Below are 128,706 nucleotides of genomic sequence, written 5' to 3'. Positions count from 1 at the left end.
TTGTTTCGTTTTCTAGAAGCCTCACCTGAGGGGACACTGTTCTTTGCCTGGGACTCTCAACTGGAACATTGGCTGGCTGTCGTAAAGGGATTTCTGCAGTCGATTTCCACTGGTTGTTTTGCGCACCTATCTATCTTTTTAGCTAACAACCTCTTACCAGTTATTCTCGTACTTTGGCATGCTATATACTTAATACGCTCACTCATTCAAACCAAAAAAAAAGGGGGACAGGACTATTGTGGGTCATTCCCCCAGACCATGCAGGACATCTGGCTTCAAGAATAGACAGCCATGCTGCTGGAGAACACGGGCACCTTCTCAGAGTTGAAGAAGACAAAGACAAGAGTTCTGCTCTTGAAGTGCCTATGAAAAACCCACAGCTGTGCAGACACCTCAACTTTAACTCATCTAGACTTTATTGACAGTTCTGACACTGCCACCCCCAGATCTTTAAGACAATAGATGTGTGAGGTCCTAAGACGTTGAGCTTGTTGTATTCTGTCAACAGGAAGACTGGTATGACACACACTGGTGACTGATTTGTTCACGTGACAAATCATTCAAGGCTGAAGGTTAGTGTTAGGAATTTGCTCCTCGGTGTCCCCTCAGAGCTTGTGTGTGCAAGGCTTGCCCCGCAGCTGACAGCCACTGGGAGCAGCTGGGGGCCAGTACGCTGCTGACATCAGTCAATAAAAGCACCCCTTCCTCACTTCTCTCTTGCCCCCTTCTTTCTTCCTGGCTACCGTGAGGTGAGCAGCTTTGCTTTCACACATATTCACCACACGCTGTGCCATGTCACAGGCCCAGAAGCCAAGTGGTCACAGACCAAAACCTTGAGCCAAAACAACCCTTTCCTCCCCTTAAGTCAGACAGGCATGTTGTTGCAGTGACGGGAAGCGGGCTGATGCAGAGCCCAGTTCAAAACAAACCTTGCCGTCGACATGAATGAACAGGGCCTTGCTCAAGTCAGTTAAATGAGCTGGCTCTGGAACATTCTTTTGAAAATAATAAGTACAATTGAATAGTACATATTTGCTCTTTATGCCAAAGACCCAAGTAGTAAGAATGGGGCAAAATGAAATGAAGTTCACAGAAGGAAAGGTGCCCCTTACCAACATATAATAATAACAGCTTCTCTCACCACAAATTGATTCTACCATTAAGTAAATAAGACTTGGTGCTTTAAAAAAAAAGGATTAGAGTATTTGAAGTTTTAAGTCAAGACTAAAGATAAGCTATAATAAACAGAGGATATATTCCACCAATAAACATACAGTTGAATGTCCAAACAAGCTTAAAATGATTGTCTTCATTATTGTAAGCATTAGAAAACGTTCATCTTAATCTCAGCACTTGGGAGGCAGAGGCAGGCAGATCTCTGTGAGTTTGAGACCAGCCTGGTCTACAGAGAAAGTTCCCGGGCAGGCTCCAAAGCTACAGAGAAACTCTGCCTCGTAAAACAAAACGGAAAAATAGGAAGGGAGGGAGGGAGGGAGGGAGGGAGGGAGGGAGGGAGGGAGGGAGGGAGGGAGGGAGGGAGGGAGGGAGGGAGGGAGGGAGGGAGGAAGGTGTTAAAATGTTCGTCAACAGGGCAGGGGATGTAGCTCAGAGTTCCTGCTTGGAGTGTGCAGGGCCAGCCCTGCAGAACAAACATACAATTTTTTTAAGTTCAAAAAAACATTTCTAATTTTTATTACATTATTTATTTATGGGGTGCCACCATGCTTGTGGAGGTCAGAAGACAACTGCTGGAGATGGTTCCCTCCTTCCACCATGTGGGTCCCAGGAATCAGACTCAGGATGTCAGGTTTGGCAGCAAGTGCCTTTACCCATGAAGCCGTTTCACCCCAAACCCTCATCAGCATCTGAAGACGAGAATTCATTCTGAAAAGAGGCAAACTTTTCCTCTAAATACTTTTATTTTGAAAGGAGAACAGCGTGATCCACACAGACACAAGCATTATGAAAAATTAATATTGGGCAGGAGTCAGAGCTGTTTGTAGTCACATTACAAAATCTCATTATAACTATTTTAACCAATCACAGCATGCTAGTGATTTCATGAGAATTCAAAACTAATCTTTTTTTTTTTTTACGTTCTCGTAAGAAAGTATCTTGAGACATCTTTACATTTTTTTTATAGTCGGGTGTTTTCATTCTTTTGATGTAGTTAATAGCTAGTGGGAGTCGCTCCTGGTTTGTTTTATCTATTATATGATTAAAATTCATGAACTTCACTAAGATAAAAAAAACTGCCTAAGATCTGAGAACTCTTTTTAACTGGCTCTCAGCATAAAGATAAGCTGAAATAGACAGTGAGTTCTCCTGTAGATATCCTTGAATCAAACTGAAATCACAGCCACATGTCCAGGCAAAATGCAGTTCACCTCACAGGAAATAGGGGACAGTTTATTCTGGAGCCAAATGTAAGTGGCCTTAACCTGGAAACGTGGATTAACTCAGGTTGTCCCAGATATCGTGTTCTAACATGCAAATGGTACCATGAAGTTTTTATAGTTACAGAACAAAAGAAAGCTGTGAATTAAAGGCTTCTCAAACACACTTTGAAAACAGTAGGTGGGTGGTTACAGAAAAGGGGGTACAAAACAACATGGCATGGGGGAGAATGCTGGGAGGGGGTGACAAAAAGCCACACAGACAAGGACAACCTCTGCTGTAAGCTGCAGACGTTGTCTGGTAGCAGTCTGAGCACTGGACTTGCTGGAAACTAATTGTCTGTTAATATATTTCTAAACCTTTCCTGAGAGTCACGGGGTGTTAGGTAAAACAGAGGTGGGCGGTGGATAACTGTTAAGGGGCTAAAGACAGCCTAAAATAATTTAATGCTATTTCAACTGTCCACAAGTCCAAAGTTCTAATCTGTCCATCATCCTTGTAGAATCTTTAATATACCTATGGCTTTTTTTCCCTAGGAACTTCAGTTCACACAAATAAAATACTCATTGTAAAACAGGGATGCTTGATTTTTCTTTAACTGAAGCAAAATTCCCATACCAGAGAATTAACCATTCTAAAGTGACCACTTCAGTAGTATTTCATGTATTCGACCTTACTGTTTGGCCAAAATAATCATTTTTTGAAATTCCATCTTCACAGATGTCGAAGCACAGTTAGTCACCAAACATTAATAATCCATGAACTTATAAAGACTGCAATTGTTTCAGTAAAAAGAGACCAAATATCAAACAGCTATCTGACCCGGCTCTTTTGTCTTTTCTGATGCCAGCAGAGACTTCCAAATCCTGTCAGGGGTGTCAGCAGAGATCAAAGGGCCTCAGTGCTACCTCAGAAGAAAGTGCAGCCTCTCTTTGCACATTTTAATCAACCTGGAATGTACAGTGATCTGCAGGCCTGATAATATTCCCCAGGCTTTCCAGGAGAAAGCTGTCAAAGTACCCAGGCTAACGCTGGTAGGTAGTAATGACATCAAGCACATTGATGACATACTGGCTTGTGGTTTTCAGTGCCATGCAATTCAACCATGTTACGTTTTTGATCAGTTATCAACGTCAAATATCAGACTCAAATATCTGGAGAGGCTGGTGGTTTGTCTTAGTTCATTTGAGCATGGTTTTCACCTATTAGAGAAGTAGTGTCTCCCCTTCTGTCTGGCTCACCACCAGTGCCTCTTATTAGCAAAAGCTAACAGGAAGTAAGAGAGACTGACTTTCTGGCTCTCACACGAATGCTGATTCCCAGCTTAACCATATGTTACCACACAGAAAAGAGCTACCGAGAATTAAAGAGACAGCTGGCTCCTAATTGGTACAGCCCGCTCCTGTACCCTTTAATAACGTCTAAACATCCCTTCACCAGCAAGGCTCAAGCATCTCCCCTTAAAATGCAATTATGCTTTTTATGCAAAGAGGCTCTTGCTGTCTCCAGAAAAGTTCATCAGGTACTGTCTCCCACTCTGGGTACCCTAGAACCCCAAAACCAAGTTCACAGTTCCCACCCATACTCTTTCTACAAAATGATAGGAAAGGGGGATTTTTTCATTAATAGAAATATAAACAAGAAGGAAAACAAAGAATGAACACTATAACTTTTGTTACATAGCTAACCACAGTTACTATCCACAGCGTTCTTCTTCTACTGTAGAGTTCGAATCCTTTCTGCTCCTGTTAGTAGCTCAGATAGGGTTGGTCACCTAGGCAAGTGGCCAAACCTTCATTCTGTAAGGACATGTTCCTTGGCAGTCTTATCTTTCTTGGTGCCTATAGTCTTTTACTGTGTTTCACTAAGAGATATCTAAACCCTTTTTGTGTGGCAGAGACCCTTTTCTCCTAGGCCATCAGGCACAATCTCCCCAGCTTTTTGGTTCAAAGACCTAAAGATGCTGACTGTCAAATGACAGTCTCTCATAATGAAACCCACCAGGTGAACGGTTGGCCCTTCAGGAAACAGCACCATATTGGGGGCTAAGCATTGATCTCTGGTTTTGGAGAATCTAAGTCACTAGTTACAGTAACTAATAAACTTTGAAATACCATGGAGTCAACATATCACCTAAATCCTACATCCAGTGTGCAAAAGCAGGGGAGTCTGGAGATATGGGCTAATGCCCATAGCAAAGGACATCCTGTTCACTCTCATTATGGTCATCCTCTGCCCAAATTGCTCTTAGGTGAATATTTATAGAACCTAAATAACTTTACAAATGTTATCTGGAGACCCACCTACAAGCTAACATTCCCGGAACTTTAAGTTGTTAATCTTCTACGTTCCAGACCCCTGTAAATAGCCAACCTTTCACTACTGCCCACAAACAACAGAAACCATCTCCTTGGCTATCTCTCATTCAAGAAGACAGGCCCAAGAGGTCCTCTTCTGCTGCCTTTCAGGAATGCTCTGGAGCTATGTCTTCCAAGTGATGCTAGTGTCCAACAAATTCAGTCAAAGGCTTTCTGCAAGGATGGCCATGGAAAACTCCTGTTGGAGCTAAGGTGCATGAGCTGCAGCAAACTGTCTCACAACCCCAGGACTCTGCCTAAATCCTGAGAGGACAAATGATACTCCATTGTCAATCAAGTCCTCTCGCATAGTCATTGGTCCTATGTGAAAGGACATGAAGGAATGTGACAGAGTTAGAAACCTTACCTTTATATCAACTGAACCCTGTCACAGAGAGGACCTATCTTTTGCTGTCTGTGTGACCTTGACTAAACCACTCAAGTCTGTCAGGGCTTTAAGTTCCTCCCTTGTGAGATAGAGCAACACAGCACTTACTTCATCAGAATGTTATGAAGCTAATTGAATGAACACACACACACACACACATACACACACCACAATGCTTAAAATATGGACTAGTACATACTAAGCACGGAGGGAATAATCTCTATCCATCCATCTATCCAGACATCTATCTATCTTTCTTTCTATCTATCACCTATCTATCTATCTATCCATCTCCTTCCTTCCTTTCTGTCTTTCTTTCTTTTGACATCTTATTCTGCAGCCCAGGCTTTCATAGAACTTACTATGTAGCCCAGACAGCAATCCAGCTTGCCTCACCTTCCCATCTTGGAGATTATAAATGAGAGCCACCATGCCCACCTGAGGAAATTATTACATTCTATTTTCAATCTGCATTTGAGAGGGGGAGGGCTGAGAAGGCAAGGAGCAGCTCTAGAAGGCAGGCATGCTGATAGTATCATGTTGCAAGTATAGAATTGGAGCTCTGGAAGCTCCAGGCCCCACATCTCACAGAGTATAAGTGAAGAAGCTAGAGTCCTAACCTAAAGATAGCAACCAAACAAGGGTGCTTGGAGATCCCAGCAATGCATTGGTGAGTCAGACAGGGCTGACTATGTGTCTCAACCCTGCCACTTCCTAATTATGAAACTCTGGGCAAGGTCTATTTACCCATGAAGAGGAGGACCATGATAATGACCATGATGATGATGACAACGGCAACAATGGCACCATGATCATGATCATGAGACATCTGGTCTAGACACATAAACATCGGTGTCTCCTTGTCATCCCTTTCTGGGGTTCACCCTGAAATATGGAGTACAACTAGGGAAGTGGAAACCATATCTGGTTAACCCAAGCAAAGGAACAGTGGAGGCTTCAGCCATGGCCATAGACTTGAAAGAAAGCTAGAGCCTCTGGCTTCTGAAGGCCGAACAGAGGAGTCAAATTCCTGCACATGGGCTAAGGAAGGGCCTCTCCGGAGTTCCAGCCCCTCAAGGAATCCTTCCCAGAGTTTTGCAGTTTTGTCTTGCTCTAGTTTAGGATCTGAGGGATCTGAGAGAAAGCCTCACTTTGAAGACTCTTGAGTTACTAGCCCGACCTGTGGCCACAGGAAAAGAAAACAGCCTGAGTGGCGTTTGTCAAGACTATCCAGTTAAGAATTCGATGTATACAAAGCAAAAGAGGCAGAAGCTTCCACCGGAAGAGCAGGAAGTGGACTTGGGCCAAGCGCACCCTAACAGATACCCCTCTGCTTACCTCCTAATAAGAACAGACTCGTCGGTTAAGCTTTAGTTTACACAGACCACCTCTCATCTCCTCATCTTTGGAAATGAGAGGAGGAAGGAGAGGGTCACCTCCCAGAACAGAACTTCCAAGTGTTGGTGACTAAAGAAGGGGGTAATAGCACTGGTGTTTCCCAGGGGTAGCCGTGAAGGCTGGTGCTGCTGTCTCTGCTCGGCCCACCTCCAGCCCTAGTCCCCCTAGAACTATTCCGCTCACAACAGCAGATGTCCTGAATGCTGGTAGCTGTCTAACCCAGCCTCCCTCTCTCAGGGTGGGTTCAAGGAACAGTGCTGTGGGAGAGTAGCTCTGCTGTTCTCGACTTGAGCTTTCCTTCCATCTCTGCTTTCCAGGCTGCGTTTCCTAGGGGAAGCAGATTCATGCATGTATCCTCTTATTCCCTAAAGGTACTTTGCTGATCTCCAAGTGTGCTAGAGTAATAGAAGACTACCGAAACCCACACCTGATACCACCTCCACCCCTCTTTAACCTCTGGGTATGCCAATCCAGGTCCTTGGAGAATCGTACCCCACGAGGAGGTGAATGATGGAAGGATCTCTGAGTCATAAGGAGGAGAAAACTGGAAATGGTTGAGAGCGGCACCAGACTCCGTGAAAATCTGTCACTAAGTAAAGGAGTAAGGGAAGAGTGTCCAAAAGTGCCCTAGATTGCTTGGTAACCCAGGGAAGGCCACAAGACCAAAATAGAGCCTTCAAGCCAAAGGTGGTGGTCAGAAGAGGTCGGTGAGCTCTGGGACCCATCTTAGCATCCCTCACTAATGCTCCCCATCAGTCATCTTATCATTTACCCCTCCTGTAGCATAAGGACCATGAGATACAATCAATGGCAATAGCAAGCCATGGTCCCTGGCCCCTGAAGGGGATGTTCTACGTACAAGTATACATTTGCTTGTGATCGCTGGCCCCATGTGCATACAACAGCGACCTGAAAGCACGTAAGCCTGCACTGACACCTCCTCAAAATCACAAGCAAATGTACACGGTTGTGAGTCTTAGAAATACAATAATGAATACAGTCTGGACCAGTTCTTTGTGGCTTGGCTTGGCTTGAATCAGGTTCCCACTATATGTTTGCTACATTTTATTTTGGCAATCTACCAACTGGTTTCTGTAGAGGTCTTGCAGTGAACTTAATGATGGTCACACACTCTTTGGGTGTGGCTTCAGGTAGAAGCAGAAAGAGGGAAGCTTGAGGCATGGCTTTCCTTGGCCTGGTCTTTCTGGTCGGTCAGTGGATCTGGCACGAAGAGCAGGGAAATGCTCCCACAGTTCTTTGTATTTTTCTGTGTAATTGTTCCCCAATAAACACCCATTTATCATTTATCTTGGGTTTAGTGATGTCACTACATCCTTGTCTTTAGGTTTCACCAAACACTCCTGGGTTTTTGACCCAGCTAGGCCTCTGATGGACTTCAGAACTGTGTTTACCCATTAAAGCAGACTCTTTTTCATTCCTAGCAGGTGTGTCAATATTTTCCCTTACTTCCGGCCCTGCCTCTTCCCTATTTCTAATGACCTCACTTCCTACTCTACAAGCTTTTTGTCCTTGCTGTGAAACTGACTGTGCACCCTGCTCACACTCACATTTTTCCCCCTGCATTACAGAAAGCAGCACACCTCCTTCCTTCTGGGGTTTACCACCTTCCTAACGCTGAGACTCTTTACTACAATTCCTCATGTTGTGGTCTCCCCCCGCCTCCCACCATAAAATTATGTCCGTTGCTACTTCAAACCTGTAGTTTTGCTACTGTTACAAATTGTAAACATCTGATATGCAGGATATCTGATATGCAACCCCTGTGAAAGGGTTGTTTGAACCCCAAAGGGGTCACGACCCACATGTTGAGAACCACGGTTCTAGGGGCACGTCTCTGCACCAACGTTAACTTCTTAGCTCATTTTTTGCAGACTCATGGCCTCAACTACTTCCTCTACCCTGCAGCTTGTCTTCTCTAACTCCCCTGCTTCCTTGGTGTCAACCTGTGCTCCAGGAAGGAATGTGTTTCCCTCCATCCAGCTGTTTGGGATTACCCATCATGAGCCTTCTCAAACAGCCAAGGTGACTTAAGCCTGGTGGCCCTAATGTTACAGCCAGTACTCAATCTGACCCCCATAGCAACGGCTAGCCATTGTCTTCTGCACCTGCCCCTCTGTGGGTGTCCTGTTCTTTGGGGGGGTCTTTATCCCCTTTGTCTGTCAATCATTTTCACCAGCTCGTTTCCATTCTCTGATCTCCACTCCATCCCCCACTGCACCTCCAGGGCTCTCCCCTGGCGAATAGGCTTTTCCTCTCTCCTATAGCTTCTTTTTCTGAGCTCTCTGGCCATCTCCTCATGGCTGGCTGCCCAGAAGCTCATGTCTCTCAGGCGTTGTTGACCTACACTATCTATGTACATTTCTACTTGGATGTCTTGCCAAGTGCCTCAAGCTCAAGCCAAGTCAAAACCATTATCTTCCCACCCAACCAGTTCTTCATGCCCCATATCCAGCTTGGCTTTGTGTGTTCATCCTTCCAGATGCCCTTTCTTTCCCTTGTTCATGTTTTCAAATCCTATCCGTGTTCACGTCATCACAGTTTTGTGTGTTGCCATTGTTTTCAGGCCCATTTCTGTCCCTCCAGTTGGGCCCTGACTGTTTAAGTAGCATCATAATGAGCCTCTCGCTCCAGGTCCCGTCTCTTTAGATGGCTTCCCTTCGTGGTGCAAGGTTAATTTTAAATCACAGTTGAACCGTGTCATTTTCTGCTTCCTGTTGTCCTCCAATCAGAAGGCAAACTTCACAGCATAGGATCTAAGCCTTATCTAGTCTGCCCTCAAACTCTTCCTGACTTCTCTTCGCTGTGTTTAACCGTTTATGTTTTACTTCCATTTAAAACTGTTTCCTGGTCTCTGACTACAACCTCTATTTTCACCTTTTCAGACCTTTGCTTAGGTTGTGTTTCTCTCAAATACCATTCCTTCTCTACATATTGTCAAAACCTTAACCAGCATTTCAAGTTCCCATCGCCTTCACTGCTTCCTGGAAGCAGCACGTGTTTTCCCTCCAGGAAGCTCCCCTTCCTCGGTGCTTCTTAGAAGAATATCTCTGTACCACAGCCTGTGAGTATGCTCCTGCCAGACCCCGCTTTGTACCTTCTCAGACGACGTCTCCTACACACAAGAGCCACAGGAGCAAGCTGCAACTGTTTATCTTTTTATGGAAAGACTCTATGAGTACAGGAAACAATAGACTGATTTACATCTAGAACAAATACCTTATCTCACAGTAACAAACAATCTACTGATCAGTACCCCAAGCACAGACCACATTTTTTAAGTATACTGCCCTAGCACACGGTACTTTCCAATAGGTTTCTCTGAAGATTTCTTCTTTTTTAAGAGCATTTTTATACTAAATGCAAACCTGAGGAGAAGGTGCAGAGTCCCCAGCTCCCCCATTCTGGCATATGCACATCCCTCTTCTACTACATCCCCCACCAGGGTGGTATCTGTGCTGCACTTGGCTGCCCAGTGTTGACACGTGTTTATTACCCTCGGTCAATAGTTCATATTCGAGGAGAGAGTGGATGCCTGGATCAACAAAGTGTCTGTTGTGAAGGTACTAGAACCTGCATTCAGATCTCAAGAACCTACATAAAGTGCTCGGCATAGTGGAGCACACTTGTAACTCCAGCCTTGGGCTGATGGATGGAGAGAGACGGATGAGGCGTTCCTGGTGATCCTGAAGTTCATTGGCAGCTAGCCTAGCCAAACGGACAAGCTTCTCAGTGAGACACCCTGTCTCAAAAAAGTTGGAGAACAATGAGAAAAAAAGGTATCTGATGTCTTCCTCAGACCCCCACACCCACACTCTCAAATGTACATGTATACCCCCCTGATGTACATAGCATACATACACAGGATAATACAAACATGGGAGTGCACACACACACACACACACACACACACACACACACAAACAAGAAATGGAAATAGTTTGGTAAATTTATATGTGAGACTATTTATTCCTAAACTATCAATGTATCAAGTATCATTTTTTAAAAACGAAAAATCAATGTATCAATTTTTTTAAAAGGGAAAATCAGAAAATACCTTGCAATGAACAACAAAATGAACCAGGTGTGGTGATATGTGGTTCCTCCCAGCACTTGAGAGGTAGACTTAGGAAGTTCCTGATTCAAGGACATCCTCAACTACATATCAGGTTTGGACTACATAATGCCCTCTGTCAAAACACAACCGAAAAGAAAATACAATGAATTAAAAAATGACAAAAACTAAACTATTACAATTAAAGCAGTACTTAATGAGAAATACACAGTTTTAATTGTCTTTACTAAAAAGATATCAAATCAATAACCTACCAGATGTTATCTTTTAAAAAAAAACATAGAGGAAGAGCAGAAGCAGGCAGGTCTTTGTGAGTTCAAAGTCAACCATGTCCACATAAAATTCCAGGTCATGCAGAATTACCCTGTCCAAAAAAGAAAGAAAGAAAAACAAACAAATAATGACAACTAGCAACCAGAACTTGTCAAAATACACAACAGAAATAAGCAAATCAGACAAGAGAAAAAAATCCATGAAACCAGAAGATAAACAGAAGCTATACTGCCAAAAAGAGAAAAAAAATAAAATTATTGAATTATCACTGAAAGGGGAGACATCACTACCAAACTTACAGAAACAAAAAGGATTTTAGGGAATAACATGAGCAATTATATGGCAATAAATGATGATATTGTAAGCAGAACAACTTCTTAGAAATGCAATTTTAACACATTTACACAAAGGATATATATTTGTCAGCCTGGCATTAGACATTTGTTTCCAGAGAGTAAGTGAAGAAGTTGGCTGTGTTCTTTTTTTTTTTTTTTTTGGCTGTGTTTTTAATACTGATTGCGACTGCTCGAGAACTTCCCTTGTTAAACATGGCAGTCGAAGACAATCAACATAGCTTTTTCTCTTTCTCCCCTCCATCTCCCTTCTGGCTGCTATGGTGGCTTACAGCTTGCTTGTTCTGCTATTTTACTCCCAAACTCATGAAACGGACCTTGAGCTTAAAACAACAATGTTTAAAAATTCATTAAGTTCAGTAAAGAACTTTGGCTTTTCTTCTAATTAGCCATGGGACAGTATGGCTCATTGCATGAGAATAAGTGAATGGACACATGTTCCTTGTTTCCAGGTCAGCCATGCTGTTCACAGACTTGCGGGAAAGGAAGCTTCCCACAGGGTAAGCCTTGCATAAGACCTTGCTAAGACAACCTATAATCACTGAATGGCCTAGAGTGGTGAGCGGAGGAACTTAACAGATTATGGCCCCTGTTTATGAGCTTCTAACAACCATTTACAAATCTGCACCTTTACAGGTTATGTAGGATGCTGCCTTGTTTCACAAGAATAAGACAGTCTTTACATCAGCATTTCATTAAATACCCAACCTCATAATTGACAAAATGTTCATGGGTCCCTTTGGGTCATCTGTTAGAGAATTCTATTTCACAAGCAGGCGATGTTAGATAAATAAAAATCGTAGAAACGAAAATGATTGACACTTGAAGTCAAAGCTTGGGTCTTCAGCACATGTCAGAACAGGCCTTTTAAGATCTTGCTTGTGCGGGACATCAAGGTATAGCTGGCTGGAGTCTATCAACAAATAATACACTCTTATTAGACACAGTAGTGATGTCTTAAGAAACCCTTTTGCATTTATCTGGTCCTGCACTCTTCAATAAGCCAATGTGGCTTCTGAGTACTTGAAGTGAAACAAATCCTAACAGAAATGTGCTGTGTGTATGAAATGCATATCAAGCATATGCACAAAGTAATTGTAATTATCTCAAAAGTTTTATATTGCTTACATGTTGGTATATTTGGGGTATGTTGAGCTGAATAAAATGCATTAATAAAACAAATTCCATCTGTTTCTTTTTTGTCTTTTCATGTGACTGCTAAAAACTTAACTCTCTCTCTCTCTCTCTCTCTCTCACACACACACACACACACACACACACACACACACACACACACACACACACACGGCTATATTATCTTTGTCTTGGATACCAGTGATGTATTCTTAACTCAGATGGCTTGGCAATGCAAAGGAAGGATACTGCAGTCAGCATCACAGATACGCGGGGCCAAAGGGGTTCAGAGAAACATGAAAAATGCATCATGGAGAACTAGAGGGGAATGGAATTGGGGTTCACTATGATTTCTTTTTTTCTTTTTCTTCTTCTTCTCCTTCTTCTTTTGAGATAGGGTCTCATTATATCCCTAGGTAGCCCTCCATACATAGAGCAACTTGGCCTTGAACTTACAGAGATCCTCCTGCCTCTTCTTCCTGTGCACTAGGATTAAAAGCATGCACCACCACACCCAGATCTCCATCATTTCTTGACACAGGCCATGTTCATAAAACTAAAGAACTTGTTAGCAACTTTAAAAAAAAATAGGTTACTATGAAAATAGTTTCCCCGGGCTTGGACTTACCTAATTATAGTTTGATTCAGTTCCTCAAAAAGATGTTTGATAGTGTCCCAGTTTATGGCCTCATGACCAACATTGCCAAATTACCCGTTTCTGTGATTTAGTGCCACATTTATGAGCTCTTTCATTAGTATTTATTGAGCATTGAAGGGCTGGGCTTACCTTGCTCTATACTAAAGTCTACTCCATCGGGACCCACAGTGGACCTGGACTCTTGACTTGAAATGAGTCGTCCCAATTCTCAGTAGCCAGCCTAGATTTTCTGGGTTGTGTATAACCCAGTGGAAGCTCACCGTTCTCTTCTGACACCCCCACAGATGTCAGGTGCTCAGAGCCTTCGACCAGCACCCTGTCACAGCCTAGAAAGACAGGATCTTTGCGCTCCCACACGTCCTTAGCTCTCTGTTCCTCCCCAATACACATTCCCACAGCCTGAACACAGACAAAGAGACTGTTAGTGCTACCAATCCAGATTTAGTTAGGTTTGTTATGCTCTATTAGCTAATAGCAATAAAATAAAAATAAATAAATAAATTCCTACAAGCGCATTAGGTGTCCAAAATAAAAAGCAAACATGTTAAATGTCTCTAAAATGAAACTAAGCTCAGAGAAATTTTACTCAGAGTAGGACCAATACCACAAACAATGATTATTCATTGAAGTCCTTTTTTTTTAATGGAGGTGTGAAGGTGATTGTATTTTTCTGTTGTAAAAATACAAATCTAAAAGTCATCCCTCCCTACAGTTATTATGAAAGGTTCCTGCCTAGGAAAATGGATTTTATGTTCATTTATAATCACCTTTTCCTTCCTCAAAAAACAAACAAACAAAAAACTTAACAGTTTCTAATAGAGAGTCTACATATAAATGTGATCAGGGACATTTTATTAGTAGGACCCAATTTTGTAATCCCAAAATGTTAATATTAACTTTGAAACACAAATTTATTCTCCCTGAGCCCACATCATCCCATACCCAGTCTAGCCAGGGCTGGGGTGAGCCATCAGCTTGCCTGAGGGACTTCTGTAGAGTGGACAGCATAGAGTATTTGAGATTATCCCACCCTTTGAAAGGACAGCACCAGGCTTTCAGAACACTGACCCGCCTCCCTTGAATATGGTGCTCTTTAGACGTGTAAGTTAATGAGCCCTGCCCCGCTTCCAGCTCACAAAGGGAGGTCCCAGAACCTTCTAACAAGTTCTTGGGGTGACAAGTGTGCACATTAAGGTGTGAGAGCCATTTGACTGGAAGAAAGGGTTCGGGAGCGCTGAGTGGTACAGCTTGGAGAAGAGGAAGAAAAGAAATCAGTCCACAACACTCGCAAAGCTCAGCGTTACTTTGTAAAGAGATGTTGGGCCTTGTGGGATGCTAGCCAGGTGACCTACCACTGAACTACATCCCCAGCCAGAAACAAACCCAAATGGATGTGTGAATGTGTGATAACCAGTGGAGGAGAGGCATTAGGACTTCTGACCCAACAAAATCATCTCCCATCCCCAAGCTAACCAGGAAATGCTACCCATCCCCAAGCTAACCAGGAAATGCTTCCCATCCCCAAAGCTAACCAGGAAATGCTTCCCAGACTCCATCCTGGTTTCTAGACCACATCATTGTCTATCATCTTTCTGGGAGCACTTGGCTACCTGAGATATCTATCATGGTGCCCAGCCACAATCCAGTTTATTTTCCATTTAAATCAGTCAAAACCCACCACTCGAAAAGACAAAGAATCAGAAGATATTTATGTACCTGAGACTGCAGGCTAAATGTTTTCTCCGCCTCACACACAGTATAAAGTTAACAAACAAAGGCTGTTGGGATGACTGGGGCAGGGAGAGGCACATCCCTCGTAGCCTGATAACCAATTTGATCTCCAGTGATGGGAGAGACTCAACTCCCGCCAGCAGTCCACTGACCACCACATTCACGCCATGCAATAAAATATTCTTAAAACCAGTGAGACAATAAATGATGTTGATGAATTCTTAATTTTTCAGTGGAGAGTTGTGAATGACACTCTAACTTAAGCCAACCTCCCTTTAAGGCATTTCTTTAATAAGAATATCAACTTAAAATGACCATCAAAGTGCCAGATGGTCACCAAAGGTTACTTCTTCAGAAGTAGAACTGAATAGAAATAGATGTGATATAACCAAGTCCAAGTGTATTCAGGTCTGAATATAGTAAAGCAAGATGGCATTCTTAAAGCAAAAAGTCCTGGCTTTATCTATGGATCAATAGCCAGAGTTACCTTGGTCCAAGGCGAGGCAGGCAGTTGCTGGACAGATATCATTGCAGAAGCATTTGTGTGTGTGTGTGTGTGTGTGTGTGTGTGTGCGTGTGTGTGTGTGTGTCTATGTGTCTGTGTGTCTCTGTGTGTGTATATAATTTGTTAGGCAGGGAATGCATACCTGAGATCGACTTCTTCTTGAATCCCCTGGCTCATTTATTAGTTTTTTAAACATTTATTTCTTTTTCTGTAAGCCAAAATTTTGTTTCTGTCAGGGCCAGATGGATCCAACACAAAATGGATTCTACTAGACTTTCAAAGAAGCTTGTCAATATTCCTCAAATTATTCTACAAAATAGAAATATAGGAACATTTTCTAATTCTGTACTCTGTTTATCAAAACCACACAAAGATGCTACCAAAAGAAAGCTATATGCCAATATCCCTTATGAACACAGGTGCAAACATTTTTAATAAAAATACTTTCAAACCAAATTCAAGAACACATAAAAAGATTATCCAGAGAGTGATAGGGGTGGGTTCATCACAGAGATACAGAGCTGGTTCAATAAACTGTAATCTACTACATAAACAGACTGAAAGACAAAAACCACATGCTCATCTCATTTGCTGAAAGGGCCTTTGACAAAATCCAGCATCTCTTCATGATAAAAGTCCTGGAAAGCCTAGGCAAGTTACAGCAAGCACAAAGTCAAACTCATCCTAAACAGAGAGAAAGTCAAAGATTACCACTAAATCAGGAACAAGATGAGGATATCCACTCTTTCCATACCTATTCAATATAGTGAAACAATTACCTAAATTGTTCCAGGATAATAAAAACTTGGGAATCAGAAATTGAGATAAAGCCCTCATAAATCCAAGAACAGCAGAGAGTCGATTGGCTGTCGCTCTAAGTGGCCCCACCCCAGTCCACAGCCCCAGAAATCCCTCTTCTCTCTTCCAGCCCCTCTCTAGCAGACCTGTTCAGTCCTCCAGCAACTCTATGGCTGATCCTGGTCAGACAATCGCTGACTCCATCCTTGGATTCAAGGTGACTCTATTGACAGAGTAGTATGACCATTCAAATAATTCTCCCACGTGTTTCCTCCTTTTTTGTCTAAATAAAAAGAAAGGGTTCCAACTCTAACATAGTAAAACTATATACAATACGAACAATTATCAAGTAAGAAATATAGTCACAATTTCCAGTTCATTAGTATTTGGCAAATTTAGAAAAAATATTCTATCTCTAATCCTATCTTGGTGAGTCCAAAGTTTTGTACCTAATTTATCTTTTATCATAACAAAGGAAAATTATAGCTACAACTATCTTGTCTTCAACCCCATCAGAGACCCAAGAAGGATATAATATTACCAGAGTAAACAGGAAGTACAGAGCAAACTGAAGGACCAAAATTAAAATTAATAAAAGTTTAAAACCTTAGGCCCTAAATCTATACAGAGAAAGGGAACTTCTAATGGTAAAGGAAAATTTAACTGCTTAAATTAGGAGTGCTAGGTTGGTGCCAGCAGTTGAAGAAAGAGCAGTTTTTTGCCCAGTGGCTAACTTTGGCACAAATGAAAGAAAACTCCATATGGAGGGTCTTCAATGCCTGTCATCCTCTTTTGATGTAAATTGGCGCTGCCAGGAGCAGACGTGTCTTATTTTTGATGAACTATCACCTCTTCTAATTAAGAGGTCTCTCGTGTTTGAATATAATCTATCAGTTTTGATGCTATCTGTAGCTTTTCTTCTCCTTATGGAAACACATGCAAAACCTCTTCCCCAATGTAACACATATCCTGGTTTTCCATTCTGAGGTCAACACATCCTTAAAGTATATAGGCTGATTTAATTCAGCTGTTTTTTGTTTTTCTACTAACCAATGTGTCTCTGCAGCTGTTGTTCCTTTCTCATTAGCATTTAAAATTTTAAGTTAATAAAGCAATGTGTAATCTATCTCTGGGGGCCTTTATTATCCCTTTCTGTTAAGTGTATCTTTTAAAGTATGATTAGATCTTTCTATAACTGCTTGTCTTGTAGGACTGTATGGTATATCTATAATATGCTTTATGTTGTAATATTTAAAAAACTCACAGAGATCCACCTGCCTCTGCCTCCCGAGTGCTGGGATTAAAGGCGTGCACCACAACCGCCCGGCTATTTGTGTGCTTTTGTTTTGCTATTTTTTTTCTTACTGGTTTTATTTTTTATTTTCATTTTTTTTGTTTTTGCTTAGAGAGAGAGCGAGAAAGAGAGAGAGAGAGCATGAAGTTGGGGGGCAGAGAGGTAGGGAGGATTTGGAAGGAGTTGGGGGAAAGAGAGAATATGCTCAAAACATATTAGAGTCTCTTCTGAAATGTAAAACAATCTCTTAATTAGGAAATCCAGTAATTTTTTTAAAAAAGAAGATACATACTTTCAACATAGAATGACACATAGTAAACATTCCCCATCTAAAAGAGAGGAATAAGATCAAAGATAGGACCAGAGCAAGACTGAAACCAAGCAGAACAAACACTGAATCCTGAAGATTCATGTCCAGAGTCTGGGACTCATGATGGAATCATCTGGGTCCCAGTAGCCTCCTCCAGTTCGGCTTCCTGCAAGTACTCATAGCCTCTCTCTTGGTGTAGCTCCACTAAGGGCCTACAGAATTTTTCTGCTGACATCCCATGTTCTTGACATTCCCAGCACCCTGGTGCAGTGGTTTGAAAGAAAATGACCCCCAAAGGGAGTGGCACTAGTAGGAAATGTGACTTTATTGGAGAAGGTTTGGCCTTGTTAGCGGAAATGTGTCACTGTGGGGTTGGCTTTGAAGTCTCCTATGCTCAAGCTACTGTTAGTGTGGTACGGTTCACTTCCTGTTGCCTGCAGATCAAGATGTAGCAGCTGTTTCTCCAGCACCAGGCCTGCCTGCACACCACCCTGTCCCACCATGATGATAATGGACTGAACCTTTGAACTGTAAGCGAGCCACCCAAATTAAATGTTTTCCTTTATGAGTTGCTGTGGTCATGGAGTCTCTTCACAGCAATAGAAACCTGAACTAAGACATTGGGATTCCATTGCAACTTAGGCTTCATATTCCTGGCTTTAAATCTATCAGGCCTTCCTTGCAGGGAATCTATCCACACTGCACATTGCCTTGTTCCATTGGCTTTCTGGAATCTTGGTGTAAGCAACTATAACTCTTTTACTTATATCTTTCTTGCCTATAAAACAAATACTGCATAGACATTGCCCAGGTCTGCTATCCCAAGCACAGCCACACAGCTCTGCTAGGCCTTGCCCTTCTCCCATTTCCTCTGTTTTGCTAAAAAAAAAAAAACAAAACAAAAACAAAAACAAAAAAAACCCAATAGATTACATTCTTAACACTAGCCACCAAGGTCTGTTCCCTTATTTGGCCTCTTCCTTCTCCTGAGGCTGACTACCAAGGTTCAGCTATCAAAGTATTGAAGTCCAGCAATCAAAATCCCCCTTTGGTCCACCTAATTAACATGCCCAATTAAAATTAAACATGTCATCCTAACACATGGCTTCCCCTTTTACCTTTATAAACCATTTGCCTGTGGGCCACATCTGTCTCCTCCATCCAGAGGTAGTCCATTGTCCCCACCTCTGGAACAAATACCTCTTTCCCCCCTCCCTTGTTCTTTCCCCTTCTCCCTCATCCTCTGTCTCCTGTCTTTGTCTTCTTATTCCCTGTCCTCTGTCCCTTTGGGGCAAATAAATCTCCTTTGTGCTGAGAACTTGGTCTTGGGGGTGCTGAGCTGAAATGTCCCCTTCAGCCTGCCCCACCCCTTCCTGGCTGGCTCTGGAGAAACGCTTTACTAGGTGACCATTCTGGAGCAGGGGACTGCTATGGTGGCATCCTAAGTATAGGCCCTCTTCTTTCTACTAACCTACATTTTCATAAGTTGGAACCTTTGGTGATGAATGTGGACAATATGCACTTTCCCTATCGTCCCTGTGAAGAAGGTAAAGTTTCTCTTTAATGTTGCTAATTTCACTAACAATTTCAGATGTGCTGTCTGTGACCTCCTTGTCCACAACTTTAAATTTCTCTCTTGTTTTTCCTCACCAAACTGCATGTTTTCATATTGTTCTGCTCTTAGTGTAGCTCTGAAGTAAAAACAGTGAGCAGCAGACCCACCACTGACAAGGGAGGTCAATGTAATATGGAATATAATATATTTATTTACCAGAGAAAGAACTTATACACAAGCTGGGGGGTCAGAAGCATGGCAGACTTCCAAAGAGAGTGAGAGAGTACTTTTCTTTTCCTTAAATAGCCCACCTGTGTTAATCTTCATATCCCTGCCCTTTTGGGTGGATAGTTTTGTGGGCTCACCCCTACAGTCACAGCCTGACAGTGCTTTGCTGTCTTGAAATTTCTTGCACCGAGGACTATTACCCCATTGCTCTCGGATTCAGCCTCATGTAAATTTGAAGGACTAGGCAGAAGGAAGCCAGAGTCTTTGTTGGAGTGTAACACAAATGGCCTCTAGCCCAGTTCCTGATAGTCTTTGTTCACTTCTGAAACTTTTTTTTTCTCAGCATTCTAGTTCTCCAAACTCCCACAAGCCTGGCCCATTGAGCTCAACTTGCAGAATTCCAGGGATTCTGGATATATATATATATATATATATATATATATATATATTAACTCCAAATTCTTCCATGTTCCTCCCACAAAGTTTCAAAGGCCTTCAAACCACATGGTCATGTTTATAACAGCAACAGTCACACCCTTGGTACTGATTTTCCGTGACACACACTTCTCTTGTTGCTGTGACAAAAGACCCAACAAGATGATTTGAGGCATGAAATGTTTCTTTTGGCCACAGTTTGAGGGTACAGTTTGTTGTGGACAGGAAGCAATAATGGTAGTTGTATGGAACCGCTAGTTACACTTCATCCACAGACAAGAAGGAGAGAGAGATGAATTTTATTAGTCAGTTTGCTTTCTCTTTTTTCATTCATTCTGGAATTCCAGCCCATGGGATGGTACTGTGCATACTCAGTTAAACCACCTCTTCAATTACACTTTTCTGGAAACATGTCTTAGACATACCCATGGTGATTCTAAAACCAATCAAACAAAAAGTAATAATCATGAGTGTATATATATAAAGTATTACAAAAAATGATATGATGTCTGGAGTGTCCTTCAAAGTAACGCAACAGAAGAGAAATGAGGTAGCTATGTGTCAACCTAAAATTGGTAGCTGGTCATTCTTGAATTCTGTTAGTTTCTCTTTTACAAGAACTATTTGAAATTTTCCATATTAAGATGATCAAAAGGAAAAAAATGATCAAAAGGTCATGATATCACTGTTCTTTCCCTTCGAAAGTTAGTGTTGATGATAAATCCTGTTATCTCTTCTGGGGAAGGGGAATTGGAGCATACTTGGCAGTCAGTACAAGGAGGTCTCAGAAGTTTGAACCAGTGGTAGCCTTAACAGCAGCAGGGAAAACCAGTGGAGGCTTGGTCTGATCATGAAAAAGTAAAAACCCACAGGACAGTGGTGGCACACAGCTTTAATCCCAAGAAGCAGGTGGGTCTCTGTGAGTTCGAGGCCAGCCTGGTTTACAAAGTGAGTTCCAGGACAGCCAGGGCTGCCGAGAGAAACTTTGTCTAGGGAAACAGAAAAAAGAAAGTAAAAAAAAAAAAAAAAAAAAAAAAGTTGTGCTGAACCCAAGAGTTCAACAGCAATAGGCTTGCCCTGTGAGTCAGTTGGCTTTTTTGAGCAAGGGTTTGATTCATCATGAGTCTCTAACAGTGCTTTGCTCATATAAGATGCTCACCATACTGCTAGCTGAGGTATGTGTGGGAAAAGAGCAACCAAGTAATCCTGGCCCTTGTGAGAGCCCTAAACCCTATCTGGAAACCAGTATCAGTAGCATGAAAATAATGTGTATACACATTGTGCTCAAGGAACATGGGAAACAGGAACGCTTCTGTTAGTCTATAGTCAGGTTTTACAGAGGAAACAGCTGAGGGGTTAAAATTTTAAGACCAGTATAGTGTTTGCCAGAACAAGAGGCAGAAGGAAGAGGTCATTTCAGGAAGAAGGAAATAATGAAATAATGTGTCAGACAGCATGAAACCACAGTGATGTGTTCTGGGAACTACAAGTATTTGTTTGGCTGGATCATAATGTCAGGGTTTCCAGAGTTTATTCCTCAGGCTGCAACATACAACCTTATTCTGGGCCTAAAACAAGGGAAAGGCCTGAATCTTTAAATCCTATTGGCCTTTAAAAACTACTTTACTGGGGCAGGGGAGGGGGCTCAGCGGTTAAAAGCACTGGCTGTTATTCCAGAGAACCTAGGTTCAATGCCAAGTACCGACAAGTTGGCTTGCAATCATCTGTAACTCCGGTTTCAGGGATCTCCAAGGGCATCAGTACACAGATATGCAGGCAAAACACTCATATATGGAAGATAAATAAGTGACTTTAGTAATGGGAGTGGGAGAAGTCAGTCAACTTCAAAGCTGCTACTCCTAGCTGGAACCCAGGCTGTGTTTCAGACCTCGGATGCAACGCCAAAGACAAAGCAGAGCAGGAGAAGGTTGAAGGTCTGACATAACACACATGGTCTGAGCAACAACGACCGATTTCCTGTAATTACAGACCCTGGTACAAAGAAGGAAGAGAAATGAGTCAACCAGAAATCAAAGCTCCAAACCTCGTGTTGCAGCTCCTTTAGGAGTTTGCTTGGTGGAAATAAAGAGATGAACAAAATATGATTTCACAAATCTCGCTGCTTATTGCCACACAGAGGGAACTTTGGGCCTTTTGCTCCCCCTTCTTAAAGAGGCAGAATAACATGAAAGAATCTCACAGGGAACACACATAGCAGATGAGGCATACCACATAGTGAGTGAGTTTTGAAATCGTGGGCTCAGTTGCTCCATCAGGACAGAAGCAGGCCTCTGCTGAAAGTGCAGCCTAATTAAAGACCTGGAGCTCCTTTATGTAAGTGGTTCTCAGGAGAGAAACTGGTTTGACCAATTCAGCAGAGATCTGTGAGGGTACCCGTGGAGGATAATGTGGGTGTAAGTCAGGCTTGGGAGATGAATTGGTCTGTCACAGCATATTCCTCTGTGTGTGTGTCTTCAGAGAAATGCCTGATAATGTATGGCTATGCTACAAGCTCTTAAAGTGTCCAATTCTTAGGCTTATATGTATTTTGATATTCAGTAGCTCATATGTGATGAGGTATATGACGTCACCTCGGTGGGAAGGAGAGATCTCACATCTGTTGGAGTTTAGTAAGACTTCACATTCTTAAAAGAAACGGGGAGACGCTTTTCAAGTTCGGGGAGATGTTCTACCACTGAGCGTCACAAACCCCAGCTCTACCCAGCTTACGCCCCAGGTTTTTACCAGAGCAAGGAGTTATCACACATGAGCTTAACTAAATTAGGTGTGTTCAGGATCATTTCATGGTACACAAAAAATTACCCACCCACTATGTTATTTTATCACAGGACTATTTACCAGCAAGCATTTATTTCCAAACAAATCCCCCCTCTTTCCCCCTTTTCTTTTGATTGACGTAACACCTGCGTCTTCACCCAAATTAGACTCCTACACGTTACATATGAACTAACGAAAAGGGTCTATGCAAACCCTTGAGAGAAGAGCAACAACGAATCAACAAAGTCGGTAACGAGAAGCATCCGGACACGAGGGCGGCTTTGTTTTGTTTGTTTTGGTTTTCTTTCTTTTAAGTGGTTTAGATAGCGAGGCCTTTGCCGTGTGCCTTGCGCAGTCAACTCCACCCTCTGAGAGATTTCACTCAACCGCAGTCCCACGCTTGCCCGGCCGAACCACACATATTTCCCCAGACTTGGGGACTCGAGATGCCCGGTTGCACAACACACTAGCGTCTGCAATCTCCAGCACGGCCACCCACAGCAGGGAGGCACAAGACCCTTACGCCTGCGCACACCTTACGGCCGCGGGCAGGGCCCCACCACTTCCGTCGCCACGCCCTCACGCTCACGCCCCTCCAGGTGCGCGTGCGCCGCGGGCCCGCCCCCGCCGCGCTCAGCGGTCTCTCGCGAGCCGCTGCCGCCTCCCCAGAGCTGCGGGTCGGCCTGGAGCGAGCAGCCTCGCTCGGCGCTCGCTCTCTTCCTCTGCAGCCCGGCCGGGCGGCCATGGCGGTGCGGCGGCGGCGGCGGCGACCCGCGCCGGGCGTGGGAGCCCGGGACACGCTCGCGTTGCTGGCGCTGGCCTTGTGTGCTCCCGGTGTGGGCGGCGGGGCGCTCGAGTGGTACTCGGCCGTGGTGGCCATCGAGTACGTGGACCCGCAGTCGAACCTGACGGTGTTGAGCGAGTCCGAGAGCGGCCGCTTCGGCGATAGCTCGCCCAGGGAGAACAAGCAGGGCCTGGTGGGCATCCCGCGCGCGGAAGGGGACGAGGAGGGCTGCGCGCCCGACACGCGCTTCGTGGCGCCCGGCGGCCTCGGCGCCGCGCCCTGGGTCGCGCTGGTGGCGCGAGGCGGCTGCACCTTCAAGGACAAGGTGCTGGCGGCGGCGAGGAAGAACGCCACGGCCGTGGTGGTGTACAACCAGAAGCACTACGGGAACGCCACCGAGCCCATGTCGCACGCGGGTGAGCAGGCCCGGGTGCGCGCGGCCGCCCTCCGGGGCAGGGGCGAGCCTGGTGGTTTCCCGGGCGGTGGTGTGGAGAGGGAAGTGCGTGCACACGCTGGGTTGGAGCTTCACCTCGGGAGGGTGAGAAGGCCGGGAGACGTCCTCGGCAGGGGAGTAGTAAGGAAACTCTGCAGGAGGAAGGTCCTACCAATTGCAAAAGGTCTCCGGAGTCCTGATCACGGGGTCGCTTAAGGTTGCCTCGCCGTTTCCCAACATGTGGTGAGAGTGTGGGCGTGGAGGGAGATTTCTAACCCAGTGCACTCCAGGATTCCATTGTCTCCTCGACAACCTAAAGTGATGGCTTGGTGGCCCTCTGGTTTCTTCACTTTGACGAGGCGTATCTGAATATTTCAAAACCCTGAAGCGGAAAACCTGGGCTTGCTCGCTGTGTGTAGCAAGCAGGGACGCAAGCTTGTCTCTCACGACACATGGAGGGCGATCACACTCGCCCATTGTCTTTGGACGGTTCTCTGAGTTAAGATGAAATCTTTTTTTCTGTATTCATTGAAGAAAAAACCTTGCTCTCTGTCCTAAACACCCTATTCCAGGGACAGCAGATTGCACTTCAGACAAGGATGAGTTAGCAAAATACCATCCTTGGGACAGAGTTCTCTCCCTCTCCGGGGACCCAGAATTTGGACGTATTTCTGTTGCGCCTTCTAAGATCACATTAGCTTTAAGGTATCACACGGTTGACTCATTCTGAATTTCCTGTGATTACGGTTTTTGTTTCTCCTGCTACTAAGTCAGACATCCTTTTCCTGTACTGCATTTTTTGTTGTTCTGTTTTGGTTGGATGCAACACAGAATGTATAAAGTGAAAGGACATGGACTTGGCCATTTTTATAGAAGGTTGGGAACGATGGCCATTTGATGGCAAGGACATGACCTCCACTTATACAGATCAATTCTTTTTCTGGAAGGTTGACTCCAGGATAGCAGAGAAATGGGTTCAAACTGTAGGAGCATAGCAGGGTGGGGTAGGAGACGGTAAGGAAACTTTGAAAGTAATCTGCTAGAATGGAGAAATGCCTGAAGAAGTTGAGTCTTTGTGAACACAAGGTTTGGTTGGCTGCAGACAGTGGTCCCTGTGGTCATGTTGGGTCAGGCACTGTTTTTGGTGTAGTTAATCCAGTGATTACAAATTGGCCTAATTGTCATTGTACACACTCCCTGTTTCCACAAGATTCACGAAAGATCCCATCTACAGCATTCCCAAGTTCAATTCGTCAATGAAAAGAGGTTGGTGTGCTGGGCCTGATTCTGTGATGTTGGGTATGTGCATCTCTGGAAGCATACAGTCTTAATGTAGACTTATTCTTTTAAATGACAGGCTCATCACCCTACAATTTTCTAACTCTACCCTACTGCATTTTTTGATAATGACATTAACATCCTCCCAAGCAGACAACACTTGTTCTAACCATGGCTCCGTAACCTTTCTTGTATATGTTGTTGACATATAATTTATCTGGACCCAGAAAAAGACCTCAGTGATGTTAATTAGAATCTTTGGTGGAGGGACATCTGTTCCCATTATCTGCTGGGGCTGGGCAGTGGTGGCACACAACTTTCGGAAGCAGAGGCAGGCAGATTTCTGTGAGTTGTAGGCCAGCCTGAGTGAGTTCCAGGACATGTGGATCTACACAGAGAAACCCTCTCTCAAAAAATCAAAAAAGATGGCAGAAGCCAGCTTTGACAGACTATTTAAACTTGAACTGCATATTTAGAGCCACTGAGGCTGTTTAGAGGTTGCCTTCCTCTGGTCAGAATGTAGATGAAGCCAGGAAAATCCACTGATTCAGCTGTTCTTAGTGCTGATGTGTAACACTGGATTTCTATGAGACAGGCAGAGGTGTGTTTCTGAAGCTGCATACTAGTAAGAAAATCTTAAGTTGTGGGGAGAATTTCTCCCCAGTTCTGAAACCCATTTTTCCTCTTACTGGAATCTAGCACTAGATAACATTAAAAATCTAAATCATTACTGAAACTAAGGATTTTCAAAGGATCACTTTAAGATCACATACTCTCAGAACAGCAGTAAGGACTTAAAGTTATGCCTAATGTTCTGTTTTTAGCAGGCTCACGTTTAGCAACTGCTTTGGGCCAAGTATTGTACCTGCTCGGAGTTGGAAATACCAAAGATGAATGCTTGCCTGTGAAGGGTTTATGGTCTGTCAGTACCAAGAAACATAACTTTCTAGACCAGAAGAGTTTAAACTTAACTGAATTATATGCACAGGTGCTTAGAAAGCCTAAAGGATCGGTGTTGATGCTGAAAGCTGTAGAAATATCTTAACCAAAACAGGTAAAAATTAGATAAAAGTCATAATCATTAAAGTCTTAGTGTTGACCTTACTGTAATTATTGTAAGTTAATAAGTAACAGACTCCTCTAGCTGAAATTTAGGCAGGGCCCTTTAAGAATGACATTTTACATCCTTGAATGTTATTTACTAAGTGCCAGACAGTTGACCAAGGGCTGGAGAAAGGGCTTGAATTGCAATAAAGCAAGGAGGATTTTAGCGATAGAGAAGAAATACCCAACTTAACCAGCCAGTTAATCTATTTACCTGAACATTTCTGCAGACATTTAGAAAAAGTTTACAATGGTGAAACTGCGTACATTACAAATCTTAAAGACAGCTCAAGTCTTTTAAGATCCCTGAAAATGATCACAATATTGCAATGATGGGACGAATAAGACTTTTAATTAAAATTTCACTGTGACTAGTTCTAAGAACCTTGTATTGGGGGAAAAATGGTCAACTTTAGAGAACCCATATATTAAGAGGTATTCATTTTGTATTGGCAGTGCATGTTAAATGGTCTTTTATGCATTATTAATTACATGTAATACTGTGCTCTCAACTGACCTACAACTTTAATTTGAATTTAAAATGTATCTTGGTGTTCTAAGGAACCAGAAGCGGCCCCCTAACAGCCTCTTGATGGGGTCAATGCCCTAACAGCCTCATAGAGGATGGGGTCAACTAGAACAGTTCTGCAGAAAGATTGGCTTGATGGAGAGGTTCAGGACATTAGGGAGTTCTGTATATGTGTGGTAGGTGGACTATAGGTGGACTGTAGGTGGACTGTAGGTGGACTATAGGTGGACTGTAGGTGGACTATAGGTGGGCTATAGGTGGACTATAGGACTTCTGTGTAGCAGGTGTAATGTTGCAAAAGACTAAAAGGTCTGAAATGAACTAACATGGAAAGACTGCAAAAGAGTTCCCAGTAAGAATATTCAGTAGTATTTGTAACAAATCCATTTTTGGGAAAGGGGGTAGTGGTGGGGAAGTTTTTGTTGTTTCATGTTTGTATGTTTACTTGTGATGGAGGTCTTGCTAAGTAGTTCATCCAGTCTTTAATTCATGATCTTATTATCTTAGCCTCCCAAGTGCTGGGGCATGAATCGTCATACTGGTCAATTTTTTTATTGATTTATTTTTATGTATATGAGTGTTTTGTCTGCACATATGGAAATGTACCACATGCATGGTTGGTGTTGGTGAAGGCCAGATAAGTACCCTGGAACTGGAGTTATGGTGGTTTTTAAATCACCATGGGGTTCCTGGGAATCGCCAGGTCCTCTGCTGAAGAGCAGCAAATTTTCTTTTTCTTTTATTTTTTTATTATTTTAATTTTAAATAGCTTGTTTTACATGTCAATCCCAGTTCCCTCTCCCTCCCCTCTTCCCGCGGCCCCTCCCACCATGCCCCCCAGCCTCCCACCCTATCGCCATTTTCTTCCACATAGGGGATATCTAGAGTCCGTCATTTCACTCAGGGCAGAGTCCAGGCACTCCCCTAAGAGTCCAGGCTGAGGCATCCCTCTTTGTGTTATGAACACACGATGTCTGTTTGTATGCCAGGGATAAACACTGATCCACTGCCCAGGACCCAATGAGCAGCAAATTTTCTTAACCACTGAGCCATCTATCTCTCCAGGTCTCCCTGGACCCCAGTATTTTTGACTAAACAAAATCATACAAAAATATTTATAATTGTGAATTGTGTCCTTCTCATTCACCCTAGTCAATCATTTAAACGTTTGTATAACAAGATTTAGTGCAAACTCAGTTTAAGCTCTACAGCGAAAAAGACATTCCAGATTATTCCCTCTACTGTAATTCTCCTTACTAGGTCATTTCAGTTATAGTCCTGTAAGATAAGCTAGTTTTTCAAATCTACACATTCATGAAGAAACTTTCCACAGCCACCCGTGCTCCCTTCCACAACAAACAAACAAACAAACAAACAAAACCCTGATAAATTGAACAGGTAGTAGTTGTCTAATCTAATGAGGAATTAGACTGTGTGAAAGAAGGCCTATCTGAGACAGGAGAGATGGCTCCCAGTTAAGAGTGAGCATTGCTTTTGCCCCCATTTCAGTTCTCGGCTTAGATGTTAGATGGCTCACAGTGCCTGACTCTTTGTGGCCCCGTGGGCACCTCACTTGCATGCATGTGTGTGCACAGCACACAATTAAATAACATTGATAACAGTGACTGCTGGTAGAGCAGAAGTTGCTGTAGAACTTAGTACTAAATCTTGATTTGTTGGGGATTCTCCAGAGAATAGAAATGGCTAGAATGTGGCAGTTTATATATAAAAAGAAAACCTGAACGTTTAGGAGATCCTGCTAATGGAACCTCAGTATCAGTTATTGCTGCTAAATTAGTTTTCTCCACCAGAAATTCAATCTACTACTTTAAATATTTCAGTAGTTCGTATCTCCTTCAAGACAGAACTGAAGTAGACTGTAGTTTCCTTGGGTGGTACATTATATTCGTAAGTCTTGATACTAAATTTTGAAGTTATTGTCAAAACATTAATCCTTTACTACTGTGTTTAGTTTCTGACAAGCAAGAGGAACACAAAAATTTGAAAAGGAAATGGAAACCATTTTATTTTTGGCATAGGAGCACTTGAAATTCTGTTACTGGTAATTTGGCCTCCTAAAAATACTGTTCTGTAGCTGTTACTCAACAAGGAGGTTTATGATGAGGCTGTATACAATGACATTGTGCTCAGTGTAACACAAAAATAAAACAGAAACTGTCCTTAGGGAACTGTCTGCGTAATGGTAAGGATGTAGAGATTACTTGTGGTGAGATTGTGCAAGATGACCTTTTTTAGTCAGTCGAGAACGATAGCAACACTAAGCCCTGGGGAAGAAAAAGAATTCCAAAGGCTTATTTCTTATGCTTCAAGTCTCTATGCCTCCTGTGAAGAAATTCACCTGTTTAGCTGAGATTTTTTCTCTTCTTGTGCACAGTTGTACAAACTTACTTGAGCAGATTCTTTTTGGATTGGACCAGTGGTTTGACAGGAAATAAAGTCTGGGGGATTGTGGTAGATGTGCTCGGCATTCCTTAACTTGTGCACCAACTCACTTCAGAGCTAGCACATTTTTGCTGCTTGTTCATCTGCCTGCCACTGCTTTGAGAATTGTTCTTGGCATATTGATCAGGCTGGCCTTGGGAACTTCTCTACCTCAGGAGCTGTGAAAAGCAAGTAAGTCACAGGGTAGAAAAAGTCATCACTGAGTTTTGTCCATCTAAAATAGGTCCTGGAAGCAGTCTTGCTGCTGAGGCTATTGAATAACAAACTATCCCCAGTCCTGGGCACTGCCTCTCCAGGCTACAGCTTGTTATAAATACTATAATATTTTTTTCACCCAGTAAGCTAAATGTGTGATTTTCTCATTTTGGTTAATTTTTTACTTTCCTCTTCATTCAATAAAATGCCTGTTTTATCAACTAGCCAAGCTAGATTCATCACCTCAAATACAAATAGTTAAAAGATTTATAAACTGGAGTTATACAGATAGTTGCAAGCTCCATGTGGGTGCTGAGATTTGAACCACAGTCCTCTGGAACCAGAGCCAGTGTTCTTAACCACTGAGCCACTAGTCCTTCAAATATGATTCTATGATAGTTTTATGACCTAGAGATACTCCTTTCCTGTGGTTTGGTAAACTTACTCTATTCTTGAAGATAAAGTGTAAATATGCCTCTCGGAAAAAGTTTCTGTCTTACTTCAAACAAGATTCTTCCTCATATCCATAGTTCTTCGTTGTTCTACTTACTTATTAAATAAGTGGCAGCCCAAAGAAGAATCATTCTCAAACTAATTAACAACAAAAAAGAAGTATCATTCTCAGAGAGTAGTTTTCCAGGAACACACACCTCCCCTCAGGCAGTGAACAAGATGAAATTTGAACCCAGGTCTAGCTCTGCAACTACACACCTATGGAGAAGGTTCAAGGAATGACTATTGCCTTAGACATGAGTTTCTCTGAGAACCAGCATTTCTAGGTGGTGTGTAACATTGAACAACTGAAAATTTCTGAGCCTGTAGCTGTAGAATGACAGTATGACAGCTTTCTGATTTAAGTAATAAGTTCCATAATGGAGGCCCCCACACACACAACATGCCCTATCTCATTGTCATAAAAATAATGTGATAATATTGGCACCAGAAATTGTTATCAACTGGTCATTAGAACCATTTGGGGTTCTATTTGAAGTGCTTTTCAGGTTTCTCTTTTTATTAAAAAGGCTTTTAACTTGTACATTGTTGTAATGTTAGGTGGGTTTTAGTTGTGTAGTAGTTGTTGCTATCCACGTTTCTGGACTGCTGAATCTTTATTTTCCTAAAGGTAATCAACGCCCGCCTTCAGTATGTCTTCTCAGTGACAGCAGGCTCATTAATGTACATGCTAGTTAGGCCCAAACTGGTTCCAGTATCATCTTGCAGACACAAGCCACCTTAGAAGGGTTCCCTTCTGGCATTTCAGCAACAAAATCCCTGTGGCTAAGATCATAGTGGAAATGCTTGTGTCTCCCCAAGATAAAATAGTCTATGCTTTGTTTTCACCAGATGAATGGGAAAAAATGAGAACATGATACCTTGTATGCAAGGTATGATTGATTGAGGAGATTTACTGTAGATATGAGGGAGAGGCATCTGGAAGGGTCCAGACGGAACTGGCCTGTGAGAGGAGAGAATGGGGAGAGCAAGAGAGAGGCCTGAGTGAGCCAGGAGACAGAGACCAAGGGGAGAAGGACAAAGAGCACCAAGAGAACATGTAGCCAAAATGACTAGGTTTTACAGGAAAAGAAACGCTGGGGAAGCAAAGCTCAGGTGCTGGAGAGATTTGGGTAGGGGCGAGGTAACAGGAACTTGTAAGTAGGGGAAGACTGGTGGTTCTATTTAGATTTTCTGCTCTGCAAAGTGAAACTCCCACTCCATCCAGCTCCTAGCTCATCTTAGAGGCAGTCAACTAACTGCCTGGAGATTTTTAAGGATAGCATGCTGTCCACACTTTACCCGTTGGTTTTTTCTCTTTAGTACTGTCAGTGCTAACAGAGCTACTGCTTCACCCTGCCCCTGTGCACATACTGTAATCTCTATAGCCCTGTTATTTTGATGGACTTTTCGATTGGGATAGCAGGCACTTGGAAAGAATGACAGATCAAGAAGAGGCCTAAGGCACAGACAAATTACAAAGGTGCCACAATCGAACAATTGTATATGTGTATGCGTTTGTGGTTTCATGAGTTATGTGTACAAGTGCCCACAGAGGCCAGAGGGCATCAGATTCCCCTTGAACTAAAGAAGTGGTAAGTGCTCTTTTCTGCTGAGTCATCTCAATCAGCCCTTAAGGTGTATTCTTTAAAACCTGTTAAACTGAGGCTAAAATTATAGAAAGAACTGAGTTTTTTTAGAAGCTTTACTGCAAAACTTGTTCACATGTGGAAGAGACAGTTTTTTTGTACCACTTGAAAATGGTGATATTTGGGGAATCTCATTATTTACTCCACACCAGAACTTGCATTGTTGTTTGCCAGGTAAATGATGTTTATGCTATCTCCCCAAATCTAGGCTTCTAATTCTCTTATCCCTGTCTGTATGACCATTAGCAAAGCACAGCCTTGAATATGCTGGTGCTGTCTGTAGCATGGTCAGTGAGGGAGCTTAAGTTATGTTTTTAAAATCTGGGCACAGTTAGAAGTCAAATTTGGTAGGGCTCTTTAGACTAAAACTGGAGGCACCTAGCTTCTTTAAAGACACAATAGATCTCTTTAGATCTGTCTTGCAGCCAGCTCTTCATGCCTGCTTCCCACCTCCATTTGTTACTGGATCTCAGGCATGCTGAAGAGTTGTCTCCTTCATATAGCATTTTTAGAGAGAGTACTTGGGTTTAAATGCTGCTTCTCCCTTGCTAAGCACACATTGTACCATTAAGCTGTTTCGTAGGCCCTTAAATACTAATCTTGTTTATCCTTTTTCATTTACACTGGTTTAACATCAACTTGGTTGAAAACTTACTGAAGGAGAAAATTCAGTATACTGATTTGATATTGATAAGTGGATGTTAAACTTTTTTTCCCCTGGTCCTAGAGATACAAATCAGCCTCATGCCTAGTAGGTGTGCACTCACTGCTGAGCCACCCCCCCAGCTCTAAACTTTTTTAAAGCAAAGACAGTGGTAAGCACAGTTAGAATTTTCAGTTAATGTCACCTTATTTTGATTTCTGTGCTTGAAACTTTGGGCAGGGGGTAGTGGAAAAATTCATGATTTTACTGAAAAGAAGCTTTAAAAAATTTTTTTCCTTTTACCAGATATTTAATTCCAGCACTCAGGAGGTAGAGGTGGGAGGAATTCAGGGCTGTCTATGAGACACTGTCTTTAAACAGAAAAAAAAAATCATGTCTTTATGTAATGTATACCTTAATGGGGAAAGAAATAAAAAAAAAACGGCCTTTGCATTTGTCCTCTCTGTTCAGGTACAGTCACCTTCTGAACAGTCTCAAAACCCTGGTTTTATTCATTTTGGATTCTGTCTTACTGACAGAGAGGCTGATCTCATTGAGAGGTTCTGGAGTCTAAAATTATCAGGACATCATTAGGGTGTCTTGTTTTAACAAAATAATCCTTGCTGTTGTCTTTTAAAATATTTTTTTAATCATGCCCATAACCCCAGCACTTGGGAGCCTAAGATAATAAGATCATGAGTTAAAAATGGGATGAACTACTTAGCAAGACCTCGTCACAAGTAAACGTATTATCGCTAGTAGAATATATGAAACTTTTACATCTTTGCTGATCTTACAGATAGCTGAAAAGTGTTCTCATATAGTGTTCTCATATATTTGAAACTCATTTATTGGGAGATGACTGCTAATGGGTGGACACAGGATTTCTTCTTAAAGTGATGGAATGGTAGTGTTTATTAGTCTTTCGTTTTGTTTTTCCAGACAGGCTTTCTCTGTGTAGCCGTGGCTGTCCTGGAACTGGCTCTGTAGACCAGGCTGGCCTCAAACTCACAGAGATCCACCTGCCTCTGCCTCCTGAGTGCTGGGTTTACAGGTGTACACCACCATTGCCACACTTACCAGTCTTTAGGCCACCAAATTAGGCTTTAAAACATATTTTTTGTGGTGTCTGTATTATTTCTCAGTAAAGTAACCATTTAAAACTTATACTTTTCTGAAAATTAACATCCTTTGTTTTCTATTTTTTTTATAAGAAACTAGCTTGTCTTTATTATATCTATTTTTCCCAAGTTGGCCATTTGTTATTAACCTTGGCTTTGAAGACAGTCTTTATTTTCCCATTGTCAGCTCATTCTCCCCTCTACTCTGCCACCATCATTTTTAAAAGAACCTTTAGGTGGATTTTTATAATTGAATTTTTAATTCTCTTCGTTCTTCTGGAGTTTGTATTTTTTTAAACACATTTAACATTTTAGACTTAGTCATTTATTTTGGCATACATTATGAGAAAAACATGCAGATTTTCCCCCAGTATAATATCCATTTGCCTTTATCTGATTTTTAAAAATAATCCATTACTCTTACTGATTCCTGTTATCATTTGCTATCTGCTTATTTCCTGTTTGGATTTGTGTGGGCATCTTCATCTCCTACTACCAAGCTATTTTAATACTTTAACTGTAAAGACCAGTCCAACTTTCAATATTCAGAATATTTCCCTGACCATTCCTTACCCCCTATGTGTGACTTAGAGTGAGGTTTGTTTTTCAATTTATCCGTTGATATTTTGTGGTTGCTGCATTAATTTATAGCTAGAATCATAATAAAACTGAAGATTTATTTGCTCCCCCTTCTTTGTCTCGGGGCTAATCATGTCTTCAAAGCATTGATAATAGTAATAGTGATAACAGGCTTGGCGGGGTGGTACATGCCTTTAATCCCAGCACATGGGAGGTAGAGGTAGGTTGATCTCTGAGAGTTCCAGACCAGCCTGGTCTACAGCTTGAGTTCTATGACATCTAGAACTTCATAATGAGGTGCTCTCTGGGGAGGTGGGGTTCTCATATTCCCCCCCCCTTTTTTTTTGAGACAGGCTTTGTGTAGCTCTTGGCTGTCCTGGAATTCTCAGTCTGTAGACATATTCCCAAATTCTAATGGGCATATTCTAAGCATTTTATATTCATATTCATAAGTGAGATTAATCTGATTCTTTTGTTTGTTATTACCATGTTTGGTTTTATAATCCTAGATAGATTTTTTTTTAATAGTTCTAGAGTTTGAAACTAGAGCCTTGTACATGTTAAGCAAGTTGGGGCAGGGCATGACAGGGTCTCACTGTGTAGCCAGACTGACCATCACTTAAACTGTATACTCCAGGCTTGTCTTTAAACTGAGAGTCTGCTATCTCCATCACGCTTGGCTTAGAGAAAACTGTTAAGTGTCCAATTAACTGTGGAACAATTTAAATACTGAATTTTGTGCTTCTTAAAGGTCTGATGATAGATTCATCTGTGAATCTAAATAGTGTCCTAGCTTTTCAGAGAATAGTTCATTGTGATTTTCTTAATTTCAGTCAGCCCGTTTTCTCTTTTGGAACCAGTTTTGGTAGTTGATATTTTTCTAAAAATTACTCATTTTATTGAAGTTTTCAAATGTATTTGCTAAGCATACTCTTAATTTTATCTAACTGTTGTCTTCTTTGTTCATTTCTTTGTTTTTTGTGCAGGAACAGGAAATATAGTCGTCATTATGATTAGCTACCCAAAAGGACGAGAAATTTTTGACCTGGTGCAAAAAGGAATTCCAGTAAACATGACCATAGGGATTGGTATCCGTCATATGCAGGAATTCATCAGTGGTCAGTCTGTGGTGTTTGTGGCCATTGCCTTCATCACAATGATGATTATCTCATTAGCATGGCTAATATTCTATTATATACAGCGTTTCCTATATACTGGCTCACAGTTTGGAAGTCAGGTAGTTATGAATAACTTTGTTTTATTAATTCAGTTTGATTCGTTTTAAATGATAGCACATGAATATATTCTATATGCTACTTGATGTTATATTTAACTACACTAAGTTTATTAAGCATTCATATGACTTTGATAAATTTTTTAATTGGAATGTATTTTCATGTCTTTTTGTAGACAGAGGACTAGTAGAAGGTAATGTGACAGAAAGAACATATGTAGCCCTGTTTTCTAGCTTGGTATAAGGTTGAGGAGCAAAGAGGAAGGGCCTGCTCTGTCTGCACTGGAGTAGTTGACAAACCGTTTTTCTGAAGGCAAGCTCTTTCTTGAGCAGAGAGAAGAGCCCAGGGCTTCTAGTGGCACACTCAGTCCTATGCACAGTAGGCTTCCCGGCCTGATAACTTGGCAGGACTCTTCTCTTGGGAACTACTGATGGAAAGTGGGTGGCACTTTCTTCCTGGACATCATTATTTTCTTGCCAGTGTTTACGTGTAGAAATTGTTTTCTGAAAGTTGAAAATGTGGCTAAATGGCATCACATGTTTAGAGTGCTAGGAGTTTCCAGTTCCATTCCAACATCACCCAAAAAAGGGAGACATGTTCTTTTTCAGATGTGGAATTAAAAGCAACTATTCCTGGGCTGGGGATACAGCCCTGTGGTTTAGGGTGCTTGTTTAGCATGTGTGAGGCCCTAGACTTAATTGCAGATAAGCGAGTAAGTAAATATATTCTTAGCTGGTCATGGTAGCTCATGACTGTAATCCTTCGTTTGGTATTTGGAAAACTGAGGCAGGAGGGTTGCTTCAAGCTCAAGACCAATCAAGACTCTAAAGTAAAGCATTATCTCCAAAAAAAATAATAATAGTTCTTATCAAGTAGCTTATAAGTTATATGGCTCTTTTATATATTTAAAGTTTTTTCTAAGTTATTTTCATTGTAATCATTTAACTTTGTTTTACTAATGAAAACTTTTCTGTTTTGTTTACATTGTATTGTGTGAGTTATTTTAAAAAGACTATTTAATAATACTGTTTTCCTCCCCAAGAATCATAGAAAGGAAACTAAAAAAGTTATTGGCCAGCTTCCACTACACACTGTAAAGCATGGAGAGAAGGTAATACTTTCGTTGTGATTTGTTTGGGGTTCAGCTGGAGAATGTTTATGTTTGAGAATTTTCTTTTCAGTGTACTGTTCAGCAGTAACAAGCATGTGACACACTGTTAAGCCGTCATGTATGTGTTTCAATATTTTAAAGGAAGGCTGACAGAAATAGAATGAATGGAGAGGCCATTTATAGCAGTCATTAGTCACGTGGCTGTTTAAATATAAATGAATTACTATTAGAGTCCAGGTCTGTGGCTCAGTAGTAGAGCCCATGCTTAACATGCATGAAGTCCTAGATTGACCTCAGCACCCCACCTACCAAAAAGGTTAAATCAATTAAATTTCATTTAAAAAATAGCTCCTACATTGTATGTGTTCAGTGATAACTGTGTACCAATATTCCTGTCATTGGAAGTTTTTCAGACAGGGTTTCTCTGTATTGTTTTGGAGGCTACCCTGGAACTTGCTCTGTAAACCAGGCTGGCCTCGAACTCACAGAGATCCGCCTGCCTCTGCCTCCCGAGTGCTGGGATTAAAGGCATGTGCCATCAACGCCCAGCGTCTGAATTGATTTCTAAAAATTTATTCTTCAGTTCTGTTTTCAGGAAGGAAATCAGTACTTTGCACAAGCTTAAAATTCTACCGTACCTGCTGCATGTTTTTTTTCCTCCTTAGCAAAATTCATTGTTTACATGAAGACAAATTCATATGTGTAACTTACTGAGCCAAGCCCTTGAGAATACAAGTAAATTGTATTCCCATACCTAACATTTGTTAAAGTATGATACTAGAGGCTTGTTTTAAAATTGTCAAAATAATTTTTTAGAATGTCTCTAAATGGTCTATGAAGTGTATACCTGGATTTGGAAGCATTTTTACATGAACTTTTGCAGTCTACATCTTATCACTGGAGACACGTGATTATTTTTAAATTTTTTCTTTTCTGTGGATTTATTTCTAATAATGTATAAGCTTATAAGTTATTAAAGAATTTAAAATGTTTTTTGCATAGCATATGAAATATAAATGAAATGATTTTGTTATAACATAGTATTTAAGGGGCTAGAGAGATGGCTCAGTGGTCAAGAGTGCTAACTCCTGTTGCAGAGAACCTGACTTTAGTTTCCAGCACCTATATCCACTCATAACAACTACCTGTAACTACAGTTCCAGGGGATCCAGAGCTTCTGACCACTGAGGCTTTGTGCATTGCATGTACATGGTGTACATAAACTCATACAAGTATACCACACATATAAAATAATAAGAAAATCTTTTATAAAATATCACAATATAGAATTTAAAATGCTGTTAAAGTTAATTTTATTGATATGTACATATTAAATAAGGCTTTTACTGCTTCCTTATTAATTGCTACACTTGGCTAAGGGTATGCTTAAATAGCAACTCAAGGATAGTGTGGCTATGTTTGATAATGTGAAGCTGCCAAAATTGCAGCCTCAGAAGTACACAGTGATTGAGTTCCTAAATCCCTGTCTCAGAATCTCAGTTTGTCCTAGCTACACAGACCCCTACTAACTCACAGAAAAAGTCCATGACCTATAGATTCTTTGATGTAAAAATGTTGCCAACTCTCCCACCCTACAGCCAGCAATTTTTGTTTTTTATACTTTTGTTCATTTGTTAGGCAAAAAGAGGCAACTCATGCTAATGGAAGAGGTTTAATGCTAATGAAGTAAAATTTCAGATATGTAGTCATTTGTACTTTCTCTAAGTTGTAACTGTTCTTTAAGAGAGGTATAGATTTCTTTTAAATAATTCCAGAAAACAAAACCTTTGAATATTTAAGTTTTATGCTTGAAAATATTTTGCTTGACCATAATAAATAGCAAGCATGGCTGGAATGTAGTTGACTTTGTAGAGTGTTTCTGGTATTAATGAAGTCCTGGGTTTATCTCCAGCCCCATATAAACTTTACCTGGTGGTTCACTACTATAATCCAAATTTTGGAAGATGGAGGCAGGGGCATCAGAAAATGAAGGTCATGATTGGCTATACAGTGTACATGAGGCCAGCCTGAAAACAGTCAAAAACAAAGTGTGTGTATGATTTGCATTTCTACAGCCCTTAATAGTCTGTATTTCTTCAAACATTAACATACTATTTAAAACAATGCTAATGCCTGATTAGGTAGACAATGAATTTTTTTTTTCTTTTCATTCAGATTCTTTAAATAACTGATAGTGGTAAGAAGTAAATGCCAAGTATGATTATCTGTGTTTTGGATCAGGTTGTTCCAGCATGGAGTATAATCCATTGTTTTAGTCAGTTTTCTTTTTCTCTGTTATTGTATGTGTAATGTGTGTGTGTGTAACTCTAACTCTGTTTTCAGGGACTTGATGTTGATGCTGAGAACTGTGCAGTGTGTATTGAAAACTTTAAAGTAAAGGATGTTATCAGAATCCTGCCATGCAAGTATGAATACGTTTTTTCTACTAAGACACTTAAAATTACCTAACAAGTTTCAGTTTTCTGACAAAGAGTTCCATGCTTTTTCTGGTAGGAAGATCTTGTAATCTCATCATTCATACTGTCTTCAAGAGTCCTTAAAATTGCTCTGCTTGAGAGACTTCTAGGTGACCACTAAGATCCATTGTATCTTTGTTTTAGACTGGCTTTTAGGCTTATCAAGACTTGTTTAGATTCCATTATAAACCTATTTGTTGTCAGATTCCATTGTAAACCTAGTGAAGCAGAGCAAATGCTCAGTCGAAAGGAATCAAGAAAGATGAAGGTCCTTTATTGACCCAAAAAGCAGGCAGTAGTTTGCTATTATTTATACTCTGGATGAAAGTTCCTTCTGAAGCTGTGTAAAATGAATATTCCTCCCTTTACTCAAGTTTTAGTAACACCGGTACAGTTTTAACAGTGGGAAGTTGCTACTTCATTTTTAATAATCTGCTACTTTAATTGACTTTTTAAAAGAACTGCTGTTAAGAAGAGTTTGTTGTATAATAAAAATTAGTTTTTTAAAAGTCTGATAAATTTCAATTATACTTTATGCATTTTAGAATCAAGTTACAACTATTTTACAAAATATTTTGCTATGTATATGGTACTTTTCAATAGATTAAGTTCTTGATACCCCTGTTGAGGAAATTAAAAAATGAGTATCAAAATAGAAGGGTTCCCTGAGAAAAGTGTGTGGCTAAAATCTGTCAGCATTACGTAGGGTCAGCACAGTGGTTACTTGGTGAGTGGAGGTTGGTATAGGTTGGTCATGGTCTGCAGAAAAGCACTGAAAGTAGAGTTTTCACCTGGCTTTAGAGCAGGTCTTTCCCATTTCAGAGTGATGCTCAAGAGTGCACAGAGAGAAGGTAGGAGGTATGGCTGATGTCTGTGCTGAGCTTGTATTTGACCTCTTCAGATACTATACGGTGTGCATATTATTGGGACTTTTATTTTGACATTTTTTCTGCTGAGCAATATGTTAAACATCTCCCAACCAAACTGGAAGATTCCTTCTTGTTTTTTGGGAAATTCTTCAGAGTCAGTATTAATTTGAGATTTGATGATAAGCTGGACTAGAGTGTTAGATAATTAAGAATTGCTATTTTTAATGGCACTGCAATTTTTTGTTTAATGAAAAAGTCTTCAAAAGAGGAATAATAGGGCAATGGTGGCGGGTGTCAGAGGAAGGTGGATCTCTGTGAGTTTGAGGTCAGCCTAGTCTACAGAGACAGTTCCAGGACAGCCAGGGCTGCACAGAGAAACTCTGTCTCAAATAAACAAACAAACAACGAACAGTTACTAGGTATATACTTGTCCAGCACGTTGTAGACACTGAGAACAGCTCATGGTATAGGTGCAAAGATTAGGAGGCACACAGCTGTCTAGTCACACAGTTGGTGCTTGAGCCTAATCTGGTTTCAAAGCCCCTAATTAACTTCACACATAACATGGGAGGAGCAGGAAACCAAGATAAACCAACAAGAAAGGAACGTGTATGTGTCTTTCTGGTAGCAACAGATGTTTATTAAAGAAGGGTTCATAAAAGTACACAAGAGGAAATCGCTTCTTCCTGCCCGTCACAGGTATTGTCATGTATTTCCACTTGAGTCATTTTATAGACTTGAAGATATGATCAGTTAGGATTAGTTTACTATTGATAGCTTACTTGTGGACTTTACTAGCCTAAGTGGTATAATAAGTAATCCTAGTGTTTGGGAGGAGAAGTAGCTCAAAAAAATGAAATAATACAAAAAATGTGTAACCTAGTAGGTGGCAGTATCCTATTTGGCAGTATCCTATTTTTTTGTGGCATGAAGAGAAACTTTCACTTTTTAAAAACATTTCACTATTAAGTCCAAAGTCTATTTAATTGGAAACTAGAAAAGAAAATAGATAAGTGACTAGACTACAGTGTTGTTGTACTGTTGGCTAACTTTTAATAGAGGGATATGTTGGTAAAGTGCATTATTTTCTTTATAAGATATACAAACATTTATTTTAAGGCATTAATACATACTTAATTTTTTTAGGCATATTTTTCATAGAATATGCATTGACCCATGGCTTTTGGATCACCGAACGTGTCCAATGTGTAAACTTGATGTCATCAAAGCCCTGGGATATTGGGTTTGTTACGTTTTTGTTTATATTAAATCTCTGCCCCAGTTCTTCCTGAGTATCTCACTTTTATTAGTGATTAGTGACTAGAGGCAAGAGGAACAGGCAAAATGCTACTTCTGATATCCTTGCTTGTTATCTAAGGAAGTTTTCTGTATTAAAAATGAATTTGTAGAGTAGTCCTCAAAAATCGGTAAACCGAGTGTATGACAGAAAAATATGCTACTATGTTCCCCAGTTTGTAGCTGCTTAAAATAGCATAGTTCTGCATACTATAGGGGGGTGTGTGTATGTGTATGTGTATACGTTATATAACCCTAAATCATAGAATGTATGAAACAGAAGTACATTCTACATTTTCTGGCTTCAGAGACACATTTTACACATACTACACCCAACAGTTTTTGACATCTGTTTTTACTGTTGCTTGGTTTCATTTTATTAGTACAGGCTAAATTTGTCCTATATTAAAATTTGCCCATTATTTTGTGTTATTTTCACAGCAAGGACCTTTCTTAGGAGATATAAGGGTAAAATTAAAGAAATTGTAACAATAGATGGCCATATGCTTGCTCCACGTCTTAAATAATTATTAATTTAATCTCCACAGCCTCTATATGAAGCACTCTTGCTGTCTCTATTAACTAGAAACTTAAGCTTAGAGCTACTGACTTTTCATATAAGTTCTCACAGCTAATTGGTAAGGAATCAGCTTTCAAACATAAATTATTTCTTCCCTACTTAGAGAAGATAAGGACAGAGTTCTTTTTAAGTTTTGGGGGCTTTTATTTCATTTTTTGTTTGTTTTTATCTCCGTATGATCTGACTCAAAATACTATTGATTAAATAATGAAGTATTATAAATAAAAATATTCAAAGGGCCTGGGAATGTAGCTCAGAGTGCTTGCATACCTTGCATTGAAGCCTCAGATTCAGTTCCCCACAGTGCACTAAACTGGATGAACATTTTATGCAACTTTAATCCGCAATAGCCATGTAAGCTTCTATAATGGTGTCACTAACAACTGTCCATGGAACAAGACTGGCTTCATAGACTGTAGGTGTGACATCATTCTCTAGCTTGGTGTGTCTTCAGCAAAATCTAAGAGACCTCCTGCTGCTAAGTAGGGCACTATTCTAGAGTGTTTCACATGGTGGTCCAGAATGCCTTTGCCAGCTACTCAGGGAGAAAAGGTTGGCATCCAAGAATTACTAGTCTTCATCATGAAATGTAGACACCTAAGCTTCCTTCAGTCCCTGTAGCCTGGGATAGCATGCCTCTCGAATGAGCTTGGTTCATGCCCTCTACTGTAGAAGCCATAGTTCAGCAAGAAGCTGAGCCTGAATGGTTCAGAATCATTTTCTTTTCTTTCTTCCTTTTTTTAAAATTTATTTATTATGTATGCACTGTTCTGCCTGCCTGCATGTCAGAAGAGGGTACCAGTACCCATTATAGATGGTTGTGAGCCATCATGTGATTGCTGGGAATTGAACTCAGAACTCTGGAAAAGCAGTCAGTACTCTTAACTTCTCAGTTATCTCTCCAGGCTCCTCAGAATCTTAATTGAGAAAACATAGAGCTTAATGAATCGTTTTCTTGAAAAAGTCTTGAACTCTCTTTCTTGGGTGCACACCAAAGCTTGTGCTAAGCTGTTGTCTTTGTTGAGTGACTCAAAACCAGCTTTTCCTCTCCTGACATTTATGTGAGACTAATTTCTGTTCTTAGCTAAGCCAATGACTTGCACTCTCATACATTTTGTACAGAGATTATAAGTCAACATATATTCATGTATTAGGAATCAGTTTTCACTTTATATAAAGTTAAATTATTTTCTTGAAGTATTTACTTCAAGAACCTAGAACCTAGAGAACCAGAGTGTTTGTACTTTGTGAAGGACAGAAAGCTATTGTAACTTCAAAGCTAAGGATTTGTTTGACTTTTAATGTTTCAATTTTTAGAGATATCTATTCCCTTATAACCACTCAAGAGTCATCAGTGACCCTTTACGTAGACTTTAAAGGCAGTCCTTTGGTTCACAGCTGTATCCACTGCATTCATTGGGCAAACCCTGATCAGAAAGTTCTGCCTAAGATGTTAAACTGAACTTGACTCAGACATAAATTATGTATAGCTCCTTTGCTAGATAAAGACTCTTGGGGATTTCTCATTCAGGCCAAATGGAACCAGTACATATCCATAGAGACAACATAGCAAGGGAACATAATAAATGCCATCTGGATCAGAAAAGAAAGATCTTACATTGCCTATTAGACATGGAAAGATGGAAAGAGTATATTTTAGTGGGACTGATGAGGGCTTTGACTGTCACCTCAGTGTGTGCACAGGGATATGAACTATCAGGTTAGAAGTTAGTGGGTAGTTGAGTTTGGCAGGTATTTCGAGAAGCAGGTTGGAATTGGGCTGAATGGGAGTTAGTATTGTGACATTACAACAGCAGGAGTGTTTGCTCAATGTGTTATGAGTTGGTGTCAGGAAAGAACTGTTTTGAGTGTCTAGGAAGCCTAGTTACTAATGAGGGAGGAAGGGGGGGGTGGTTTTTAAATGCTCATAGAGAAGACCAAAGATGTCTGAGAACCCAAGGAGGTTGATTGTCTGTGAATCCCATGCTCACAGCCTGCCAGCCGTTAGTCACTTTCCAGTAGTTTCATCTGCCCACATGCAGCTTAGCTCTTTGATTAACCAAAAGGAATGTCTGAAACACCCACCCACTGATGTTGAAACTTAATGTAGTGGTGCTAAAGGAGTCTCTGGCCTTCCTTTTATTATTTTCCTTCAAAGCAGCCATTCAGTAGAAGAGGAGATAGGACTTATTTTTAAAATAAACAAAAATCTGGAGCCTCTAGCTGTTCAGAGCCTGTTTGTCTCTAACACCCCAGGGCTGTGCTGTACAATAACCTGGGGCTGTCATTAGGACACCTGGCTGCCTCTTGAGGGAGCAGCAGTGAAGCTGCACAAAGGTCACAGACTCTACAAGAAGGCAGTTTCAAGAAAGAGCCACTTTGTGACTCAATAGTTTAGAAGGTGGGATACAAATTGCATCAGACTGGGAAACTGTCTTTAGAGGAAAACAAACCAAAGTTTGTAAGCCTTAGAAAGCTGCCTATTGAGAAGTCACCCTTTTATCATGACATTGAATAGAGGATGATATGCTTCCTACCAGGTTACCTGTAGAGAGTCAAGGATGTGTTAGTTTACTAGGAAATGACCCTACCCTTGCCGTGTCACTAAGAAAGCCATTGCCTTTTGTCTACCTCTCAAGGGGGACCCTGAAGATGCGCAGGAGCTACCCATTCCAGAAGCTGCTCCAGGAAGTGTTTCTATTGGAAATCTGAGTGTGACTTCCCAAGATGAGGACAGGAGTGGTGAAAGCAACCTTCCATCATCTTCCTCCAGTGAATCTGGGCCAAACCGCCCCTGTTTTAAAGACGATGCAGGGGAAGACACAGCATTACTAGGTATGTGGCTAGAGTTGTAAAACCATGATGTTACCAGTGGTGAAGTGAAATAGAAAATAGAAAAATTAAAAAGCATAAATGAAAACTACAGTCTCACACTAAGAGATACATTTTAACCTTCTGATAAATACAGTCTCAGAACAGGGGAATACCATGTAAATGTTTGGTAACTATGAATGCTCTTAATGTATCATTGGTGGATCAATTTTTATGACCATTGTATTTCAGTTTTTAAATTTTCTTCTGAATTGCTCAGTTCATCTACATTTTTGTGTTTGGTTTTCTGTAGTCTCAATGTATTGTGCAGATAGTCTTCTTGCCTCTGCTTCTCAACTCAACTAATTTTTTCATACTGATTCTTAGTTCAGCCTCTGTCTTAGTTACTTTTCTAATGGCATGACAGAACATCATGAACAAGACAACTTAAAAGAAAACACTTATTGGGGCTCCCTCTTCCTCAAGAGTAGAATCCATGAGCATCATGGTGGGGAGCATGACAGCAGGCATGTGCTGGAGCAGTAACTGAGAGCTCAAATCTCTTCCACAAGTTCAAGACCGAGAGGGAAAAGAGAGTGAGTCTGGTGTGTGTCTTTGAGGTTGTACAACTGATGCCTCCTAGGCAATCAGCTCCACCAACTGAGGACCAGGTGTTCAAATTTATGAGCCTGTGCAGCATTCTCATTCAAACCACCACAGCCTCTTTAGAAAAGAAACTTTTTATATTGCAGTGGTGTCAATCAAATCTATGGCTTTTGGCCTGCCTGAAAAGGGCTACTGTGAGTTATGTCCTTAGCCCTTTCTTAGAATTTTGTAAAATTTATTATTGAAGGTACAAGATCTTAGTCATATGTTTTGTATCTTCTCCCTTGTTTTCTTTATTTCTTCTTTGTGTTAAGGATGGAACTCAGAGTTTTGGGAATATTAAGCATGAACTCTGGCACTAAGCCATCTTCCAGTGCCTAATTTCTGTATCCTTGGGTTTCTTTATAGTTTTTCTGTCTTCTAGTGTTTCCTTAGGCCTTTTATGGCATGCTAAATAGGAAAATCTTTTTCTTCTTGGGGTTAGTTATAGAATTATTGACCTGTATTTTACTAATTTGTGGCTTTTTTTTTCTTTTTTTTTTTTTTAATTCTTTTTTGAAACAGTGTCTTGTGTAGATCAGGCTAGCCTTAAACTCCCTAGGTAGCTGAGGATGATGACCTTGAACTTCTGATTATCTGACCACACCTCCCAAGTGCTAAGATTATAGGCATGCATTACCACCATTGTTTTATGAAATGCTTGGAATCAAACCCAGGATTGTGTGCATGCTTAGTAAGCACTCTGCTGACTGAGCTACAGCCTCATTTCTACCCCCTTTTAATTAATTTATTCATTTATTTATTGGGATACTCAGGCATGCAAGTATAGAAGTCAGAGGATAACTTTGAATAGTCACTTCTCTCCTTCTGCCGTGGGTCCCAGGGATCAAATTCAGATTGTCAGGCTTGGCAGCAAGTACCTTTGCCCTCTGAACTATTTTACTGGCCCCCTCTTCTGCATCCTCTAAAGATTAATTATGAAATTATTTTGAGCCTGGTATGATAGTGGTGTGATGTCTTTAATTCCAGCACTTGAGAGGCAGAGGCATGTGGATCTTCGTGAGTGTGAGGCCAGCCTAGTCTATATAGGGAGTTCCAGGCCAGCTAGTACTCCAATGAGACCCTATCTCCAAACAAAAGAGGGGGTGTAGAGATGACTCCATTGTTAAGAGCACTGGCTGCTCTTCCAGAGGACCTAAGATCCGTTACCAGCACTCACATGATGACTCACAGCCATCTGTAACTTCAGTTCCTAGAAATACCATACCCTCTTTGGCTTCTACAGGCACTAGACATGGATGTTGTATTTACATATATACACATAGGCAAAATACCCATACACATAAAATTTTGTCAGTTAAAAGAAATCCCACCAATATTTTAGTAGAATTGGTAAATTAATCTTTGGATTATTTTAATTGAAAATAATTGATGGTTCTAATTTTGAATTTGGCCATCTTAAAAGATTTTTAAAACAGTAAGATTCAAATTGAATCAGTGTGCCTTTAACATGTTCAAGAAAACTTATAGAAATATTAGAACTTCAATTTTTATTATGTATATGTGTGCATTGGGGTCATGGACTGTACATATATATGCAGGTGTTAAGTGCAGTATGCACAAGTGTGAAGGCCAGAGATCACCTTCAAGTACCATTTTTCAGGACATCATCTACCTTACTTTTTGAGACAAGGTCTCCCACTGGCTAGGGACTTGCCTAGTAAGCTAGGCTGACTGGCTGGGGAGCCTCAGGGATCCATTAACCCTCTTCACTTTTTCTAGCACAGGTATTATAAGTTCATACTACCACACCCAACTTTTTTATGAGTGTTCTGAGGATCAGACTGAGGTAGGAAGCACTTACGAGCTGAACTATCCTCTAAGCTCCTATAACTTACGTTTTAAACCAATGTTAGAGGACAAGTAGTACATTGGAGAGAGGGCGTACTAGGGAATGGTTATCACAGGATCATAAAGCTGGGGGACTTAACCTCATCAATTCTCTGACACTGAACTGACCACATTACAAAGCAGTATATTCAGCATAGTAAGGGATTTTGCTTTTAGGAATCCTGTTGAGACAAAGTTTGTACTACTGTGACTTGGGCCACTAACTTCAGAGTTCAGAAAGAAAATTAAATTTCTTTTCTAAGGGCATGGCTCCACTTGTGAAATGTGTAAACAGAGGTCCTTTAAAGGCAGTCATCATGTGAATGCTGGCTCAGGTCACACTAGAAAGCCTGTCTTTCACATTGAAGGGAAGGCTATTTCTGCTTCTCTTACTGGAATTCTTTGAAACGGGTTGTCATTTTCACATGTAAGTTTTATTTAAAGGTTTCTATAATTTGTTTCTTGAAGTATTATCTCCAGATGTGTAACTGAGGTTGGACAGACGTACTGACCTAGGGTGGCTTCTGATGTTTTTTTATAGGAGCCGGCAGGAATGACCCTCAGCATGGAGGATCCATCTGCTAGCACACCTCCTCATTGACAGCCTCACCGACAGAGCCTTGGCTTGAACTACAGGACATTTAATTTTTTACTCTAGGGCATAGTTTGTATACTTGAAAACAGTGGATATTATTTTACTTTACCTTTCAGATTCAGATTTGATATACAAAGGGCTGAGATATTTTATTCCTAAAAAGACTGAATTAGCCTTCATCTATTTATCTACTAAAGTATGGTGTGTATCATAAATTTTGTTGTGTCAGACTGTCACAGATGTCGGTGGTGGTGTTTCTGAGTACTAGACTAGCTTCTGTGGTACTGTAAACCAAGATTCTGTTTCTCAGGCTTTTAGACACAGCTCACTAAGTTATGTAGAATTGTGTAATATAATTCAGTAATTGATCAAATGGACTTTCCCTGAAGCAGAGACCTTAGAACTTGTAACATGAGAAATCTTGCCATAGGCAGTGGTGCACACCTGTAAACGCAGCACTCAGGAGGCTTCAGCAAGATTTTGAGTTCAAGCCAAAATGAAGGGACTGAGGGGAGAGAGAAATCAACTTTCTTGCACTATATCGTCCATAGAGACTTTAAAACCAAGTATACCTTCTTATTTTTTGGAATTGTGAAAAGAACACTAGTTGACTTTATGATTTGCATTTTTACCTTTATTGCCAATTTCTTTTGACACTTAGAAGGAAATTATCTGTGTTTTTCTATAAAAAATGACAAGAATGTCATATTGCACACTAAAGTATTAAAATATTGTTTCATAAGAAAATATAGTAGGCATCCTGTGTTTTTTAAGTGTTTAGTATATTTCAGTGGATCTAATCTTTGTTTAAATTAAAATTTCGATTTTTTGTTGTTAGACTAAAATAACATTTTCCTAATGAGATTTTAAGACAGTTCAATCCTGTGACCTTTTAACTGTCTTTCCTCTGATTGATATTCCCACAGGTAAAGCCTTTGAAGGTTGTTGTCTGAGTTCTATAGAGTGGTCAAATACACTTTTTAAGAGTGGGGAGTCCTTTGTTGATCCTAAACTTGTGTTGCAAGTGTACTTTGTAGACAAAAATAAATGCTTGTTGACAAAAAAAATGTAACAAACTTTATTTAGCAGTCAGTACCAACATTCAACACAAAAAGTTTAGAGAATGAAAAGTGAATAAAGGCCAGTCTTTACATAAAATATATTCCTGATTCAAAATATTTTACACTTCATGATAAAGAGTGCTTTTTTTTTTAAGTTTGTGTGTATGAGTATTTTCTCTGTATGTATGTCCATGTACCATCTGCATGACTAGGCCAAAGAGGCCAGAAGAGGGCCCTCAGATCTGATGGAACTGGAGTTACAGAAGATTCTGAGCCATCTTGTGGGTACTAGGTGTTGAATCTGGGTTCTCTATCCACAGAACCATCTCTCCAGCCCAAGGAAAGAATGCTTTAAGAAGTGTTTCTGGCTGACACCACAAGTCAGGTCACTGATCCACAATCATTGCTTTTTTGTTTTGTTTTGTATTAATGCCCTCAGCTGCAACTATTTACAGGACAGGAGACAAACATGAGTCAGAAACACATCCATGTCTATTACTCTCCACTTTGAGGCTTCCGCCAGGTAAAAAATAAGTGTCTCCATAGCATTTCCTTTGCATACAGATTAGGAATAACTTCATCAGTATCATTTTCAGATGTTTTACATTTTCTCCAGAGCAGAACTTATTCTTTAATCTTTATTCACAAGTTCTGTTTTGATCAACTACAGCTACTTCTTAATCTAAATGATGACCATTTTTTCTAGTTTCCAGTCATCTGTTGAGGTCTTTCTTTCTTTGTATCAAGGCACTGAGCCCTACCTAGGTGTGATCCGTTTCTTCCATCTGCCACCTTAAGTTTGGCACTGACTGCCGAAAGATGCTCCAATAATGTCATCTCTGACCATAGGAGCCTGGAAAGGGTACTGGGAACTTGTGGCAGGGTGTGGACCACCTGGTGGTTAAGAACAGCTAGGGTGGCTGCTGGGACTAGAGAGAGGTATCCAAATGGGTATAGAAATTCCAAATGGCACGCCTGGCATATAGGTCATTGATAGTCCTTTTTTCAGGTACAGTGGAAAGGATGTAGAAATGGTAGGACGGAAGATGCTGCAAAGGTCCTTCGCTAAACACTACAATCATGACCTGAGTGAGCTCCAAAATTCTGACTGTAGGTGTTTCAATTCATGGAGGTATGGAAGGTAGGTCTTCCCATTTTGAACCACATATATGTTTTCAGTTTTGGTAGTCACTGAACTAGTGGGCTTAACAAAATGGGATGGTGTATGTGTCCAGCAACCATAGGTATAGTGGAATATTATGTAAACATACTGTTTCCATAATGCATAGGAGTTGTTCCAGTAAGGTTCATTAGTTCCCTGGAACTGCCATCACTTAAAAAATGAGTCCAGTACAACTTTGAGATCTTTGTATAGAGTAATAACTGACAGCTTCACATACAAAAGTGTCTGTTTATATATGGACACCATCTCCTACAGCTGGCCCTGGGGCAGCACCATGGCACTGAACATCTCCATCTTCACAGGCAGAGCATCAGCATCAAGGGCTGCCCCAGGTCAGGGAATTGCAGAGGCTATCCTAAGCCAGCACCAAGAAAATAGTAAAATATGTGAATTTCACTGAAAGAAATGTACAACCAGATAAATCTGATGAGCTGTTGAAGTAGAAAATCTTACTAATCTCACTGAACCTCTGTGGTCAGTGCCAGTAGGAAAATATGAGTTCTTTATCAAGTAGGTTAGTGCTATCTTCTAAAAGACATCCCAGTGAAAATGCTGTCATCATTCTACAGCGAATGAAGCTGGCTTTTACAAAGGATAGTGATAGAACAAGCTAAATTGTTCTTAATCATTTAACCTTTAATGTAGAACTTTTTAGGGCAGGTCTCATTGTTTAATACAATCTTGAGTTTGAATTCATCATCCTTCTGCCTCAGCCTTCCCAGTGGTGAGATTTCAAGCATATGGACCACTTCTGACTCTGAATAATGTTTTGAAGATTGGAGGCAGTGGTTGAAAGAGGAAGTGTTCATTGACACAGAAGGTTGTTTGCTGTGTAATGCCTGCTCTCCTGACTTTTCACTCTTCAGTATTGGTGTTTTGGCGCTCTCTGCAGAAAACCAGAGTTGTGACCACATGGTCTCACTTAGCAGGTAATTGATTCTCACATGCTGAATTGATTGGGGTCTTGAACCTTTCTTCCCAGATGATTGCTTCCTATGGCTACTGAGGAATGATGACAATAAAAGGCCGAATTGCAGTGTCTCCATCAACAGTTTGCTCTCTATGTGGGCACACGATGACAAAACCTCCTGAAGCGAATCACTGTCTGACCTCAGTAATGCCAGGGTGGAAGCTTCCTGCCTATGGTCACATTCCCAAGTGGTGGGGGAGGGGGGTGCGGCGCTGCGCTAGTAAAAGTCTTCCCACGCTAAGAAAAATAATCACTGGCCGGGCAGTGGTGGCGCACGCCTTTAATCCCAGCACTCGGGAGGCAGAGGTAGGCGGATCTCTGTGAGTTCGAGGCCGGGCTGGTCCGACAGCCTCCAAAACAATACAGAAAAAACCCTGTCTCGTAAAACCAAAAAAAGAAAGAAAGAAAGAAAAATAATCACTGTCTTAAGACTACCCTGACCAAGCAGAATCAGTGTACCTTTACATACACTTATCAAATCAAGGACTACTAGAATTGTAAAAGTAATAGTAGCCTTTCCAGAATAAGATAGCTAAATTGGACTGCAATTTCCTTGGGGCAAGTTGATATTTGCTCAAGGAAGGATGAGGTTTAATCAGTGCATATCTATTATTAGCTGGAACTTAAGGACATTGTTTTAGACAAAAGCGGTTCTTCCAGGTCAGGAAGACATTGCTTTGCCATTTCCTAAACATTACGTGTTGGCCTGAAGCAGAGATAGCTTTATGGTATGATGTGATGTGCTGCTCTGATGAATAATCTTGCTTCTAAGGCATTAGAAACATCTGTCAGCATTTCATTCCCCAAAATACTAGTATTTGAATCCCTCATTATAGTGGTGTCTGCCATGCAACTACTTGCCTTAGCAGAGTCTAGAACAAAATAATGAGCTGAAGTATCTGTGCCCATTAATTGAAAATATGAGAAACAAAAGCCCATGTTTTTGACAAGTGGTAGGTTATATGTTGGGCTGATGAGAAGTCTGAGAAGAGCAATATATTCTGTGTAGTTACTAAATCTCAAGCTTGCGCCAGTACCTTCTGTAGTTACAGAAAAAACAGGATGAAATTAAGTCAGCAGTCTTATCTTAGTAAGCAGTTGCTAAGATTTGATGAATGCATAACAGCTTTTTCCTAATTACTAATTTCTCAAAGAAATACCCTTGTTTACCAAGAGCTTCTCAGAATATTGTATACTGTCATATGGGTCATAGATCCACAATTACTATAGAAATGTTACCTGCAATAGATGCAATGTGTGTAAATGAGAATGTGCCCTGTAAACTTAGTGATCTCATTTATGAAGTTGATTAAATCAACAATAAATGCTGTTGAGAATTATTTAAGTGGTTATATTTTGCAATTCCAAAATGTGTTTTTACTTCTACTATTCTTAAAATGTTACTGATTAGTGTTCTTTTTTTTTAAACAGGTGACTTGAAGATTTAAGTTGAACTTAAAAATATCATGAAGTTAAACCTACATTAAATTAAACTCATTTAATTACACTTAAAACTAAGTTGTGATTATTCAGTCTCACTCAGAATTATAGTTCTACTTACTTTTTTGGAGATGGTAACTTGTTGCCCAGGCTGGCCGTAACCTGGGTTTAATCCTGCTTCAGTAGACCCAATAGCTGGAACTATAGGGCTAAACCAGGGTGTGCATCAAGTGTAAACATGCTAAACCTAGAGAACCTAGTGCTACAAACTTTGATTATGTACATCTGATGTTCACCAAGCATAGCTACTCTTTTTAAGCAGTCTGTTTTCCTAGTGAACACCAAGATTGTAATCTTGACCCCCCCCCCATTGTAGGGCCTGTATTTGAGAATTTTATTTGAGATACCAAAATCAACATGGACACTTTATTTTTCCTGTGTGCCTCACATGTTTTCTGATGTACAGAAATTTTTGACTTGCTTATTATGCCTTTGCTACAACTCTCACTGCAAGGGCCCCTTCCAAGCTTGTACCTTGGGGAGGGGGGACGGGGGCTGTGGAGAGCACTGTGTCTGTTTTGGCAGTTAAAAAGAACACAGTGAATTACCATCTCCTAGTATCAGCTTAACAAGGCTGTGACAGGCTTTACATGTTAAATAAGTTTTGGGTGTGTTGTTCATAGGTCCCAGTTCTGTCTTTGTTGGCTGTAGGTTAAATGTATTTTACTAAGCTCATGCAACCATCCTTTTGACATCTTGACAACATTTGTCATCTACAAAGTTCACATTCATGAACCACCAATCAAGTTTTAAAAATAAGTGCAGACATACACCTTCTGTGAAATAAAGGTTTTCAATTTTGTGTTGGGCTACAGGTTAAACAGGCCTATCACTGTAGATCCATTTCCCACAGTGAGTCTTTAGAACTTGTCATTCTCAAACACTGTTTTGTGCTGTTCTTTGCCCAGTGCCATCTGGAAAATGGTGGTGGCCACTTTGGAGCATTGAGAGAAGTCAGCTGTTTACCACAGGGGCTCAAGGCTCATTCCTCCTAATCATAAGGTTAAGGAGAATGTCACATATCTGGAGTTCTGAAGCTTGGCTTCTTTAACTCTTGCCAAATATTGGAGAACAGATTGTATCCCTGTAGGTCTGTTTTAGAAATACCTCCGTAAGAAGATTTTTTTTCTTAATTTCTTTAAATGAAAAGGTATGTCAGACATTTTAAATGCTGGATGTGGTGGCATATACCTTTAAATCACAGGATACAGAGGCAAAGGCAGGAGGATCTCTAAGTTTGAGGCCATCTTGGTCTATATACTGAGCTCCAGGACAGCCAGGGCTACATAAACAGGCCCTGACTAAAAAACACTCCCCCCAAAAATGAGGCACCATTGTACCAAGCACTGACCTCCCCACCAAACAGGGATCTAGGGTACACCCTTCTAGTTTGTCAGTTTGTATCTGTCTATAAAACAACAAAAACCATGCCCATCTTAGACTACCATAATGAGAATAAAGTCCGAGCTATTAAAGTCTAGCAAAAGGTTCCTGCCTGAGAGTGTCCATGTTTGTTAAAGGCCCAAGAAACATTGCCAAGAATTGTGTCATCCGGGTGATGGTGGCCGCAAACCTTTAATCCCAGCATTCAAGAGGCAGAGGCAGGTGAATTTCTTGAGTTTAGGACCAGCCTGGTCTAGTTACAGGACAGCCCTACAGAGAAACCCTGTTTTGGGGGAAAAAAGAAAGAATTGTATGTCCTTGGTTCAGACCCTGCTTAGTAACTACACTCAGCTGCTCAGCACAGACCAGACCATGAATTCTGTGTCTTCACTTACTCTCATTGAACATGTCTTGTACTAGAAGCTACTGAAGCAGAATTCCTGGCTTTTAGGAAACCTGTAGTTAATCTTTAAAAAAAGTGGGTACTTTGTTTTAAATTCAAAAGAGAAACACCTGTACCTCCTTTCCTGTAGTAACTATTTTTAGAATAGTTTCCTCCTATGTATGGTCATTACCAAGAGAGTTAAAAGATACATTTCCCCAAGTTCTTACCAATTCACCCATGGGAAACTCGTCTAAGAAAAAGCAAGTTTTGCTTAAGTAAATAGTGTCATTTATATTTCTTAGATAAAGCAAGCAATCCACTCAAGAATTTCAACAGGTTTAAAAACCAATCCAAATACAATTGAGCAATAGAAGGGGAAGTTCTGGTGAGGTATTACTTTGATACTTTGGTCTCTGAAGGGGTTTCCCCTGTATCCAGTGTCTTCAGCAACCGAAATAGGCCTGCAGCTTCCCGTATCCTACTGAATTCAATACAGAAGGCCTGCACCTCTATAAACAAGTCCTGCACGTTAATAATTTTGTTACGAATCAAAGACTGGAGAAACACACATACAAGACGCACCAAACGATTCTGGAAAAGAAAAAGGGACAAGTTTTAGAAACTTGTCTTCCTAGTGGATAATAATGTTTACAAAGATTTCTACTACTCACCTGCATATATTTATCCTTAATCTGTTCACAAGTAGAGATGCAATTTGATATGTAAAGGTGAATAAACTCAGGAGGTAGATCAACAGCTGTAGTTAGTCTGTTTCATGAAAGAAAATTTGGGTGATAATGTATTTGCTAATATTGAGAGGAAGTGTGTGTCATGTAAGCATGAGGTCAAAATTTCCCTGTAGTAATCTAGTAAAAGTTTATATGACCCAATTCTCTAGTTTTAAATCCAAGAGCCACAGCCACTTAAACCTCTGACACTGTTTCTACTTACATACTAAGCAATGAGTGTCATATTATGTCGGGTGTTCTGGATGAATCACCATCAGTCATGGTCTTACTCCCAAGCTCAACCTCAGCAATTATTGCCATCATTTAAAACTTAGAAAAGGCCTGTAAGTATAAGCACTATGAGAGGCAGTGTGTCTGAATAAAGGTAGACCAAATAGCACATCATATAATCAGACTAAGATGGAGCTTTGCAGAAGTAACAAGAACCTGGTAAAGCCTTTGAAAGTTACTTGAACTGACACAGAACAAAACAGGTTTTCCTGAGAACTGAGCAAGCCACACAGGTGTAGAACTGATGATTACACAGCCTTGAAGAAGACTCCGCAGCTGTGTAACAAGCTTAAGAGTTTCTAAGCCCAACAGAGTATTTTCCAAAGGATTAAGTGGGATAATAAGAAACAGAGCCAGGTGGTGGTGGTGGTGCATGACTTTAATCCCAACACTTGGGAGGCAGAGGCAGCCTGGTCTACAGAGTGAGTTTCGGGACAGCCAGGGCTTCATGGAGAAGCTCTGTCTCCAAAAACCAAAACAGAAAAAAGAAAAGAAATGGAATCAGATAAGAATTCCACACTTGAGTTCAGGTTCAGCCCAGGAAATAGTAGGACATAGGGCTGGCTACTGCAAACCTTTGGAAAGGTAAATACTTCCTTTTCTAAACCTACTGATCTTAAAACATAAGACACTGAAGTAAATTGCCACCAGCACTATGCCTACAGAGATCTGTGCATCAGCAGCAAGGATGCTTCACCCTTGGGAATAAATGAATGCTAGAAAACAGGCAGAGCTAGGACCTGATTGCCAAAGACACTATTACAGGAACACAGTGGAGAAGAATCCAACAACATTCAGATTGCTCCATCCAATGGCAGTATTTAGCCAATGCAAAAAACAAAAACAAAAAACATTGATTGCAACTTTAATTAAAAGGAGATCCTAGCAAGAAGAGGTAGAAGCAAGCAGCATGTTTTCAACAAGTAGCCAGCAGCTCCCCCAGTGACACGATGCTTACAAAGTATTCTGAAAGCTCATGCTTCCTTTCTCCTCCCACCTCTTTCTTGTGCACAGAGCTACCAGCCAAGCTTTTGTCACCAGTTGACTTAACACATTCTTTAGCTCTCCAAAGTTTAAAATAGTTGCCAACTTATATATAGATGTTCAAAAAAAATGTGATCTGGCTTACACCCATAACCCAAGGTTCAGAGAACAAGGCAGGACTGCTATGAGTTTGAAGCCAGGATGCTATGAAATCCTTTCAAAAAGCAACAAAAGGAAAGACTATCTCAGAAAAATAAGTACTAAGTACTTTTAATTCATAATTTACCTAAAATATATCTGTAAAGAAAAAAATGAAAACTATCTGGAATACACCCACTAGGGAATGGATTCCTGATGGCCACTGAAGAGCAAAGTCAAGAAAGAGCTGTGAAGGCAGCCAGGGCTACATGAGACTCTATCTAAAAGCCAGTAACAACTACAAAAGCTGGGAGAACACTAGTAATCTCCAGGACCGCATGCCTAGAGGTCCAATTCTAAATCCTTGGCTTAGATACTGATACTAGCTGCTAAGGAATGTAATACCTGGATTTGTGGGGGGCACAAAAGACAGTGAAGTAAATTCAATAACTGAGTTCTTACAAATGGAGGCTAACTTCACATGTAGTGAACACTAAGATCGGTTTAGGCTAACAGTATCAGAAAAGAGAAGAATAAAACAAAACAAAAATCTGCTACAGATTTTCAGATTCCCAGGTAATTTAGTAAGGGTTGGAATGTTACACTTTTGGCAGGAACATGAAAACTTACCGATTTACAACTTCCATCGAATGTAAGGACATATCCATATTGACCAGCACAGAAAAATACTCTGTGATCTGGCTCGACTGCATTAGTTTCAGCAGCATTTCTATAGCGACTAAAGGGTTGTTTTCCACTAGGTCTGGAAGTTTCGCTGGAGTAAGGCCAATGTGATAAACAAGTTTGGGATCTTTTTCCAACTCACCAAGGAGCTAAAGAAAACCAAATTGAGAGGTTCTTGAGTCATATCAGAGAACTTTTCCTGCATGCAAACCCGTGTTTTATATAAGAACTGTAACAATTATCTGAGTTAATCTGTTAAATTTCTTCCCTCAAAGCCATGTTCATTAAGTCTTGATGTAGTTTTAGATTTGAATTGTGATGATACAAAAATAAAAGACAATTTATAAATGCACTAGTCATTCTTCCTGTAGACATGACAATCTTAGTTCTGTCTGGCAGTATACAATATGGCCATAATAGTGTCATAATTAAAATCTTAATTACCAACTTCTCCCAAGACACACAAACCAGGTTGAGTGTGGCAGCACATATCTGTTATACAAGCACTGAGGCAGGAGGCTGCCAGACTGATCTACATAGTTGTCTATGTTTTTTTAAAAAAGCCACACACAACTCCATAAAGCACAGACTAACTCAGAACAAGAGCCATGCCCTGGCTTACCCAGAAATACCCTACCTAGCAAGGGGCAGACTAGGAAACACCTCAAGTCTTCTACCTGTAGTATTTTATAGTTCAAGTTACACCCACACTTTGCAATTCCAAGAGATGGGAAAATTGTTTTCCTTGTCAGAATACATACTTTTTCTTTCAAAAATTTATTTAAGGCTAGGTCCACTGTGGCCCAGGCTGGCCTTGAGCTCCCTATCTCGTGTGGAGAACAGCCTTTAATTCCTGATTGTCAATCTCCATCTTCCGGGTGCTAGGATTATACCCACCATGCCTGTTAAACTGCTATCTTAGCTATTTGTAGATTCCACACTGGACTGTTTCATGATTGTCTAGTAGCGAACTGAAACTACAAACAATTGCTATTACATCACTTCAAACATATTTGTGGGGAAGGCTGGAAGATGATTCGGTCAGGAACACTTGCTGCTCTTCCAGAGGACCAGGGTTTGGTTCCTCGCACCCACATGGAGACTCACATTTGTAACTCCAGTTCCAAAGGATCTGATGCCCTCTTCTGGCATCTGTGGTGCCATATGGTGCACAGACCCATACACATAAATCTTCAAAAAATGCATATTTTAGGCCAGGCGTTGGTGGTACACACCTTTAATCCCAGCACTCGGGAGGCAGAGGCAGGCAGATCTCTGTGAGTTCGAGGCCAGCCTGGTCTACCAAGTGAGTTCCAGGACAGCCTCCAAAACAATACAGAGAAACCCTGTCTCAAAAAACCGAAAAAAAAAGAAGAAAAAAAAGCATATTTTAAATGATAAGCTGGATTGGAGGTAACAGCATCTTCTTACCAGTTCTAATATGAATGTGTATAAACCTAATAAAGTAGGAGGTATAACTCAGTCTACTGCTAAACATTGTATCCTGAAGCCTGGTGCGTTCCCTGGACTTCACTGTTTATGTTCCCCAAGTTACTACTAGGCCTAATACCGCAATGCACATGACTTGCCTAACTGACAGGCACCTGTAACAGTGCTCCAAACTGAGACCCTTCCTATTCTACCACCTCTCCCTGAGACAAAATGATCACAGGGTCTAGACATTTTCAGTCATTAGATTTCTTGTCTCATCAGAGCAAAATTATCAAACAAGGAAAGCCAGAAGACAGCTTCAGAGACTGTTTCCTCCTGTTGACTCACATCAACCACTGACTGTGGGTTTATCACTTATGGAAGGAAAGCCTTGTGATGGGTTACAGATGGAACAGTTTGTAATACACACATACCTGTGTCTGCTGGGGAGAAGACAAAGGGCTTTTGAAGGCTTTGGCCATGATTCGCTTGATCTCCACACCAGTGCTATTCTTAACACACATTGATTTATCCCACTGAATGGCATGCTCGGGCTCTGTAGGATTTAGCCAGGCCAGTTCATCCTCACAAATGTGGAGAGGTGGTGGTGGGCGGATAAACTCTGGCCGGAAGTGGCCTATAAAGAGAGTAATACATGACTGTATTAGTGAGCTAACATCTGCACATACCTTATATGCATTTCACTTCATGAAGTGTAAGAATGCCTTTCATAAGGGCATATGATAAACTTCAGCTTCAAACAGTAATAATATAAAATCAGGGTTCCACTCAAATTATAAAAAGAAAACACTCACACAACCAGGATAATACCAGGGACCAAATCTGCATTTTGGAAAGAGGAAATTATGTGCATGAAGTTTAAGTCAAGTATGTCTATTTAGGCTGTGGATGCCGATGACAAATAGACAGATTTTAACTTTTATTATTATTTTTAAAGCCTCACTATATGACCCTATCTCAAAAAAAAAACAAAAAAAAAAACAAAACAAAACCCAAGATAGATACCCGTCTATCTACCCAGTTATGAGTCCTGCCTGCATGATAAATCCCACAAAAAAGACTTAGGAGATAAGACCATTAATTGTAATAAAGAGAACTCTCAGCCCTACTTGGCTGCTTCTAGCTTTCCAGAAAGCTTTTCCTATATAGGTTTGTCCTGCTATGGATCCTAGGCTCTACCAAACATCTCTGATTTATTGACAGAGTCTTTCCCTGGCAAAGAATCACCAAGCACACATCTCCAACGTCTACTCGATAGCATCACCAGAATGAATTCCTGTCTTTCCTCAGACCACTCACAGTCGTCAGCACTTCATAGAAAGTACTCCTTATTTGAGGGAGGGATGTTGAGGTGTGGCTACATTCACTTACACACATAGCTGGCTGATGGTTCATGCAATTAAGCCCAGAAGCAGGTGGATCTCTTGTGTTTGAGGCCAGTCTGGTCTACGGAGTGAGTTCTAAGACAGCCAGGGACACACAGGGAAACCGTCTCCAAAAACTAAAAGCCACCATGTGCCATGGATCTGGAGACATGCTTGTGACTACAGCCAGGGACACACAGGGAAACCCTGTCTCCAAAAACTAAAAGCCACCATGTGCCATGGATCTGGAGACATGCTTGTGACTACAGCCAGGGACACACAGGGAAACCCTGTCTCCAAAAACTAAAAGCCACCATGTGCCATGGATCTGGAGACATGCTTGTGACTACAGCCAGGGACACACAGGGAAACCCTGTCTCCAAAAACTAAAAGCCACCATGTGCCATGGATCTGGAGACATGCTTGTGACTAGTTGAAATTTCAAGCAGCAAAACCACTTTAAGACAAATGGAAGACACATTGTACATTTCCAAGTCCTGGAAGCACTATAATTAGGAGATGATGTTCCTATCCCTGTGCAGAATGTCTTTGTCAGTCAAATCACCCAGAAGTTTGTAAAACCAAATGGTACAGCTGGATTATTTCAAATTCAGTGGGTTGCCCCCCCCCCAAACTAAAGTAGAATAAGGGCTGTCGAATCAGTAAGACAAAAAGTAATGATAAGATTACTAAAGAAGTATAAAACGGGCTGGAGAGATGGCTCAGAAGTTAAGAGCACTGGCTGTTCTTCCAGAGGTTCTGAATTCAATTCCCAGCAACCACATGATGGCTCACGACCATCTGTAATGAGATCTGGTGCCCTCTTCTGGCATGTAGGCAGGCAGAGCACTGTATACATAAAAGAAGAATAAAAAAGTATAAAACAACCTCTATTAGATAGGAAGTTGCAGCAGGCCCACTTTGGAGGCTGGGGATGCTAGCTTAGCTGTGGAGTACTTTTCTTGTACACAGTGGTCCTGTGTAAAACAAAAAGGCTTGGTAACCCCAGCACTTGGGAGCTAAAAGCAGGAGATTAGGACTTGAAGGCCGTCTCAGCTATACAGGGAGTTTTCGAGGCTACTCTGCACTACATGAGAGCCTGTCTCATTAAAACAAAAACAAACTGATTCATTTTAGTAAAATTTGAATTTCTATCTCCAAGCAGGCATATAACAAGTAATAAACATCCTAGTATATAACTACTTTAAAAAGAACTAAATTTTACCATTCATCTCTGCTATATTCTAGAGTAAGTCAGGAAGTCTCTCATCAGATTCAATGAAACAAGTACTGCAAAACCTGAAAAGTTCCACAGAGTGCTGCTACAGTGAACCTGAAGATAAAAAGTTAATGCATATATACTTACTTTCAATAGGCGGTTTTAGTCCGCTGACTAAAGACTCTGTGATCCGAGAGGCAACAGAACTGTCAAATCCAGAATTCGAGGAATCTGGGTCCGGGTCACTGAGGATACTTGGGAAGCTAGCTTTACTCTGGGTTGGCAGTTCAGACTGACGCTCTGGAAGGGATTCAGACAAGATTTTAAGCCAGATATGGGGCAAGATACCTGCAACGCTGCCAGCACTGGGGAGGTGGAGGCAGGAGGACCAAGAACTCAAGGCCAGTCTTAGCTGGGAGAGAGGACATTTTAAAACTGGGAACACCGTGAACAGAGCAGGAGTACAAAATAAGTATCTCTAACTCCCATAAACCAAACATAGTAACATAAAAATAGCCCAATGAGGGAAAAAGGACTAAGGATTTGAACAGGAACTTTTCAGAAAATATAAATGGCCAATAAATATTTGAAGTGATGTTAGGAACCAGGACACCTTCAGTTAAAATACAAGACCTTATTACACACTCACAAATTTGGCGGAAAACTAACAAGCCTGGCAACAAATTTGGGATGCTGTGCTGGGAACGAAAACTGACCCAGAAGCTTCAGGAAACAACTGAGCTAGACCTACCAGCTGTTACATGTGCCTCTCCTCCCATCCAGGAGAAGCACTTCCACAAGCCCCAGAATAAGCACAAGAAGGTTCACAGGAATAGTAAGTCCAACAAGAGCTTGGGATCACAGTATATAACTATAACGCAACACTGACAAGGGTTACAAAATCACCAGCATGGCTGACTAGTCTCTCAAATCACACCCTACAGAGGGATGAAAGTATAAATACAGTATGATTCTCTGTGTGTGTCAAGTTCAAGAATATACAAAGTGAAAACCACAGGTACACACAGGAGGGGCTATAAAGCATATCAGTGAATACAACTAAAGGTGGGTCAGTGATGCAGAGCCAGCACCTGAGGCTGGTCTTGAACTCCGGGGCTCAAGGGATCTCATCTCACCCTCCTAAGGAGCAGAGAGTATAGGCACACCACCAGGCCTGGAAATTATTGATAAACATTTTTTAAAACCTGAAGCCTGGCTGCCTGATTTGAATCAGAAATGTCTGATAGTCTTTGGCATTTGAAGCCGTGGTCCCCAGTTGGTGGCACTGTTTGGGGGCTTAGGTGTGGCTTCACTAGAGGAAATATGTCATACAGCAGGTTTTGAGAACTTAAGGACTCAAGCCATTCAAACTTTGCTTATCTCTACTTCCTGCTATGGTTTAAAATGTGAGCTCTCTGCTTGCTAGTCCAGTTGCCACAGTCCCCCAACATGATGGTGACACCCCTAGCCCTCTGAACTACTAAGTCCAAACACACCCTTCCTATACATTGGTCACAGTATTTTATCCCAGCAATAGACAAGTAACTAATCCATTGCCAGTGTTGAATTCATTGTAAGTTGGTAAGATACTATGCTATGTTTCAGATTCTGGCATTTTAAAAACAGAGGACTGGGGACTGGAGATGACTTGGTGGTTAAGAGCACTTGCTTTTGCAGAGGACCTGGGTTTGATTCCTAGCATAGCACATCACACCCATTCATACCATTCATAACTCTAGTTCCAGGAGATCGATTCCATACCCTCTTTTGACTTCTGAATACACACACCATCCAGAAGACTTTAATGATACCATTTTATGAAAATATCTTACATTCTAAGAGAATGAAACACTTGCTGAACCTCAGAGTCGAGTAAATAATATACCTTGATGTTACTAAAGCCTTGACCTAACCTGCTGTGTAGTCAGCCTGTCTGTTTAACCTGCCTTTAGGAGAACACTGTAACAACTAACCTTACTTGCCCTCGGAATTCCCATGACCAGCTTTTACAACATAAGCTGAATGCATGGCTGTGATCTTAAATCAGGTGTAAAAAGACATTATACAATTACTATCAACCATAAACATTGGAAATCGCATACAGATATAAGTTGAGAATGGTGTGCCTGCAGCACTGAGTGCTTTGGGGTCAGCTGGAGTCAGTGACCTAATCCCTTATAAAACTGGTAAGGATTTCTGTGAAGTACCCCTCACTCCGTTCCCATGTGATGCTACAATGTTCAGTAAGTACAGAGCAGAGCCCTTTGTTAGAGCAATTAGACATCAGGCAGGCATAGATACACATGAAAGGGCAACAGGAACACAGGGGCAGAGTCAGACTCACACATCAGAGAGACTACATACGCCACGGCAACGAGACTAACAGGGCACACGCCTTTAGCCCAGCCCTGAGAGGCAAGGGCAGGCTGGTCTAGAGAGCCAGTTCCAGGACAGCCAGGGCTGTATCTGTGGGGGGTAGGGTGGGTGGAGGGGATGACAGAGACTACAGACAAGCCAGAAGTCTAAACTACAGACAGATGAAAGACAAAGAGAAAGAAGTGAAGAATTCAAACCTGGGTTCAAGCTTGGTCAAATTAACCCAAGGTAAAGTGTTCAGCTTCTCTTTCATTAACCTGATACTCATGCATTTCAGTGCCTTTAATGACAAGGAGAACTAAAGTCCTAATGAAAGAGCTTTAAAAAGAGTTGGTAAAGACCATCAAGCCATTGAAAAACTAGACAAAGGCGTGTGAAAAAGATACCGCAGCTATTCCACATGGCGTTCAGTCTTGTTCATTCAACAAGAAAACACTAACTGAATTAACCAATGCCACCTTTTCATCCTTGAGTATAGAAATAAAAGACATTAAATAGGGCTGGAGAGATGGCTCAGCCGTTAAAGGCTAGGCTCACAACCAAAGGACATTAAGTAACATTACCAATTAAGATGTAGAGCAACACTTAACTGGCAAAGTGTTGAAAAGCCAATGTATAGTAGATATTTGTTGGGAATTTTTAAACTCCTGAAACAAATTGTTAAGGATAAATCACTGCCCCTTTGGGGTTACTAAAATACAGCTTTTTTGTGTGTTTTTGCTTGTGTTTTTAAAATTACGAAAACACAACACGAGTCACCTACAAACATACCTTTAGTACACAGATCCTACTATCTGTTTCATGCCCTACAGAGATGATCTGGATTTTGGATGTTTGTTTTATCTTGTATTTTGTATATTTTTTTTCAGACAGGGTCTCACTATGTAACTGCCTCTGAGTGCTTAAATCAAAGGCCTGTGCCACCATGTCTGGCTCAGAGATGAACTGTGTGGTGAGCTCTGGGGAGAGTATGAAGCAGACAGAAGAATGGAATTTGGACAGCTTCCATCTGAGGGAAGGACAGAAAGACATGTTAGTCATTCCCTCCTGCCAGAAAGACAACCAAAGAGTGTCCCCTCTCATATGGCGATCTTAGCTTATATCTGTATATGCAATGTGGTAATGAGTATAAATTATGGGAAACTAGAAAGGGGACCACGAGGGAATAAAAGGCTTTAAAGGAGGGGGTAAGAAAAGTAAATGAGGAGCTGGAGAGATGGCTCAGAGGTTAAGAGCACTGGCTGCTCTTCCAGAGGTCCTGAGTTCAATTCCCAGCAACCACATGGTGGCTCACAACCATCTGTCGTGAGATCTGGTGCCCTCTTCTGGCCCGCAGGCATACATCACTGTGTACATAATAAATAAACCTATCTATAAAATAAAAGGTAAGTGAATGTGAACGGGAATGCTCAAGTGAAAAAGGCTCTGAGAAAGGGTAGACAGCAGGGAGGTAGGGGATGAACGGATGCAGAAACTGGAAAGGAAAAGTGAAAGGGGATGCTAGGGCAAAGGGTTTAATTGGGATGGCAGCTGGGGGTGCACACCTTTAAACCCAATACTTGGGAGCCAGAGGCAGGAGGAACTCTTAGAGGCTAGCGTGGTCTACAGAGCAAGTTCCAGTACAGCCATGAACAGCCACAAAGAAATCCTGACTCCAAAAAACAAAACCAAAAAACCAAACAAACAAAAACACAAAAGAGGAGATGGGTAGAGAAAGAGGCAAAAGGGGCAAAAGGATAAATAATAATAATAATAATAAATCTTGATTTTAGGTAGATGCTCTCAAGAACAGACAGGAGAGCCCAAATGGCCCTTCCTTACCTGCCAAGGCTAACTGAAGGCCACTGATGTCCACAGACTGTCCCATGTTTCCAACATCCATCAACGCGATCTGGCGAGGTGTCTTTTTGAAGAGTTCCCTTGGGGGTGCCAGCATCAGCTGGGAAAGAAAGAACTTTTCTGGTGGAGTTATAGGAGGCAAAAACCCTGCAAATAAAAATGTACACCGATTTCTCTCCAATGGTTACTTTTTTAAAAAATTAACTTGAATCTGGTAAAAACAGCATTTGCTGCTTGCCACACCACGCTACTTTTATAAAATGTAACTGAGTTCCGGTTCATCAAATATAAATTCTATACATAACTGTATCACTTGGCATTTGGTGATCTACAGAAATGTCAATGAAACTTAAGGCTTTAATAACTGAATTTTCTGTCCAATCCCTGCAAAGGCTAAAGCTTACTATGGTAGCACTTAGAAATGCTTTTCCAGGACTTGGAGTACAGTCCAGTTTAAACATACTTAAAAACAAAACAAAACAACTAGGAGGGTGGACAGATGGCTCAGCAGTTGAGAGAGCACTGGCTGCTCTTCCAGAGCCTGAGTTCGAGTCCCAGCAGCCACATGGCAGCTCACGCCGGTCTCTAACTCTAGTTGCAGGGCTTCTGACACCCTCACACAGACCTACCTGCAGGCAAAATACCGATGCACATGAAATAAAAATAAATTTTAAAAAATCTAAAATGCAGTCTTGTGACAGGCGTGGGGAATGGGAGGATGGGATCGCTGTCCTAGAGTCCTGGGCTAGGCTCGTGTGGGTAGAGGCACCAAAGTTAAGGAAGGGAGCATCCTCGAATCTGATCTACATCTGATCTCAGCAATGCTGCAAAAGTAAACAGTCTACAAATGTCTCCGCGAGACACTTTGCATCTTCTAACAGTGAATTAGAAGTCTTCATCTCTGCCCACACGACATTCCCGCAGACCAAGAAGGCGGCTGCAAAGACGTTAGATGTAGTGTGCATTTCAACCTGCCACTTCCTTAGGTTCTCAGTATCGAGACTTAAAAGGGGGTTGGGGGACAGACTCAGTGTCACTGGCTATAGCCTCGCATACCCCAGCGCCTTAAAATAACGAGTGAACCGTATTTGACATACTAACGAGGTACAGTCCCTCGGCGAGTTCGGCTGGGAGGGATCATTTGGAGTGCAGTGAATTTAAATAAAACCAACACTTGGGACTTTTGGTTACCCCTCCCCTATGTGGGGTGTGTGTGTGGGGGGGTGACCCTCTCTACAAATAGGCTGAATTTTCCCAGCCGGTGAGCTCCCAGCAGAACCGCTGGCGGCGCCCGCACAACTGGCTGCGGGAGGTACCTGAGAGCGGGGGCCGGTCGGGCTCCTGTCCGCCGCGGGCGGGCGGCGCCGGGTTGAGCAGGTGCGCGAAGCTGGCCGCAAACGGGTTGGCGGCGAGCGGCTCGGTGCGGTACATCTCCCACAGCAGGTAGAGAGCCGTGAGGCGCTGCGCCGCGCTGGGCAGCAGGTCCGGCTGCTGCAGCAGCATCACCAACACCGAGCCCAGGCGGAAGTGGTCGGCCTTGCTGAAGTAGTGGTGGAAGGCGGTGGACAGGCCCTCGAAAGTGCTGCCGCCGCCCGCCTCCTCAGAGATGATGTTCAGCAGGCTCGAGAGTTCCTTCGGGCTCAGGCTCATCCTGCCCGCGGGGCCCCCGGGGCCTGCACTCTCTGGCCCGGGGCCACTTGCTCCGCCTCGGCCTCCGCTCGAGCCCGCTGGACCGCTCCGGAACGCCGCCGCCGCCGCCTCCCGCGCTCCTCTAGGATCCGCTGCGGCGAGAAGCCGGCCAGACGCTGTGCTCGTCCCGCCGCCGGGCATCAACTTCGCCCGCCGGCCCTGCTTCCCGGCTCAAAGGCCCTGGCACCGGCTAGCTGCTTCCCCCGCGGCCGTAAAGCGCACCGTTACACGACAGCGTCGCAAACAAAACAGCGCGGAAGTCGGACGATCGGAACCGAGACACAGTGCAGATAGCGACAGAGCCAGGCCAAGCCCGCGTTCCGGAGACGCGAGGTGGGCGGGGCGCCGCGTCCGGAAGTGGGAGGGGCGCTCTGGAGGGGGGCCCCGTAGACAGAAAAGGGCTCCTCTAGTCATCCCTTTAAGGATGGGGAGTTAAGCTGTCTCTGGGTGGTGGGTGGTGCCAAACCGGCCCAGTAAATATTTGAAATATGGGTCTTAGATGCTAACTGGCTTAATAGAACATTCTTGATGGTGAAATGATATGCAAATAAAAACAGGTTTCTTATAACCAGTTTAAATGTCAAGGCTTACTCATATTCTCAGAGATGGGATCGTATTGCACATAAGTGTTTGTGCATAGCTAGGTAAACAAAAATCTGGGCGGGACCTGGCTCTGGGAAGCAGAGGCATGCAGATCTCTGTGACTTTGAGGCTAGGCTGCTCTACATGGTGAGTTTCAGAACAGCCAGGATTACATAGAAAAAAACGATGTCTCAAAAAATAAATAAAAAGAAGGAAACAAAAATCTGAGAAAGAGTCTCAAGAAATACTCGTTTACTCAAGAAATACTGGTCAACAGAGTGAGTTCCAGGACAGGCTCCAAAGCTACAGAAAAACCCTGTCTCTAAAAACAAAAACAAAAACTAACAAAAAAAGAAAGATAAAAAGGCCCAAGACAAAACATAGATGAAGAGAAACAGGTTAATTTAACAGGAAAAAAAGAAAGCTGGCCAGAAGTTAGCATAAGCTAAGGCAGAGCATTCACAACTAATAGTAAGTCTCCCTTGTGTCATGATTTGGGAGCTGGTTGGTGCCCCCCCCACACAATAAAACCTGGTATGTATGCTCCTGTAAGTAACCACCCCAACTGAACTCATTGCTCACCCAGCTACACTTGAGGTCTGGTTTTGGTGCAATCCCTGGGTGAATAGATATGAATTCTTTATGTCTTCCCAGGAAAGACATGTACACCATAAACAGGGACATAAATGAGCCAAGGATGGGATGCGTCTGAGAGGAGAATGTGTGCTGCCTCTGCCATGGCTGATGAGACCTACCACTGAGCTGAACCATCTGAGGGTGAGCATACACCAGGCAACCCCCATTGGCTCTTGTCCTCTGGGGTGTGGGCTGGCCTGCCTTGTTGCTGCAGTAGTGATTACGTTAACCCTACTGTTGGTTTTCATGACCTACATTTTACCCTACTGTGGGTGAAAAGACACAAGAAAGGATGCTCTAATGTAGGATGGAGCGTCCATGGGGAAGATCCCATAATGGCCTCCTTCTTCTATACGGTACAGAGCGGGATGCCTCCTTAATGAACGGGGATGCTCCAAATTGTCCTATATGACTTAGAGACCAAAGGATATATTGTAATCCCCAATGCAGCGTGTGTAAGACAGGGTCATAAGCAGGATGTAATATCAGTTGCATGATATTGTTCTGAACATGAGACATGCAACTGTCTGCCCAAAAAAGAAATTGCCCGTGTAAGGGAGAAATTACAATGAGAAAAACAAGTATGATGCTGTCCTTCGCACTAACCTCTGAGCTGACAGGAGAAGGGAAGGAACCGAAAAACAAGATGGAAGTGCTGGCTTGTTGTTTCTTATTGCTGGGGATGGAGAACACTAAAGAAAAGAAAATATAAAATAAAATCTGTACGAAACAGGCCCTCTTGGGATCCAAAACTTTGGAATCCATGAGAGGAGTCAGACAGCAGGAGAAAGTGAGGTGATGTGATAGGAGATAGCCCTGAGGTCTAACCTTTATTGCAGAGAAGGAAAATCCATGCACATGTGGGTGGAGCCTTGGTGTCAGCCCAGTACAGGAAATAGTGGTGGTCAGGGAATAGTCTGCCTTTGAACTGTTTAAATGAAAAAAAAATAAGAAAAGAAACTTTTAAATAAGACGTGAAGGTGAATGGGAAAAAAAAGAAATTAAAAAAGGAGGACACAACAGCTCCTCAGCATAGTGGAGGAGAAGGTTTATTTCAGATATGTCAGAGAGGGTAGCCAGAGGCAGAGACATCTGGAAGAGCCCAGAATGGACATGACCATCAGACAGAGCTGTCCCACGTGAGGAAAGACACAGAGGCAAGCAGGAGATCTGGAGCCTAGCATCCAGGAGGCAAAGGGGCCAGCATAGCTAAAATGGCTGGATTACATAGGAAAGAGCCTCTGAGGGGAGGGCAACCCAGGACAGGAGAGAATTCAGGACAGGGGTCAGGATATGCCTGCCGTACCCTGAAACAGATAGGGACTGGGGGATGCTGGGAGAACCTAGCAGCCATATGTTTTGATAGGTTTGATAGGCACATCAGTAAACCATTTGTCCCAGGTCTGAGATCTAACAGAGGGTCAGCAAGGTGGCTCAGCAGGTAAAGGCACTTGTCATCAACCCTGACAATCTGTGTTTGATCTCTAGAACCATCATGGTGAAAGGAGAGAACCCATTCCCACATAGTATCCTCTGACTTCCACACATGTACTATAGCACATACTAAAAATAGAAATGAAAGCTTTTCCCCTAGCTTGTGAGGCTGTGGGATGTAGGCTCAGATGGAATGAATCTGAGTGCTGTGGGAGCTAAGAAACTGAATAATATAGCTACCCAACCCTCCCTAAGACAAAGGCTGCACGATCTGAGACAATATGAGAGAAACCAGTCCCAGAACTAACCCTTTGAACCCTTAGGAACACTTAGTTGTTGCCTACTGAGGTCCCAATGCATATCAGAGAACAATAGACGAGTTTGTTTGTTTTTTGTTGTTGGGTTTTTCTTTTGGGGGCGAGACATATCTTTGGCAAGTAATCAAGTTAGTTTTATACTTGCTACGTAGCACAGACTATCTTCCAACACTCAATCCTCCTGTCTCAGTTTCCCACCATGCCCAGCTTCATTTGGGTCATTCCAAACCACACACTTCTAAGAATATCTGGCATAGTAGTTCACTGTGAGTATATGAGAATATCCAACGTATTAATGTATTGAGGAAATTTCTAATCTGAGTGTCTAATGAGATGAAAGCTTGGCCATTCACGGAAATCTCTTTTGTAGACGTAAGTCCTGACATCTTGGCCCTGTATGGAGGACTGGTCCAGGCAGCTCATGGGACATGTGCATGTTCAACTTCAGCAATGTTCTGGGAGAATGGAAAATAAGAAATTAAAAAGAGAATATGGCTTCTTCTAGGTATGGTGGAGGGGAAGGTTTATCATAGATATGCAGGAGAGCATGGCCATGTGAGGAGAAGGGGGAGGAGAGAAGGGAGAGCCAGACCAAGAGGTCAAAAGGGCAAAAAACAAAAAAGGACCAGCCTAACCAAAACAGCTGGATTATACAGGGAAGAGATGGTGGGGGAAGGGCAGCCCAACCCAGTCTCTGGGCTGGAGGAGATTAGGGTAGGGGGCGGGGTATGCCAGCCAGGAGCGTCCTGGAATAGGTAGGGTTGAAGAGTACAACAAGGACCTGGCTTTACCAGCTCCAGCTTTGGTAATTTAGTAGGCACCTCAGTTAGCCGTTTGTCCTTGGTTTGAGACTGAACACTAGGTAGGTACTCTCTGTTGCTATGGTAAAATACTGACCAAAACCAGCTTGTCAAAAAAAAAGGGGGGGGGTTTATTTGGCATCGAGGAAAGACTAGGCAGGAACAGACAGAAACCATTCAGGGGTACTGCTTACTGGCTTGCTCAGCCTGCTTTCTTATACAGCCCAGGATCACTTGCCTGGGGTGGCACCACCCACAATGTGGGCTGGACCCTCCCACATCAATCATTAAACAAGAACCCCCCACCATCTCACACACACACACACACACACACACACACACACACACAGGCCAGTCTGAGGGAGGCAATTCCTCAATAGAGGTTCCCTCCTCCCTAGTGGCTCTAGTTTGTGTCAAGTTGCCAAAAAACCAGCCAGCCCCAGTAAGCTGTAGCAAATAACCTTCCCAAAGTCCCGAACAAGCTTATACCTCCCCAAGCAGTGCAGGAGAATACTACTGGGGCCCATTTCTTTGTAGCCATTCCAGCTGGTGGGCAGTGAGATCCATGATGCTTTTCAGCCAGGCATGGTGGTACATGCCCTTGACCCCAGCAGAGACAGAAGGATCTCTGTGAGTTCAAGGCCAGCCTGGTCTGCATCACTAGTTCTAGGACAGTCAGAATTACTTCACTTCTCTAATGACTAGTGAAGTGGACTATTTGTTTACCTGGTACTGGAGTAGCAACCTCCCTCACATGCTCCTCACTACAGCCTCTGTGTGTTCTTATGTCTGTCTGCTTTCTATTGATTTGTATGATTTTGAAAAAATTGTAGGCATGATTCCTCTGTAAGATTTATGTATTGGTATTGCTTCTCCCAGTGTATATTGTTCTTACTTTCTTAATGGCTTCCTGTAATTGTATTCCTGACTTCCTGTGGCTGCATCTAGTGTACCCAACATGCTATTTAAACCAGCTACTTCAAAGGGACTGAGGCTCCCTCACTTCCTAGAGGACTCAGAGCAGTGGTAACTTTGTCTGGTTGCTGGTTTTTACAGCTATGCCAGTGGTTTGAGGGCCAAGTGGCTGTGTATGCTGATGAGCTCATCTTTCTTAACTAATAGCCTCTGTGTCACAGGTCACTGCCAATTGAGCCACAAGCCCTAACTCCTTGTTTCTGATTTCAGCTGGTATTTTGTTGTTGTTGTTATTTTATTATGTGTATGGGTGTTTTGCCTGCATGCATCTGAATACCACAAACATGCAGTACCAATAAATACCAGAAGAGGGCAAGAGGGTGTCAAATCTCCTAGAACTAGAGTTACAGACAGTTGCATGCCTCAGTGTAGGTGCTGGGAATTGAACTGGGATTCTATGGAAAAGTGGCCAGTGCTCTTAACCTGTAAGCCATCTCTCCTGCCCTTCATGTGGAATTGGTTTTGATCCCACTGGATGTCCTACACCAATATGGAAGACACCCAACTCTGTTGAAATACATTTATTCTCCAAGGAAAGATGGCTTCTTAGTACATTTTCCATTGGATGCCACAGACTAGATAGTGTGGTGTGGTTATAAGGTATTCCTTGTACCCTATCCCACCCTAAGGGTTGTGTATTGAAAGATTGGTCCTCAGTTGATGGCAGTATTTTGGGACGTTCTGTGGAGCCCTAGAAGAAGTAGGTTATTAGTGATAAGAACACTTATCATTGATGCTTTCCGTTCCGCACTTCTGCCTCCCGCCTGTCGTTTTACTCTTTTGACTTTTTTGGGGGTGGCTGGGTGGCTGGGTGGCTGGGTGGCTGGGTGGCTGGGTGGCTGGGTGGCTGGCCCCTGAAGTCCTCCTCCTTCCTCTCTTGTTTCCAGATGCCTTCTCCGCCCAGATTCTTCCTCATATTTATTTTCTCTGCCTACCAGCCCCGCCTATTCCTCTCTCTTGCCTTGCTATTGGCCATTTAGCTCTTTATTAGCCCATCAGGTGTTTTGGATGGTCAGGCACAGTAACCCAGCTTCACTGAGTTAAACAAATGCAACATAAACAAAAGACACACACCTTAAAATAATATTCCCCAATACCTGTCCACCATGATGCAAACAGCTCTGTTCCACCATGGCCTCCCTGCCCTGATCTACCAGCATGTGTGAAACCATGAACCAAACCATTTCTCCCTTAAGTTGCTTTGTTTAGTTGTTTTGATCGCGTCTCTGTAAACATCATTGGTTAGTATGCCGAGTAACATTTTTATTAATTTAATTTTAATCAATTAATTGATTTTACATGTATGCATATTCTGTCCACATGCATATCTGTGTATTACATGGGACCTGCTGCCCCTCAGAAGAGAGTGTCAGATCTACATGGAGAGAACAAACTTCCAAAATATGTCCTCTAACACTAACATACACAGACACACCATAACACCTGTGTGCCCACAAACATACACACATATAAGTAAAAAATAAAACTTAAAAGATTTCACCACTATACACACATTATGTCTAAATATGTAAACACTGTGGCAATACCATATTAAAGAACTGTCGGTGTTGGTTTTGTTGTTGTTGTTTTGGTTTGGTTGGGTTTTGATTTTTTTGAGACAGGGTTTCCCTGTGTAACAGTCCTGACTGTCCTGGACCAGGCTGACTTCAAACTCACTGAGATCTGCCTGCCTCTAACTCCCAAGTGCTAGGACTAAAGGCATGTGCCACGACCGCCCAGCTTTCCTAGTTTTTATTGGCTGAGTTTGATAGTGTTGCTTCTCTTTCTGTTTTATGGAAAAGTTTGGGAAGCATTAGAATTAGCTGGCTACGAAATCTAAGAAGAGCAATCTAATCCTGGAGAGCTCTCATCTAAGAAGTTTTAATGTAGTCCTGAATGAAGGTCATCCTCTCTGTGTATTGATTCACACAGCAAATACAGCGACAAACAGGAATGAGGTGTCTCATACACAAGAAAGGGTTTTCTGGTATTACAAACTCAGAACAGCATGCAAAGCCACAATCAAATATCATCACTCTGTACTTGCCGTGGTTTCTAACATATTTGGTGGGGGAGGGGATGATAGTACTCTCAATACATTGCTGCTTCCTGCAAATGGTCATAGACCTGATTACTACATCTCTCTGTCTGTCTGTCTGTCTGTCTGTCTGTCTGTCTGTCTCTCTCTCTCTCTCTCTCTCTCTCACACACACACACACACACACACACACACACACGCACAGTGTTCTAAGTCAGGGGCATGAAAGTGTCTCAAAAGAAAAGAAGTAACATAATACACTGGGTCATCCAAAGCATAGTAAGCATACCATGTTCTTAGAGGGCAGACATCACGTGACTTCTGTGTTCTGCACAGGCTGTATCCAGGATGTAAGCAGAATGAGTGTTAGGTTATAAATGATCTCAAAGCATATTGCCAATTCAGCTACCGGTTGGGTGAAAATTCTAACTTGTAAAGACCTTTAAACACCTTTTCTCAGAAAAACCATTCCCCCACATGTGCCGAAGAACTGTAGAAAGTTGAAGCCTCTTGTTTTTGTTTTTATTTATTTTCCTTTTTTGAGACAGGGTCTCAGTGTCTTTCTGACTGGTCTGAAACTCCATGTAGCCCAATACCACCCACTAATTCTTCAGCATCTTTATTGGGCAGTTGCACAGTCTGTTTTTGTTTGGTTTTGTGTGTGTGTGTGTTTTCTTGTATCTTACAAGATAGTAATTGAAATTGTTGTGTCTTGTGTACATGTGTATACACATTTACTGTGCTCCTGCTTTGAGGTTTGTATGTCTGGTGGGCTGAGATTCCTACCTTTTTTTTTTTTTTTTTTTTTTTTTGTGGGTGGCTTGCTTCTGGAGATGTGCCTTGGGGTATCAGCTTTACTTTCACCTGGATATTATAGTGTCATCTCCCTGTAGCTTTGTGGTTAGTGACATTGTATACCACGTTGGATTTGGGAAAGCCCATGCAACATGGTCTAGCTGGCTGTTCAAGCAGCTATGGTACAAAAAAGAGTGTGTGAATATTCCTACAGTAGAAACTGCCGCCGGGCGTTGGTGGCGCACGCCTTTAATCCCAGCACTCGGGAGGCAGAGGCAGGTGGATCTCTGTGAGTTCGAGACCAGCCTGGTCTACAAGGGCTAGTTCCAGGACAGCCTCCAAAGCCACAGAGAAACCCTGTCTGAAAAAACCAAAAAAGAAAAAAAGGAAAAAAAAGAAACTGCCTCTACTTAGTGATCAGAGCTTCCCAAGGTGCTGTTGGCATGAGCTGTGTTACCAGTGACAGCTTCTGATACTAGCAGCTGTTGAGGGGCCAGGTGACAAGCATTCGCTCTCCAAGCAGTCAGTTATCGGGCTTGATACTGCATGTCAGAAAGAAGCAGTGTCAGGAGCCACAGCACCCCCTTGTGGATGGCAGCACTCATACCTAGTCTTGAAGGCAACGTGTGCTCAAACAAGTTGCAGTGGTAGCCCCAGGGCACTCTAAGCGGGTTGAGTGGCAGCAGGAAGTATAGCGTCCTTATATGCTGCCTTGGTGGGAGAAGTAAGACCTCGGCATCCCCACAGCTCTCCAGACTCCTTTGGCTGTGCACCCTGGGGGCAGGATGACACCAGAGGGCCTCTGCTCAAGGTGGCAGTGGGACCAGACGCTTGTGCATGCCTGGAGGGTGGTGGGTGGAAACTGATGGGTGACTGCTATCAGTAGTGGCATAGTGTGAGCTTTGAACTCACTGTGTAGCTAAGATTCACCTTAAACTTCCTCTTATCCCCCTACTTCTAGCTCCTGAGTGGTGGGATTACAGGCATGCAACACCACACCAAATTTAGGCAGTGTTAAGGATTGAACCCAGAGCTTTTATATGCTAGGCAAGCACTCTACCAACTGAGCTACCCCCAATCCTGTCCCTTGTTTGTTTCTGTGAGTGCTCAGCACCTGCAACCATCTTGAAAGTCTCCTATGTCATAATGAAACAGTATCTCCTTCAATGTTGCAAGTAGAAAATAGATGAGTGGTCCCCAGGAGTTGGGGATGGTGGAGGCAGAGAGATTGGCATGGCCAACCCTAAAGGCCTCACATATGGTAGCATTATAGTGACAACTCTGTGCCTGTGAGTGTGTCTACACATGCAGTGAATTCTCAGACAATTACACACACACAATGAGACTTTGCCAGTTTCTGAGTCATGACTTTATGCTGTGGTTCTAGAAGGTGTTATCATTGAGGGAAACTAGGTAAATTGTATTCTATACATTATCCCTTAACTTCCAATAAAGTTGGTATCATTTAAAGATAAACAATAAATCAATCTGGCGACATTACTAAAGCATGAGGCTAGCTAAAAACAACAAAAGTAAATATGTGGAATAGTAAGTGTATGATTTTGTGGATATTTTTGTTGTCCAATCAAAATGAAGTAGCAGTGGTGTGGGGCACTTAAATTCAGTCTGGAAGCCATGTTAGTCAGGTCTGACACATCCACAGTTAAACTCTTGAACTGGGCCAAGCCACAGTTTCCTGCAACATTGTTTCCTAACCTCTGCTGACCTTTTGAATTACAGGGCTCTTCCCCAAACCACCCAGACACTGCCCACACCCATCCCCTTACTTACCAGTGGCTTAACTTTTGCCACACCGATTATATTTTCCATAATAGGTGAATTAGGTAATTAGCAACCCCCACCATGCAGTTCAGAACTATAAATAAACACAGCTACCATTGAGCAAAACCACAGAGAACTTCTTTCCTCTCTCTCTCTCTTTTTCATGTATATGTGTTGCCTACAGGCATGCCTGTGTACCATGTGTGTGCCTGGTGCTTGCAGAGGCCAGAAGACTGCATGAATCCCCTGGAACTGCAGTTACAGATGTGGGTAAATGTAAACTGCTATGTGGGTGCTGGGAATCGAACTCAGATTCTAACCACAGAGCCATCTTTCCAGCACTAAGATGTCTATAATGGTCCGTGCTTAGTTAGAGATTATAATCCAAGAGAGAAAGAAAGCAGATAGAAATGTTTCTGGACACGCTTGGCTTCTTTTCCCAAGGAAAGTTTTAGTTGTAGCTGGAAGAAAGAACACTTTGAAGGTGTGATGTTATCGGACTTTCCCCTAAGGGCTCTAGTCCTGCTCAGCTGCAAGTCTTCTCCAGAGTGAACCCAGCTCCCTTTAGAACTTGATGGTTATGGGACGGGTTCAGACAGTTTATTTTATCTTGGGCTATCTTTTGTCCCTAAAACAGCTATATGTCATCCTCATCTGTGTCTGATGCAGCATCTGCTTCCCTTCCAGGTAAAATGCTTACAAAGCCTCCCTAAGCCCGATGTGCCTCCAGCAACCGAAGGCTAAAGGTAATAGCAGCTAGCACCTGAAACCTACCACCTTGCCAGAAGTGGCCTAGTGATATCCACCCTGATATGTTTGCTTTTGATTTGATTTTGAAGTGCTGGGGCTTGCATCCAGGGCTTTGCGCATGCTAGACAGTGCTCAACCACTGAGCCCCACACTCAGTGAAGCGTTGGGAAACACATTGGCTGTGACTGTATTTTGTTCTAAGGCTAGAACATAGTCAACCTGAATCCATATTCTCAGGTTATGACCATTTAATTTTGCCTCAGAATTAACTACTTTTGGAGGTGGGGGAGACAGGGTCTCATTCTACAGCCCAGGCTAGCTTCTTGCATGCTGGGACTATATTGTGCTCCACTCAGTTTAAGATTATTTCTTATTTGCTTGTGTTTGTGTCGATGCCAATATTTGAGGCTGTTTTCTTTTCCAAAATAATTTGTTTAACTTTATTTTATGTGCACTGGTATACATCCCCTAGAACTGGAGTTACAGACAGTTCTAAGTTGCCATGTGGATGCTGGGAATTGATCCTGGTTCCTCTAGAACAGTCAGTGTGGTGTTTATGAGCACAGTCAAACTCCATGGCATTTTCCTAGGTTACATGTTCAGAAGCCGGCAGCATTGGTGTGCTCTGAGGATGGAGTTCTTCACTCTCTAACCTTGAAAGATCACAGACTGAGCTCCTGTGAAGGCCCAGGTGAAGGATGGATGGACTCATTTGAGATGAAAAAAACAACCACCTAGCCACCGAGGTCGTGAAAGGCAGCTTACACAATCATTACTATAATGACTGCAACTTTGAGCTGTTACCACAGCAAGGGGAATGGGAACTCCCTGGACTTACCTGACCTCTGATGTTGGTGATGAAGGTAAGAAAGTAAATCCAAACGAAGGGCTGGGCATGCTTGCTTAGCATATGTGAAGACCCTGGCTGGGCCCAATGTTCAACGCCACACAAACTAAGCATAGTGGCACCAGGGAGGTAGAAATAGCAGCATCAGAGATTCAAAGGCATCTTGGCCACTTAGTGATTTTGAATCCACACTGGACTACATGAGACCCTAATGTAAGGACTCAGGCATTATGCTGGCCTGTCACCTGGTAGAATACACTCAGGCAGTACCCTGGTCAGCCCAGGGTCCCATGACTGCTACATAACTACAGCCTTCCCTTTAAGAGGAAAACCCACCCACTTCCTCTCTCTTTCCCACTGTTCCTGTCTCCCTCTTCTCTTCTGTCCTCTCTCTGTCTCTGAGTCTCTTTATCTCTTTTCTCTTTCCTTCCCCCTCCTTTCCTTTTCTAATAAAACTTCTCACTTAAGCTCTGTCTGCCTGGCATGTTTGTCCCTAGCTTGCCGTGGAATCCACCAAGGTCCCCCACGTGATTTATTATATAACACTGACTTAAAAAAAAATCAAATGAGCCAGGCGGTGGTGGCACATGCCTTTAATCCCAGCACTCTCGAGGCAGAGGCGGGCAGATCTCTGAGTTCAAGGCCAGCCTGGTCTACAGAGTGAGTTCCAGGAAAGCTTCCAAAGTCACAGAGAAACCCTGTCTCGAAAAAAAAAAAAAACAACAACAACAACAAAATCAAATGAAGCTAAAGTGTCTATTTAGGTTCCCCTCGGTTTCGTGTTTTTCTGGATTGCAATCCTGCCTAGTCCTAGAAGGATGAGCCCTTTGTTCTCAACAGGTTGAAATGTTCCCATCAACAATATGTACACACGCATACGCACTTCAGGTTACAAGCAGTGATAGCCTTTAAGTGGATGCTTGCTTTCTCTCCCCCTTTATCTGACTTCTAAATGAACATGTGTTATATTTTAGGTTTAAAACAAAATGACTTAGTGAGAGCCAGAGAGATGGCTCAACATTTAAGAACATTGGTTGGACTTCAAGAGGACCCAGGTTCAAGTCTATCTGTTAACGTCAGTTCCTGGGGAAATAACTACATCTTTTTGATTGTTTGTTTTTGAAACAGGGTTTCTCTGTGTAGCTTTGGAGGCTGTGCTCTTGTCACCTGTCCTGGTTAGTGTTACACCCAGTCCTTTATGAACCACAAGGAAGGAGAGGGACAACACTTACAGGTTCCAAAGATTTTAATAGTTTACCACATAAGCGGTCACTGATCAATCGGGGCTGCAGGACGAGGACTCAGGAGCTTTGCTTCTCCCGGCAGCCCCAAGCAGGGGCAGAAGTGGGGATTATAGGCACAAAAATCACAAACAGTTGTTGCCAAGTTACAATTACAATTTTCACCAATCAGGAATCAAAGACTAGGGACTTTCCTTGTGTGTTCTGTCATTGTCAACCTACATACAATGCAAGTCTTTCAGTGCAACCAATCAGATTCATTTGTTCCTCCTGTTGTTAGGAACAACCACATTGTTTCTAGAGAACCAAAGACGCATAACAACCATTTCTATGGTTTAGGGAGGAGGTTGGTCAGCCATTGGAAAGTTCTCAGCTCCCCTAGGGCTTGAAAACCTGAACTTTATTTCACCTACAGGTAAAATGGAGTCGGAAGTCAAAATAGCCAAGGTGCTTTTGCCTGCTCCCTTCAGTTAACTTTAACTGTTCATTTGACAGAACCAAGAATCATCTGAGAGGTGAGGCTGATCTACACATGTTTATAAGGGGTTTTTGGTCCCAGCACTTAGAGGAGGCAGAAGCAGGCAGATCTCTGTGAGGCCAGCCTGGTCTACATATGAATTTCAGGCTAGCTAGGGCTACATAGTAAGCTAAGCTATGTTTCTTTTTTAAAAAAAGAAAAAGAAAGAGAGTTTTTGTCAATGGATATTATATACAAATAAAACTAGAAAATTGCATGTATCTACAAATCATATATATATTTGTATAAATCTAGATGTCAAAAAATAAGTTTCTGGGAAATTCTTAAAATATTTTCTGATAAATCAGTGTTTACTGGGAGTTTACAAAGATATATCACATCAGTAAAATATTTTGATATAAGCGTAATTTTGCATGATGCATAAAAATTATAGCTTTAGAATGATATAAGACTAAAACAAAGAAAAGCTGTTGCTCTTCAGGGGTGTTTATTCCTGTGTGGAAGATGGTTGCTGTAAAATGACAGCCTGGACTCAAAATACAGTGTGGGAAGGACCAGTGCTCATCAGCGCCTCTGGGAATGGCTAGGTCTCAGAGTACGTGTTTTCCATCATCACAGGGGCTGTGTTGGAAAACACCCCTCCCCCTTCCTGCGAATGAAACCGAATGCTGTTTTCCTTCTAAGAGCCTGTCACTGCAGTTGGGACTTTGCAGCTTTTGGTGGAGCACACCTTCAGTCCTAGCACCCAGAGACGCCTGTGTTGAATCATTGGTCCCCAGCCTGTGCTGTGGTGTGACAAGTGGTGGGAAATATACTGAGAAGGAAGTTAGATTACTGGATGGACCCATGAAGAGGATATTGGGGAGCCCCTATTCCTCTGCCACAAGGGAAGCAGGCCTCCTCTGTTATGTGCTTTCAACAGGATGTATTGAGCCATCAAAGTCCTAAGGCAACAGGGACAGATGACCGCAGACTAGCAGCCTCTGAAACCTTGAACCAAGATACACTTTCCCTCCTTGTAAGCTGATTATCTCAGACATTTTGTCACAGTGATAGGAAAGTTAATACACACAACCAGGGCAGGAAAGCAGACTCGGAGGAGATTTCATCACACGGTTTAGCACGTTAAGCAATTTAAAACACTTTAATAATTTCGAGAGTTGTCCTCTTAATATTTTCTAACTGCAGTTGACTAAATATGTGTGAACGGCAGAAAGTTGGACAAGGGCTTGTAACTGCACCATCTCAGCTTAGCAAGACCACCCAGACCTCAGGGGTTTAAAGTCTCCCTCCCTCTCTGTCTCCCTCCATCCCCTCCTCCAAATCTGGGGGGGGGGAGGGGGGGCAAGAAGATTGAAGCCTGAGGGCTGCTGCAGCCGATGCCATTAGCCGCCTGACTCTTCTTGGTCACGTGGTCTCTAGCCATCAGTTCCTTCCCTGAGGTGAGATGACAGGATGCAGTGTCCTCCTAGGAGTCTAGCAGGGTTAGGCACGCAGCACTGCCCAGTTGAACTCTTTGACTACTATGGATCCTTGTTTGAAGGCAGCCTTTTAATTTATTGACTCATTCCCCCGCCCCCCTCTGAATAGACTGTTACATGAGAACAGGGTTCTTGTGTGTCTTGGTTACGTTGTTTCCTTTGCATTTGGAAGTGTTCTGGAAAACCCTCCATGTCCAGCAAACGGCTGCAGAGTGGAGATGAATGAGTGACCCATGACCGCAACTCAGGGTGTCACTGCACTGGCTCGTCTTAGGGTGGTGGTTCTCAGAGCTTGGAGTTGGAATCACCCGAGGAGCTTATTGGAGAACGCGCCCCAAGATTGTTATGTCAGAATGGAGGTGTGGGGCAGTGGAAGCTGGTGCTTTCAAAGCCTGTGCACGTTCTCACCACTAGATGGCAATAGACACTGGTACGCTGTCACCAACCTGGTCCTCAAAGCCTAACCCTAGCCAACGGCAAATCCGTTATCTCCCTTTCGTTTATTTTGAAATTGGGCAAACACAAAATATCAACGGCCACTGATGACTATGTGGCTACTTCCAGCGTGCAAATACCAACCCCCACATCCTACCCTCGAAGCTGGAATGCAGGAAATGTTTTTGAATGAAGTTTAGTCCCGCCCAATCCCTTCCCTTAAACATTTTAGGCGTAAAAATATAAACAATGGGAAGTGTCTCCAGGTGAGAACCAGGAGTAGAATGACAAGTATGTTCTCTTGACTGTGTCCCCTCCAGCTCCTCTTACTCCCTAGCTCCTTCTCTTCTGTGAGCTGTCTAATTCCATATTTACTTAGGAGCCTGGGTTGACAAGACCCTCCCAAAGCTCAGAACACCATGACTTGGGAGCCTCTGTCACATTGGTCTTTCTGGTACCATTTACGAATATGAAAACTTTTAAAATGTAAAGCTATGCCAGGCATTGTGGAACACACCTTTAATCCCAGCACTCAGAGCTCTGGGAGTTTAAGGCCAACCTGCTCTTTTTACATGGCAAGTGTTATGCCAGGCAAGGCTACACAGTGAGTCCCTGTCTCAAAATTAACTAATTAAAAAGGATGAAAATTAGTGAACTCACAATTTTGGTGGGAGAGGTTGGCTAAGTCTCTCCTGATTAATGCTGGAAGAACTGAACCAGGGGACTCAGGGGACTCAAGTCAGCGGGGATCACTTAGTGCAGTGTGCATGACGAGGCTCGTTTGTGTTATCACACCGTGTTTGATAACAGAGTTAGGAGTGTGCAGTTCAGCTGAGAAGCCTGCTTCACACACAGTCCAGCACGCCCAAGGCTATATAAAGCACAGCAGTGTTGTCTCCAGAAAAACACTTGAGGAATTTCATTTACCCTAACTATTCCCTGGGAACCGAGAAAGGTCACAGGCCTTCGTGAGGTCCTCCCCACATCTGTTGGCATTCCAAATTCCCTTCTTAAGAAATATCGACATGGGATGTTCCCATGCCCGTGTTACAGATTCATCACACCCTTAATTCAGACCCCAACAATCTGGATTTTAAAAGACCATCTTTTGTCTTAACAACATTAACAAAACACTCCGAGTGCCCAGCTTAATCTCAGCACTCAGGAGGTTGAGGCAGGAAAAGAGTTTGAGGCCAGGCTGACTGTAAGGATTCAGGCATTATGCTGGCCTGCCCCTGCCACCTGGCAGAATGCACTCAGGCAGTACCCTGGTCAGCCCAGGGTTCCATGGTTGCATGGTTTGCACACAGGTGCAAAGGACCCCTTTAAAAGAAAGACCTCCTCCCACTTACGCTCTCTTTCCTGCTGTTCCCCGGAGTTGTCAGGACTTTTCCTGTCTCCCTCTTCTGTCGTCGTCTCTCTGTATCTCTTCACCTCTTTTCTCTTTCCTCTCCCTTCCCTCCCCTTTCTAATAAAACTTCTCACTTAAACTCTGTCTGCCTGGCATGTTTGTCCCTCTGCCTTGGTCACCTTTGCCTGCCATGGAATCTGCCAAGGTTCCCCATGGGCTTTATCATAACACTGGCTACATAGTGTTGTTTTGCCTCAACAACAACAACAACAACAAACTAACAAATGATTTAACTAGAATTTGATCTCCATGGTGGAGAATCTTGTAAACAAATTACTCAGCTCTAGTTTAAGAACGCACGGTCAAGATGCCCCAGCTAACTTTTAGCTTCTGTTAAACAACTTGCTTGTGCAAAACTTCTCCTGTAGCTGCGAAGTGAAATACCAGGATGTAGTGCTTACCTTTAAAATCCTTTTCCCTAAATGCTTGGCACTATACTTGGGTTCCAAACCCCAGTGTGGTCCCAGCCTGCTGAGATCAAGACTTTCAGTTGGTGATAAACTGTGCCTGAGTGGCCATCTCTTTGGACTCCCTATAACCAAAGAGAGGGAGAATATTCCTGAAAGGGAAACCCAAGAGGCCCTGGATTTTCCCAATCATAAAAGGCCACCCCCCCACATACTTCCTCCTTCACTCAGCATGGGCCTCCTTTGCAAGGGGCCATCAATCGGGGACAGCCTCTGGGTTAGGGGTGGGGTGTGTGTGCACACTTCACCTTTCAGCTTTGGGATCCCATCTGGTGCGGGCCCTGAGCATGCTGCCACAGTCTCTGTGAGTTCATACTTGTGCCAGCCCTGTGGTGTCCAGAAGGTCTTGATGCCTTGGTGTCCTCCATCTCCTCTGGCTCTTACACTCTGTCTGCCCTCTCTTCCATAGTTTCCTGGTCCCTGAGAGGAGGGATTTGATGGAGATGTTCCTTTTGGGGATGAATGTTCCAAGGTCTCTCACTCTCTGAATATTGTCTGGTTGTCGGTCTCTATATTGGTTCCCATCTGCTGCTTCTCTGATGATGGCTGAGCAAGGCATGATCTGTGCGTACAGAAGAATGTCATTAGGAATCATTTTATTGCTATGTCCCTTTAGTGGAACAGGAGCGTTTGGATTTCCCCTAGGTCCCTGGCCTATCAGGTTCTCGGTCACCCAAGCAGCATTGGGTATAGGGTTCCATCTCATGGGCTGGCTTCAAAATCTATTGGGATAGTGGCTGGTGACTTCCACAAGCTTTGGGTCACTACTGCACCGGCATAGCTTGCAGGCAGACCACTCCCAAGCGTCAAAGCGTTTGGAGCTGGGTTGGTGTTTGCCTTTTTCCTTTGGCAGCATGAAGAGTACCTGATAGTACCATGAACACCAGTCCTTAGGGGTGAAGGCTTTAGGTAGGCACCAGCTCTTTGTGTTCAATGAACTGTGTAGTTGTTGTCTTCAGCAATAGGACCTTATATTAGTTTATAGAGAGTATTGGCAATAGCCTGGGTTGTTTGGGGGTTCCCATGAGACCCCTTTGGCCAACAGCTTGATTATATGTAACCCATTCCCAGTACTGGGAACTTCATTTGATGAGATGTCATTGGTGAGTTGTCCAGATAGGGCTTTGTATCTCCCATTATCTGGCAATTTCATTTAGATCTCTTTTATATATGTATATCTCATAGAAAACTTCTACTATAGGGGCTGGAGAGGTGGCTCAGATGTTAAGAGCACTGGCTGTTCTTCCAAAGGTCCTGAGTTCAAGTCTCAGCAACCACAACCATCTAATGAGAGCTGGTGCCCTCTTCTGCCATGCAAGCATACATGTAGACAGAACACTATATGCATAATAAGAAATAAATAAATCTTAAAAAAAAGAAAGCTTCTGCTGTATTAGGGCTCCAAATGACCCTTAGTTGTCTTTATCTGTTCCTCCCCATGTTTTCTTCCTTGTTCCCCCCTCAGACTCCTCTTCCCTGTCTGATCCTCCCATTTCAGCTCAGTGCCCCCTCCTCCATTCTTAACTATCTGTTCTCTTTCCCTGTTAAGGGGATCCATCCCTCCCCACTTGTCCTTTACTCTCTACCTAATCTATGTGGTTATATAGATTATCATTAGCCTATCAATGACTTAATAGCTAATACCCACATATAAGTAAATACATACTATATTTGTCTTTCTGGGTCTGAGTTACCTCACTCAGGATTGGTTTCTTTTTCTTTTTCTTTCTTTTTTTGGCCTAGTTCCCTCCATTTATCTGTGAGTCCCATGATTTCACTTTTTAAACAGTTCATTGTAAAAATATACCATACTTTCTTTATCCATTCGTCTGTTGACAGACATCTAGGTTGTTTCCAATGTCTGGCTATTATCAATAGATCAGCAATGAACATAGTTGATCAAGTGTTTCTGTAGTTGGCTATATAGCTGGATACCAGGAGCAGTGTGGCTGGATATATTGAGGTAGATTTATTCCCCTCTTCTTGAGGAACCACTACACTGATTTCCATTACGATTATACAGGCTTGTGCCACTACTGGCAATGGATGAGTGTTCCCCTTACTCCACACTCTTGTCATTATGGGCTGTCATCTGTTTTATTGATCATACCCATTCTGACTGGTGTAAGATGAAATCTCAGAGTAGTTTTGAATTGCATTTCCCTGATGAGTAAGAACGTTGAACATTTCTTTAAGTGTTTCTCAGCCATTTGAGTTTCCTCTTTTGAGAATTCTCTGTTTGTATCTATACCTCATTGGGCTATTTGTTTTCTTAATGTCCATTTTTTTTAGTTCTTTATATATTTTGGTTATTAGCCTAGCGATTCTCAGCCTTCCTAATGCTGCAACCCTTTAATATAGTTCCTCGTGTTTTGGGGGTCCCCAATCATAAAATTATTTCATTGCTACTTCATTAACAGTAATGAACTGTAAGTATCTGATATACAGGATATCTGATATGTGACACCCAAAGGGGGTTGTGCCCACAGGTTGAGAACCACTGCTCCATCAGATGTGTAGTTGATAAAAATAATTTCCCATGCTGTAGTTTACTGCTTTGTCCAAATGATGGTGTCCTTTGCTGTGTAGAAACTTTTCAGGAAAACTGATCTATTTGGGGACCTGCTCCCTTGACAGTCCAGTTTGATGAGGTGGCAGTTAGCACAGTAGCTCCATGTTGGTTTGTTCTGACATGATGGGGCTCAGCACAAGAACTCAGTCTGAGCTCTTTCCTTTCGCAGCTGCGTCCGCAGCCATGAGTATGCTCAGGCTACAGAAGAGGCTTGCCTCTAGTGTCCTCCGCTGTGGTAAAAAGAAGGTCTGGCTGGACCCCAATGAGACCAATGAAATAGCCAATGCCAACTCCCGTCAGCAGATACGAAAGCTGATTAAAGATGGGCTGATCATTCGGAAGCCCGTGACTGTCCATTCCCGGGCCCAATGCCGGAAAAACACTTTGGCTCGCAGGAAGGGCAGGCATATGGGCATAGGCATAGGAAGGGTACTGCCAATGCCAGAATGCCCGAGAAGGTGACCTGGATGCGAAGGATGCGGATCCTGCGTCGACTTCTCAGGAGATACCGTGAATCCAAGAAGATTGACCACCATATGTACCACAGCCTATACCTGAAGGTCAAAGGGAATGTCTTCAAAAACAAGCGGATTCTCATGGAGCACATCCACAAGCTGAAAGCAGACAAGGCCCGCAAGAAGCTCCTGGCTGACCAGGCTGAGGCTCGCAGGTCTAAGACCAAGGAAGCACGAAAGCGCAGGGAGGAGCGCCTCCAGGCCAAGAAGGAGGAGATCATCAAGACTCTGTCCAAGGAGGAAGAGACCAAGAAATAAAGCTTCCCTCATGTCTGTACATAGTGGGCTGCCGGTGGCCTCAGGTGGATCAGTCATTAAAATAATAAGTAAAAACAAAACAAAACAAAAAAAAAGAACTCAGTCTGAAAGGATGGCTTCCCACAGCTTCTGTTTTTCATCTCCTGGGCAATGAGGAATGATAGGAAGGAATGGGGGTGCTAAGAACACTGGCAGCCAGCCAGCAGGAAACAGCTCCTGTCCTGGGTCCTGCTTTCTTCGGGAGGATGCTGGGAGTGGTATGAGATTAGTTCCTGATTGTCATGGAAGAAGGGCCTGGCTGCGAGGCAACATGACTTATACAGGATCAGGTGACTTTACTTCTGCTTAGATGCTAAGATCTGGCCCTACCTTGGGCAGCTCTGTTGACAGCCACCTTTGGCAGGTAGAACCCAGATCACTTGCAGCAGCATCTCAGACTAGATGGCAGGAGCCTGTTGGAGAGGCTGGCAGGCCACGGACAAGCAGGCTGAGCTTGTGCCTGGCTGGTCCAGGCACATTTCATCCTTCCCAAAGCCCTCTGATTCCAGGCACACACATGGCCCTTTCTATTTTTATCTCTTATTTCGCCCTTCCTTTTTTCACCACTCCATGCCCAGTGGCTGGCACCATTCTAGCCAATCCCACTTGATGCTTAGAGGCTTTAAATACACTATAATGAAACATAATAGCAATCAGATGCTCTCAGCGGGGAGTTATTGATTTTCCTGTGTAAAATATTAACATCTTTCAGTGCTATTTATGTATGTCATTAGAACACAGATCACATGTCTTCTCCCGAGGTACTAACCGCACCAAGATCTATGTATCTTTCTGGGAAAGCATCAAGATTTACTACTCCCATTACCTTTTCCTCTGTACTTGTACTACATATCCAGACACTAAATAACAGTAATAAATACAGGTTAGGCCTGTGGATGTATCAGCTGCTTCCATTTTTCTGGGCTCTATCTCATCTATGTATATATAGGGTCCTACTCATATTACTGTCCCACTGACCCAATTTTCAGTAGTTAGTTAGAGTCATGTCCTCTTGTTCCCATCCAATTCTGTCTCAGGTGAGTTAAAATTCAGTGTGATTGTTTGGCATGAGACCTCCCGAATTGTCCCACATCATTGCTAGCAAGGCAAACACAATGTCGGGAAAAGTGGCGTTCTCTCTTGCATCACCGAGAGGACCACCTTCACTTCAGGAGGCAGCCAGGAGCAAAGGCCTCAGCTGGACGACCAGAGCTTTTCTCTGTGACAGCTGTTAGTGTATGTGCGGGTCCTGAAGCCATATGGGTCTCTATCACACTGTGTAGCTCAGCCTTTTTTCCCACCTACGCAGAGAGATCACGGTGCTTCTAGAAATGACCCATTGCTGCATCCTAGGCATGTGGCTTAGCTATGGTTCATGTTTCTGCGATGGAGTATATGACCATAACCAACTCAGAGAGGAAAGGGTTTGTTTGAGTCGCCGCATCACAGTCCCTCACTGAAGGAAGTCAGGACAGGAACCCAAACAGGGGAGGAGCCGATGCAGAGGCCATGGAGCAAGCATGCTGCTCATGGCTTGCTCGGCCTGCCTTTTTTTTTTAAATAGAAACCAGGACCAACTTCCCAGGGTTGACCTCACCCTTAATGGTTGGGCTCTCCTCCATCAATCAATACAATTAAGAAAAGGCCCTACACGTCCGCCTATACCCTTATCTTATTGAGGCATTTTCTTTTCTTTTTTCTTTTTTCTTTGTTTTTGTTTTTTTGGAACAGGGTCTCACTGTGTATCTGTCCTGGAACTCATGGAGATCCACCTGCCTCTGCCTCCTAAGTACTGAGACAAAGGCATGTATCACTAAGGAAATTGAGGCATTTCCTTAACTGAGTTTCCTTTCTCTCAGATGACTCTAGCTTATATTAAGTTGACAAAAAAAAAAAAAAATCCAGCCAGCACAGTAGGAAGTCTCACCAGTTGAAATGTAACCAAAACGCTCAGCTTACCAAGCACCCTAGGCTTAGTGCTACAACATATTATAGAGTCTGTCACTTTCCTGTGTAGTAGCAAGATTGACGGGAAGCTGTGCTCACCTCCAGAGCCCAGAAAAGTAGGAGGGACTAAAACTATATGTTGCTAGCTAGTTCAGAATCTGAAGTATGGCTCTGTTGTATGCTTGAATGCTTATTTCTTTTGCACCATACAGAATGGACAAATCAAATTTGGAAGCATTGTAATTTGGAAACTGTCTGAGTTAAGGCTTTTATTGCTGTGAAGAGACACCAGGACCGGGCAACTCTTATAGAGAAAACATGTAATTGGGGTAGCTCACTTACAGATTCAGAGGCTCAGTGCATTATCATCATGATGGAGAGCATGGCAGAATGCAGGCAAATACGGTGCTGGAGCTGAGAGTGTTACATCTTGACCAGAAGACAGCAGGAAGTCAGCTGTTACACAATGGAAGCTTGAGCAAAAGAGACCTCAAAGCCCTCCCCAACAGTGACACACTTCCTCCAACAAGACCACACCTCCTAATAGTGCCACTCCCTTTGAGGGCCATTTTCTTTCAAACCATCATGAAAACTGTCCCAGCAGAAGGGTGTGAGTGTCAGATGTCTAGGTTGTAGATGCAAAATACAGCTGTCACCTCAAACAGCCCGAAAATAGGCTAGGTCTAGCTGGGGAAAGTGCATGCAGGTTTCCCCAAATAACATGGACAGAGGGAGTTATAATCAAAGCATTTTCTTTCAAATGCATTCGTGGAGAAATCAGACCAGTGGGTTACATCAAACAGGAAAAACTTCATAGGTCTCAGAGGCTACCTAATGACAGTCTTTGGTTTTCTTTTCTTTCTTTTTTTCTTTTCCTTTGATTGGTGGAAGCTACTGCCGTACTGAGTTGACACACTCTGAAAGGTGTTGCTTGATAGGCATAAGGGTGCTAGGTCACACACAGAAGAGGGCAAGGAATAGCTATTAAGGGAACAGAAGATAGCCAGTGTGGTGATACATTGTTTATGATCTAATAAAGTTCACCTGGGGATCAGAATGCAAAACTAGCTATAGCCATATAGTCCAGGCAGTGGTGGCTATACCTTTAATCCCAGGACTCAGGAGACAGAGGCAGATGGATCTCTGTGAGTTCAAGGCCATGCTAGGTACCTGAGAGTGAATCAGTCTAAAAGAGAAACAGAGCTCACACCTTTTATCCCAGCACTAGAGAGAATATAAGGAGCTCCATGCAGTCTCAGCATCGATCGGTCTGAGATTTAGTGAGGAGCAGTGCAGTTTGGAGATGCAATCTGAAGACAGGATCACCCCTTCTGTCTGAGCATTGGTGGAGGTTATAGCTCTCTAGTGACTGGCCATTTTGCTTCTCTGATCTTCAGCTTGAACCCCAATATCTGTCTCTGGGTTTATATTATTTGTGATACAGCCAGGATGATTTGGCTCTAGATTTGCAGTATTCCAACTCTCCACAATCACAAAGTTCTAATCCAATGGTTCTTGATATATATCCTTCAAACTATAGGAAACTAGACTAATGGTTTCCAGGGACTGGGGGTAGAGGAGAGTGAGGGATTGGGCTTCTTCCAGGGATGGTAAGGTTGGTTTAACTTTAAGTGACAATGGTGGCAGTACAAGTTTGTTAATATATTAAAAACCCCTGACTTGTTCAAATTATGATATGTGCTTTATGGCCCAATGGTAGTATTTTTAGAGGCCAACCTGGTCTACATAGAGTTTCAGGATAGCCAGAGTCTGCATCGTGAGACTGTCTCACCGCCTCTTCCCTACAAACAAAAAGATTAGAATAGATGGAAAATGGGGTGTTCAAGATCACCAGCTTCCCTACAACACTCTTCATATTCATAACAAAACAACCCCGGGCAGACGAGATTTTAAAAATCGACTCAGTCCCAGCCCCCACCTCCGTCATCCCCACCCCTGAGTGCCTGCTGAGGGTGCATTCACAACCCTACCCCACTCCTGAGGGTGCAGGGTCTGGTGTGCTGATTAGCATGCCCAGGGCTAAGCCTGTGGGCCCATGACCATACAGCCCTGCAAACTCCTCTGCCTGCCCAAGAACTGCCCGATGCAGTACTTTTCCATCATGCCTCTCCATGGCCTCTCCTGGACCCAGCTCTCTTCCATGGCTGAGGATGAGGATGGGAAGACGGTGGGGCACACCCTGGCCAAAATGAAGAAGACTTAGATGACGTGCTTGGCTAGAGGACATAGCACCTCAGTGGCTGAGATGCATTCGCACCAGTGCCTTGGCCCAGCTCCAAAGCTGATGGACCGAGCTCTGATAGAAGACTTCAGTGTCAAATATGTCTTCCTGCATGTCAGGAAGAGTAACCAAGCCACCCTGCGTCGATATTCAAATACCCTCCACTTTCAGATCAGTGAAGTGGAGCCCTATGCAGATGGCAAAGATATGTAATGAGGGGAAGATGCATATGTAATGAAACAGAACTTCACACAGGGGGCCTCCCTCCTCCTACCTCATGTCTGATGACTCAGGCTCTGTCTCTTTCCACCAGCCTATCCTGGGACTCCAGGTGACACTTGGGGTGGTACCTGGAGCTGAAGGGAAAAGTGTTAGGAGACATCATTCTGTAAATATGAGTCTGATCAGTTTGAATAAAGCACTGTTGGCCAATAGGGAAACAAGATAGGTGGGACTAGGAGTCTAGGAGGATTCTGGGAATTGTAGTGAGGAGAGCTCTCATCATGTGATCTCCCGGGAGCAATGGGCTCTCAGGAGTGCATCCTCAAAAAGATAAGTTCTTATAAAATATATATTAGTCATTATGGGTTAATAGTCAAATCAGAGCTAGCCAATAAGAAACCAAGCAAACGGCCAACAGCTTTATAATTAATATAGCATCCTGTGTGTTATTTGGGGGGCTCAGACAGCTCTGCAAGGCCCAGGCAGTTGGTGGGAAGACTGCACGTTACAGAAAAGGCCACGCACATGGTGCTGGCGGCCAGGGAGAACAAGACTGAGAGCAAAGACAATGTGCTTCCGAGCTCAGAGAGAGGCTTGTTGTGAGAAGGGCTGGCTGCTGAAGATAGTGGTGGGGACATCAAGGACATCAGCAAGGTCGGTGAGACTGCAGAGAGCAAAGATGTGGAAGACAGCTCAGGGGCCCTGATTCTGCTTCCTAGAGTCAGTGCCACCCCATCTCAGTCTCACTCGTGACACATGCATTTACAAAAAAAGTCACCCGTGGTCTTGGGGAAACTGTGAATGTGGGGGAAAAACCATCGCCCATCAGTAGCAGCAGAGCATTTCTAGTGAGCACTCTTGCTCTATGCAATGGAAAACCATACTGAGCAACCACAGTCCCACCCCGGAACCCAGGACCAGCCAGCTGCCAGTCACCCAAGGTGATGTCAAGCAGAACCAGGCCTGGGTTGTAGAGGGCTTGCTGTCTACCTTTTAAAGCCTTTAATACTTTTGTCAATAAACTGTCAAGTTCCCAAACTAGCAAAAGAAAACTGGGAAATAGCAACTATCGAGAAATGGAGAAGTGTTCATTTGTCATAGGCAAATAAGGAAAGATCATCTAAAAACATTCCGGGCAGATCACTCAGACTGTCTGGCAATAAACAATAGGTAAATGGAGACTTGTAAGACAGTTCTTAAATGCTTCAAACGTGGATCAGATGGCTCAGTGCACAGGTGCTTGCCACCGAGCCTGATGATCTGAGTGCCTTCCCTGGGACCCACACAGTAGAAGGACGGAAGGAAGGAACCAGCTCCTGCAAGTTATCCCTCTCTCTCTGTCTCTCTCTGTCTCTGTCTCTGTCTCTCTCTCTCTCACACACACACACACACACACCAGTGCATGTGTGCACTCGTGTGTATTAAACAAACAAACATGACTTTAAGAAATTTTGCCAAGTTTAGTGGTGCATGCCTTTAATCTGAACACCAGGGCAGAGCTCTGTGAGTTCAAGTTCAGCCAGGACTACCTAGTGAGACTTTGTCTTAAAAGAAGAAATGAATGTGTTAGGTGTGGGGTGTAACTCAGTGGTAGAGTGTGTGTTTGGCGTATGTAAAGCCTCAAATTCAATCCCTGACATCAAAAAGAAGAAAGAAAAGAAAACCCCTGTACTGGCTGGTTTTGTGTGTCAACTTGACACAAACTAGAGTCATCAGAGAGGGAGGAGTCTCAGCTGAGGAAATGCCTTGTTGAGATCCAGATGTAAGGCGTTGTCTCATTTGGTGATCAATGGGGGAGGGCCCAGCCCATGATGGGTGGTGCCATCCCTGGGCTTGCTGGTCCCGGGTTCTATAAGAAAGCAGGCTGAGCAAGCCATGGGAAGCAAGCCAGTAAGCAGTACCTCTCCATAGCCTCTGCATCAGCTCCTGCCTCCAGGTACCTGCCTTGTTGGGTTCCTGTCCTGACTTCTTTCAGTGATGAACATCAATGCTGAAGTGTAAGCCTGATAAACCCTTTCCTCCCCAACTTGGTGTTTCTTGACAGTAATAGAAACCTAACTAAGACAACCCCTCATCTAAAAAATTACCTTATTGTGTCAGGTGGTAATGGCTCACACCTTTAATCCCAGCACTCAGGAGGCAGAGGAAGGTGGATCTCTGAGTTCAAGTCAACCTGGTCTACAGAGGGAGTTCCAGGGCAGCCAGGGCTACACAGAGAAACCCTGTCTCCAAAAACCAACCAAATAAACAAAACAAAACAAAAAAATCCCAAAACACCCCACATTATCTCTGAGGGCTCAGCAGGGCTGGTAATTGTAAGCTGAGTCCCATGTTCCTGGGAAAGGCACAGTGGAGTTTCCCAATCTGCTGTCTTCTGAAATCTGTCTGACCTTTCGTGCTCCCGGAAAGGGCTGGCCCCGATCTCTGAGAGTCCTCTTCCCCTTCTGACTCCGCTAGCACTTCTGTCCAGTCGTTTTCCCAAGGCTGGGGGCTTCCGAAACGGCTCCGTCTACCTGGTCCTGGGAACCGGCTCCCTCCCCTTGCCTTTGGCGCCTCTCACCCGTGGGTGGTTTCACTCTTGCAACACCCTGAATATACCGCTCCCTTAGCCATCGGCACTTCTGCCTTTCACAGGCGTGGAGTAAATTCTTATTATGAACACAAGGAGCTGTATCACTTTTATTGTAGATAGACTGTCTTTATACCCCACCAAGAAAGTGCTGAAGGTCCAGGGAGATGGCTCAGAGGTCAAGAGCATCTGTTGCTCTTATAGAGGGTTCAGGTTTGGTCCCCAGCATCCACAAATGGTTGTAATTCCATTTCTGGGGACCCAGTGCTGCCTTCTGACCTTTGTGGGCACCAGACATGCATGTACTACACACCCATGCAGAAAAAAAAGCACTCATATGCCCAAAAAATATTTAAAAAGGGAAGAATTGAGAAATAGAGAGCTAAGTGTGGTTGTGTACACCTGTAATCCCAGCACTTGGGAGCCAAGGCTGCACAGTAAATTCAGGACACTGCCTCAAAACCAACCAACCAAACAAGCAAGCAGAAAAAACATGTTAAAGATTTAGCCAAATGTGACTCATGCCTATGCTACAAACTTGAGAAGCTGAGGCAGGAGAATCACTATGAGTTAAAGGCCAATCTGGGTTATATGACAAATTCTGAGGTAGTTGGAACTGCAGAGTGAGTCTCAGAAGAAAAAAAAATCACAAAAGCAATCGATCATTTCAAAAATGTCAGTTGGAAGAAATGTCAAATGATTGGCCTGGAGTCGCCTGGATCAGCTGTCTCAGAGTCTGTGGAATAGATTGAAGAAACAATTCACTTTCCTGTAGAGAGAAAACAAGTGAGTTTAGTTTCTTTGCTTAGGACAAACCTTTCCAAAAGTCCTGTCATCTAACTTTTGAGTGATGGCTCATATTTCAAATCACGGTGTCAGTGCTTCATCCTTCACAGAGGCCTCCAGAACGGGGCTGGAGTGAAAGCTCAACAGCTAAGAGTCCTGGCCACCCGTTCGGAGGATATGAGTTCAGTTCCCAGCACCCATGACTGACAATTCACAACCACCTGTAACTCCAGCTCCAGGGGATCGGATGCCCTCCCTTGGTCTCCATGGACACTCACCCCTTCACGTACACATATACATAAATCAAAATAAAAGTAGATTTAAAAACAAAAAGTTGCCAGGCAGTGGTGGCTCACACCTTTAATCCCAGCACTCAGGAGACAGAGGCAGGTAGATCTCTATGAGTTGGGGGCCAGTATGGTCTATAGAGCGAGTCTCAGGACAGCTGGGGTTACACAGAGAAACCCTGTCTCTAAAAACAAAACCAAAAAAAATTGGGGGATGTATATATAACTATTTTTCATGTCAGACTGTGGGTTTTTTTTAATTGCTACATCTGATTTCTACCTTACCTGTCTAATGCTTCATCAGTAGAAATTATGAATGGAGATAACTTGAGAGGATGGCTGACGTTCAATAGCACCCCATCGTCTCAGCCAGGACACTGAACAACAGCAATCCCCAGTCTATTAATGAGCTGTTCTGATGCATGCCTGCAACAACTCACTTCTTTCCCTCTATGGTGGTCTGAAAGAAAATGGTCCCCAAAGTCCCACACAGTATTAGGAGGTGTGGTCTTGGAGGAAGTGTGTCACTTTGGAGGCAGGTTTTGAGATCTCATATGCTCAAGCCACACTCAGTATCTCAGACCACTTCCTGTTGCCTGGAAGTCAAGATGTAGGACAGTTGGCTACTTCTCCATCACTATGTTGCCCTGTACACCACCACATCACACCATGATGACAATGGACTAAACCTTTGAAAATGTAAGTCATCCCAATTAAATGTTTCTCCTTTATAAGAGTTACCATGGTCATGGTGTTTCTTCACAGCAATGAAAGTCCTAAAACAGAAGTTGGTACCAGGGACTCAAGTATTGCTGTGAAATGCCTGATCATGCTTTTGTTTGGAGGAATTTGGACTTTGGTACTTTGGGTTAGGGAAGCAGTGGAATGTTTTAAATGCTGCTTAAAGTAGGAGCGTGGAAGACAGTGGTGCTGAGTGTGATTTGAACTGTGGGCATGCTGGTTCAAGAGGTTTCAGAAAAGAATAATTTTCCCTAGACATGGTTCTTGTGATATTTTGGTGAAGAATGTGGCTGCTTTTTGCCCTTGTCCAAAAAGTTTGCCTGAGGCTAAACTGAAGAGTTTTGAATTAATTCCCTTGGCAGAAGAAATCTCAAAACAGACTGGTAGACTCTGTTGTGTGGTTACTAGTGTTAACTCTATTGAACATTATAATGAAAAGTAGAATGTACCAGGCTTTCTTTTAGGCCACCAACCAGCTCCCAAATCATGACATTGAGACTTATTATTGGTTTTTAATGCTTGGCCTTACCTTAGCTCTTATTTTAATTTGTTTCTCTTTATCTATGTTTTGCCTCTGGACTTTTTTACCTTTCTTTCCTTCTGTATATCTTACTTTCACTGCTTCTAGTGTCTGTATGGCTGGCAGCCACCTGGCTTCTGGTTCTGGGAGTGCCCTTCTCTGTCTCCCTCATTCTCTTCTTTTTCTTCTCTCTTGAGCCTAGATTTCTTCTCCTACATATTCTCTCTGCCTGCCAGCTCGCCTGTCCCATTCCTGCATAGCTGCTGACCACTTGGCTTTTTATTAGACCAATCAGGTGCCTTAGGCGGGTGAGGTGAAACAAATGCAACACATCTTTACATAATTAAACACATGCAGTGTAAACAAATGCAACACACCTTTACACGATTAAAGTCATATTCCACAGCAGAAGCAAGAGTAACACATCTTAACAGCAGGAGAGAGCTGAGGAGGGAAAAACGTTTGAGGAGAAAAGGACCATCGGGAAGTGTTCATCGGGAAGTTCTGTGTTCAAGGAGATAAAAAGATTAAAAAATGGAATAAAGGGAGTGGTATTATTAGGAGGTATGGCTCCATTGGAGGAAGTTTGCCCTTGTCGGTGGAAGTGTGTCACCGTGGAGATGGGGTTTGAAGTCTCAAGATACCTCCCAGTGTCTCACTTCCGGTTGCCTGTAAGTTGAACTCTCAGCTCCTTCTCCAGCACCATGTCTGCCTGCATGCTGCCTTGATTCCTGTCAAGATGACAGTGGACTGAATAAAACCTCTGAACTGTAAGTGAGCCAGAGCCACCACAACTAAACGTTTCCCATGATATGAGTTGTGTGTGAAAGGTTCAGGCATTACACTGGCCTGCCCTGTAACCTGGCAGAATGCACTCAGGCAGCACTCTGGCCAGCCCAGAGTTCCATGAGAACCAGTCTGCAAGCAGGTGCAAAGGACCCCTTTAAAGGACTGACCCCTGCCCACATAAGCTTGCTTGTCCTCTTCTCTCTCTCATCCTCTCTTCTCATCTCTCTCTACTCTTATCTCTCATCTTCCCTTACTCTCATCTTCTCTCTCTCCTCTTCTCTCCTACCTTACTCTCGCTATAATAAACTTAACATGCTCACCATGGCTTGCGCTCCATCTATTGTGCTGGTCCAGGTTCCCTAATTAACAACAGCGTGGTCATGGTATCTCTTCACAGCACTAGAAAATCTAACTAAGACACTCTCTCCTCAGTGGCTTGGCCACCAGAATTTCCAGGAGTGGTTTTGATTTCCCCCATGCTGAGCCATGGTGGTTTCAAGAGTACGAAATGTGGCCGTGTTGTATGCACATGTCGATTTCTCCTTTTGCCTGCCCAAAGCAGATCCAGTTTTATCCTGGGCCGAGGCAAAGTGAATTGAAGTGGGTCACTTCATCAAACAAGCTGCTAGATCTGGAGGGTCTAGGGGAAGAATGTGTGGTTCACTGTGGACACAGCCCTGAGTACCGACTCTCAGCAAGTACAGAGTACAGCCTCAGGCTCATTCGGCAATGCCTGGGGTAGGTATCAGAGTACTGAGACTGTTGACTGTGGCCATGCTTCCAGGGGACACTTCCGTTTCCCTGGTGTGTAAAGAACAAGGAGGCCCACTCCTAACATCAGTTACCTTGTGCACATCCTGGTATGGTTGGGTCATTTGGTGGCAGGAGACAAAGGAGGATGATTCCCAATGTCTCCCCTATGGTGTTTGGAATAAGAGGGTTTTTTTGGGGGGGGGGAACTGCCTGTTCCAAGTGACTTAAACTCTAGTCCTCAGCTGTCACATACAGGCTGGGACACTTTGGAGGGGTCATTTCTAAGGTTTTTTGTGGATCAATCATTTTTAATAAAGGGTTTGATTGATTGTGACCTAACAAAGTCTCATTTGTGGGGTACATTCCAAGACATTCCCCCAATGATACTATTATTTTGTATATATACATGCCTGAGATTAAGTTATATTTGTAATTTTGGCACAGTTAAAGATTAACAATAATAAAAATGACCTATTATGACAATATACTTTAATAGATTGACTTAACAATTAAAACTTTTTTATTTCTAGAATTTTCCACACCAAAATTGTGGAAGAGGTAAAACCACAGATCCTGAAGGAGACTCCTGAAGGGTTAGCATTAGGGTTTGGTATTTCTGACAAGACCGTATCATCATTCTTACAGAATATATTTGAGCATATATGGATCATGCAATAAGCAATGGGGAAAATAAAGATCCCTATTGCCCTAATATGTTTTGTTTCTGTTATAAAACACTAACCAAAACCAAGTTGAGGGAGTAAAGGGTTTATTTTAACTTGTAGGTTACAGTCCGTCATTGAGTGAAGCCAAAGCAGGAACTCGAGGCAAGAGCTTGAAGCAAAAACTATGAGGGAATGCTGCTCATTGGCTTAGTTCTAAGCTCATAGTCTGCTGTTATTATAAGACAGCACCTGCCTAGGAATGGTACCACCCACAGTGATGGCCTCCTACATAAGTTAACAATCAAGACGATGCCCCACAGACATGCCCACGGCCCATCTGATAGAAACAATTCTTCAGTTGAGACTCTCCCTAGGTGTGACAAGTCAACAACTAAGATCGTCATCACACTACTACAGACCCTACATGATAAACATGTACAGGGGGTGGGGTGGCTGGGATGGTGCATGCCTTTAAGCCCAGGGTTCAGAAGGCAGGCCAGTCCAGTCTACATAGTTCCAGGACAGCCAAAGCTACACAGTGAGTCACTATTTCCAAAAACACAAAAAACAAACTTACATAAGACAACATATTACTTATTTGGATACCCCCCAAAAATTGCCTATTGAAGTAGAGATGTTGGTTTGGATGCTTTGGATATTAAAACAAATTAACTAAATGGAGCCAAGTATAGTGGCACATGCCTTCAACAACATTCTGAAGAGAGAGGCAGGCATATCTCTGAATAAGAGGCAGACTGTTCTCATAGTGAGTTCCAGGACTGCCAGGGCTACACTGTAAGACACTGTCTCAAAAAAAAAAAAAAACACCAAAAACAAAAAACAAAAATTGCACATGTGTTATATGCATGTATGTGTGTGTATGTATGTGCACAAAAACATTTAGACTGTGTGTGGGGGTGATGGCACATGTGTGGAGGTCAGAGGACAACTTTCAGGATGTTTTCTTCTACTATGTGAGTCCTGGGGATCAAACTTGTGACATCAGTCTTGGTGGCAGGCATCCTTGCCCACTGATCCATCTCATTAGCCCTCCCTTCATATTTTGAAATTTTCTTTCCAGCATTCGAACACTTCTGCGTTGCTCTCAGTTCTGAACCTGCTTCTCTCCTGTAGCCCTGAAACCTCAGCTGCATCCTGACTGCTTCCTCCGCCAAAGAGCCCCAGCTGAAACCACTCCAGAGATGCTATCCGATGGCCAGCTTTGATAAAGGGTCCAGGTAGGAACCTGAGCCACCTTGGGGACAGCCTGTGCATCTCTAAGCAGACACACATTCTCCATTAGAGGCCCCGGAGGAGGCCAACTTCAGCAGCGTCATTAAAAGCTGATGACTCTGCAGTCGTCTCCAGTCTGCTGTGCTGGTGGGGGAAGCAGGCTAGCATAGCTCTCCTCTGACCCAGAATGAAGCAGTGGGTGTAGAAGGACAGTAAGACAAGCCCACACTTATCCTTGAACTGACCATGAGATTCAGCATCCAAGACTTTCCAGAGACTGGAAGAAAGAGTTCCAGTGACCACTGCACTGCCTCAAGGTCACCAAGCAGGAAAGGGGGGCACGGGCTCTTCAGGGTAAATTAGAGTACAGAGGCCAGAAGCTGAGCGTTAGACTCTTCCCCCAGTCTCCCTGTGTGTGTGTGTGTGTGTGTGTGTGTGTGTGTGTAGGCCAGAAATCCAAGGCACGTATCTTCCTCACTTTAGCTGCCTTATTTTTTTTTAACTTTTGTTTTATATGCATGGATATCTCAACTGCATGCATATGTATACCACTAATGTGCCTGGTACCCAAAGAAGCCAGAAGAAGCTATCCTATCCCTCTGAATTAGAATTAGACCGTTGTGAGCTGCCATGTCAGTACTGGGAATTGAACTCAGGACCTCTGCAAGAACAGCCAGTGCTCTTAACTGCTGAGCCATCTCTCCAGCCCCTCCGCCCTATTTTTGGAGACAGTCTCTGAGTGTACTTGAAGCTAATTAATTTGACTAGACCGCTTTGCAGGGGAACTCCAGGGGTCTTCCATCTTGACTTCTCCAGTGTTCATATTACAGCTGCCCAGTGCCATGTGTCCCGCTAGGGCACTCTGGATCGGAACTGGGATCCTTATGTTGTAACAAGATTTTACCAATAAGCTTCCTCTCCAGTTTGGGTTTGAGAGTCTTAACACAAGGGACACACCACTGTGTGTCCAGACATCTTCCTGTTTCTAGCCTGAAGTAGGCTGGGGTTGAACATCTCCTGTAAGGGGGCCCCAGATGCCCTAGGGAGAAATGTCGGCCATGGAATTGCACAGCGGTCTAGATACACATACAATATAAGAGCCAGAAGGGAAGACTAAGAGCAGCTTGAGGCCTGAATTAGGGGCTGAACGGGAGCCCCCATCTGCCTACCCCAAGGTACAGCTACTTTTAGTATTCCCTGATCACCAGCTACACAGATGTAAGCTGATTCATTGGGAAGAGCAAACAGTATTTTAACATTTTGAATAATGTTAGCTGGCATAATATTCTACAATTGCATATTATATATGTAAATATTATATGGTTATATAATAGATGTGGTGATGCACACCTTTAATCCCACACTCAGGAGGCAGAAGCAGGTGGATCTCTGAGCCCTGGTAAACAGAGCAAGTTTCAAGACAGTCAGGGCTACACAGAGAAACCCTGTCTTGAAGAAACAAAACAAACAAAAATTCTGAGTAATATTTGCCTTCAAAATATTTTCATATGAAAATGTTTAAATTTAATTTAAATTCTTTATGTATGTGGATGTTTTAACTTCATGGGTGTCTGTGTACCACGTGTGCCTGCTGCAGGACAGAAGAGGGTATTGGATGCTGAGAACTTAGTGTGAGTTCTCTGGAAGAGCAGAGTTGTCTTGACCACTGAGCTATCTTTTAGCCTTTCACATTTGTTTTTCAATTGGCATGTGATCGTTATACATACCAGAGAGATAGTTTAACATAGAGGGCTTGCCTAATGTGTACAAAGTGCCACAAAATAGTGAGAAGAAAATTGTGCCACTTATGTGGCTCTCTGGGGTAGCTTGATAGCTGTATGCAATATTTAATGATCAAATAATTTCTATGCTCTGAAACATTCATCAGTTCTTTGTATTGGGAGCCTCTGAATTCTTCTTGACTTGACATTCAGGATAGCATTTCAATTTTTGTCATTGCTGGTTTTTGCAACAGGATCGTACCATGTAACTCTGACTATCCCAGAACTCCATATGTAGACCAGGCTGACCTGGAAATCACAAAGGCAGATCTTGGTCTCCTGAGAACTGGGCTTATATGTGCTTATACCATGCCTGTCTGGGTAACAGTTCTAAACAATGGGTTAACACCGATAGTGTCAAAACATGCATTTCCCCCCTTCCCCACAACCCCACCCCACACATACAGTGGTAAAGTTTACTCAAAGGGTTTGGTTTGTTGAGCTACTTTTTTTCTGTGTATTTCTCAAATCCACCAGCTTTGGGAGGGGGGGTTGCTGTGGGCAGTTTCACATCTCAAAAACTTCTTGCTATTATTAAACAGAAGAAACCTATGTGCCCAAGAAAGGACTCTTCTGGCAATGGGAGGAGACAGCCACGTAACAGGCTTGTTTCCTTAGTTCCTCTCCAGGTCCTGGAAGGTTAACCTTTGCTGTTGGCCAAGTGAGGGCATCAGGAACAAGCCCCAACCTGTGTGTCCTGCCACACCTTCCCTTTTATACAACAAAAGAGACCCCTCAGGCAACAGGTCTCAGTTCCTCTCTGTCACCACAGACCTGCTGAGTGACCTCGGCAAGCCAGTCGCTCACGCTACTGTGCTGCTCCGTGAATGGTGAAGGAGAGCGGAGGAAATCCCATCTTAAATGTCCAGCATGGAGTGGGAGAACCTTGAGTGAGACGTAACCTCCTGCCAGGAAAGCCCCCAGAAGGGAAACACCCCACGTTTCCAACCTTCCGTGACATCTGAATGTCCTTTCCTCTCTCCTGCTTCTATAAGAAGCTGAGAGAACCGAGGCCAGAGTAGGGAAGTAACGTCACCACCCCACACAGGAACTGGGGCCCAGGGCTACTTAGTTCCCACACAAAATTCTCCTAATTTTTAATGTCCTTTGTCCCTTTGTCCTGTTGTGCCCTTGAATGATGGTGCACTTGAGCTGACAGAAGAAACTTCTGCCACCGAAGAAGCAAACACTGAGCTGGGCCAAAGCCGGAAGCTCTGGTGACTTTCAGAGTGTTTTCAGATGGCATCCAGTGGGAGAGGCAACAGGCAAGCATGCTGGGGACATGGTGGTTCTGTCAATGATGTTTTTTCCCAAGTCAGGGATTCTCTGTGTAGCTTTGAAACCTGTCCTGGAACTCGTTCTGTAGACCAGGCTGGTCTTGAACTCACAGAGATTCGCCTGCCTCTGCCTCCCGAGTGCTGGGATTAAAGGCGTGCGCCACCAGCGTCCCCCCACCCCCCATGATTCCTGATGAAACACCTGGAATGGCAGCCATTGAACTGTAACCAGAACACTGGCCTGTCTCCGAACCTGCAGGGGTGTGCAGCCAGATGGCACAGTTATAGGACCTTGGGGAAGGCAATTCTTTTGTCCCATAGTTCCTGGGACAAGTAGGACTTTGGCAGGGTTAGAGGAGGCAAAGGTTGGAGAGAGCTCATGTGTACGGAGTTCTGAGAGGCAGCCATGTGAAGCCGATGAAGCAGGAACCTAGGAAGGTGTGTGCAAGGCTTTGCCTCCCAGTGATTTGAACATGGGGAGGGCAGAGCACGACAAGGTGTAGTCTTACTGGCACGCAGGCTGAAAGATCCAGGCTCTGCCATCCAGGTAGGAGGCTCAAGTAAGACAGGAGGAGGATCTCAAGCCATGCTGGCAGTGATGACACAGGAGAAGGTTAAGATACTAAGGGGAAGGGGATTGAAAGATGGCAGACTGGTTTAAAGCATGTACTACTCATGCAGAGGACCCGAGTTCTGTCCCCAGCACCCACACAGCTGCCTGCAACTCCAGCTCCAGGGGACCGTATCTTTTTCTGGACCTCAGAGGCTCCTACACTTACACATACCAGCCCCCCCCTCCATATCACATAATTAAAAATAAATCAGCCAGGTGGTGGTGGCACAAAGCCTGCAACCCCAGCACTCCAGAGGCAGAGGCAGGTGGATCTCTGTGAGTTCAAGGCCAGCCTGCTCTACAGAATGAGTTCCAGGACAGATGGCTATGCAGAGAAACCCTGCCATATTTGCATATTAGAGCTTTGTCCCTTTGGGGATTCAAAAAAAAATCTCTTTATCTACAGTTTTGAGACTATAGATGTTTTCAACATAAATCCTTTCTTCAACTCTGCTCCAAGCTATCAGGTTCCTCCCAGCCTCATCCTTGACAATCAGATAACCTCTGAAAGCTGTCTGGGTGCCTCAGGCTTCCTATTGCATGCTGAGTCTAGAGCTTTCTAGGTCTCTTGTCTGGCTGTGTGCTGAAAGTTGCCTGGACTTTTGTTGTAGGGCTCCCTTTAACTCACTCATGGGGTGACTCCCCATCTTTCTGGCTCCTGTTTCCCTCCTAGTCTCTTGATTTGCTCATTTTGTGGATCTTTTTTTTTTTTTTTTTTTTTTTTTTGGTTTTTCGAGACAGGGTTTCTCTGTAGCTTTGGAGGCTGTCCTGGAACTCACTTTGTAGACCAGGCTGGCCTCGAACTCACAGAGATCCGCCTGCCTCTGCCTCCCGAGTGCTGGGATTAAAGGCGTGTGCCACCACCGCCCGGCTCATTTTGTGGATCTTACTATTTTTTTTCCTTTTCATGTTTTTTTCTCTTCCCATCCTTTGCCCACTGTGATGGAATCTTGCTGTGTTGTCCCTGCTGGCCTTCAGCATCTGCCTTCTATGTAGGTCTGAGTTGTCAGTATTTCCTGAGAAAGTGTGTTTGGCATGTTTATTCTCTCTCATTCTTGGTTAACGGGTTGAAGGCACAATATCCTGCATAGCCTCACATGTTTGAACACTAGGTGCCAGGCAGGGTCAGGCCTTGAGGTAGTACGTACATGGAGGAAACAGGTCACTGTGGGCAGGCCTTGAAGTTTCTTAGCCCAACCCATTCCTGTCTTCTCTCTGCTTAGCTGTAGACACGATATAGCCAGCTGCCTCATTCTCTTGCCACCATGCCTGTCTGCCATGACTGGTTTGTTATATCCCCTCAGACTATAAACAAAAATAAGTTGTTCCTCCTTTAGGCTGCTTCATGTACTTGGGCATTTAACAATGAGAAAAATAATATAGAAATTGGTTCTGGGGTTGGGGCAATTTTTGTGATAAACTTGACCATGTGGTTTTTAGACCTTTGAGACTGGTTTGTAGGAGGAATATGGAAGAATTTGGAGATTGAACTAGAGCTTTGATATGCTATAACCAGGATGGCTATGGTAGGAGAAATGTGACAGTGGAGGCCTGGCTTACGTGGTTTCAGACAGGGAAACATAGACTCCAATGGAAAGAATGTAAGATCTGGGAGATGAGAAGGGCTGTCTTCAGAGCATGATCTGACAATTGCAATGTGATTTCACAGTGGTCTGTGCTGCACCTTCTTAAGACAGCCCAGTCATAGATCATGGAGGGACGCGTGGAGCACTGACCCCCATGGTGATGAACTATTGGGAACTGATGGATTCTAGGGTTGGGACAATCATTGAATTACGTTGTGTACGCAGTGGTGAGTCCACCAGGCTCCAATGTAGAGTTCCAGACCCATAGTCACGCAGGCAGTCTTGGCAAAAGTCAATGGATGTGTGTGTGTGTGTGTGTGTACATGTGTGTGTATGTGTAGGATGTGTGTAAAAGACTTGTGAGGAGAGGAGAGATGAGAGAGGATGGGGTGAGAGAAAACAGAGCACGTTGTGTAATGTCTGGAATTGTCAAAGAACAAATTTAATCAATACATAAATGACTACCAGGAACTTGGCTAGAGAATATATGATATATTTGCCTCATTCTACAATGTCCGGAAAACTTTGGTGAGGAAGAATTTAAAAGCATTGGACTAATGAGTTTGACAGAAGAAATTTAGACAACTTAACGTTCAAGTTAGGGCATAGCTCTTGCTCCTGTTCAAGTCTACAGTGAGAGAGAACAGAAAGATATGAAATAAGGTAAGTTCATCGAGGAAAAGAGTATGAGACAGGAGAATTGTGGGCAAGAAAGATGTAGGCAGTTAAAAGATTAGTGGCATTAATTGTCTGGGACAATAGGAAAGAGCTCTGAGGGCAGGACCCCACTCACTAAACACCCCAGCTTATGAAAGTACAAATTAATTTGAAAGTAGAGAGCCTGAACTGAGAATACTATTGAAGGTTCCATACCCAAACACCTAAGGAAATTTTTCTCAGGATCAGTCCTCAGAGGTCACAGCAACTGGGGGCCAAGGGGACCAGGCTCCATATCAAGCTGGCATCAGAACCCAGCAGCATCATTCATATGATAATGTCTTTGCAGCAATGAAAGATGTAGGAGTGAGGGAGTTGTGGAGGTTTGTACCAATGTTCCAAAAGGTTGCTGAGGTCAGGCAACGTGTGAGAGGTTAGATTTCAATCAAAGATGTTGTGAGAGGTCATTGTATGAAGATGGGAAGGTGAAAAGAATCCAAATTGATACCCCAGGATGTGGGAGATGCCAGAACCATGGGTCATCAACCAGGAAAGCTACAAAGCAGAGAGTAGAGCTTGGCACAAGGGAAGGCCTGTGTGTTCTGTGATAGAGCCGGGGGAGGGTTGGTCTTCCTGAGAACATTGGAGCCCTGATGGTGCCACTATAAGCTCCAGGTGCAGATGCAGCATTTGGTGTCCTGTCTTCCTGTGCTACAGTTCTTCCCTTTGGGAATGAGGATGGGGATGTTTTGTGGGTTTTTTCAAAGCATCTTTTTTTTCATGCAATGTATTTTTGTCATGTTTTCCCATCCCCCAATTCCTCCCATTTCCTTCCTACCTTTCCACCCACCCAACTTTATGTTCTCTTTCTCTCTCTCCATTTAAACAGAAAAGTATCAAAAATAGCAGCAACAAAACCCCACCCCGAAACACACACACACAGCGTCACCAAAAAAGAAATAAATACAAATAAACAAAAGACCAAGTCCGGAAAAAAAAAAACAAATAAAACACAAAGTAAGACAAAAACTCCACAGAAATACCATTGAATTTGTTTTGTGTGCCTTCCAGAGGTGTGGTTAATATACCCAATGAGACTTCGTGGAAGAAAACTGACTCCTTTGCCAGTGGGTATCAATTGCAGATACTTTCTTGGCTAGGGGTGGGATCCTGTATCTACTTCCCCATCTCAATGCTGGGACCTGGTCTGGTTTGAACTTGTGCAGGATTTGTGTGTGCTGCCATAGTCTCTTTGACTTCATCTACACATCAATCTTATTTTGTCTGGAAAATGCTGTTTCCTTGCCATCCATCCCCTCTGGCTCTTACAATTCTTCCAACTCCTCTTATGCATAGTTCTCTGAGCCCTGATGGGAGGGTTTGATGAAGATATCCTATTCAGGACTGAGAGCTCCAAAGTGTCTCTGTCTCTGTCCTTTTGCCTGTTTTTTTCTTTACAAACTCTAATTTTTTTCGACACCCACCTACTTAAGCAGAGGCCTTGTCTTCTCTCTGTATCTATTGTTTTCCTCATTGTGGCTTGGTTGTATTTGCCTCCTGGGAAGGTAACCCTCAAGCTCAACTCTCAGCTTTTCCACTGAACTTTTCACTTTTGCATTTCTTTTACGTCAGCATCTTCCTTATTTTCTTTTCCCATTTTTAAAAATAGCCTTCACTCCCGTGCCATAGTGCAATGTTTTACTCTCTGAGGACTTTCAATATAGATTTAAAGTTTTACTTGATTGTTTGTTTGTCCTGGAACTCAACCTGTAGACCAGGCTGGCCTCGAACTCACAGAGATCCACCTGCCTCTGTCTCCTGAGTGCTCTTTTTTTTTTTTTTTTTTTTTTGGTTTTTTTTTTCGAGACAGGGTTTCTCTGTGGCTTTGGAGGCTGTCCTGGAACTCGCTTGGTAGTCCAGACTGGTCTCGAACTTACAGAGATCCGCCTGCCTCTGCCTCCCGAGTGCTGGGATTAAAGGTGTGCGCCACCAATGCCCAGCGGCATAGACTTTCAAAGTTTTAATTTTGTTTTTCTGGTTGGTCTTATCCTCCAGGGCTCAAGAGATTCATCCTCCTGCCTCAGTCCCCGAGTATCTGGAATGCTGCTTGTATGCCACCATCCCCAGATTTCACTACAGAATTTTTTCTTAAGTTGTCATCTGCTCCCTGTGTTGCGTCTGAGTTTATTTTTTGTAGTGTTGTTTATTGGAGTCTCTTTTCTCTCTTGGCATATTCCAAGTGTGTTGAACTGCTCTGTGGTCTATTCATATTTTAGAATGAACCACTATGACGTAGATCTGAGTGACTTATGTGCACATGGTGGTATTGACTGTCAGCCCCTCTCTGTGGTGACAAGGAACTGAGTTATCTTTTTCAGAGAAGCTTCAAATGTCAATATGCCTCAGTCATTTTTTACTAGTTAGGCATTTTCTTTACTTTCTTGACTGTGTGTGTGTGTGTGTGTGTGTGTGTGTGTAAAACCCCTTCCCGTGTCCCTAACGTTTCAGCCAATGACTCTTGTTTCCATTTTTGCCTCTGCCTGAGCTGGAGAGGAAATGGGAGACATTCAGAACTGACTGTGGAGATGAAGCTTTGCGTGAGCAGATTAATCCGAGTATCTTTCATTTTCTGCTTTTCATATTTTAGACTGGTTTCTAGTCCAGTTTAATTTTCAAGCTATTGCTAGATAGGTTGCAGTTTCTGCTCTCCTCATCCATTTATCAGCCTTTGAATCCCAGTCACAGTCATGTCAGAGGAGTTCTGAAAGAGGAGAAAAGACAGATGCCTGGAAGGGACAGCCAAGCTCTCAGCATGGCCTCTAAATGCAATCAGTAAGCCAGTGGTTCTCAATCTGTGGGTCATGATATTTACATCACCATTTGTAACAGTAGCAAAATTACAGTTATGAAGCAATAATAAAATAATTTTATGATTGGGGGATCACCACAACATGAAGAACTGTATTAAAGGCTTGCAGCATTAGGAAGGTCGAGAACCACTGCCCTAATCAACCAAGAGATTCAGGAGATGTGTTGTACTAAAAACATATGAAGTGTAATAGTTTGTAAGCAACCTCACCATACATATAGGAGGAGCATGCACTAAGCTGTAGTAAACCAGTAGACGCTGTTGATTATCACTGTGTTGTAGAATATTATTTTAAGATGTGTTACATTGATTAATTGTTTAATGATGCAAAGATATGTTGTATGTGGAATATTTGTCTAATGATGCAAAGATGTGCTGTATTCTTTTATGTTACATTTGTTTAACTCTGTGAAGCTGTGTTACTTTGCCTATCTAAAACACCCGATTGGTCTAATAAAGAACTGAATGGCCGCCAGGCGGTGGTGGCCCACGCCTTTAATCCCAGCACTCGGGACACAGAGGCAGGCGGATCTCTGTGAGTTCGAGGCCAGGCTGGATCCACAGCCTCCAAAACAATACAGAGAAACCCTGTCTCATAAAACAAACAAACAAACAAAAAGAACGGAATGGCCAATGGCTAGGCAGGAGAGAGAAAGAGGTGGGGCTGGTGGGCAGAGAGAGTAAATAGGAGGAGTTATCTAGGCTCCAGTGAAGAGTGAGAATGTGAAAAAAGAGAAGAGGAGGGTGCCAGGGGCCAGCTATCCAGTCACACAGTAAGAAGGAAAGAGAGATATATAGAATAAAGAAAGGTAAGAAGCCCGAAGGCAAAATGAAGTTAAAGAGAAACCGGATACTTGAAGTTAGAAAAACTGGCTAGAAACAAGCCAAGGTAAGGCTGGGCATTCATAAATAAGATTAAATCTCCATATATTTATTTGGACTCTAGATAGCGGGTCCCCAAAGAGTAAAAAACAAAAACAAACAAATAAACAAAAAAAAAAACTAACTGCATTATGTACATGTACAATGCACCACACCTAGGTGATGCTTTTGTAGGCCAACAACACACTAGGTTTATTCCCGTCAGCCGCACCACTCATATGACTAATGCATTATGCCAACACCTAGTGTGTATCACAGGCAAGAGGAATTTTTGATTCTTTTATAACCTTATGGAACCACTACCAACATGACTAATTTAAACTGACATCTAAGGCTGAGGATGGAATCTTTATTCACCTAGGCATAGCAGGCATTGAGTTCCATCCCTAGTGTTGGGTGTCAGAATTGGAATAGATTTTTTTCTTTTTTCCATTCTCATATGTGTGTGTATGCATATTGCATGTTTGTTTGTATATATATTCCATGCATGTACAGGCAGAGTTCAAGGTCATTCTTGGTCACATGATGCGTTCAAGATCAGCCTGGGCTAAGGGAGAGGCTGTCTCCTAAATGATCTCATATTTCTGCCATAGAGATAGTTGCTTATCCATGCCTATTGCTCCTCTATTCAGGATAGTGAGGAAGTGAAACCAGCCTAGACATCAACAATATCTACAAGATATCAACAAGACTATGTGGCAGATAGCTATAAATAAAACATGAAATCGTGAAACTTGCAGGACAATGTATGGATCTGGAAAGCATAATATTGAGTGAGGTAACCAAACTCAGAAACACAGAACCTGCATGCTTTTTCCATATACATAGTCTGCTGTTTTGTGTATCTATATATGAAGGTATACATGGGGGAAGCCTAAAATGCTAGAAAGGAAACCTAGAGGGTAAAAATAGGTGCCAAGGAATGTGTGTGTGTGTGTGTGTGTGTGTGTGTGTGTGTGTGTGTGGTGACAACAAAAAGACCCATGACATGAAAGGGGAAAGAGCCTGTGGGGAGGTTACAAGTGGGGACAGGGATCAAGGCGAAGGCAAAGATGAGAGAAAAGAATCTACTAAAACACACTGTGTTCAAATACCAAAATGAGACAGTTGGGCATGGTAGTGCATGCCCTTAATCCCAGTACTTGGGAGGCTGAAGTAGAAGGGTAGCTATGAGTTTAAGGACAGCCTGGACTACCTAGTGAGTTTCAGACCAGCCAGGATTATGCTGTGATATCCTGTCTCAAACAAACAAAACCAAGTGATATCTAATACATTGTATGTTAAATTAAGAATTAAAATAAGCAGAAATGTGTTATCATTCTGCTTAAGAAGCCTAAGGTTGAATTGGCTCTCCAAACTGAGAGGGTGTGGCTCTGTGGATGAGTGCTTGACTGCCATGCTCAAAGACTGGGATTCAGTCCACAGCACTACCACCAATTCAACTCTCCAGAGAAACAGAGCGCAGATTTGTAATCAGTAGCCTATTAGATACCATTTCAAGGCTTTGTTCTTTGGCCTAGTGCTATTGTGTGGATGTGAGGGTTTTGAATTTCATTTTATCAAGAAATGAAACCATCTGGTTTTCAAATGGGGAAATCGTTTGGCAGAGGACATGGCTCACCTGCTCGTCCCACTGGTTTTCTCTCACACGTGTGTAGATTCAGTTATTGTGTATAACTTCTGAGACAGAGTCTCACTGGGGAGTTCAGGATGGCCCCTGCCTCAGCCTCCCAAGTGCCTGAATTGCAGATTTCACTACACCCCAGCCTTTTGCTTATTTATTTATTTATTTATTTATTTATTTATTTATTTATTTATTTATTTTGGTAAGTATGGGAATGCAAAGAGCTACACTCACACTCACTCACACACACACACACACACACACACACACACACACACACACACACACACACACAGCCCTGGCCTCCCTTCTTTGGCTTTCCTCTGATACCTTATTTCTCACAGTGGAGCTCTGCAGCTGGGAATGGATGCCAGCTGTACTTTTGTTGGATGCATGTAACCTGCTAACATTTCTAATGTGAGTCCAGAGACAGGGAAAGGCAAATAGAGGGCAGATAAGCTCCCCTACATTACAGAGGCATCAACACTGTCCCTACAAAAGGGAATGGCAGGGGCCATCCCCCTCCCTGTACCAGATGAGGTCCTTTTCAGTGACAGGCTTTACTAGTCTAAGGACACCGAAGCCAAATTTACCTTACCATCTCATATGTGACATATATATGTGCTACATGATTTTAATATTCATCCTTGAGACAATACCAGATAACCCCACCCATGATTATATATATACTTACTCCAGGCAGGGTTAGGGGATGGACATTGATTAAGATCTTCTTTCCATGGTGGTTCAGTGTAGATGTGCCATTATTTATGTGCTACCAACTTCTTTTCCTGGATTCTGACCTCTACCTATGCTTGGAAGAATTCTAGGACAGTTCCTTTGGCTCTCGTGATTGGAAATCAACTGCAGAATGACAGGTAGAGGTGAGACATGCCATGCCATGCCAGGTCTAGGGCCATAGTAACCAGGAGATGATCACAACAGCTCTGCTTAGGAGATGCACACAGGACAAGCCTGTGCTGAGTGACCTAGGGCACCTCATTTCAGCCTTGTGAGGCCACAGTGAGAAACTCTCGTGTCTGGGTGAAGGAACTAAAGTTGTCTGAGGTTAAAGAACTTGCCTGTGGTTACACATTAGAGGAAGCAGATGTTTGGATCCAGATTTTCCCTCTCTGGAGGCCATGCTGATAATAGTTGTTAGAAATGTCTCAGGTCCTAAAGAAAGAGACCGCCATTCCGACTTAACTGCCTGGACAAGGCCAATTTTACTCTTGGACACATTAGAAGGGTGTGTCCAGGCGAGTAAACACACCCAGGAGACATCTAACTCAAGTGTACGCTGAGTTTGCTGGTCTTGCCATTCACAGCATTGATGTCACAATAGGAAGCTAAAGGCTGGGGGTGTAGCTCATATGCTAGAATGCTTTCCTACTGTGTGCAAAGCTCTGGGTCCAGTCTCCCTAGTTGCAGCAATTGAGCATGATGGCATGCACATACAATCTTCACTTTCTGGAGATAGTTCAAGGTCCCCCTTAGCTACATACTGAGTTGAGGCTAGCTTAGGCTACATGGGACTCTAGCAAACCAGCAAAATGAAACACATAGTTATGATTTGGAGAAGTAATGAAAGGAGGAATGTGAACAGAAGTCAACTGACTGAAAGGAACCTGGAAGTAGTTTTCTAGAGGAAACCAATGGTTTCAGTGTATCGAAAACTATCTAATATTGTAAAGCTAAAAGTTAGTGTCACACTCCAAACAACCAGATTTGGTAACTAATTAGCAACAGTGGAAGTTTGCAGGTAATGAAAGTGAAAGTGGCAGGTCTGGTAATTAAGAAATGCTAATTATGGGGGTCTGGAGAGATGTCTCAGCTGGCGTGAAGTGTTGCAGCACAAACTTCAGGACCTGAATTTGGTCTCCAGCACCCATGTAAAAATTAGGTTTGATGGAACCCATGTCAAATCCTAGCTCGGGGGAGGAGCAGAGGCAGATGTATCCTTGGAGCTTGGTGGGTGGCCAGCCAGCGGGTGAGCTCTGGAGTTAGAGACTCTGTTGCAAAACATAAGGAGGGACATGCTGTTTCAGGTCTTTCATCCAAGCCCGGGGTGGGGGTAGGGTAGGATGGGGGGTGTTCGAGGCAGGTAGATCTCTAGTCTACATAGCAAAATCCTTGACCAGGGGCTACACAGAGATACCTTTTTTTTTTTCTTTTCTTTTTTTGGTTTTTCAAGACAGGGTTTCTCTGTATTTTTTTGGAGGTTGTCCTGGAACTCCCTCTGCAGACCAGGCTGGCCTCGAACTCACAGAGATCTGCCTGCCTCTGCCTCCCAAGTGCTGGGAGACCTTTAGAGAGATTTTGGTATATGCATGTATATTCATAAGCACCATAACATTTTCCAAACTCTTTTATTACTCTGATATATCATAATCACACAATAATCTCAAGTATGTGAATATTTATAAATATTGCTGACTCCAATTTTATATTTCATCCTTCTTGGTCTAACACTCTAGAATATGACCCACACATAAACCTAAACTTCTTCCCAATATATACAGGCAAGATTTTTCAACTCCGAGGTATATAATGTATTTCTATTCCCCTCCCCACAACTGACCTTGGATTCTCCTGGGAAGTCTCTCTTTTGCTATCCTGGAGTTGATGCTGTATATGAGGGTAGGTTTTAAGCAAGAGCTGCAGTGATTCTCAGGTTTCCCTGTAAGTGGAGGCTGATTTCTCCCTGCAGTGTGCTGGGAGATTTGGACATGAGGAATTAAAATTAGCTTTGTCTGTGTCAGTCCAAATGTTTCCAAATGCATCTGTTGACTTACAGCTTCCCAATCAGTGTCCTCATCTTAGCAAGGGAGCTTGCTGAGGTTAAATGCTTAATCTTTGTCCCAGTTTGATAACCCACACAATGATATTTGGGATCAGAAGAACCTTGTCTGTCTTTTGGTCACATAGATAAGAGCTTCTTTGAATTTCACCACATCTGTACCTTGAGATGGGAATTTAATACTTCATGCTTTTTTCTTTCTTTTCTTCCTTCCTCCCTTCCTTTTCTTTCTCTCCCCCTCTCTTCAGGGCAGTCACAAACAGCCATCTCATTGTACAAGCTTTGTAATTATCACCGTCGCCATAGCAACCACATTTAACAGCAGCAAGAGCCCCCAAGCCTTGTTCTCTACCAGCCCCTTACAACACCACCAGCGTTACTTGAAGTCATCCTGCTGCCAGAGAACTGCATGGGTTCCTAGAGTACTTTTGTCTCTTGTGCACAGTTATAGGAGTAGCTTAGTCAGAATTCTTTGTCAATAAACTGTGTTTCCTGCGGTCATTCCTCATATCAGCCAGGGTCCTGTCCAGAACTGGAACCTATTTCAGAGTGGTTGGAAGCAAATCAGTGCTGCACAGATGCAGTCAGGCTCCGGGAAGCAACCATAGTCGTTTTGTTAGGATGGAGATAACAAAGTACCATGAACTGGACTGTTTAAGTAGAGGTTTATTATCTCTTGGTTATGTGTGTTGGAAGCTCGGAATCAAGTGCCACTGGTGTTAGTTCCTTCTGAGGATGCTTCAGGCTCGCTCTGAAATCCTGGGGTTTACTTAAACTGTGACAGCATTATTCCAACTAGCACATGATATTCTCTGTGTGTCTGACCAAACTTCCCCCTTTTATAAGGACCACACCTGCTGCCTAAGACCCACCTTAACTAATGATGTCTGCACTGATTCTAAGTGAGGTCACAGTCTGAGCTACTGGAGGGGTAGAGTTACAACCCAGGTCTTCTGAGGGATCCAGTGCCACCTTTGGCAGCACTATGGTTATTAGCATCCAGAAGTGAGTGGCAGAAGGGTGCTGTGTGCCCTATGGATTCTCCACCCGTCCCTGTGGATCCCCTTTTCTTGTTCTGTGTCTGGGAGGCTGGTGCTGTGGGGTAACCCTTCTGTACACTGTGAATATGTGTTGCTCTCATTGGTTGATAACAAGCTGCTTTGGCCTATAGTAAGGCAGAGTACAGCTAAGTGGGAAAGCCAAGCTGGACACAGGGAGAAAGAAGGGCAGAGTCAGGAGAGACGTGAGCAGCCACACAAGAAGCAAGATGCCAGCAGACCAGTAAAAGTCAAGGCCACGTGGCAATATTTAGATTGCTAGAAAAGGGTTAATTTAAATGCAAGAGCTAGTTAGTGATGAGCCTGAACTACAGGCCAAACATTTTGTAATTAGTATTAAGCCTCTGTGTGATTATTTAGAAGTGGCTGTGGGATGGGGCAAGACAGAGAAACCTCCGTTTACGGGCTGAGCTCCATAGACAGAGAAACCTCCGTTTACGGGCTGAGCTCCACAGACTGCACCCTGAGCACTCCTGCCTTCTGTCGGCTTCTCCTGACATAGATGGTGAGAGGCAGACAAAGGAGCCCTAGAGATGGGAAGAGACGTAAGTCAGAGTAGCTTCTCTGTGCCACCGGGTTTTGTTTGTGAAGGTTAAAAAAATATTTTAAATTATGTGTTAATGTATGTGGCTGTGTGTAAATGGAGGTTTTTTCTCCTGCCCACCAGTTCCTGAATAAGGATTCAGAGGCCTAATATTAATTATAATTGTTTGACTAATGACTCAGACATGTTACTGACTAGCTCTCACAATTAAATTAACCTGTTTCTATCATTCTATATTTTACCACGAGGCTCGCGACCTCACATCTTGTTTCTCCAGGGGTCCCATGGCGTCTCCCTGATCCTGCCTTCTTTCTCTCCCTTTCTCTGTTTGGATTTCCTGCCTAGCTCTATTCGGCCTGGCCACTGGCCAAAACAGCTTTGTTCATCAACCAATAAAAGTAGCACATATTCAGAGCATGCAGAAAGACATCCCACATCATCTGTGTGTGGGTTTGTCCATGTGAGTGCAGTAACTGCAGAGGCCAGAAGAGGGTGTTGGACCCCTGAAACTGTCTGAGTGTTGGAAACCAAACTTCAAGATGAGTAGTCTTACTCCTAATCACTGAGCCATCTTTCCAGTCCCTGCTTCTTTTACTTTTATTTAACATTTGACAGGGAAGCACTTAATAATTACAACATGAGTGACTGTAGATGGGTCAGGAAATTTTACTTTCAAGAGGAAGAGCTGATTTTCATTGGGTGTGTACAGCATGTCTTGTCTGGTTTTGCTGCTATAACAGCCAGAATAATTGATTAAAAAATAGAAATTTATTTGACTCATGGTTCTAGAGGCTGGAGCATCAGGAGCCTTTAGGCTCAACTTTGTGGCAAGCTCATATAGAATTTTTCAACTCTAGTCTAGCAAAATCTGTTCTCTAGAGTGTTCTCAGCTTGCTCTCCCAGGGCCTGAATATTGAATTTATATATCGCCAGTGTCCCCAATCCACCTCACTCTTCTGTGTCTGTTTTCTTTAGGGCAGGTGTTGTATACCAGTTTCTTCCAAGATTAAAGCATTCCATCCTGCAGGGATGCTCCTTTAGCAGGAAAGTAAACAAATAACTACAGGGAGTCCCTGAAACTGACCAGAGTCACTAGGCCCCTCCCTACCAGAGCAGAAATAGAAGACAAGAGATCCCCTCAGACACAGTAGTGCTAGGCTTCAAAGAAGACCCCAAGACCAGACCAGGTACCTGGAAGACCAACTGAGGCACTTGGAAAGGACACTCCAACCTGTTGGGCTGCCTGCAAGCTGTGCAGTGTGCTCCAGGTTCCCAGCTTTGTGAGCTGTCACCCTTGCTGGGGTAGCTTTGGTGATGCAGATGTCTTTGAGTAGTCATTTCTGCTCCTGTAACTAACCCCCTAACCCCGATAAGATTCATTGGTTAACCAAGTTGGACTTTGGTGGTATGTCTGTCATGGGGTCCCTATCTGAAGTTTTGTCATACAACAATGGGCTAATATCTAGCTCATCTCTAAGATTCCAGCGTGTCATGCTTCTGAGAGCAGAGGGTGTCGGGAATGTTTCTAGAAGTAATGTTTTCTTGCTACCCATCCCTGACTCCTTTGACTCTGTTGTGGCTCCATGCCCGTGATTATGGCTTGCAGACTTCCTGCTTATTCAGAAGATGGTTGTCTGTGGCTGGCCAGTACACCAGCTCTCTGTCTTTCTCTTCTTTCTCCTTCTCTCTTTCCTTCTTTCTCTCTGTATTAATTTTTTGGCTGGTCTGCAGAGAAATGGGTTGCATGGTGACATTTTCATAAACTTAGCTCTAAACCTTTCTTATTCACCCCTCCCACTGTGTCCCCTCCCCCATGCACTTTGCTTTCTACAGGGCTCCTGTCTGCTGCATCTGATCCCTTTCTGTTACTCCCCCAGGCTCCTCAGCTTCTCCTTTACAGCCCTGTCCTAGTTAACAACCGCCTTTTATCCATTTGTCAAAACCCAGGGACTAAGAGAGCCTTTTCCCTCTCTTTGGCTAGGATATTGGCTCTAACTGCCTCCCTGTGGAGAACACTTGGATCCCTCTTCCTCAGCCCTTTCAAGGACAGCTACCATGCACCTATTTCCACAAGAAATCTTTATTTAAAATTGTGTGTCCACATGTCCTGTATGGCTTCTCATTACTATTGTCTACTCCACATGTTACCATGCATTGTGTTTCCTTAGAACAGACACAAGGGCTTTATTTCTGCGGCGAGGCCCCCTGGGGTGCCAAGCACAGTGGTGCCTTCTGTCTTCTCTGCCTCTGGAGGGACCTTGTCAGTGCTTGGTATGGTCTGCTGCTTGTCTCAGCTTCCTACATCTATACCTCTCCCATAAAAGAATGAAAAATGTGCTATAAGAGAAATAACAAATGGGGGCTGTCAAGACGACGGCTGCTGTCAAGCCTGAGGATCTGAGTTCAAGCCCCAGGATCCACATAGAGGAAGCCAAACACTGTCTCCTGGAAGTTGTCTCCTGACTTCTGACTTCCAAACTGGCTGTCTTGAACTACTTCACATAAATGAAATGCAATAAAGAAGAAATGATAAATATTTGCATAACGGAAAGCAATTTCTCTGATCCGATCCTCATGGGCTGTGTACAGGTACTAAAATAGTATTCTGTACATAGTTTTTATGTGTCAATTTGAAAAATAACGCAGTATTTAAAGAATCCAAACGTAATGGTTTCCGAATTTTAGTGTTAGCTGTTGGTTATTTGAAGCTCAAACATACTCGAGTTTACCGGTATGCATTGTATTCCCCAAGGTTAATTAAGACTCTGGGTTGGACAACCTGCAGCCTGGATAACAAGATGTCTTTTTCCCCCTAGGTCCTTCCTCCACCTCTTAGAACCAGGAGCGCTATTGCTTGCTTCCTCCCAGGAAGGAGGGGATTCGAGATTCGGCGCGTCCCTGGCCGGAGGGAGGGGACCTGTCTGTGGTTATGATTTCCTCCCGCCACTCCGGAACCCTGCCCGGGAGCTGCTGGGACTAGGAAACCAGGGAGGCGCCGACGGAGCCACGAGGGGCGGGTGGAGGGCGTGGCTTCAGAGAGGTGGGCGGGGTCTCGGCTGGCGGGGCGGGGCGGGGCTTGGTCGGGGCGGGGCCACGGCGGGCAGCGCGGGGTGATCCTGGCGAGCTGTGGTCTCCGCGCTCCGGGACTCGGCAGGCGTTCTGGCTACGGTCCTCGCGCGCAGCCTCTGCTGTCTCCTATCAAGCGGGCTCGGCCCCGTGAGGCCGGCGACTGGGGCGATGTGAACCGGGGCCCTCGGGCGCGGCAGGTTCGCCGCGATGTGGCTCAAGCCCGAGGAGGTGCTGCTCAAGAACGCACTGAAGCTCTGGGTGACCCAGAAGAGCAGCTGCTACTTCGTCTTGCAGCGGCGCCGCGGGCACGGCGAGGGGGGCGGCCGCCTCACGGGTAAGGGGCGCGCGCGGCGGCTCGGCCCGGGCTTCTGTCCCCGCTGCCTGGCCGCCTCGCAGGTGGTGCTTTGGTGGCAGCCGCCGAGGCCAGGAGGGCCCTGCCTATGGCTTGTTTTCCTTTCTCCTTCATTTCTCACGCGAGCTCTGGTCGGGCTTGGAGCTCAGGGACCCACGGGCCGGGAGAGGCAGGTGCACCTGGATGTGACCTGGCTCGTGAAGGCTGGCGACACGGCTTCTAGAGCTTGCCACAAGGCAGCGGGATCCGGGCGCCCTAGGGCCCCGCCAGGTGACAGAAGGGTGCGCCCAGGCAGGCCCGGACTTGACCATCTGGACGCAGCTGTGGCTCCAGGTGGTGTTGCAGCTGGGGACCTAAGGCCAGACCGTAGGGATACTCGAGAGATCCCGGACTTTCTGGCTCAGGAGGAGGGGAAACTGAGGCACTATAGTTCCTAAGCTTGTAATTGGAGTAGTGAAGTTAAGCATGCCAGTTCTGTTTCTCCTTTCAGTTAAAAACCCAAGGGTTTTAAGTTGCCCAAAGCAAAGCATTTTCCCCTCCTAAAAGTTACTACTCAAAGCTTTTAGGAAATGGGAGCAGTTTTCATTAGCTACAGCGCCCGTTCAATCACTGAAGGAGAATTGCGGTATTGTTATCCAGGGGATGGAAATGAATCCTTTGAATAAGGACCCCGGATAACAGAGATCTTAGAAGATGGTCCTTTCACAGCCTTCTATGGAACAGTGCTGAGGAAGTCAAAGGAACAGAATTGTGTGCTCAGATTAATCGTTGGTGACTGTCTGCTCTTGGGCTAGTCTGGGGAAGGCCCTTTAGGAGTAGAGTGTGATTGGAGAAAGTTGGTGTATGACCCTAAAAACCATATAACAAAGGGCAATATATTTTTAGCTTCAGGCAATGTATTTTAGCAGATGGGTTTGGGGGTGAGGATAGGGGATCTATGATGACATCAGAGTCTTTCCTGAGACCTCAGGAGTGGGCAGGGGATAGCAGGATTCTCGTTGAAAGGGGTAGTGGACAGTGGAGGGTTCTGGGTGTGGCAGTGGGGTGGCCGTTAGTCCCCCGGGAAAGCAGGGACAACTTCTGCCGCAGGTGGGCTTTGCTGGGAAGAGTTTCAGTGGGAGGCCGGAGGCCATGGGGCCTTTTGTGAGCGGCAGCACTGTGTGTGGGGTTTACTGTTGCTCTGGGGAACAAGAATTTGGTAGCATCTTGCAAAGTGCGGCAGAGGCCAAGAGGCTGGAGAGGGCTGTATGTCCACAACACTGAGGACAGTGTGTTGGTTTATGGTGGATTAAGTACCTGGTATGTAAGTGGTCTCCTGTTGCAGAGGGTGACTGTAGGGCAGGAGACTTGTGAGCTGAGAAGCATGAGGACAGTTTGTTCCTCCAAACACTTTCTGCCCTGCCCACCTACCCACTTAATCCACTGACCCTGGGGATGTTTGATGTACTGCCGTAGGGGAGAAAATCAATGGGGCAGGTAAGGTAAGGGCAGGTAAGGGCTTGCAGCTTTGGGTTTATTTATTTTCCATCTAGCAGGGTCCAGATATGGAGGGCAGAGTTGCCCATCAGTGCTGGGTGGAGCTTCAGGGAGTTTGTGACTCAGGGGTACAGAGTTCATTTTTAGTGACTTCAGAGCTAGTGGAATCCTTCCTGCTGCAGGTCTTGTGTTGTAATACCTGTGGCTTTGGTCTTCCCTGGTGTTTCCTCTGTCTCCATCTCTTGTGAATATGCAGAAACTAACCTCCTTCTCTTTGAGGGAAAATATAAAGCCCAGGCTGGCCTCAGATTCATGTTCCTCTTGCTTCAGCTACTGGGGGACTGGAATTACAGGCATACCACCATGCCCGAGTAACAAATTTCTAAAAGGCAACTAATAAATGGGGGGGAGGAGGAGAAAGCCTATCAACAGAAGGTACTTCATTTCTGAGGCATCTAGAATCTCTTGTTTTGCTTGTGCCAAGATGACTTACATGACCTTTGCAGGCTGACTCTTGACCTTTGAACATTTATTAAGCAATCTAGACTTATATTGCCCTTGAGCTCGTCCTCACTTAGCCTTGTGGGTATGTTGTAGAGTCAGGACCAATGAGGAACTGCAGCTCCAGTCTGGCACCTGTTAGAAAACAGAAATGCAGGGCAGATTTTAGTGATGTAAGAGTTTATGGTTTACACTGCATTTAAAGGAAATAATAGGGGCTAAAATGATGATTGTCATGACTAGTTCTAGACTTTTTTTTTTTTTTGAGAAATCAGCAGATTGCCTAACAGGTCAGAAATAAAGAGTGTATACAGTAATTTTTTCCTTTTATGCTTAATTTGTTATTAGATACTAGGCGTTTAGGAATACAAAGGTCCAAAGGTTAAGATAATTTGGACCGACCATTTTCAGAGGGTTATAATTTATTCTCCTATCTACCTACCTACCTATGCCCCCACACACACCTGAACCTTCTTTTCTCCCTAACTTTCTAATTCTCTGTCTTAGTTACTTTTCTGCTGCTGTGACAAAAGAGCATGCCAAGGCAGTGGATAGAAGAAACCAGTTTGTTGGGGATTTAGAATTTCAGAGAGTGAGTCAGTGACCATGCATGGCCGCAGGCAGACAGGCACAAGGCAGGTATGGAACTGGAGTGGTAGCTGAGAGCTCACAACATGAGCTAACAACCAGAGGCAGAGAGAGAGAGAGAGAGACAGAGAGACAGACAGACAGAGAGACAGACAGACACAGAGAGAGAACACTTGAACTTTTGAAACCTCAAACCCACCCCCAGTGACATATCTCTTCCAACCAGGCCACACCTCCTAATCCTTCCAAACAGTTCTACCAACTGGGGACCAAGCATTTAAATATATGAGCCCATGGAAGCCATTCTCATTCACACCACCACATTCTCTCAAGTAATGTATTTATGTTTTTCCTAGATGGTCTTCCTTTTTAAAAAATATTTATTTTTTTAAGATTTATTTATTATGTATGTATACAGTGTTCTGTCTGCATTTATGCCTTCAGGCCAGAAGAGCGCACCAAACCTCATTACAGGTGGTTGTGAGCCATCATATGGTTGCTGGGAATTGAACTCAGGACCTCTAGAAGAGCATCTAGGGTTCTTAACCACTAAGCCATCTCTCCAGCCCCCAAAATATTTATTTTTATTTTATGCGCACTGGTGTGTTTTTTTTGTTTGTTTGTTTGTTTTTTTTGGTTTTTTTGGTTTTACGAGACAGGGTTTCTCTGTATTGTTTTGGAGGCTGTCGGTCCAGCCCAGCCTCGAACTCACAGAGATCCCCCTGCCTCTGCCTCCCGAGTGCCGGGATTAAAGGCGTGCGCCACCACCGCCCAGCGCACACTGGTGTTTTACCTGCATGTTGTGAGCTGTCATGTGGGTTTTGGGTCCTCTGGAAGAGTCAGTGCTCTTCACCACTGAGCCATCTCTCTGGATGTTTTTCTTAATGAAATTGCCTGTTTTTAAGGGTAGGTGTTTTACCTTTGATGGTGCTTGGTACTAACTGTAGGCTTAATAAACATTTGTAAGAGGAGCAGGTGGATGAAAACACACATGAATGAGCCTCATTCTGGGGTTCAAGTTGGGAGTGGGCATAGTGACCCAGGCTAAAGCTGATCCTGTGGGATCACAGCATCCCGTGCCTCTTCTGGACTTCCCCGTCAGTGGACCACTGTGCGAAGCTGCGATGGGCGGATGATGGATGGATGTTGTGCCACTCCTCTTCCTGCTCTCCCACCTCTCTTATCTTTATGGCGCCCACTTTGGGGACCTGGGAAGGACCATGGTACTGACTTCTCAGGTGGCCAGCAAGAGTGGGTAAGACGGAGGGATTACTGGAATATGAAATCTTGGGCTCTGGGAAGTCTGCGTGGCCATCACATCAGGTTAGAACATGATGAGCTGAGTTTCATGAGATGTTTCCAAAGCTCTGCTGACAGAAGTGGTTTTGCCACCTCGGGATGGACCTAGACTAGGCAGTGTTCACTTGGATACGGTCTCCAACCCATGGGAATGTTGCTTATGAAACTTAGGTCCACCCTGGGAGAAGAAAGAGTCAGCAAGTGAGCAGGTGGGAGGCAGTGGACAGAGACAGCAGGCACCATCTCTGCCCCTCCCCCAGGTCTCTCTGAAACCCTCAAAGCAGCAGGGGTAAGTAAAACTCTGAAGCTCTAGCATCCTAGACTAGATGGGCCCCTCCAGAGGATTTGGTTTTAGTGTTCAGTGTTTGGTTCTGGACATTGCTGTCTAATCTCACAATTGTTTTCCTAAAGAGCCTGGCTATTATAAACTTAGGACTTGAACAAGTTATTGATGTTTTCTGATTCACAGAGTGCTGACCACAGCCATTACTGCATTTGTAATTAACTAAAGAGGATCAGGGAAAGGAGTGGGGGTTCGTTGAACACAGTGGCTAATATTGGCTTTGGAGTCAGGATTAAGTGTGCTCAGTACCAGCGTGGGGTGGGAGGCCTGCGCTTTGTTTATCCAGTGCTTAGCGCCAGAGCTGTACCTCAGAGTCACAGTGGAGCAATGATGAAGCTACTTAGGAGGGTGAGAACGGTAAGAGGGTTCCACATGAGGCTGTGCTTCTTTGCCTTTCTACCAGCACAAGGATTCCCACGAAAGTGTTACAATTTAGGGGGATAATTAATTATGCTTCCTCACCCTTAGCACCTGGTAGGCTGGAAAAAAAAGGGACGTTAAAAGAAACTTGAGTTATGTGAGGGTTTCTGAGAATAAACGTATAAGGAAGTTTGTGCTATTGTGAGAGATGTAGGCTGGCCTACAACTCACCATGTAGCCCAAGCTGGCCTCGCTCTGGTAGTACCCTGCTTCAGTCTCCCGAGAGCTAGGATTACCAGCATGAGTCATCATGCCTGGCTTCTTAAAATGCAGTTTAAAAATTGACACATTAAAAGCATTGCTGGGCAAAGGATTGCCCATTGCCAATGAAAAGGCATTTTGTAGTCTGTGGTGGCACATGCATGTAATCCCCATACGAGATTGTGAGGCAGGAGCATTCCCATGATTTTGAGGATAGCCCAAACTCCCAATAAGGGAGTTGTATCCAATGTGGGCTAGAGTCAGACCTTGCCTGAAACAAACAAACAAGCCAAACTAAATAATAATAAAGAAGAGGCATTTTCCCCCCCAAGATTTGGTACGGAGCTGCTTAGATCACTTGTAAAGAACTTCGCCGCATATCCTTTTGTGGGCCTGAGTGAAGCCAAGCATACTGTGCCTTTTTGGTCTAGTGCCACGGCTACTTTTAATTCTCAACTTGACACAACTTAGAATTATCAGGAAGAGAGTCTTTTTAAAGCAGTTTATTATTTTGTGTGTGTGAATGTATTTGTCTGTATGTCTGTGCACCTCGTGTGTGCCGGTTACCTAGAGAGGCAGTAAGCCTCCATGCAGGTGCTGGGAATCGAGCCTGGGTCCTTTGCAAGAACAAGTTATGGTAGAAAAAGCAATAAAGTAAACTAAGAAGAAGTAAGCATGCCTGAATGTGCAGTCTCTCTGTTCTTGATTGTGGATGAGCTGTAACTAGCTGCTGCAACGTTCCTGTCCTGATGTCCCCCCAATGATGGACGGTAACCCGGAATTACAAAAGCCGACAAAGTCTTCTTCCCCCTGTAGCTTGTTTTTGTCAGACTGTTTCATCACGTCACAGATATGAAACTAGGATATCAGGTATGTCTGGTATTGGCTGGGGACCCACTCAGGTAACTGGGTTTGTTGGTGGTTTTTGTTTCCAAGGAAAATCTTTGGCCTAGTGGGACAGCCTGTTGCACTGTGTAGGTGCCTCCTTGTTGCTTCTGGAGTCTTATTGCTTTGGTCTTGTTTCCATAAAATAATACCATTAAGAAAGAAACCATAAATTAAGAGAGTAGCTTGAATTGGTGCACAAATCCGAAAAATGTCAGGAGTCAAATAATGGATACAGTCCCAGGGGTTGATAAACCATTAGTAGAAAACTTGGTGGTTTCCAGGAATTGCCCTTATTGAGGTATAGTAAGAGCAAGCACTACAGTGAGATGGTCAAAGCCATCTCCATATCACTCCAGAGCATGGTAGGAGTAAAGCCTGTGAGTGCTGGGCAGTGAGCCTCCAGCCGCTGCAAACACCTCAGGAAGAATGACCGGGAACTGGGTGGCCCATAGCTTTAAGAAAGCGAATTTCATAGCAGGGGAGGGCAAGGATTTTATGTTCTTGACCCAGTGTTCTGGTGGCATTGAGGAAGGACAGAACTTAATGAAATTTAAAGTAGCAAACACCATAGATAACACTTTAAGGCAGGTTTCACCTATTTGTATAAACTGTTCATCGATTGTATCAAAAAGTAGCCTGAGCAGGATTTCATTGTTGTGACTTGTGGGTGTGTGCCCTTTGTTAAGTCCTGGGGCTTCTCCACTTTGTGCTCTTACCCACGTAGTCATCTCTGCCAGGACCTTCACTGCTGGCTGTCCCTCCTGGCTCCTTTGGCCACACACCCCTCACCCCTCTGGCTTCATGTTTTCTCTTGTTACCCTCAATTCCATTTCCTGCAAGTGTAGGACCTGCTCCTTTTCCCTCTTGAACATCTGCTTTCTGCCTGTGTCACATCTGAGCTCCTGGTGACTTTATCTGTCTACAGGCAACTAGAGCATGAACTGTAGGGAGTGGGGAGGCGGGGAGTCCTTGTTCCTCTGCTCTACTCTGTCTAGCTGGTAACATGCTTGGAACATGCTTGGTAAATATTTGTTGAGTGAACCGGCATCCAGGCAGATCTGAGATGGGAGCCTGTGAGTTTAACCCCAGGAAATGGAAATCCTGCCTGTTTTGAGCATAGGAACGAGTAATAAAGCATTGCTTCTTACTTCTAACCCCAGTGTGGTGTGCTTGACGGACAGACAGGCAGTTGAGTGTTGGCGGTACCAGCTGTTGGAACTACCCATAGGTAACCTTAAGAAAGGGTTCCACTCTGAGCCAGACAAAGCCACCAGCTTGTAGCAGCCACTTAAATCAGCTCTGTGAACTCCAGCCGTTTGTCACGCTTTATGGGGCCCTATCAGTCTACTGGATTTTTACCTTTTTTTTGTCTTCTTCTTCCAGAGATCCGCTTTTCACAAAGGAAAACAGGAAAAATTAATAAAACAAACACGCTTACTGTGCTCTCCTTAAGAAAGATGCATACCACGCACCATCCTGAATACGAAACCTGTGTGAAATCCTCTGTACAATGTAAACATAAAGAGTAAGCCATGGAGTTAACCCTGTGCACACAGCACTGGTTAGCAGCAGGCTTTGTTGCTTCCTCCCCCCTCCCCCTGCTCCCCTCCCCCGTGGTAAGCATTGCCCTGATTTCTGAGCCATCACCTTGCTTTCCTTTATAGTTTTAGCAGACTTATGTCCCGTCACCACCAACCGGCTTCAACACTTACTTATTTTTCAGCAGCTTGGTTGCCCATTTCTTTCAATAAAATGTCTTCCCTACACTGAACCATGGCATACGTAGCCAGAGTACACTCATTTTCACCCGCGTGTGGTAGTAGCCCATTGCCTTACTGATGGCTGTTTATTTATTCTCCTGCTGGTGGCTGTTCCGGTTCCAGTTGCTGTTGTTACTGTTACACGTATTATTGCTGTGACTGTTACTGTCTTTAAAGACTGACTCTGTGTCCTAGTGCTTTGCTTGAATGTACATGTGTATGAGCACCACATTTGTGCAGTGTCCTCAGGGAGGTCAGCAGGTGGCGCTAGATCCCCTAGAACTGGGGTTATGGATATTTGTGAGCCACAGTGTGGTTGTTGGGAACGCAGCTCAGGTCTCTGCAAGAGCAACAAATGCTCTTAACCACCAAGTCATCTCTCCAGCCCCCTGAACATTTTTGTATAGCGTTCACACATACAAAAGTTCCTAAAGAGAATATATCTGTGAGTGACTTTGGTGGATATCTGTCATGGCGGGATTTTTTTTTTGATGCTGCAGTAGCTCACTCACCATCAGAAGAATCTATCTATCTATCTATCTATCTATCTATCTATCTATCTATCTATCTATCTACCTATCTTTCTTTCTTTTCTCTTTTGGAATCGGACATGCCAGGCAGGTGCTCTACCAACTGAGCCACGTGTCTGTTTCAGGGAATTTCTTTTTCTTCATGTGTCTATCCTGCGTGAGTCAGTAGTGGTCTCCTCTCAGTGAAGTCACTCAAGAGTAGGTAAAGGTTCTATCCAGAGTGTTCCCATAATCACTGGAGCAGGGGAAAGCTACTTGGAGAAAGACAAATGTCATATTGGCCGTTAAAGCTTCTGTCCAAAGTGAAACATGTTTCTTTCACCCTGCATTCAGTCATGCTTCTGTTGTAATAATCTCAAGGTTGATGCACTAAATTATTGTCTAGGTGGGTTGTGAGTGGTAGGTAGCATGAGGGCCAGTGAAAAGGAACTGAATCCTCCACTGCTAAGAACTGGCAGCTAGCGCCTACACTAAGAATTTAAGAGGCTAGATGATGTGGTACAGAGACAGGAGGATTGGGAGTTCAAAGCTAGCCTGGGCCACTTGGTGAGACTGTGCCTCAGAAACAAAAACCATCCAAATTTCCATGGATATATTGTAGTAGTAGAGTCCTTGAGGACTGTGTACAGGGTCTAGGTTTGATCCCTAACGCTGAAAATAAGAAAAAAGAAAATCCAAATAGTGCCGTAGGCATGGACTTAAGAGAAATGAAGGCAAGCACGAAAGGAGGAATTGGAAGAGGTTACTGTCAGGAGCAGGGCAGGGGAGGTCAGGTTGGGGTGAGAGGGCTGTATGTCGTCCGCATGAACCTTGCCAGGGTTATATGCTTCTTTAATACACCTGCAGCTTTGATTAAATAGAGCAGAAGCTAAAGTTTGGGAGAGCTTAGTAGTGTTTCTGCTAGCGACCCTGGGTGGATACTGGGGACCAGGAAGGTGATGGGACAATCTCGGGAGGCCTTGTGGCCAGTTCTGTGTCCCCTCAGTAGGCTGTGTTTAGCCTCCTGATGTCTAGAATATATGGGGTGTGTGTTTCATACACGCTTATACCTGTGTTTAGAAATGAGCTAACCTGGTCATGTATTTTCACTTAAAAGATAATCTACTGTAGGTTTTATTTTTTCTCTAGAGAGGAACGTAGTTTTGGCTCTTTGTGCTTCCTCCAGTCTTAGAGAGGTGACTGTCACATGACATGTTCCTTGTAGGGTCTCAGGTTCTTAACCTGTAAAACAATAGTAATAATTACTATAAGGTAACCCAAATACTTTTTATATTGCAGAAAATTTCTTGTGTCAAACTGTTTTGTTTTCTATATATGCTGGCAAAGTCAATTTAATTACTCACGATCAGAGAATAAGAAACTTCCCAAAGGAATCCCCACCCCCACCCCCGCAGCACCCTGCCCTGTGTTCATGATGCTTACATTCTGAAGAAGGTGGAGATGGCAGTGGCAGTGTGGCATTAAATCACAAATACCATTCTACAAATGGGGGCGAGTGTAGGGAATGCAGCATCAGACAAATCAATGCAGATTGGTGTGCCGTGAAGCATGTCTCAGGGCCTGGGATCTCAGCTGAGACCTGTAGGGTGTGTGAGGTAGTGTTAACTGGATCAAAGGTGGAAGACAGTACCCCAAGAGAATCTGAAACAGCATGTGGGAACGCCCTGAGGCTACCGAGAGTCTGTTCCCTTCCAAGATTCCCGAGCACTGTTCGGTAAGCCCTGTACTAGTAGAGGAAATGGTAGGAACCAAGGAATGGTCAGAGGCACAGGAGAGAATCAGCAAATGTATTTTCCCTGAAGCTGAAGGGAAGTCTATGCAGGAAGGAATGAGGGAAGCCAGTCTGCTTACAGTAGGGAGAGGGCTGGCAAGACATTGGGAACCTCCGTAAGTGCAGCGTGGGAGCAGAAAGAAGTCCCTGGGAGCAGGCTGAAGACCACTGTCATCCAGGAAGCTGGAGGGTATGTGAGGCAGATCATGAGTGCATTGTACTCACTTATCTTTTCGGCTTAAAAGAGGTTAAGAGCACCGGCTGCTCTTCCAAGAGGTCCTGAGTTCAATTCCCAGCAACCACATGGTAGCTCACAACTATCCGTAATGAGATCTGATGCCCTCTTCTGACTAACATGCAGGCAGAACGCTGTACACATAATAATAAATAAACATTTTTAAAGAAAAGCTTATTAGACATGAATACATCGTATCTGTGGAATGCTCAATCCCCAGGTGTAGAGCCTGAGGAAGAGATGCCGGGTCTTAGATGGGTCAGGGTAGTATTTGTGTAATCAGGAGGTAGGTGAGGCACCCACA

The 128,706-nt window shown here is 43.3% G+C and overlaps 3 protein-coding genes, 1 long non-coding RNA gene, 1 other non-coding gene and 2 pseudogenes across 6 annotated transcripts in view; 4 read left to right on the top strand and 3 right to left on the bottom strand.

The window, feature by feature from the left end:
• Positions 1-9,703: 9,703 nt before the first annotated feature.
• Positions 9,704-11,181, bottom strand: LOC121133361. The gene is made up of 3 exons (XR_005870210.1): positions 10,888-11,181; positions 10,616-10,748; positions 9,704-10,300 (listed from the first exon to the last, which is right to left on the bottom strand). It is a non-coding gene; the product is annotated as an uncharacterized LOC121133361 (long non-coding RNA).
• An 11,976-nt stretch (positions 11,182-23,157) lies between these two features.
• Rnf149 (ring finger protein 149) lies at positions 23,158-48,640 on the top strand. Its single transcript, XM_005075432.4, has 7 exons — positions 23,158-23,885; positions 34,942-35,192; positions 36,233-36,301; positions 38,645-38,727; positions 40,794-40,890; positions 44,163-44,358; positions 47,372-48,640. The coding sequence occupies exons 1-7, from the start codon at positions 23,429-23,431 to the stop codon at positions 47,413-47,415; spliced, it is 1,197 nt and encodes a 398-aa protein (XP_005075489.2). The 5' UTR covers positions 23,158-23,428; the 3' UTR covers positions 47,416-48,640.
• On the bottom strand, positions 48,480-49,977 carry LOC106021573 (annotated as a pseudogene).
• Positions 49,978-50,670: 693 nt separating this feature from the next.
• LOC121133408 lies at positions 50,671-50,785 on the top strand. The gene has a single exon (XR_005870234.1). It is a non-coding gene; the product is annotated as a small nucleolar RNA SNORD89 (small nucleolar RNA).
• Positions 50,786-54,178: 3,393 nt separating this feature from the next.
• Cnot11 (CCR4-NOT transcription complex subunit 11) lies at positions 54,179-66,945 on the bottom strand. The gene is made up of 7 exons (XM_005075377.4): positions 66,299-66,945; positions 64,965-65,129; positions 60,915-61,067; positions 58,598-58,800; positions 56,679-56,881; positions 54,579-54,675; positions 54,179-54,498 (listed from the first exon to the last, which is right to left on the bottom strand). Exons 1-7 carry the CDS (start codon positions 66,810-66,812, stop codon positions 54,301-54,303), a joined length of 1,533 nt encoding a protein of 510 aa, XP_005075434.1. The 5' UTR covers positions 66,813-66,945; the 3' UTR covers positions 54,179-54,300.
• Positions 66,946-78,781: 11,836 nt separating this feature from the next.
• Positions 78,782-86,587, top strand: LOC121133259 (annotated as a pseudogene).
• A 31,478-nt stretch (positions 86,588-118,065) lies between these two features.
• Positions 118,066-128,706, top strand: part of Tbc1d8 (TBC1 domain family member 8) — a 109,874-nt gene continuing 99,233 nt past the window's right edge. For both annotated transcript variants that reach the window (XM_040729234.1, XM_040729232.1), the window contains exon 1: positions 118,066-118,372. In XM_040729234.1, the coding sequence (XP_040585168.1) occupies positions 118,246-118,372 (127 nt within the window). In that variant the 5' untranslated portion in view covers positions 118,066-118,245. The remainder of the gene's footprint in view (positions 118,373-128,706) is intronic.

Source organism: Mesocricetus auratus, unplaced genomic scaffold, assembly GCF_017639785.1.
Source record: "Mesocricetus auratus isolate SY011 unplaced genomic scaffold, BCM_Maur_2.0 Super-Scaffold_100021, whole genome shotgun sequence".
Classification (NCBI taxonomy): domain Eukaryota; kingdom Metazoa; phylum Chordata; class Mammalia; order Rodentia; family Cricetidae; genus Mesocricetus; species Mesocricetus auratus.
The sequence above is the reverse complement of the archived record's forward strand: the minus strand, read 5'-3'. Positions and strand labels throughout refer to the sequence as shown.

Coding starts and splice junctions, on each gene's coding strand:
- Cnot11 (XM_005075377.4), bottom strand. CDS start 66,812: ATGCCCGGCGGCGGGACGAGCACAGCGTCTGGCCGGCTTCTCGCCGCA. Junction 56,882..58,597: donor CTTCTCCCCAGCAGACACAG/GTATGTGTGTAT, acceptor GGTTTTCTTTAG/CTCCTTGGTGAGTTGGAAAA. Junction 54,676..56,678: donor TCGATGGAAGTTGTAAATCG/GTAAGTTTTCAT, acceptor TTCATGAAACAG/ACTAACTACAGCTGTTGATC.
- Rnf149 (XM_005075432.4), top strand. CDS start 23,429: ATGGCGGTGCGGCGGCGGCGGCGGCGACCCGCGCCGGGCGTGGGAGCC. Junction 36,302..38,644: donor CTGTAAAGCATGGAGAGAAG/GTAATACTTTCG, acceptor CTCTGTTTTCAG/GGACTTGATGTTGATGCTGA. Junction 40,891..44,162: donor TCAAAGCCCTGGGATATTGG/GTTTGTTACGTT, acceptor CTACCTCTCAAG/GGGGACCCTGAAGATGCGCA.